Genomic DNA, 144,179 nt, shown 5'->3' on the forward strand with positions numbered 1-144,179 from the left:
TACTAGAGAAGTCCCTGTGTTTGAATTTTAGACAGCAAGAAACGAGCTACTTTTCTGGCAAGGAATATGGCCAAAAGAAAGACTCCCTTATTGAAAGAGAATTTAAACACTTCAGTAGGTGGTTAGGAAAATGTAACCACAAGACTTTCTAGGGAAAGAAACTGAAATAAAAGCTAAGCACCACAGAATTAGTAACCCACTGGCAGCTGGGCAGGAGTCCTGAGTTCAAGTCCCTGCTGGGGCAACCAGGGCAAGTCACTTCTTTCTTCTGGAAAATAAAGTTTCAAAGTCATTCACTCCTTCTACAAAGCTGTAGATTAGTGACTGGATTAAAAGGGTGGCTGAAGAGTGAATGAGGTGGAAAGTGGAAGATGATAGGCAACAGGGACCAGGTCATCTGGAACCTTGCGCTTCACTGTTCAACATTGTGAGGCTGTCACGGCTAACGCCATGACAGGCAACCTAGGTTAGGAGTAGGCCTGGTTTCCCAGGGTAACATAATTATCAGGCCTCCTGGAGCCAGCCAATCAACATATGCCTAGCCAGAAGAAAGGGAACCTATCAGGGGAAAGCTGAAAGCCCCACGTAGGGCCAACAAAAATTACCTTGCAACTGTGTAACCAATTCGATTGCGCCAACTACCTGCTGCTTGTTTTGACCTAATAAATACCCAAGAGAACTGGGGCTCGGGGCCTTTTGTCCTCACATAACTGGTGCGGGCGGGAGGCCCTGGCTCGAGTCAGTAATAAATTCCCCTATTGCAAGTTGCATTGTTTCGAGGAGGCTTCTTTCCCGACCGGGGACTCGGACTATGGGCAGAACAAACATCAGCTTTCACCTTGCCTGAGACAGGGAACTGTATAAGTTTCTTGTGGCTCTTATAGCAAATTAACCACAAACAGTGGCTTAACACAAATTTATTCTCTTACAGTTCTGGAGGTCAAAAGCCCAACTTTCAGCAATCTCACTGGATGGAAATTAAAGTGTGCCTTTCTGGAGGCTGCCACAATTTGTGCTCTTGGCCCTCTTCCATCTTCAAAGTCAGCAATAGTCGACTGAGTCTTTCTCCCATCATGTCATTCTGATCTTCTGTCCCGCCTCCCTCTTCCACTCAGAAAAAAGAAACAACTTCTGTTTGGTTATTTGACTGAGCCAGGTCTTAGTTACAGCACATGGGATCTACAGCACATACAGATCTAAGAGACTGCTGCATACAGTCTCTTAGTTGTGGCCTGTGGGATCTAGTTCCCTAATTAGAGATCAAACTTGGGCACCCTGTATCAGGAGTTCAGAGTCTTAGCCATGGGACCTCCAGGAAAGTTCCCTCCTTCTTCTACTTTTAAGGACTCTTATGATCATACTGGACACAACTGGATAATCCAGAATAATATCCCTCTCTTAAAGGAAGCTGAATAGCAACCTTAATTCCATCTGCAACATTAATTCCTTTTTGTTGTATAACACAACATACTGAAGGGTCCTGGGGATTAGGATGGGGACATCTTTGAGGGGGTCACTATTCTGCCCACCAAGGCACCATTGGTGGTTTTGAGCACTTGAGTGAAACAATCAAACTTACGCTTCAATGCAGTCACAGGGGCATCTGTGTTTGAACAGACATCAAGGTGGCCAGGGAAGAAACAGAGAGGCCAGTGAACAGTCTGCTCTGAAAATCCAGGCCCAATATGGTGCTTGAACCAGGATGTTGAATTGGTAAAATTCCAAATATATTTTGAAGATAGAGCCAACAGGATTGATCAACAGACCATATGTAGATATACACCAAAAAAAAGGTATCAAGGACAACACAAAAGTTTTGACCTGAGTACCAGGAAGGACAGAGGCACCGTTAACTGAGGGCTGCCCCTCAGAAGAACCAGTAGTGGTGAATATCAGCTTAGCTTTGCACAGTATTATGTGAAGCCATGTGGTTGCATTAGATCACCTAAGGAGTGAATATAAAAACAGAAGAGGTGAATGTGCCCTGGGACCCCATCAGTTACACTGATTCCCAACAGTAGATCTGGATCCACCAGTAGATCTCAAGGGCTTACAAACTCCAAGCCTCTTGCAGCTGCAGCCTATCATTCTCCCCCACAGTTACCTTCCTCTGCTTTGCAGAGGAGTACAGCCAAGGGCAGTGTCTCTTCTCTCAGTCTTAGTGGGGCATTCTGGTATCACCGCTGCCTCTTCGCTAGCCTCTTCCTTCAAACAAGTGGTCTCAAAGTTTCAGAAAAATAGAGTAGCTCTCTCTCACCAAAAGTGAGAGAGGATGACATGTGAATATATTCATTCATTTAATAAATATCAGTTGAGCACTTACTACCTTCCAAGCTCTATGTTGAGGACTGGGAAACACTGTGTTGTTTATAAGACACATTGTACAAGTGATGACAAAAAGATGTGATGAACCTGTATCAGGATTGAGTCCCATGGGTTCTCAAAGGAGTTGGACACAACTTAGCGACTAAACAACAACAGAGACCTGAGAAATAGCCAGATAGCTTAAGGGATATATTTCTCTAAAGCAAAAGAGGTCCCGAGGTGGGACTGCAAGGTTGTATAAAGCTTCAGTATCATCAGTGTTCTAAGGTTCTTCTTTCTGTTTAACTATCTTCAGTGCATTCTAAACTTCTCTACAGTTTTCTCCATATCTTGTGATATTTGCATTATTTTGTATCATTTTTATAAATGGTTAGTAGGTTACTCACAAAGCCTCCATATTCACATGCTTTGGCTTTTTCATCCTATTTGTTCCCTCACCAAGAGTAATTCAGAGTTTAATAGCAGAAGTGGTTCACACCTCTGTCTGGCTGGAGAGAATGCTGGTCTTATTTGTACCCCATCTTCCAGTATTCAACTGCCTTTCCTCTTGAAATGGATACTTCCCAGGAAGGCTAGGGGGGCAGATACATTTCAATGACATCATTTGAAACTCATTAAAAGGTCAGCAGGCTGGCCAAGTACTTCTTCCTTCAAAAACATACTCAGAATCATAAATGTTGAGAGCTGGTGGGGTCAAAGGTTCTCAGACTTCTGAGTTTCTGTGAACTAGCATTAATATTTTTAAAAGGTTGCTGAATTTCTATTCTTCCCTAGAATGCCATTAAAAATAATAAGCTTCTAGGAATACAGTATCACCTCCCACAATGCACAGGACATCCCTCATAACAAAGAATTTTCCAGCTCTAAATGACAATAGTGCCAAGGTTCAGAAACCCTGGGTTAGCTGCTCTTAATGAAAGGCATAAGAAGAAAAGCCCCCAACCTGGCAGACATTTGAATTGGCAGACACTGTTGAAATGTGGGAGTGGGTTGGCCAGATGGGCTATGATGAGGTCAGCTAGACAGGAGGTGGACTGGCTATCCCAGGCCTGGGCAGGGTGGAGGGACAGGGCCAATGCTTATGGACATCTTAATTTTTAAATGGGATAAGGCACATAAAATCTGTAACACTAAGCCTGACACATGGGCTTTCCTGATGGCTCAGCAGTAAAGAAACTGCCTGCAATGCAGGAGACGCCAGTTCAATCCCTGGGTTGGGAAGATTCCCTGGAGAAGGAAATGGCAACCCATTCCATCATTCTTGCCTGGCAAGTCCCAGAAAGAGAGGAGGCTGGCAGGCTACAGTCCATGGGGCGGCAGAGATTTGAACACGACTGAGCATGAGCATGAATGAACGAACTTTAGGGGACAAATTCTGCTGGGCACCTGATCAACCCTATATAATGGATTGAGAAGATCTGAGGTAATCTGAGGAGTAAGGATGAGGTAGGAGGGCAGAACAGGGAACAGCCTGCAAGATGGAGTCTGAGACTGAGACTCCCAGGAAAATCATCAACTTCTGTGTGGGTGAGGGAAGTGGGCGAAGAATATTTTAAGATGCTTAATGCATTAACGCACAATTTGAAGGTTTTGTATCTCAGTAATGTGAAGATTATTCAGATAATTTTTCACCTCACCTCCAGCTTCTGGGATGTTTAGTACAATGTGAACGTGTTATTGGCTCAGTCCTGTCTGACTCTTTGCCACCTCATGGACTGTTGCTCACCAGGCTCTTCTGTCCATGAAACTTCCCGGGCAAGAATACTGGAGTGGGTTGACATTTCCTTCTCCAGGGGCTCTTTCCTACCCAGGGATTGAACCCAGGTCTTCTGCATTGCAGGCGGATTCCTTACCCTCTGAGTCATCAGGGAAGCCTTACTACAATGGTGCAGGAGTATTACAAAGGTTTTTGATGGAAATTAAGGGTCTACATTTCCCATTTGGGTTGAAACAGTATAGAACTGAGACAGCAGCCCAGAAGCAGAGGCAGGAGCCAGAGGTGATTGCAGGAAAAGAGGCTGCTTGGAGCTCCCAGATATCCCTACAGGGTTCTGAACTTCCACAAGATGTGGAATATGGTTTTGAGCCTAGTTCTCTCAGCAGGCTTACATTTTCATAGTAAAGGAGCCATTCTGGTCTCATACTTGGGCATGCTGCTGCTGCTACTGTCACTTCAGTCCTGTCCGACTCTGTGACCCCATAGACGGCAACCTACCAAGCTCCTCCTTCCCTGGGATTCTCCAGGCAAGAACACTGGAGTGGGTTGCCATTTCCTTCTCCAATGCTCGAAAGTGAAAGTGAAGCTGCTCAGCCGTGTGCGACTCTTATCAACCCCGTGGACTGCAGCCTACCAGGCTCCTCCGTCCATGGGATTTTCCAGGCAAGAGTACCAGAGTGGGTCACCATTGCCTTCTCTGACTTGGGCATGAGTAAGAAAGACGAGGTCAGCTTGGTTCCAAAGTTCTATACCTGCTCCAGCTGGGTCAGAATTCTGTTTTCGTTCTAGACTCACCCAGACTCAGGACAGTCACTGGCTTGGGGATCTTCCAGAACTAGAGAGGAGGCCTGCCCTGGCCCCTTAAGGCCATCCAGAACCTATAAGACTTTTAGGTATGGAGTATTCTGACCCTTAGTTCAGAAAACTAAGATCATGGCATCTGGTCCCATCACTTCATGGCAAACAGATGGGGAAACAGTGGAAACAGTGACAGACTTTATTTTTGGGGGCTCCAAAATCACTGCAGATGGTGACTGCAGTCGTGAAATTAAAAGATGCTTGCTCCTTGGAAGAAAAGCATGACCAACCTAGGCAGCATATTACAAAGCAGAGACATTACTTTGCTAACAAAGTCCATCTAGTCAAAGCTATGGTTTTTCCAGTAGTCAGGTATTGATGTGAGAGTTGGACTATAAAGAAAGCTGAGCACCGAAGAATTGGTGCTTTTGAACTGTGGTGTTGGAGAAGACTCTTGAGAGTCCCTTGGACTGCAAGGAGATCCATCCAGTCCATCCTAAAGGAAATCAGTCCTGAATATTCATTGGAAGGACTGATGATGAAGCTGAAACTCCAATACTTTGGCCACCTGATGTGAAGAACTTGACTCATTTGAAAAGACCCCGATTCTGGCAAAGATTGAAGGCAGGAGGAGAAGGGGACCACAGAAGATGAGATGGTTGGATGGCATCACAGACTCAATGGACATGAGTTTGAGTAAATTCCGGGAGTTGGTGATGGACAGGGAGGCCTGGCCTGCTGCAGTCAGTAGGGTCCCAAAGGGTCCAACACAACTGAGCGACTGAACGGAACTGATCTGACCCGAGTGAGAGTAGGGGCAGATCTTTGTGTTGTCCCTGCGGTTGAGGCACAGAAGCATTTATGATGTAACCAGACGGCAGGGGGAGTAACATTGTTGCTGGGCAACCTGGCTTCATTAACTCTATGGCTTTCCTCAAGGTGCTACCTTGTGCAAAATTTCCTGAAGTCTTTCCTCACCCCCACCCTTCCCCCTACCTCAACTCCCCCTTCCTGTGCCCCAGGGAACCAATCAGCCCCCTTCCAACTCTAGCAATCTTGTTATCCTAGTGCAGAGTAGTGACTGAAGACTTAGGGTTTAGTTTTAGACAAACCAGTCTCCATTGTGTAACCCGCAACTTCCTTTCCCTCTGCGCCAGCGTTTGCATTTGTAAAACGGATGGTGGCTAACTAAAACTGGTAGCTAACTAAAACTGTCTCTTAAATGGGCTAAATGTGGCAATACACTCAGGGGCTTAACCCACTGCAAGAGCTTGACGGTGACTATTCATCTTCCAATCATCTGGCAAGTTCATCTCACTCCTCATTCATTCCTTGTAGCGGTTCTTTTCTGTCCTTCTGGTTTAAATCTCAAATATCTATCTAGGTAGTAAAGTTAGTTCGCATCTGACGCCTTTTTTTGGTCTGTCCCTCCTTCCCAGGGCCCACCCTCTGCGGACGCAGAGCGTCTGTTGGTCAGACTGATGGTCGGTTACGGCAGTCTCCGAGGCAATGCAATCTTGTCCTCGGCTTGGAAAGTCTCCGAACCGCTAGCTCAGATCCTCTGCGGCGCTGCCCTGCAGGGAAAGCCGCCAGCCCATTCTCAGGGGCGCGAGTGGAAGAATCACACTGCAGCAGAGGTAACAGACAGGGACCGAGGCCAATGAAGGGGGATGGGCGCATTAGAAGATAACGGGATGACCGGGATCAAGAACACGCCGCCACGCCCTCTCCGCCCGGCCTCTTATCCTCCAGCCGGTGGGCCCGGTTATCCTAGATCCGGACAGCGGCTTCCGAAGTGACAGCCACGTGGACTGCGGGGGACTAGAATGTTGGCGTGGGGGGCGGGGCTGGAAGGGCGCCCGAGAGGTGAAGAAGGACCCGCGTACGCATGCTCGGGCGCCGGCTGCCAGGCGACGCCGCCGGGAGCGAGTACGCTCCTGACGTCACGCGCCGCTCGTCCATTGAGCGGCGGCCGGAGGGAGGTGCCGTTCCGCCCCCTCCCGCCCCCGCCGCCGCCACCGCCACCCCGGCAGCCGCCTCCGGGAGTGTCTGAGGGGGCGCTGGGCCGCCGCAGGCTCGGGCGCCGCAGCGCGCGGTCCGGAGCCGCCGGTCGAGGCCCAGCGTGCAGCTTGCTCCGACCCCCGCCGCCCGATGTCCTCAAGATGGAGTCGGCGGGGAGGGCGGCGTGAAGAAAGCGGCGCTGTGGGCGCTGGGGCAAGGGCCCGGGCGCCCCAGGCGGCGACGGCGGCGGCGGCGGCGGGATGGGGCTGCTCCTCATGATCCTGGCGTCGGCCGTGCTGGGCTCCTTCCTCACGCTCCTCACCCAGTTCCTGCTGCTCTACCGCAAACAGCCCGAGCCGCCGCCGGACGAGGCCGCCCGCGCGGCCGACGGCTTCCGCTACATCAAGCCGGTGCCGGGCCTGTCCCTGAGAGAGTACCTTTATGGCGGCGGCGGCGGGGCTGAGGAGCCCTCTGGCGGGCCCCCCGAGGGCGGCGCGACCCCGGCCCCCGAGACCCCCGCCCCGCCGACGCGCGAGACCTGCTACTTCCTCAACGCCATCATCCTGTTCTTGTTCCGGGAGCTGCGGGACACCGCACTTGCCCGCCGCTGGGTCACCAAGAAGATCAAGGTGGAGTTCGAGGAGCTGCTGCAGACCAAGACGGCTGGGCGCCTGCTGGAGGGGCTGAGCCTGCGGGACGTGTTCCTGGGTGAGACCGTGCCCTTCATCAAGACCATCCGGCTCCTACGGCCCGTGGCGCCCTCGGCCACCGGGGAGCCCGATGGCCCCGAGGGGGAGGCGCTGCCCCCCGCCACCACCCCCGAGGAGCTGGCCTTCGAGGCGGAGGTGGAGTACAACGGGGGCTTCCACCTGGCCATCGACGTGGACTTGGTCTTCGGCAAGTCCGCCTACCTGTTCGTCAAGCTATCGCGGGTGGTGGGGAGGCTGCGCTTCGTCCTCACCCGCGTGCCCTTCACCCACTGGTTCTTCTCCTTCGTGGAGGACCCGCGGATCGACTTCGAGGTGCGCTCCCAGTTCGAAGGGCGGCCCCTGCCCCAGCTCACCTCCTTCATCGTCAACCAGCTCAAGAAGATCATCAAGCGCAAGCACACCCTTCCGAGTTACAAGATCAGGTGAGAGGAAGGTTGCGGGGGAAGGTCGCCCGGGCGCGAGGGCCCCCTGGCTGCTGGGACCCCGAGCCTGGCAGGGCATTGCCTCCGTCGCTGGGTGGGAAGGGCAGAGACTTATAGAGCCCCTGCTTTCCAGGGCTCTTCCCCACCCTGGCCAGGGCCCTCGATTAAGTACCCACATTCTTTGCTTCCGAAGGGCATTAATAAGAAGCTGGAAGCCTTTACGTGTGCTCTTGGGCATCCACGGTGTTGTCAGCGCGGGTCGAAGCAGCATATTGAAAATGGAAGGGAAGTCCCTCCCTCCCCGGACGGCTCTGGGACTGTTGAGAAACTATTTCTCTAGGTGGTTGCTGCATTGAGGGCAGCTTTGCAGCATCGCCTTGGCCACATTGAGAAACTGTTCGTGGACACCAAGTACAGGCATGAGGAGTGTGCTGGGAGCCCAGAGCTGTTGTATTTTTGCAACCGCAGGCCAGTTTTGCCTTGGTGCTTTGGCAACTTTCAAGGCAGAGGCAGCATCTATTGGAAAGGAATACTTTTCCACTGCAAATTGGAAACGAGTTGGGAGCCTATACATCTTGTAGTTCTCTGTACCTTTTGTGTTAATGTCGTCTGGGGTAAATTCTGTAGCACAACCCCAGGCTGCCCCCTGACCTTTGAACTCTACTTGGCTGTAGGCTCCTCCCACAGTACCTGAAATTGCCCAGCAGGTAGTATTTTAAGATAGGTTAGTGACTTTAACTTTGTAAAGCCTACCTATATCTGGCGGCTTGATTTTTATGTAGTGTACTATTTTGATTAATGTACAAGGGTTTGGGTTTTTATTTATTTTTAATATCGTAGAGGTGGAAGGGGAAAAGAAATTTTGTGGGGCTGGAGTCTTCACTTTGGGAAGGCTTGTCGGTGTTGAAGGGTCATATATGGCTATTTCTTCTAAAACAGATACATTTTTAACTTAAAGTGTTTAACCCTTTAGGATTTTCTTCTTTACCATAAAATTATGTAGTCTGGTATTTGCCTCACCTAGTTCCCTTTAGTGGAAGTTACATATTTCTAGATCACTAACTTGCTACCACAGTTTAAAACATCAGTGACCCAGATAATTCAGGAATGCTTTTGTTTGGGATGGAGTATTGACTTGTATTATGTGGCAGGTTTGCCTTAGTAATTGTGTTTGTTTAGGCTAACAGCATAGTGACAGCTTAAAACCGTCAAGTGGCAGAAATTTATAATGGAAAATTTTCCATAGATTTGCACAGGATGGTGAACTGGTCATTCACTGTCTGATTTCCTGTTCCGTGAAGTAGAACATACTTATGAAACCTACTCTTTCAGCTCTGGAATATGTGACTAAATTCTCAGTGAGTTATAGTGTTTAAGCAGTGAGGTGTTTATAGCAGTGTGTGGCTGAGAAAGTCATGAGAGAAAGTTGTTACAGATTTTGATATGTTTTCACAACTTCAGTTCTAATATTTTCTAAGTGGCTTTAAGATGCCAAAGACTTGACTAAGCTATTATTGATATTTGGGGGTTATTTGCAGGTTAGCCAGCGGTAATGGGATTACATGTCATTTTGGGTTGGTTGGTTGGTTGGTTAGTTGTTTTCAGTGTTGACTTGAAATTCAGTTAAATCTGAAGGAAATTGTGATTAGCAGTTATAGAGCCATTAATAGGTTTATTTCCTTTGAAGGAAGTTTTAGCGTCTGTTCAATTGAATAGCATCATCATTTAAAATGTAGTCAAATTGCTTTTATTTACTGTATCCAAAAGGATTTTTAGAAAACCTAAAAATCTTGGGTGTGTTTGGGTATTATGATATTTCAACTTTTAAACCTTAAAAGTTAAATGGTCACCTCCAAAAGTCTACACTCTTGGGCTCTATATTCCAAAGAATAGTCAGTAAGTACTGCACAGAATATATCACTCAGTCTGTAAATATTTACTGTGCAACTGCTCTGTGCTTAACCATTATTCTGGGTACAGGGTTTCCATACAGTCTCAACCCTAATGGAGGTTGGAGTTTAGTGAGGATTGAATTAGCTGTACTTAATAAGATTTAGCTAGAATGTCATTGATGGGGTAACATTGAAGTAACTAGGAAGCTGATTTTAGTTTAGTAAAAGAAAAGGATAAAAGTATGAGGATGGAGAGTGCTGCTTCAGAAAGTGTTGAGTTCTCTTATCTGTGTGTAGCTGTTCTGCCAGGAATATTTTAAACTACTGATGTTGTGGAGCAAATTCAAGTTTCAGCAAAGAGAACGAATTAAAATACATTTAAGATGTGTCACAATTCTCATAATGAGAATTAAAGTAGCTGTGGTTTCTCCTTTTTTATAGATGGGGAACAGTGCTCAGAGTAGTTAAATAACTTGCCTAAAGTCACACAACTGTCAGATGGTGAAATCCAGCTCAGATACAGCCAGACTACCCTTTTTTCTTAAACTATACTGTGTTGTCCTTAAGGGATTTTTAAAGTATGCCATCAAAATAATGTATGTGGGAGGTATGCTTTCAAATTAACTGAGAACTCTTAAGAAGCATATGACTGTACAGCTTTTCTCCCCCCTTAAATTAGAAGTTTTGAGAAAGATTCCTTTTAAATTTTTTTTAATTTAAATCATAAGGGTAAATCTTTGGGTGCTACCCTATTAAGCATTTCATTTTTAATCCAGCAGATTTTGTTTCCGAATAGAAGGTCTTGCTAGTTTATCCTTTTTAGCTGCCTAATCTACTTAGTAGAGCTAAAGCAGTAAAGAGAACTGTATTGAATCTTAGGGTCTTTTGGCACTTGAAATTATTATAAAGGAGAAATATTTTAACAGTTGGCCTTGTTGTCACTTCTTCCCCCTCTTCATTTGTTTTTCCATTTTCATATTGCTAAAGTGAAAGTGTTATAAAGTGGCCCATCAGGGCTACCAGTTCTGATCAGGAGATGAGAAGGCAGCTTAAGTGGTTGGCTGCTTTCTAAGGACCTAGCTGATAGACACTTCATTTTACCCAGGTAACATAGTTGGTAAAGGCTGTAGTATTTTTTTTAACGAGTATACATTTTTTAACATATTATTCTAATTTTATTAATATTCCAATGCCACTATCTCAGTGTTAATTTTTTTTGAGTTTTTTCTTAAAATGTACACTTTAAAATAGTAAATTAAAGCCATCATTTTAAAAATTATTATTAATCAAAAATTAGTCTTCAAGAGAAAAAGATTACCCTCAGTGTTCTTTTCTTCGCTCATTTTTTTTGTTGTTCTCAAAAATTTTGTTTTTATTTAATTTCCTATTAGCAGAGAATTATGGGTTACCAGTGCTCTTGACTACATGGAGAACCCATCTTCAACATGAAATCTAAGTAATAGTCCTGAGGAGTTTAGGGTTTGCGAGTCAGGTATTTGAGATTCTTACTGATGCTTCTCTTCCTAGGGTATCATTGCTGAGTAGTCAGCAGTGGTTGCATATTCAAAGGCCATATCTGGTTCGTAGGTGCTTTTAATTTGGCTTGCACTGTAGTTTTTTTGTTTCCTCATTGCCAGCATTTAAAAATGGATAATATTGCATGATTTGGATTTCTGGCTTCTCTTAGGAAAATCTGGAAGACCTTAAAGCACTAGGCCTGCATTCGTCCTAGCAGTAATAAGATGGGAGAGATGGAGTCTAGGTGCAGGAAGCTCTTACATAGAGTGAGTCCCCACCCACTTGCTACATTTACTGATGACACTTGCCTGCCTGGCATTATATACATTTGAAATTGCTTACTAAATGAACATTACTCTTGCTCTTCACTGCAAGTGGGAAGAGTGTTAGTAGCTGGGTAGTAGAGGGTGATCATTTTTATCCCTTTTTAAACATTATGTCTTTGAAAAGCCTTTCACTGAACAACTTTATTTTATAAAAGATATTATCATTATAATATTGAATGCTAAAAACATCATTCTATTGGAAATCTTTTAAAAATCCCTTGAAATGTTTTTCATTTCTCTGCAGTGTAGTGATAGTAAGTAGACAGTGGCTGCTTTTCCCTTGAGTTTGCTGGACTTTTGCTTTAGTGCAAAGTGTGGGTCATCAGTTAACTAGGTATAAGTGTTTACTTCTCTGAGTTACAAATAAGGGGGCATCTACTTATTGACACTGTTTGAATTTAATAAATTAGTATGGAACAAATATTGGAAAACTTCACTTTTCAAGTTCATGGAATATCTTCTGAGCATGACTATTTTGTCAAAACTGTTTCATTCTTTTACTCTTAAAAATGTTCTGATATATATTTGTAGAAAATTTTCACATATTCTTAGTGACTGGAGATTGAGGATAGGTCTATATTTAGTTTGATAGGGTCTTTTAGCATAATTATCTGTATCTTCTCTAATACATGATTAATTTCAGAGAACTAAATTAGACTTGGTCTGGAAAGCCTCATACTATATAGAGCCGCTTGTAATTGTGTTATTTCTTCCTTGGTCTGAGATGAGAAAGCAAAACATTTATTCTTACGTTAATTATAACTTTTTAAAATTTTATTGAATATTGGAAGTAAAGATAGTTTCTAGTAATCAATGTCTTCTTAAAAATTTTCAAAATGAATTCTCTGAAAGCTGACAAAATCATTTGTAAAGTTAAATGTATGGTACTGTGTTTATTCACTTACACTTTCATACTTTTGTTTCTGTATATAAACAAATTTTTAAAAATATCTTTGCTTAGGCTGGAAAATACTTTAAAATAGCTACTAAGTATAATTTTACTTATATTAGTAGAAAAAATTCACCTTTGGTACTTTGGGATAGTGAAGACAAGGACATTGGGGTATCATTCTAGCTGTTCTAGAGTAATGATGTAATGTATTAGCTAATTTTTAATTTGTTATTTCTTGTACTTCTGCTCAGATGAGTATCTCTATATAAATGGAATTGTAAGATGACATTGTCTTAGATAAATAATTGTCATTTTTTAAATAATCACTTATTTTTAGTAACTAAAGATAACTGAAGTACTGAAGACTACCATACCAAGTGGAGAAGGAAATGACAACCCACTCCAGTATTCTTGCCTGGACAGTTCTGTGGACAGAGGAGCCTGGTGGGCTATAGTCCATGGGGTCGCAAAGAGTTGGACAATACTAAGTGACTAAAACACACACACACACCCCATAGCTAGTGTTGTAAGAGTATGATGATAAAAATGGTTATAGCATAGTTCATGCTTTCAGGCTGGTTAGTCTTCCTGGGAAAAACAGAAAACAGTTAAAGCTCATTATACTGGCATTTGTATATATTTAAGACCTTCAGTTTTGTGAGAAATGAAGAGGAGCGATCAGTGTCTGCTAGGCAAACACTTGATTACTTTGTGCTGTATAATGTTTTGTGACCTTGGAATACTTGAGTATGCTCCAGTTTAGTGCTGGTTTTAACTTCTTGCAAGTTGGGTTTTCTTCAGCTATTTTGAATTACTATGATTTAGGCATTTAAAACACTTTAGATGGAAAATAGTATATTGAAAATTAAATCTTTGCTCTAAAAATTTGGCTTACATATTGAAAAGAGAAGAGTAATAATGAGGAAGCTGTTTGAGTCTAATCAGTAGTGTAGAGATGTGTTGGCTTCTGAGAAAGCCCTACTGTGTTACTGGAAATAGCCAAAGCAGATCACTATAAAGTAGATTGCATTGAAGGAGCATGCCTAATCAGACACTTAATATTGACTTATAAATATTACTAGTCTATCATATGAGATAGAGACACAGGTAATAAAATCAGTTTGCTAACCATATGCAAAGCACTCTGTGTGTACTTCCAAATACTTGCTATCTTTTTTCATAGTTACAGGAGCTGTGTAGGAGAAGTCGGTATCTCATTTTTACAGAGACGGTGGAAACTTGAGACTTCCAAGGGATTAGTGACCCTCTCAGAGTCTTTTTAAAAAGTCCTGGACTCCTAAAGTCATGTGTGTTATTTCTACGGAGATAAATCAATGGTTACTCTACCAGGAGTTTGCAAACAAACTGGTGCTAGGCTTACAAATTAAGAATGACTTTTACATTTTATAACTTTATATTTTAAAGTTGTTCAAACAAAAAGAAGAAGAATGTGCAACAGACCATATTGGATTCTAAAATATTTCCTTTCTCATCCACTGTAAAAAAAGGTTTGCTAATCCCTGGTCTAAACCCTGAAACAGAAAGCCCTAAAGTAAAAAACACACAAAAAAACTGTACTTCAGTGTATACAAAAAAGGAACATGTGTGCATATACAATACATTGAAAGGTACTTTTAAACCTTTTTTTGAGAGTCCTATCTTTTTGGAAAGCTAATGATAATGTTATAGCCACGCTTTCCGGGAAACAGACTCACTCAGAAGGACAATGCAGATAGTGGAGTGCAGTTTATTACACCGGCGGGCCCAAGGCAGTCTCCTCTTAGCCAAGGACCCCGTCCAGCATTTGTGAAAATCTTTTATACCCCATGCGTACGTGTCTAAACCCACCACCTACCCCATGTGTACGTGTCTAAACAGTCAATAGTCAATAAGCCCGCAGTTACATTCCAACCAGTTAATAATCGATAAGCCTGTGATTACATCCTGATAAATACGAAAAAAAGTTTATGACCTGTCCGGAGACAGGGGTGATTACGGTATGCTTCCTCTTATGCAGTGAGTAGCCTGGATGTGATCTTCAAGATTCCCCTGTCTGGAGGGGGTCTTATCTTTCCATTGTCGTCCCCACAGGCACTAAGCAGAGAGTTCAGAGTCCGCTGGAGAGGCAGCCGAGCATGGCCAGCACGGACAGGCCTGAGATGGAGTCCAGGCCCTATGAATTCCTTCTTCAATAACTGTGGTACTTTGCAGAAAAATGCATAAACAGTTTAATTTCATGGAATTTTTAGTCCCCTGGAAATCTGTCTGGGGTTCTTAACCCAGGTTGCATAGTAAACACAAAGGAATACAATTTTGTTCCCATAAATATAACTAAAACTAATCTTCTGAAAAAAAATACTAAGCACTTCATACTTTTGCTGGCCTTCTTGTATGGCTTCTACGGCTCACTGACCCAGCATTTCTCCCCTTCTCATCCTCCATACCCTCCGAACATTGTCATCAGGAAACAAATGCTGTTAAATCCCTTTGTTTCTTTCTAGAGTCATAGGACCTACCAATACTTTTGTCATGACATCAGAGCACATCACACTTCATTGGAAAGTTGTAAAGCGCCTACCTGGTCATTAGCAGAAGTTTTACAGAGTAGTTTCGAAATCTCTCTTGCCAAATTGCTGCTGCTGCTGCTAAGTCACTTCAGTCGTGTCCGACTCTGTGCGACCCCATAGACGGCAGCCCACTAGGCTCCGCCGTCCCTGGAATTCTTCAGGCAAGAACACTGGAATGGGTTGCCATTTCCTTCTCCAATGCATGAAAGTGAAAAGTGAAAGTGAAGTTGCTCAGTCGTGTCTGATTCTTCGCGACCCCATGGACTGCAGCCCACCAGGCTCCTCCGTCCATGGGATTTTCCAGACAAGGGTACTGGAGTGGGGTGCCATTGCCTTCTCCGTGCCAAATTGTTAGGACTCCGATAAAACCACATACTTACTGTATTTGTATTAGGGAAAAATGAGATGTAAGTGTTAATTATTTACCTTCAAATGAGTAGAACTGCAGGTGTTACAGAGAGGCTGCCAGTACTGTGGAATTATTTCACTCTTTTGTTTGAGGCTACAGAGAAGTACTTCAATTATCTATTCCACTAAATAGAGCTTTGGATTACCATATACCTTAATTCAGCACTCTGCTGCTCAAAAGGACCTTAGACAAAAGGCTTTTATCTTCTCTTATTCTCAGTTTCCATATTTGTAAAATGGAAATGAAATAATATCTATCTAATTGGAGATAATAAATGTCATATATGATACCTACTGAATAAATATATCTTTCCTTTAGTAACTAATTGAATGTACTCATTTATTGATTATCCTACATTCGTCACATTTTGCTAGAGATATGTCAGAAATTTGTTAGGTGATACTATAAAAAAAATTTCTCTTTTCAAATGAGTGATAAGCTCATTTTAAAAAAAATACAGAGAAAATCTGTTAGAGAAAATCACAGTGGAAAATCTCCTGTAATATGTCTTCTTAAAGAAAACTGTTAAATTCAGGGACTATTCTTCCATATTTTTTTCTAAATGTATTCTAATTTGTTGTTGTTCAGTCACTAAGTCATGTGACCTCTTTGTGACCCTGTGGATTGCAGCACAGCAGGCTTCCCTGTCCTTTACTATCTCCCAGAGTTTGCTTAAATTCCTGTCCATTGAGTTGGTGATGCTATCTAACCATCTGATCCTCTGCCACCCTCTTCTCCTGCCTTTAATCTTTCCCAGCAGCAGGGTCTTTTCCAGTGAGTTGGCTCTTCACATCAGGTGGCCAGAATATTGGAGCTTCCCTCTGTCCAGGGGATCCTCCCAGCAAGAACACTAGAACAGGTTGCCATTTCCTCCTCCAGGGGATCTTCCCTACCCAGGGAATCCAGCCAGTGTCTCCTGCATTGACAAGTGGATTCTTTACGCCTAATGCCACCTGGGAAGCCCCTGTAATTTGTTACTAATTTATAAAAACAGTTGGTATCCCACTGTTAGCATCTTGCTTTTTTGGTATGTTTTACTCACTGTATCTTAGGTTTTTAAGTGTACCTGCTTTATTTTCTTTTTAAAGGTGCTTGGAATTACCCTGATTGTAAGTACCACAAGTTAACCAATTCCTTGTTGATTTTTTCCCCAGTTTTTCACTAATATAAATAATGGTATCACAGACATTCCTCTATCTATATATCTTTGAGTAGATACTAGTTTTTTTTCTTGTGATTTGTTTTTTTTGAAGGAGTATGTATTTTTTGTTTTTTTTTTTCCCCCCCATTTTTTTTGCCAGTGGTCAAGTAGTATTTAGGAGCATTAAGGAGTTGAAAATATACTCCTCTCCCTTTTAATTTCATTCCTCGATATACCCATTGTTAAGTTTGTGGTGTACACCCAGCTCTGTGCTCAATCACAGGTACATCAATACAAGCCTTTGAGGTGTACACCAAACTCTTATGCTCAAACACAAATATACAAGCCTCTTATATACTGAGGAGGTGCCTGTCTCTTCCTCTTTCGCTCCCTCTCTGTGTCCCCATCCTTTTCTCCTCAATAAAAAAAATGGGGAGTGTAATATAAATGTGACCCTGAAAATTGGTTTGTAGGTGTAACACGAACATCCCTCCAGGCAGCATGTATAGGTCTAATTCACTGATTTATTCCATTCCTGGTCATACTTTATTTTCTATAACTTATTTTCTCTGGCTCTGACCTTTTATTCCATACCTCTTCCTCTCACTTAGTTTGTTCTAGCCTCCTGGGTGTTCTCACACTCCAATCTTACAGCCATCCTGAGGCCTTGGCTAGTTGTTCTCCAGGAATATTTTTCCCATAGATAGCCAAAGAGCTCACCCTGTCACTTTTCAGGTCCTTGCTTCCATATCACCTTTTAGTTATCCTATAAAAAAATAAAAATAAAAAATAAAATAAAATACCATTAAAAAAAAAAAAAGTACATTAGTGTATTATGTGTGAAATTATTGGGTTTTTTTGCACAGACTTTTTACTGACACATTGTGTGTGTGTTTCTGTGTGTGATATAGAAACTGCCCAAATCCTAAGGACACACTTAAATTCTCACAAAGTGAACTCAGCCTTGTAACTGAAGTGCTGGGATTTTAATTTAGTCTGAAGAATACCTATTCGTTGACTTTCTTTAAATGGAATGTATAGAATATATTAACTTTTTTTTTTTAATGGTTGAAGGTTGTTATAAACACAGACTGATAATGTGTAATCCAATTCTGATTATAAAATCAGTACTGAGGAGGAATGCCTTCTCTCCCAACACACATACATGCACTCCAATGATGCTGATTGAGGTTTCCAAAAGTTGACAGTGCTGACTTCAAGGTCTGTCAGGCACCTTATGGACACCATCTCTCTTCCTCTGATTCTTACACACAAACAAAGACAAAACATGAATGCATTTGCAACCTTCTCTAACACTCTAGAAGCCCTGGTTTTTGATTTCACATTGTTTGGAAAGATCAGTATTGATAAACTAGATTATCATCCTTCCCTTGGACAGATACAATAAAACTTATTTTCACATAATTAGCAGTTTTCTGAAAACCAGCTGAATGCTTCAGAACATGTATTTCTTCTGTAATCAGCACATTGGGTCTTTATTTTGTGCCCATGAATTCTTTATATATTGTAGGGGGAATGGAGCTGATAATATGCTACGTGAATTACTGAAATATCTATGCCTTGATTTGCATAACTTTGATTAAAAAGCTGCACAATTTCCCCCTCCCCAGCATAATTAGTTTTTCTTGATATGTACTTACAACAAACATGCTGATTAGCAAGCACAACAGTAAAGATGTTTTATCTGCCTGTAGTGCAGGAGACGCTGGGGAGACAGGTGTGATCCCGGGATGGGGAAGATGCCCTGGAGTAGGGCATGGCAACCCACTCCCAGTATTCTTGCAGGGAGAATCCCACGACAGCCGAGCCTGGTCACAGAGTTGGACACAACTGAAGCAACTGAGCATGCACGCATTCTTTTGCATTAAGTACCTGTTAACGTGCACTTGCTTCATTTGGTGAGGTGTGTGCCTGTTGCTGAATAGGTGTGTGTTTAGAAATGGTACTTCTGCTAGGATCAACTCCATATCCTCCTAGATTATCTGCATTATAAGTGACTGTTGTTTTTAGTTTTTTTTTTTTTTGCTGTAAAATCTTCAGGAGCAATATGGGGAGAAAGTATTTCTGTTTAGCAGCTGGCTATAAGAATCTCTGTTTTGAAAATGACTGTGTTCTTAGTACAGCTGTTTCACGCAGGCATCAGTGTCTGCTAAACAGAGCATCTGGTGGTGTGTGCTAACTAATGTCCTCCTCACACAATAGCCTTTCATGCTTGTGAGATTGTACTCATACTCATTACTAAGGATGGATGTGGTTGCTGACTGCACAATCTCTCTACTTAGTTATTTGGTCAAGCAAGTAAATTATTCAAAGCTTTTAGTTCTGTGAAACTTGGTGTAGCTGAAGTTAAGAGCCATTCTTCTGTAGCTCATTTCATCATATGATAATTATTTTTATAACACACAAAATTTTGTTTTGTTCTCACCATTATTAAGTACAATATTCTGTAAAATTCAGGAAGATGATGTCTGGCCTATTTTAAAGTTTGGGAAGGTTATTAGTTCTCAATATTTAACTTTGGATTTTAATCAGGACTAGAATTGCAGACCGGAGAAGGCAATGGCACCCCACTCCAGTACTCTTGCCTGGAAAATCCCATGGATGGAGGAGCCTGGTAGGCTGCAGTCCATGGGGTCGGGAAAAGTCGGACACAACTGAGCGACTTCACTTTCACTTTTCACCTTTATGCATTGGAGAAGGAAATGGCAACCCACTCCAGTGTTCTTGCCTGGAGAATCCCAGGGATGGGGTAGCACAGAATCAGACACGACTGAAGTGACTTAGCAGTAGCAGAATTGCAGACTCTTAACATGGGAAAAATTTAAGTAAATGTTTGTAGTGAAATATGACAGCTTTTGTTTACTCATTCTGGAATAGTAGGTAGCACAGATTTAGTTCAGGTATTTTGAAATTCATGAAGTATTAGGAGATAAATCATGGCAATCTTAGTCTGTAGTAAAGCCCATGAATATAGTTTATCTAAATGAAAGGCTATTTTAGGGGTCAGTTGCTTACCTTTATTTTAAGCTTCATGAAAGCTTAGAGTTTCAATGTAATTGGTCATAGGCCATGGTAAGAGACCTTCACGTTGTAGGTTGTGATAAACATAAAAAGATAGATCTATTAGATGTGGTCAAGAGAATTGCTTTGGTTTCCTGAGCAACTCATCTCGTTTGATACTTTATCTCCCTCATGCATAGGATATCAGTTAACACTGACTCACCTTTGAGTCACCAGCTATTGAGTTCTTTAGTGAGGGACTTGGCAGCCTCTGTTATCACTCTTGTCAGCCTATATATAAAACCACTTCAGAAAATTTTGTAACATCTTAGACCTTGATTAGTGTATGCAGAATTAGGAGTTTGGATAAAAGTGAACCTTGCATATTAGGTAGAGGGTGTATGGATGAATGAGCAGGAGGGAAAGTTTTTTTGTAACATTATTTGTTATCCTTGTTTTTATTAGTTTCATTACCACTTAGAAGTACTTTTTTCTCCCCAGGAGTACAGAAATTAAAATCATTTTCCCAAGTATGAACTTTATCCACCTAATGTGCCCCAAGGAATTCCATAAATAGAACAATTCTGTGTGGGTTTCCTTAAGAAACCCATGCAGTGTCTTAATATATTCAGTTTAATATAAGTCTTTGTTTAAAAAGCTTAATGACACAGAAATATAAAGGTGATACCTAAGGTAGGGAAGCATACTGGCTATTATTAACTTGTTTCTTTGCACTTGCAAATTTATATCCACACAAAGGACACAGTTTTTAAGAGACCAGCTAGTAGAGTGACTGAAATCATGGTCATGTGAAATCTGAAGTCCAAGAAAGACAAATAGCTACAATCTTGAACATCATCCATGGTGAATACTAAGACCTGAGATGGTTCCTTGTGGAAGGGAAGAAGTTTGCTGTCTGACATGTCTCTAGGAGACCATCCTTCAAATAAATAAATAGAAAGTTTGACAGGAAATGTTTCTAGAGCATCTCCCTATGCCAAATGCTTTATGTGAACTTTCTCATCTAATCCTTAGAGTAACCTTGTAAGACAGGTTCTAATTATTATATATGTTTACAGATGGAGAGACTGAGGCTCTCAAAGTTGAAATAGCTTGCCCAGGTCTCAAAGCTAATAAGTGTTGGACCTGAAATTCAAAACTAAGACTTAACTAAAATCTGTGTCCTTACCACTGCTTTAAACTATCATGTAAAAAAGGAACTGAGAAGTGAAGGATGCTAAGTGCTTTACATTATTTCTTGTAATCTTTATAAGAGCACTGTGAGATCATTGTTATTGTCCTCCTTCTGATATGAGGAAACTGAGGTTTAAAGGCAAGCGTTGACTCAGGGTCACGTTGCTGCAAAGTGGCAGAACAGGATCCCAAGCCCAGCTGTCTGGCTCCAGAGTCTGCTCTTAACCACTCTTCTGTACTACCTGCCATAGATGTTTCCTCTCTTCAGGCAACTCCCGGTTTAGCTGGGAGGAGTGGGAGGTGTGGGAGAACCACAGAGAGACAGACATGTAATGTGATTAGTGAGAAGCTGTGACCAGATGGTGGGGGTGGGGAGGGGGCTGCTGGTTAGAGAGGAGGTGACTTTGAAGGAGAACTTAAATAGTGTAAATTAGGAACTTACCATCCGGGGCTAGTTACACGATCAGAGTGATTAGCAGGCAGACAAATCTCTCAGGAGAAATAATATGGCTGTGCTAACCTTGCTGAGTGGAGGAGCTTGGTGTATGAATTGTCTTTTTAGTGTAATATTAGTTGAGTTGTCTACATAAAATAGAAGATTTGAAATTTAGGTCCATAGTTTACCAATATAGAAAATAGTGTTTCGAACTACTTGTACTTTGTTTTCTTTCTCGTTACATACGGTTTTGCATGTGTACTGTACTTTGCATAATAATGGGCACCATACAAGTTATGACTAATAGAGGTTTGTGATGATATTTAAATACACCAGGAGAACTCTTTCTTTAAATGACTACTGAGGTACCTCCAAAGAACAATGAATGGAGACACATTTTGAAATGATCACCACTGATTTATCTAGTTTATATATTTGGTCTAGGAGATTTGGGAGCACATTTATGTTTGCTAAAAGTTCCTAATGTGAGAGAGTCAAGACTGTCAGACTAAAAGGCAAAAACCACACAGAACTCCCAGTTGCCTGCTCCTATCTGCTTGTTCTACTCTTCATTAGGCAGGATGTAGTGCTGGTTATGTTCCTGAGCCTGAGATAAGACTCGTCTCTGAGTGCCTGACTGTGATTGGTCTCTCCATCCTTGAACACAGTAAACCTTTGTTGAAGGGATAAGATGACATTTAAGCTGATTGTTGAGGGATGGTGTGGCTTTAGACCTAGGGAGATGGGATGGAAGTTTAGTGTGGGTAGAAGAAATAGCAAAGGAACAGAATCAGGACACTGTGTACTATCTTTAGGGACATTAAGGAAGCCAGTTTGATGAGACTCAAGCGCAGAGAAGGGAGAAAACTAGCATTTGTGTACCTGTCACCTGCTGAGAACTCTACGAGGTGCTTCACATGTGTGAACTCTCTAATTAATAGTCCTGGGAAGTAGCTTTTTATTTAGAGAAAATAAAAGACAGAGGCTCTTGTTTTTGGTTCAGAAAATGGTCTTTTTTAAGAAGAGGAAACATAATTTTAGAAGTCACAAAATTCTGACTAATCATTGATAACCTGAACCAAGCTAGTGGGGAACACAGAATATTAGAATATTAGCAGCAGGAAATTGGGGGAACAGAGGTGGGACTGGTTGGTTGTGAGGAGGAGGTACAAGTTACCTTCAGATTTTTAAGAGTTCATGAAATCAATCATGCCAAGAAGAGAAAACAGGAGAGGAGGAGCAAGTTTGAAGGAAAGGTGTTCCATTTACTTTTAAGCATAAATATATGGAATTCATAGATGCAGTGAGAGCAAATGATGTTGCTAAGGAAAGTACAGAAGAGAAAGGAAAGAAAGAATCCAAGTTGTTTTAGTTTACAGAACAAACTTCTAATTCTCCATTATGGGAAATTTCAAGCTTACTCAAAAGTTAAAGAGAATAGTTTGATAAACCCCATTATCTGTAGCCAGATAGTCATTAACTTGTAGGCACTTTTGATCTTCTGTATTTTCCCATGCTCCCCCCCTTTGATTATTTTGAAACAAATATCTAGGAACTGGGACCATAATCTGTGTTTGTATGACTAAATCATGTTAACACAACACCTTCCCTCTTTGACAAGGCCTCATCCAACCTCTACATGAATATTTTGAGAAATAGAAGGCAAGCAATGCCTCGAGACAGTTGTGCCTTTTTTATTATTATTATTATCTCTTAATTGGTAGAAAGTTTTCCCTTTTATTGAGTTGAAAACTCTAGCTGATTTATTATTATGGCAAGGATACAAGAACCCATGGTGAAGTCCAAAGTAGATTTAGGCCTGAGAATATTTTTATATTGGGTTTGTAGTAAAGCCTTTTCTCTAAAGATCACAGTGTTTGCAAACAGTTTTACTGCTGCCATGTGATGGAGATGTCACCAGCTGGCATTCAGGGTGCTTATAGAACAGTCTTGAAACATCTTAGAGCAAAAACATATTTTAGATGTTAAAAAAGATTCTCTCGGATCCACATATGAGAAGAAGGCTTGGCGTTTCTTGTAAGTGTAAAATTTTAAATATGTATTTTTAAAATGTTATCAGAGTAACATATTTTTAAATTAAACATGGTTTTTCTTTTAAACTTTTACTGCAGTATAACTCACTGCTTAAAAAGCACACTAACTGTAAAAGTTCAGTTCAGTGAATTTTTACAAAATGAACAAAACAGCATTCAGAACAAGGAATAGAATATTACCAGCAATCAGGAAGTCCCTCATATGCTGCCCTCCCTACTCTGCTTAGCGGTAACTACTGTCCTGCCATCTACCACCATTGCTTTCTGTGGGGGCGGGGGCGGGCCTATTTTTTAACTTGTATAAATTGAGCCATAGTCTTTACACTCATTGTTTTTCTGGGTTCTTTGACTCAACAGCACGTTTGCGAGATTGTTTCCACGTTATTGTGTATATAGTTTGTTCATTATATTTGCTGTGGTGTCTTCACATGTACCTCGATTTATCCCTTCTACTGTTGATGGATAGTTGGATATTGCTGTTATAAGTATTCTTATACATGTTTTTGGTTAACATTTGTGCACATTTCTATTGGATATCTAGGATTGCCAACTCATAGGTTAAGCATCTATTCTGGTGTAGTAGATACAGCCACACAGTTTTACAGTAGTTATAATAGCACACTAGCAGTTTCACATCCTTTTCAACATTTGGTATTGTCTGTCTTTTCATTTGGAGAACGTGCCTGCCAGCGTAGGAGACTTAAAGACACGGGTTTGATCCTTGGGTCGGGAAAATCCCCCGGAGAAGGGCCTGGCAACCCACTCCAGTATTCTTGCCTGGATAATTCCATGGACAGAGGAGCCTGGTGGGTTACAGTCCATAGCGTTGCAAAGAGTTGGACATGACTGAAGCGACTTACCATGCATGCGCGCATGTCTTTTCATTTGCGTTAATGCACATAATTTTAAATAATGTACATAATTTTAAAATCAAACATAATAGAAGGACTGATAATTAAAATCAGTGATTACTTCCCTAAACCCTCTACTTTCCTCCTGTAAATCACAGTCTTCAGAAGCAACCATTTATATGTACTATTTCTATTTTTGGCAACTTTTAATTTAAGAGGCAGTGATAAATAGCATAGATTTTGAAGCCAGACTGCTTAGATTCTCTTCTTGGCTTTACCACTTACTGACTGTGTAACCTTGAGCAAGTTTTTTAACCTCTCTGTGTCTCAGTTTCTTCATCTACAAAATGGGGATTAATTATAGTATCTATCTTACAAAATTGCGAGAATTAATAAATGACTTATGTAGTAAGTACTCAGTAAAGGTTAGCTGTACTAATTAATGACATTACCTATATTGTTCAACCAAGTCATACAATCAGTTGTCTTGCTTCAACATCTTTAAATATTTTCTATTGATTGACTTCCTTCTAAGATACATGAAGATTTAGCTAAATGATACCTTCTCACCTTCCTTTCCGAGAAGGAAATGGCAACCCACTCCAGTATTCTTGCTTGGAGAATCCTGTGGACAGAGGAGCCTGGTGGGCTGCTCTCCATAGGGTCACACAGAGTCAGACACAACTGAAGCGACTTATCATGCATGCATGCATTGGAGGAGGAAATGGCAACCCACTCCAGTGTTCTTGCCTGGAGAATCCCAGGGACAGGTAAGCCTGGTGGGCTGCCGTCTATGGGCTCGCACAGAGGCGGACATGACTGAATCGACTTAGCAGCAGCAGCAGCAGCATATTCATTTCTATCTTTCCCCAATCCAGTTATGTCACTATTTTCAGTTCATTCACTGAGCTGCATCCTTGTTTATATATAGTAACAACTATGTTTTATTCGAACTGAAATCTTCCTTGATTGATATATATACCTTATTGTTAGGTCTGTACACTTTTTTTTTTTATTGCAGAACTGCCAAATATGCCAGTTTATGCTTCCTTTTCTATATTATAATTTCAAAATCTTTGAGCCATTCAAATCAGTATGTTCCTAGAGTCAAGTTTGAATTCTTTTTTATCCTCTTACCAAATTGCCTTAACCAAATCTTCAAGATTTAATTGAAAAATGAACCTCTTCCTTATTTCTTCTTCCATTCCCTATATTCTGGAGATCCCCTTCTTAGAGTTTTCATCACCTTCCCCAAACTGGACTTTTCCCTTGGTTTGCCGCAGTCCTGTCATCTGGGTTTAGGACATCATTGCCTTCTTGACTTGGATCCCCTGTTTCCTGGATTACTTTCTTCTTTCTTGCTTTAGACCCTCATTTTGTTGGCATGTATTACATGTAACTTTTTAATAAAGGATGCAGTCTCCAGCATGTTCTCTGTGAACCAGTTGTGTGAATTGGGGAAATGATCTGCAGCTGTGCCTCACCCTGTTGTTGCTGAGTGAGAATCAAGCACAGTAGTACATTTGAAACCATGCCCATCCTTGTCAGATAACTGCAGACCAGGTCTAGAGCATGTGTTCCAGCAGAAATCAGGGTGGTCATCAAGTCAGCCTCAGGAACTGTAGACCAGGCTCTGGAGTTATGTTTGAGTTCTTTTATGGACAAATTGTGTCCCCAAAATGTTAAAGCCCTAACCTTCAATGTAACTATTTGAGATAATAGGGCCTTTAAGGAGGTAATTAACATTAAAGAGTTCATAAGGATGGAGTTCTCATCCTAGTAGGACTGGCTCTTTACAAGAACAGGAAGAGATGCCAGCAGTGTGTGTGCAGAGAGAAAAGGCCGTGAGAGGGTACAGCAAGAAGGTGGCTGTCTATAAGCCAGGAGAGAGGTTTTACCAGAAACCAGCCCCCCTGGCATCTTGATCTTTGACTTCCACTGTGAGAAAACAAGCTTCTGTTTTTTATGCCACCCAGTCTATGGTATTCTGTTGTGGCAGTGCTAGGAAACTAATACAGGTTCCAGTTTTGGCTCCAGTGTATAGTGTTTGTGAGACGTCTAGGACTGTTTCCTTACGTACAGTGTGCTATTCCTGGTTTGGGGAGTTAAGTGAGCAGGTAAGTGCTGTATACAGTCAGTACCTGGTATGGTAGCCATTCAGTAACCCTTTTTCATAAGCCTTAAAACAACCTGTAAGTTACTTTATTTTAGTTAGGAAAGGATAGATTTATTACTTTGTCAGGCAAAGGAGGACACACTGGGCTTCTGCCTCGAAAAACTGTGTGTCCCCTATAAGTTATTTTAATGAAAAGTGTTATTTATGGTTTTGTTTCTTTAATCAGATAATTCTAACCAAATATTTACATATCAAAACAATGACAAGAGCAACTATCTCTGGGTAACTGGGTTAGATTTTTTTAAGGTAGCTTTATTGAGATATAATTCATACTCCAAATTCAGCTATTTAAATCTATAATTCGGTGGTTTTTAGTATATTCACAGATATGTACCACTGTCACTACCGTCATTTTAGACCATTTTTTATCACCTCAAAAACAAAACCCCATACCCTCAACCATCATCCTCCTTACCCATCTACCACCCTGAACCCTAAGCAACCACTAATTACTTTCTGTCTCTGTAGATGTCTTTATTCTGGATTTTCATATGAATGAAATCATGTAATTTGTGGCTTTGGGGCTTACTAGCTACCTCTATTTGAATATTTTTTTCTGCTCTTCTCTCTCTCTCCCCTCCCCTCCCACTGGCACTCCCGTTATGTTTATGTTGGTGTACTTAATGGTATCATTTCTCTAAGGCTCAGTTTGTTTTTTCATCCCCGCCCCCCCCCCCCCCCATTCTTTGGCTTGGCAACCTCTATTGCTCTGTCTTCGAGTTCACTACTTTTTTTTCTTCTACAAGTTCATAGCTACTGTTCAGAGCCCTTTTGTTGAACTTCAGAATTTCTCTGCACTTTAAATTATATTGTACTTTTCAAGTCCAGAATTCACACTTTTTAAAAATATATATATATCTAAATATATATCAATGTATCCATTGATATTAAAGATTTCATGTGACATTGTCATAATACCTCCTTTTACTTCTTTAATCATGCTTTAAACATTTTTTGTAAAAACATATGTTTAAGAGCTATTTTAAAGTCTTCCTCTGTTAAGTCCAGCACTTGGTCATTTTAACTGGCAGTTTGTAGTTTGTGTTGCCTGCTTTCTTTCTGCTTTACAGATCATGCTTTCCTGTTGCTTTATATGCCTCATATTTTTTGTTGGAAACCAAATATTTTAGATAATATATTGTAGTAACTGGATACTGGTCCCCGTCTCCCAGGGTTTAGTGTTTGTTTGTTTAGTGATTGTTTTAGTGATTTGCCTGGATTATTTTAGTGGAGTGTTAAGCCTCTGACGTGTCTTTTGTTTTCAGCAATGTCCTGGAATGTTCCATGACTCTAGCTGTTGGATGTTAGATGGAAGTGGGATGGGGGGGTGGCAGAAACTTGAGGTCCTCTTGGGTTGCCTCTCTTGGCAGAGAACCACTGTGTCATAAACCAGGGCAAGGACAATCAAGATGGCAGAATCCTTAGTGTGCTACGCCCAAGATAGAGTCTGCGTTTCTCAAGTGGGGACAGGGTCAATGAAAGGAGCTCCCAATTTCTTGAGCATTCTTGCCCTGAACTTAACCTCATCATAGGTAGTCGAGGGCCAGATGAGAAACACTGATGACCTATTCTTCCCTCTGACAGGGAACTGGAGTTGGGGCGGTGGTGATGGCAAGGCAGCCTGTGTTCTTGGCTTCAGCAGTCCAGAGTGAAATCTCTCTTGCTGAGCCTGTTGGTGGGCGCAGTCTTGACGTCAGCACCATAGACTGTCACCTTTCTTACCACATTTCTATAGGTTTTCTTGAATAGAAGTTTCTTTACTTGCTGTTTGCCCTTGGAGCCATTTCCAGAGGGCTTAATATCTGTTTTAATAATTTCCCCAGTTTTACTGGAAATTTAATAATTTCCCCAGTAGGTCAATGGAGTGTCTCATGCTGTTGTTATGAAAGTCCATCTTCCCAGATTGGTTTTTAAAGTTTTCTACAAGAGGAAATACAGATAGCTTGTCAAAGGTTTGTCTTCTGGGAACTTGAGTGAGAAAACTGACAGTTTTAAATTGATAGGTTAACAAGAGATAAAGGCTAATGAAACGATTTTGTGGTAGGGTGGGAAGACAAAGTTCAGTTCAGTGTCTCAGTCTTGTCTGACTTTTTGCGACCCCATGGACTGCAGCATGCTAGGCTTCCCTGTCCATCACCAACTCCCGGAGCTTACTCAAACTCCAGTCCATCAAGTCGGTGATGCCATCCAACCATCTCATCCTCTGTGGTCCCCTTATCTTCCTGCCTTCAATCTTTCCCAGCATCAGGATCTTTTCTAGTGAGTCAGTTCTTCACATCAGGTGGCCGAAGTATTGGAGTTTAAGCTTCAACATCAGTCCTTCCAGTGAATATTCAGGACTGATTTCCTTTAGGATGGACTGGCTGGATCCTTCTGGCTGTCCATGGGACTCTCAAGAGTCTTCTCCAACACCACAGTTAGTTCAAAAGCATCAATTCTTCGGCGCTCAGCTTCCTTTATAGTCCAGCTCTTACATCTGTACACGACTACTGAAAGAACCGTAGCTTTGACTAGACTGACCTTTGTTGGTAAAGTAACATTTCTGCTTTTTAATGTGCTGTCTAGGTTGGTCATAACTTTTCTTCCAAGGAGCAAACGTCTTTTAATTTCATGGCTGCAGTCACCATCTGCAGTGATTTTTGGAGCCCCCAAAAATAAAGTCAGCCACTGTTTCCACTGTTTCCCCATCTGTTTGCCATCAGGTGATGGGACCAGATGCCATGATCTTAGTTTTCTGAATGTTGAGTTTTAAGCCAACATTTTTACTCTCCTCTTTCACTTTCATCAAGAGGCTCTTTAGTAGTTCTTCGCTTTCTGCCATAAGGGTGGTGTCATCTGCATATCTGAGGTTATTGATATTTATCCTGGCAATCTTGATTCCAGCTTATGCTTCATCCAGTCCAGCATTTCTCATGATGGTCTCTGCATTTAAGTTAAATAAGCAGGGTGACAATATACAGCCTTCATGTACTCCTTTCCCGATTTGGAACCAGTCTGTTGTTCCATGTCCAGTTCTAACTGTTGCTTCTTGACCTGCATCCAGATTTCTCAGGAGGCAGATCAGATGGTCTGGTATTCCCATCTCTTTAATAATTTTCCACAGTTTCTTGTGATCCACACAGTCAAAGGCTTTGGCATAGTCAATAAAACAGAGGTAGATGTTTTTCTGGAACTCTCTCGCTTTTTCCATGATCCAGTGGATGTTGGCAATTTGATCTCAGGTTCCTCTGCTTTTTCTAAATCCAGCTTGAACATTTGGAAATTCACGTACTGTTGAAGTCTGGCTTGGAGAATTTTGAGCATTACTTTGCTAGCTGGTGAGATGAGTGCAGTTGTGCAGTAGTTTGAGCATTTTTTGGCATTGCCTTTCTTTGGAATTGGAATGAAAACTAATATTTTCCAGTCCTTTGGCCACTGTTGAGTTTTCCAAATTTGCTGGCATATTGAGTGCAACACTTTCACAGCATCATCTTTTAGCATTTGAAATAGCTCAACTGGAATTCATCACTTCTACTAGCTTTGTTCATAGTGATGCTTTCTAAGGCCCACTTGACTTCTCATCCCAGGATATCTGGCTCTAGGTGTGATCACACCATTGTGATTATCTGGGTCATGAAGATCTTTTTTTATAGTTCTTCTGTGTATTGTTGCCACCTCTTCTTAATATCTTCTGCTTCTGTTAGGTCCATACCATTTCTGTTCTCTATTGTGCCTATCTTTGCATGAAATGTTCCCTTGGGAAGACAAAAGAAAGGTATAGAAGTAGCCTGCTTCATTGTTTGGATTCGTTTATGGGTTTGAGCTACTAAAGACTTGGACTAAAAGTTTTGAAAACCAGGTGTTCTTTGTGAGAGTGTGGATTCTGTTTATTAACTTGCTGAACAAGTAGCTTTTTGTTTTGTTTTCTTGAAGTATAGTTTAATTTGCAATGTTGTGTTAATTACTGCTATACCGCAAAGTGACTCAGTTATACACATATTTATTAATACATTCTTTTTCATGCTCTTTTCCATTATGGTTTATCACAGAATATTGAATATAGTTCCCTGTGCTCTACTGTAGGACCTTGTTGTTTATCCGTCTATATATTAAAACTTACGTGTGTTAACCCCAACCTCCAACTTTATCCCTCCCCCTGACTCCTCCCCCTTAGCAACCACCAGTCTGTTCTCAATGTCCGTGATTCTGTTCATCTTTCATAGATAGGTTTATTTGTGTCATATTTTAGATTCCACAGGGACTTGCCGGGTGGTTCAGTGGTTAAGACTTTGTACTCCAATGCAGGGGTCACTGGTTCAAGCCCTGGTTGGGAAACTAAGATCCCCATGCCACATGGCTTGGCCCTAAAAAAAGAAATAGATTCCACATATAAGTTATATTATATGGTATCTGTCTTTCTCTTTCTGACTTACACTTGCATCTGTTGACGTGTACTGCTGCAAATGGCATTATTTTGTTCTTTTATGGCTGAATAATATTTCATTGTATGTGTGTAGCACATCTTCTTTATTCATTCATTTGTCTCTGGACATTTAGAGGTTGTTTCCATGTCTTGGCTGTTGTGAATAGTGCTACTGTGAACATAGGGGTGTATGTATTTTTTTGAATTATAGTTTGTCTGGATATATGCCCAGGAGTATGATTGCTAGATCATATGGTAATTCTATTTTTAGTTTTCTGAGGAACCTCTCTACTGTTTTCTAGAGTGACTATGACTACATCAACTTACATTACCACCAGCCAGGTAGCAGGGTTCCCTTTTCTCCATACCCTCCCCAACATTTGTTGTTTGTAAACTCTTTAATAATGGCTATTCTGACCAGGTTGAGGTAGTACCTCACTGTAATAGTTTTGATTTGCATTTCTCTGATAATTAATGATGTTGAGCATCTTTTCATGTGCTTATTGGCCATCTGTATTTCTTTGGAGAAATGTCTTTTTAGATCTTCTGCCCATTTTTATTTTGGGCTATTTTCTTGTTCAGTTGTATGAACTGTTGGTATATTTCAGAAATTAAGCCCATGTCAGTTGCATTATTTGCAAATATTTTCTCCCATTCTATAGGTCATCTTTTTGTTTTGTTTATTTATTTATTTGCTGTACAAAAGCTTGTAAGTTTGATTAGGTTCTGTTTGTTTATTTCTATTGCCTTGGGAGGTTGACCTATGAAAATTCTGGTATGATTTGTGTCAGAGAATGTTTTGCCTGTGTTCTCTTCTAGGAGTTTTATGGTGTCACGTCTTAAAGTCTTTAAGCCGTTTTGATTCTGTTTTTGTGTATGATGAGAGGGTGTTGAACAAGTAGCTTTATCTCACTGTTTAGTGTGCTGTTTTTAAATGAAGTACATTTTTAAATTTTAGTTTATTTTTGTGCAGAAATCATTTCAGCAACACCCCTAGTAGTATTAATAAACCCAAATTAGATTTTAGTGCTTGTAACATTGAAGTCACACACCTGTGAGAAATTTTTTAATTGAATTTTAGCTTTATATTTGACAAGAAAAGTTAATTCATGGAGCAGCTGTAATTTAGCACCTGGATTCTTCAAAGTTGCTAGTGTTTGTAGTGCTTTTTGTGATTTTTTTGTTTTTAATAGAGTGACAGTAACATGTTCTTCAGGAGTCATAAGGCTTATTAAAAACACTGAGCTACACCATCCTTCTGTCATTTCTATGATAGATGTAGTTTCTAGCTTTTTTTTCTCTCAGAAATTTGGCGCCAGTCTGTCTGAATCAAATAAGTTCAATGGAAACTAAGAAACAAAAGGGGCCTTTCTGTTTTCCATCTATTTCAAAAGCAGAAGAAAAGCACTGAGCATTATCTGTGTACCTACTTGCCTTTCCCTAAGAAGTTTTTTCTTTAATCCTGTTCATCGGGCAACCGTAAAATTGTATTTCTCTCCCTCTAACAATCTTTTTCAGTATAAACTGTTGAGGGCCATTCATATTTTCTTAATGTTTGTTTCACATTTAATGTTGGATTTTTATAAACCAGATCGATACATGTTTCAGTCCTGATGGTATGTGTGAGGGGTTAGATAATTAGATGTGAGACCAGATCACATCTGAGATTTCAAGGCATAAGTGCCCAGCAATTTAAATAACTATGAGATAAAGAAGAATGAAAGCAGTGTGTGTGATCCACCATGATAAAGGACCTAAAGCCGGTTATTTCGGGTTTAAGTAGGCTTTGAGGAATAGGGGAGACCTTCCCTTAGTACAGAAGACTTGAAAGCAGGAATACACATGGCATCCTCTGGGTGCATGAGGGTGATGACTCTTCTAGATTGGAAAGTTTCTATTAAGGAAAAATGCTATTGGAAAGATTGGTTTTGGTAGACCTTGAATATGAAACCAAGAACTTTTGACTTTCTTTTGTATTGTATGGTTAGTGAGAAGGCATAAAGCTTTTGAGCAGATAAATGTCATATCTAGTGACAGCAAATAGGGTTAATTGAAAACTATGGACCCTCAAATCCAATTTTCTCTTATTTTCTTTGTCCTTTGCTTAAATAGAGGAGTACGAATTATGTTTCAAATTAAAGTTTTTTAAAGCCTGCAGATTATAACTCACCACAAGCATCTCCATAAAAACCAAGAGTATTAACAATGAACATGTAAAGACCTGAATAATTCATAGGTAACAGAAGTGTTATGTAGTCTGGGCTTTGATGAGGTTAAAATAGCTTGAATTCTGGTTATGCCACTCACTGTGTAATGTTGAACAAATTCTTTATCCTTTCTAACCCTCACTTCATCTGGAAAGGGAAGCTAGTAATATTGCTCACTCAGGATTGTAAGCATGAATAACATACAAAGCATGTAAAGCTCTTAGCACACTGCCTGGCAAATAGTAAACATCTCTGATAAATACCTTTGCTGCTGTTAATTGTTGTTGTGTTATTATTTATCATTATCTGGAGAATCCCAGGGACGGGGGAAGCCTGGTGGGCTGCAGTCTTTGGGGTCGCACAGAGTCGGACACGACTGAAGTGACTTAGCAGCAGCAGCAGTACTGATCACTGTCCAGTTGTCTTGTTTCCATGGAACAGTGCATTCTAATTTTGATCTTGTTACTGCAGGAACACTTCCCATCTGGTCCAGGAAGAATCTCTCCTCCCCACTCAAGTTTCAGAGCCCACTGATTGGCCTTAGATTTTCTTTAACGTTCTTCTCAGAGTCTTGCCTGGTCAATGAGGGCATGCCAGAAAAACCAGGAAGTTTTGACTGCTGCAAAGAAAGCACCATTTACAGCCAGTTGTGAGGGAGAGTGGTAAACTTCGGTTTTATAATTTAGGTATTAGGTGTTTTGTTTTGTGTTGTTTTCCTACAGGTAAGTTTTGTTACTATGCTTTAAAGTGTGGTGTTTATTATTCAGAAATTTAGACTTATCTTTACTTTTGTCAGGTATAAGCCGTTTTTCCCATTCCAAACCTTGCAAGGATTTGAGGACGACGACGAAGAGTATATCCATATACAACAATGGGCACTTACTGAAGGCCGCCTTAAAGTTACATTGCTAGAATGTAGCAGGTATGTTCTTTGTTATTACTACATTAGAGGAAAGAAGGTATACCGAAAATGTACGTGAGCAGTATCTGTGCTTGTTCCCCTCTGTGTTAATTTATATTATATTATCTGTAAATTCTTTAATGGTAAATTTCATAAGAGTAGTCCTTTCCAACTTATAAAAAATATGAACTATATTTTAGAAAGCATACTAATGGGGGGAATCATTTGTCCTGCAGTAATTTCCAGACTTCTTAGGTACATAATGCTCTGTTGGCATATTTCTTACTACCTGTTAGAAAGCTGTTCATAGCATAACAGTTTTGAAAATTGGTTTGGTAATTAAAAATACCCTGGAAAGTTGCAAAACCAGACTTGTAAACCCCTGTGATTCTTAAATTTTAGGCTGAAAGGGAATCTCAGAAATAATCTGGCCCAGCCTTTTTATTTTTCCATCCCTATAGTTTAAGCTATGTTTATACTTTGCTTGAACTACTTACTACATTAGCCTCCTTCCTTATCTCCTAACATTGGTTACCAATATGTCAACCAGAATAAGCTTTTCAAAATGCATATCTGATTGTCCCTTTCCTACTTAAAATTCTCTTGATGGCTTCCCCATTCCTCTTAGACTGTAGACCCAAATCATTACCATGACACGCGTGCCCCTCTTTACCTCTCTAGTTTCTTTTTGTACTCAGCCCCTCACTTACAGTGCTTCAGCCAAAAAGGCCTTCCTAAGAGAAGAGGATGGCAGATTTTTTTCTCTAAAGTGCCAGATAAGTAAATAGTCTAGGCTTTGGCATTCACGTGGTTTCTTTTGCAACTACTCAACTCTGCCTTGTAGTATGAAAGCAGTCATAGATAAGACAGTAGGTAAATGAATGGGCCTGACTTGACTGTGTAACCATAAAACTGTATTATATGAATTTTATAATTTTTATGTGTCATAAAGTTCTTTTGATTTTTTTTTTTTTAACCATTTAAAAATGTGAGAACTATTGGTAGCCCACAGGCCATAGAAAAACCAACAATGGACTGGGTTTGGTCCATGGACCATAGCTTGCCATTCCCGGCCTTAGGTATTTAAACATACCAAGCTCCTTGTGTCTATTGCTTATGGCTTTTAACCACTAGCTATTGTTGTCTCCTTTGCTCACCATTCTTTTGCTGTATCTGAGATACTGCTCACCTAAAGCCTTGGGTCAGTCTTGAACCCGACTGCATGAAGGCATCAAGAGAGTGTAGTAAGGCATTGTTTAGGTCTTGCTGAATTGAGGCAAATGATACAAAGAAAAACATGACAATTTGTGAAGTATATGTATCCTACTTTATTTTAATAAGGACCTGTATAACGAATCTCTGAAAGAGTATACAAGAAACCAGTAAAGATTTTTATGAGGAAAAGGTGAAGGAAACTGGGTTAATGATGATGGACAGGGGTGAAGGTGGGAGCCAAACTTCTCATTATAAACTTTTTTTGTATTGTTTGATTTTTGTGACTGTATCACCTTGTCAAAAAATAATATAAAGACCAGTATTTCTGGAGAGTTGAAGGAGAAAGCATGGACAGTAGTTCATGTTCTTATGTTAGTACTTGTAGGCTTGGGTTATATAGTGCCAGCACCTTCCACCGGGTGACAGCTTAATCTTGGGAACAAGCACGCTATCTCAATAGTTTTTTAGTCACTATGGTTACAAACCTGACCATGTAAAGCTACTCAGTGTTGTCGTGCTGTGTATTATTCACACAGTTTAAGGAGTACTTAACATTGTTAATGGAGGAGAGAATAAAGTACTATTTTCAACTCATCCTTGCTTTTTTGTCTTTGTGTTGAGAAGTCAAAACATTTGTCTTATTTTTATTAAAATCTTTTTTACATTATTTTCTTCTAAACATATTTGTTAGTATAAAAATAGAACTCTGAATTCATAGAGCTTCCAAGTTTCTAGGATTCACATTAAAGGAAAGATACTATTATTATCTCAGTATTTTAAGTTTTCCCCCTACTGAATATAAATTCATTTTGTGTGGTTTATTGTAATCTCTAAAATAGAAAGTGACACTCTAGAAAAAAACAGAAGAACAAATAACAATGCCCCCCTTTTTGGAGGAAGAACAAAAAAATGCTTATTGTTTATTTCAATTTTGGAAGCCTAAGGCTTAAGAGCTCTTAAGATATTTTTACCATGACTGCTTCACTTAGTAATGTGAAAAGTTGTTGTTCAGTTGCTAAGTCATATCCGACTCTTTGTGACCTCATGGACTATAACATGCCAGGCTCCTCTGTCCTCCACTATCTCTTGGAATTTGCTCAGATTCGCATCCATTGAGTCGGTAATGCTATCTAACCACCTCATCTTTGGCCACCCACTTCGCCTTTGCCTTCAGTCTTTCCCAGCTTTAGGGTTTTTTCCAGTAAGTCAGCTCTTTACATCAGATGGCCAAAGTATTAGTTTCAACTTCAGCATCAATCCTTCCAATGAATATTCAGGGTTGATTTCCTTTAGGATTAACTGGTTTGATCTCCTTGCTGTCCAAGGGACTCTCAAGAGGCTTCTCCAGCACCACAGTTCAAAAGCATTGATTCTTTGCCACGCACCCTTCTTTATGGTCCAACTCTCACATCCATACATGACTACTGGAAAAACCATAGTTTTGACTACATGGACCTTTGTTGGCAAAGTGATGTCTTTGCTTTTTAACATGCTGTCTGGATTTGTCATAACTTTCCTTCCAAAGAGCAAGCGTCTTTTAATTTCATGACTGCAGTCACTGTCAGCAGTGATTTTGGAGCCCAAGAAAATAAAATCTGTCACTACTCTTCCCCTTCTACTTGCCATGACATGATGGGACCTGATGCCATGATTTTAGTTTTTTTAAATGTTGAGTTTCAAGACAGCTTTTTCACTCTCCTGTTTCACCCTCATGAAGAGTCTCTTTAGTTCCTCTTTTTACTTTCTGCCATTAGACTAGTATCATCTGCATGTCTGAGGTTGTTGACATTTCTCCTGGCAATCTTGATTCCAGCTTGTGATTCATCTAGCCGAGCATTTCATGTGATGTACTCTGCACAGAAGTTGACATTATACAGCCTTTTCCAATTTTGAACCAGTGAGTTCCGTGTCTGGTTGTAACTGTTATTTCTTGACCTGCCTACAGGTTTCTCAGGAAACAGGTTAAGATGGTCTGGTACTCCCATCTCTTAAAGAATTTTCCACAGTTTGTTGTCATACACACAATCAGAGGCTTTAGCACGGTCAGTGAAGCAAAAGTAGATGTTTTTCTGGAACTCCCTTGCTTTCTCCATGATCCCGCGAATGTTGGCAATTTAATCTCTAGTTCCTCTGCCTCTTCAAAACCCAGCTTCACATGAGAAGATTTGAAACAAATAGAAGAACATTTTATTTTATTTTTTTTTTCGCAGTAAGTTTATTTATTTATTTGTTTTTTGAAGGTCAAGTTTAAATTTAATGACTTTGGTATTAACTATACACATACTAGTAAGTGCTAAGACTTAAAATCTTCCGATTCAGTTGTGACTCCAGACAGGATCCAGAGAGGAGTTCTAAAAATCTCTTCTCTGAGTTTTATGGAGACTTTCTTTACCCTCCTGTGTTAGCCTCTTAAGGCACTGCGTCAGCCTTAAAAGGGCACTGGAAAGGGCGATAGAAGAACATTTTAGAATGATCAAAGTTTTGAAAGAGCATAAACCAATTAAGATTAGAACATATCTGTAGACCACTTGTGTGTGTATAAAATTGTTCTAAATTAGCATGCTATCATGAGTTGAAGTTTCTTGGATTTTTAACATATAGGCATGCATATTCACATTTCTCCTCCTTGAGACCTATTTAAACATGTCCAAGTTACAGTGTCATAGGGATCACTCAGCATTATTATGTTCGTGCATGCTTAGTCTCTTAAGTTGTGTCAGCCCATGGACTGCAGCCCGCCAGGCTCCTCTGTCTATGGGCTTCTCTAGGCAAAAATACTAGAGTGGGTTGCCATTTCCTCTTACAGAGGATCTTCCCAATCCAGGGGTCAAGCCTGCATCTCCTGCATTGGCAGGCAGATTCTTGACCACTGAGCCACCTGGGAAGCCCAGTGTTGTTACAGTTTTAACTTAATATACTGTTAAAATTTTTATCTTTTGGTTGCACTGGGTCTTTATTGCTGCACATGGGCTTTCTCTAGTTGCAGTGAGAGGGGCTACTCTTTGTGGCGGTGCATGGGCTTCTGATTGTGGCAGTTTCTCTTGTTGTGGAGTGCAGGCTCTGGGCATGTGGGCTTCAGTAGTTGCGTCACACAGGCTCAGAAGTTGTGACCTGTGGGCTCTAGAGCACAGACTCCGAAGTTGTGGCACCTGGGCTTAGTTGCCCCGTAGCATGTGGAATCCTCCTGGACCAGGGATCGAACCCATGTCCCCTGCATTGGAAGGTAGATTCTTATCCACTCTGCCACCAGGGAAGTCCCCTAGCTTAATATTCTTTTAAATGCTTGTTTCTTAAGCATTTTTGAACTTGACCTTGAATCAAGTAAAATATAACTTTAATAATGTTTTCCCGAAATCCGTGAAAGAATCATACTCGTCACCCACACACAGTGATGGCTTTCTGCAAGGATTTCTTAATTTTTTAAACTTTATTTTGAAATGATAAAGTGGTTCTCTGTGAGGATTTTTTTCTTTCTTAACTTTATTTTGAATTTCAAGACTTCCAGAAGTCTGTGTGAAGATTTAGCAATTGTAATTTGTTGTAATTTAAGAGTAAATTTTGCCAAAGAGGAAACAAGTTAGAAGTATTCATAGTAAACTGTTTACTGAAAATAACGGGAGTTGTATAGCTGGAAGCTTTATGCTTCAGAAGGCAACGCAAAGTAGAAATAATCCTGACTTTTGAGTTAGCAAGTGCTATGTTCACATCCTGGCGATACGCTTTTACTGTCTGTTACATGTTCTTGGGCAAGTTACACATCTGTAAAAATGGACAAGTATGCTGCTTACTGGTAATTGTGATCAGAGATAAGTAAATAAACTATAGTGCCTGCTGCTGCTGCTGCTGCTGCTATGTCATTTCAGTCGTGTCCGACTCTGTGCAAACCCATAGACGGCAGCCCACCAGGCTCCTCTGTCCCTGGGATTCTCCAGGCAAGCATACTGGAGTGGGTTGCCATTTCTTTCTCCAATGCATGCATGCATGCTAAGTCACTTCAGTTGTGTCTGATTCTGTGCGACCCTATGGACAGCAGCCCACCAGGCTCCTCTGTCCACAGGATTCTCTAGGCAAGAACACTGGAGTGGGTTGCCATTACTACACGCTAAGGCTTCAGTAGATGTAACTTCTGTTGTTATGCCTTGATATAATCATTCTCATACTTATCAAGAAAAAAATCTTTATAGAAAACTGGGTTTTTTGGACATGTAGTTGTGAGAACTGGAATTTGAATTTTATTAATTTGAAAGGGTCCTGCACTGTGAAGGGAAGTTGTTTTCTAATTTATGAAATACAGTTTTGAATTTCCCAAATAAAGCTTGGGAATGGAAACATAGTTGTGTTTGTAAAAATTGGTTCTTACACCTTGCTTTTATCAAATGTTTTAGAAAGCGAATACAGTCATTCTGAAGTTGCCTCTTTTTTATTGCATTGACTAAAGTTAGTTTTTTAATCACAGAAGAACTCAACTGCTGTGTTTGTAGTACTGCTGTTAGAAGACTAAATTATTTCACATTAGTGTTGCAGTCACTAAGATTATTAAGATTATTATTTTTAAATTTATAGTTCAGCTTCTAAAAGGATTTTAGATACTTTGCAAAAGAAAATAATATTCCCATGTGCAGTTAAGTAGAAGATAAATTAGATCAAAAACAGCCTTGTAGAAAAGAGATCGGTTTTCTGGCAGAGAAGGAAACTCGATGGATGAGTTTTTTTAGTTTTTAATCTCTTGATAAACCATGCCTGCTTTTCAGGGGAAGAGAGATTCTGATGTCAAATTCTAGAAGGGATTTGTCCCTACCTCTCTGTATAAAAGATATTAAACAGTGTAGTGGGCCTCATCTCATCTCTTCTCTCTTTTGTTTTCCTGGTTTTAGCAACTGGTGATATTTTTAAGAAACGAGCTAAGATTATAGTCAGTGAAAGCGAAGCCTGTAAAGTTTTGTCGTGTGACAGTTCTGTACTCTAAAGCAGTATATTTAGGATAGACTGTCCTTATTATAGATAGTTCTAATTAAGGTCAGTTCTTCACTGAGTCATACTTACAGTATTGTAAAGCTTCTGTTTTCTCAGCACCTTTTAGAGTGTTGTTTTGTTTTACTGGGTTCCAAAAATACATCATTTAAAAATTTTTTAAATGTTAACACAAATGCAGAAAAACCATAGCCCTTGGCATTCTACTTTTATTACCAAGAGTTCTCCCTTATCCCATAATTATCTGTTATCAGCATGCACTCATGGATTCTTATTTTTTTCAATGGTTATAATTCCTTACCATGCTTAATTATTTTGGTGCCTAAATTTTCTCAGATGTAGCTTCTTGGAGCCTCTTCAAACTGGCTCCTTATGTGCTTGTGACATGACCTTGTCTTTTTTCTTTGCTTTTCTTTTTCTTGCTGCTGCTTCTTGAAAACTGGACATTGGAAATAATGAGTTGTAGAAACTCCGGTTTCTGTTATATTCTGGGATGATTGATTTTATGTTCTAGAGGGCAGTTGACTTTCCTGTTCTCAAGTTGCAAATTGTTGTCTCCTTATTCTTGCCACCTTTCCATCTTCCTAGCAACAGCATGTTTCTGTTCTCTATTTTGTCTTCCCACTACTGCCGTTTTGGACTGGTGTCCCGGAGTCTCCTCCTTTACATAGGAGTCAGCCAAGGATTTGAGCAGAGATGGAACTTACCCTCTCAGTGGTTTCTTTGCTCCTAGGGATCACCCCATAATTTCTAGCTGCTCTGTCAGCTTTGCACGCCATCCTCTGATAGTTAAAACCCATAAATCTTCAACTTTCTGCTGCGTGAACTACACCACCATTTCCCTGCAACTCTAGCCCTGAGCGGTGTAAACCCCAAGCTAGTAATTTATACTCCTTCTTGAAATTTTTTGAAATTAGACTGTCCTCTGGCTTCTCTCTGCTTTGGTTAAGTTTTCTTTGCCTTTAAATGTGTTTTTACAAATCTTTTTATCCACTTTTTATAACTGCAGTCTGTTGGAGAGTTTGTGTGACCACTTTACCACTGTTACCTGAAGTACTGCTCACCTGGTTTTGTTTTAGATGTTGTTGACAGGTTTTGCCTTTGTTTTGCTTTTGTTTTCCTGATTGTTCTCTGTGCTTTTATGGGAAGATTTTGGGAGACTCAAAACCATGCTATCACTACCACTATCCTTCTAGAACCAGAAATACATATTTTTACTTAGATTTTTATAAGGCAAAGGAAAGGGTTTAATTGTGTGATTAAACAAATTTGAAATAAAATCAGCTGGTCTTGTTTCTTTTATTAGAGGCAGCTTTGACATAAAAATTTGGCAGAAGGAATTAATACTTTTAAGTAGCGTTATATCCATATTATATGGTGAAGTGTTTAGTTCTTCCATGGAGAAGGCTATTAACATGGAATTTTGAAATTCATTTCAGACTCATGAGCTATTTTAAAAGTTAAAACCAAAGATATAATTCTAGCTTACATTTGTTTTTATTCTTCCGTTTATTTTAGGATTGAGTTTGAGTACATTCACTTGTTTATTTTTGACTCAAGTGGTAAAAAAAAAAAATTATCTACAGTAAATAATGCTAAATATTGTTTCCTCTCCTAAGTAGTTGGTAAATAAATGTTCCTTATAGTCTGCATTTATTTTAATATTTGACAGTTTTATCTTTTTTAAAAAGAGAAAATATCTAGCTAAATTTGAATATATTGGGGGGCATGATTCCACAGTTACCTTTATTGTTGTTAATAGCATTTACTTATTATCTGCAATTTACATACACACATATATATATGGTAGGTACTTTGCATTCATTGTTTCAGTCCTCAGAACATCTTCATGAGATTAATAATATATGTTTTATAGATGAAGAACTGAGATCCATGGGTTACTTGCTTAAAACCACATGGCTGGAATTTGAAGCTAGGTTTGTTTGACTTCAAAATCCTTCACTCATTCTATCTTCATAGTCTTTTTTTTTTTAGCTTGTTGAAGAAAATTTTGATTCTTAAATTTTTCATATTGTGTTAGAAGTATATAAATTTTGGAATTTTTTTTTTTAGTCTGTTTGAAGGCAAGTCATTTTTTTAAGTTACCTTTTCAGGAAGATCTTGAGATGTAGAAATGTGTATTAATAATGAAGCATCATGTATATAAAGGCTGGAGGAGAGATAAAAGGAAGTTAGCTCAAACATGAGATATTTAATTTTCTTTAAGGGAAAACTTCCACTCAAAGTGAGCTGTTGAAAAACAAGAATTACTTGACACTGTTGCTGAATATCATTCCTCGAGTTTTTTTTAAAAGCTGTGTAGATCTGTAACAATAATGGTCTGTAACTCTGAATTTGGACATATAACTCCACAAGATGAACTGAATTCCTAGAGATCTTATGCCTATGCCTGTATTTATTTAACTGTTTAAGTTCCTCTAGCAGTAAGAGATAAATAAATAAAATAAAATAATTGAATGATGTTTCCCTTTGTTTCTATACACTTCTCTGGGATATAATTAAGTAATCTTCCCTATAGTTAGGTTGCCTTTGACTAGAAGCAGGCTTCTCAGAATATCCCAAATTTGGAGTTCACTTGCCCTAGGTTTATGTAGGTATTCTTTTCTTCCCCTAGTTCCTCTTCCCTAAGATTATTGTGTTGGAAATAGTATTGTTTCTTTTGTAATTGTATAGGCATATTTCCAGAGCACTGCAATAAAGTGAACATGACGATAAACCAAATCACATGAATGTTTTGGTTTCCCAATACATAGAAAAGTTATGTTTACACTATACTGTAGTCTGTTAAGTGTGTGATAGTATTATGTCTAGAAAAAATGTACATACCTTATTATAAAAGACTTGATTACCAAATGATGCTCACCATCATCTGAGCCTTCAGTGAGTCATAAACTCTTTGCAGGTGGATAATCTTGCCTTAATGTTGGTGGCTCCTGTGACTTACCAAGTGTGGTTGCTGAAGGATGAGATGGCATGGTAATTTCTTAAAATAAGACAACAGAGAAATTGGCGCATTGATTGACTCTTCTTTTCATAGACGATTTCCTGTAGCATGCAATTCTGCTTGGTAGTGTTTTACTCACGGCAGAACTTTTTTCAAAACTGGAGTCGGTGCTCTCAAATTCTGCCACTGTTTTATCAGTAAAGTTTATGTAATAGTCTAAATCCTTTGTTGTTATTTTCAAAAGTCAATTGAGTTTGAAATAGTAAATGCTGGAGAGGGTGTGGAGAGAAGGGAATTCTCCTACACTGTTGGTGGGAATGTAAATTGGTACAGTCACTATGGAGAACAGTATGGAGGTTCCTTAAAAAACGAAAAATAGAGCTACCATATGACCCCGCAGTCCCAATCCCCGGCATATATCTGGAGAAAAGCATGATGTGAAAGGATACATTCATCCCCGTGTTCACCGCAGCACTATTTACGGTAGCCAAGACATGGAAGCAACTTAAATGTCCACTGACAGAGGAATGAAATAAGATGTGGTACATATATTCAATGGAATACTACTCAGCCATTAAAAAGAACGAAATAATGCCATTTGCAGTAACATGGAAGGACCTTCAGATTGTAAGACTGAGTGAAGCCAGTCAGAGAAGGAAAAATTTTACATGACATTCCTTATATGTGGAATCTAAAAAGAAATGAGACAAATGAACTTAACAAAATAGAAAGAGACTCGCAGACTTTATTGAGAGAATGAACTTATGGTTGCCAGGGGGAAGGGATACGTAGGGAGTGTGGGATGAATCTGAACACACTGCTATGTTTAAAGTGGATAATCAACAACTACCTACTGTGCTTAGCACAGGGAACTCTGCTCGGTGTCATGTGGCAGCCTGGATGAGAGGGGTGTTTGGGGAAGAACAGATAAATGTATAGGTGTGGCTGAGTCCCTTCTCTGTCCACCTGAAACTATCACTGCATTGTTCAACTGAAATAAAAGGTACATTCACAGATTTTTTAAAAGTCAAACAAGTTTGCCTTCTTCATGGTGCTGCAAAATAATTACATAATAGCATCAAAGATCATTCATCATAGATCATCATAACAAATATAATGGTAGTGAAAAAGTTTGAGATAGTCTGAGATTTAACAGAACGTGACACAGACACAAAGTGAGCAAATGCTATAGGAAAGGAATGGTGCTGACAGACTTGCTCAACGCAGGGCTGTCACAAACCCTCAATTTCTAAAAACTGTAATATTTACAAAATATAGAAAGCAAAGAGCAGTAAAGCAAGGCATGGTAAAACAGGTATGCTTGTATACCTCTACTGCTATTTCATGTAGTAAAACAACTATTTTCATGCTTCTGATATCTGAATAGCAAAAGAACTTAAGAAAATTAAGTACAAACCCAGATGACATAAAGGAAACACTGTGATAAAATGCCAGACTCCAGAATATTTCAGTGTGGTGTTGGCATGCTATACACTTAAATATGATACTTTCAACAAATGTGAACTGTGACATGAACTGTGGTCAGAAAAATAAGAATTCAAGGGTATTATATCTGAATTTTCCCTCTCTTTGCACCATGATGCCATAACTGTCAATCAAGTGCTTCTGATGAACTTATTAAAGATACCTGAAGGTGACACTTGTTTTCAGAAATTGTTGTTTATAGTGTGGATTGCATGGAAAAAGAAATTGAAGGCCCAGAAACAAATTAAGAGGTGTTATAGGTTAAAAGTGAGGAAGTAAGTTCTTGAAATACATGTATTAGTAGAAACAAAAAGGGACAAATGGTATAACTAGGACAGGATTTAGTGAGTGACAGAATATGTGGGTGGGTGTAGGTAGAAGAAGCCAAGGAATGTTAAGAATTTGAGTCTAGGAGAGTTATGATCTCATTGAACTTTGATTTGGTCAAGTGTTGGTTATTTTCTAATATTAGAGGTTATAAAGTTCAAAACAAAGTTTCTCTCTTCAGGACTTGTGGGGGAAATAGTGACACTTGTTTCAGAGGGAGAAGAAGGTACAATTATCAACACAGTCTGATTTTAGAACATTGTTGTCCCTGTCACAGAAGCTCCACACTGATTAGCAGTCAATTCCTATTCCCCCTAGTCCTCTTCCCCCAGACCTTATGTAACCAAGAGTCTTTTGAATTCTTATTTTTCTGACCACAGTTCATTTCACAGTTCACATTTGTTGAAAGTATCATATTTAAGTGTATAGCATGCCAACACCACACTGAAATATTTTGGACTCTGGCATTTTAACATAGTGTTCGCTTTATGTCATCTGGGTTTATACTTAATTTTCTTAAGTTCTTTTGCTATTCAGATATCAGAAGCATGAAAATAGTGTTTTACTACATGAAATAGCAGTAGAGATACACAAGTATACCTGTTTTACTACACCTTGCTTTACTGTATTTCATAAATATTGCATTTAGGAATTGAGGGTTTGTGACAACCCTGCATCGAGTGACAACCCTACATTGAGCAAGTCTGTCAGCACCATTTTTTCTAACAGCATTTGCTCACTTTGTGTCTATGTCATATTTTGTTAATTCTCAGAGTATTTCAAACCTTTTCATTATTATATTTGTTATGGTGATCTATGATCATTGATCTTTGATGCTACTTTTGCCTCTATAAATTTGCTTATTTCCAGACATTCCATTGGAGAAGGCAATGGCACCCACTCCAGTACTCTTATGCCTGGAAAATCCCATGGACGGAGGAGCCTGGCAGGCTTCAGGCCATGGGGTCACTAAGAGTGGGACACAACTGAGCAACTTCACTTTCACTTTTCACTTTCGTGCATTGGAGAAGGAAATGGCAACCCATTCCAGTATTCTGGCCTGGAGGATCCCAGGGACGGCGGAGCCTGGTGGGCTGCCGTCTATGGGGTCTCACAGAGTCGGACACGACTGAAGTGACTTAGCAGCAGCAGCAGCAGACATTCCATAGAGTATGGAATCTTTTGTGATTGGCTTTATTCACTTAGCTTGTTTTCAGGGTTTATCCATATTGTAGCATGTGTCATCACTTCATTGCCTTTTGTTACCAAATAATATTCCATTGTGTGTATATGCCGTATGCCATATCTTATTTACCTGTTCATGACCTCATGGACATATGGGTTGTTTTCACGTTTTGGCTGTTGTGACAAATGCTATCATGGACATTCATGTCACGTTTTTGTGTGAATATATGCTTTTATTTTTCTTGATTATATATCTAGGAGTAGAATTTCTGGGTTATATGTTAATTCTATGTTAACTTTTTAAGGAGCAAGTGACTACATCATTTTCCAACCCCTCCAGCAATGTGTGAGGATTCTAGGTTCTCCATATCCTCACCCACACGTCTCTCTTTTTAAATTAGCTATCTAGTGGGTATGAAGTGTATCTCATTGTGGTTTTAATTTGCATTTCCCTGATGACTAATGATGTTGAGCATATTTTCATGTGCTGATTGGCTGTTCGCATGTCTTCTTTGGATAAATGTCTATTCATATTCTTTGTCCATTTTTTCAATTGGGTTATAGTAGGTCCTTATGAGACACCTGATCCGCACATTCTGTGGATTGTCTTTGCTTACTTGGAGGTATCCTTTGAAGGAGAAAAATTTTAATTTCAGTAAAGTTCCATTCACCTATTTTTTCTTTTGTTACCTGTGCTTTTGGTCTCCTGTTTTAAGAAATTGTTGCCTAATTAAGATCACAAACGTTTGCTTTTATGTTTTCTTAACAGAAATTTATTTTCTGAAACAAAAAAAAATTATTTCTTATCACACATTTAGTCCTGTGGCTTACTTTTTGGTTAATTTTTATTACGCTTTTAAAATTTTAAAAAGTGTTGTCAAAAATATAGAATGACTTATGATTTCAGGGAAGGATTGCAAGAATTATGCTTTCTCATTCCTGAATCCTGTAATACCTGTTGAGAATTTGGGAGTACCAGATGGTGCATCGGAGAAGGCAATGGCAACCCACTCCAGTACTCTTGCCTGGAAAATCCCGTGAATGGAGGAGCCTTGTAGGCTACAGTCCATCAGGTCACTAAGAGTCGGACACAACTGAGCGATTTCACTTTCACTTTTCACTTTCATGCGTTGGAGAAAGAAATGACAACCCACTCCAGTGTTCTTGCCTGGAGAATCCCAGGGATGGGGGAGCCTGGTGGGCTGCCGTCTATGGGGTCATACAGAGTCGGACACGACTGAAGCGAGTTAGCAGCAGCAGCCGCAGATGGTGCGTAGCCTTCTCTGGATTGACAGTAAATCCTTCAGGTAGTTTGCTCTTTTGAACAGATGGTGGCAGCAGAGCTTTGCTGAATGAAAATTATCAATTTTTAAGCCTAGTATTTTTGAATTATGAAAATTTTTAATACTCTTGGCAATAAATTGTTAGGCAGTAAGTTTAAATTTCCATTTAAGATTAAAAACTATTTAAATTTAGGAACTTTTTTGCTATGAGTTTATACTGGCTTTTCAGTTTATGAAACCAGTTTGTGAGGTATGGGCCTGGTTTTCTTCAGTTCTCCAACCTTAGGACACAATTTTCTCTTAGTACTCTAAGGTCTTTTATCCACTTTTCTTTCATTATCTCACTCCTATCCCTATGATCTTTGTGTAGAGATAAAGTAATAGAGCAACAGTCAAAATGGTGATTAATGCTAAAGCTATTCACAAACTTACTCCTAAAACACATTGGCAGACCCACATTCAGACTTAGGAGATATGTAATAAGAAGTTGAACATGTCGGTGATGGTTTTTTCCTTCAATAAGAAAAACTGCTTTATATCATCTCAAGATCGGATTCAAGATTTCCTTTTTAGATCTAAATATAAAACAGTAAAATTAAGTGGTGCAGTTATTCTGTGACAGTTGTTTTCAAGTTAATAGAAATAGTAAACATATATTGAGCACTGACTGTTCGCTAAGTGTTAGTCACTCAGTCGTGTCTGACTCTTTGCGACCCCATGGACTGTAGCCCACCAGGCTTCTCTGTCCATGGAATTCTCCAGAATCCCATGGAATACTGGAGTGGGGTGCCATTTCCTTTTCCAGACTGTTTGCTAAACACCGTGCTGAATGCCTCATGTGCCTTGTCTCTTACTCTCACAACAGCTTCTTCTAAGAGGTAAGTTACTGTTTTTGGCCTGAAGTTCCCAGAGGAAGACATGAGTTTAGAGAAGTTAAATAATTTGCTCAAGTCACATTAGTGGATGGAAGGGATGTGTGTGTGTGTGTGTGTTCATAAGCAACCATATTATTCTATTTTATGTGTGTTTAATTTTTACAGAGATGGTATCATACTATTATACATGCATCACTTTGCAACTTATTTTTAAAATTCAACAGCCTGATTTGAAAATCTATAGCATTTGCTACTATGTGTAGATATCTGATCAACTTGCTTACCTCATGAATAAATACTAATTTCTTTGAATAAGCTGCTTAAAAACAGCTTGTCCTAGAGTTTCATCTGATTTTTCATTTTATTTCACTTTTCCACTAGAGCGTGTACCAAGTGTTTAGTTAAATTTTTTCCTTTGTTAACAGTATTAATTTTGGGTATAATGATCAGGAAGAAAAAGTTTAATACATATAACTGGTATAATAGTCTCTATGTTTTGTTTTATACTTCAGGTTACTTATTTTTGGATCGTATGACAGTGAAGCAAATATTCATTGCACACTTGAGCTGAGTACTGGTGTTTGGGAAGAAAAGCAAAGGAGTTCTATTAAGACGGTAAGATAAATTTGCTTAGTTTTACATCTGTATAAAGTTTATATTCTATAAGTGTTTTTTCATATTTCTGTATCCTTGAGTTATTTTTAGTCATTTGCAAATAATTATGAACAGCTCTTATTTGTTTTGTGGTAATGCATCCATAATAAAATGAATCACATAAAGGTATAACATTAATTGCTTGCTTGCATCAAAAACCTTATCTGACTAATTTTCCTTTTGTAACTTTAGTCGTTTCATAGTTGTGAGATCAGAGGGAGATAATTCTGAAAACATTGAAAAGTATGTACATTCAGAGCATTCACTCATTCATTTATCGGATATTTTGTGAGCACTTAATTTGTACCAGGCACTGTGTTAGCTGCTGGGGAAACAGTCTCTTGTCTGACAAGAGACCCTGTTTTTGTTGTGCTGTCCCAGAGTTTGATATTCGTCTGCCTGTATAGAGAAAGAATTACAAGAGGACAGGGGTAAACCTGCAGAGAGATCAGATCAGTTAAGAGGCATTTGGGGAGGCACTGGCTGCTTTAACTAGGTGGCAGTTAAGGCAATGGAAAGAAGAGGATGGCGTTCTGCTTCCTTTTTTGATCTCTCTCAAAAGAAGCTGTCACCGAAATTGCAAAGAGTTTGAAAAAACTGTAAAAGCATTTTAAAAATATTTTAAGTGCTATAATTAAAAATAAAAACTGCTTTAATCTCATGTTTTATTTGAACATGTTTGTGTTCTTTGGGTTCCTAAATGAGTAAAAATTGTCACTAGTTATTAGCTAATTTGTTTTCAAAGTTGAGTTGGTGTTTTTGAATGTTCTGCATAGCAGTTTTAGTAGCAGTTATGTCTTGCTTCTTGGAATTTGCATAAATCTAGTAGTCTGCTAAAGATTTTAGAGCATTTATTCAAGATATTGTCTACAAAATTTCTTCATTAAGCCCATGAAGTTACACGAGAATAGAATCCCAGAATTTTATGGCTGAAATAGAAAAGAAAAAAAAAAGTCAGTGTCCTAAAGGGACCCTCAGACTTTAAAAAAAAAGGTTTATTTAGTTTACTAAGCATATACTATTATGGATTTAGTAATAATAAAATGCCAAGAGTGCTTTTGGAACCCCAGACCTCTCCAGAGTTACTTTTAGTCTGTTTTAAGGTAACATCAGTAGTTTTTTTGCAGGAATAAATTATTGTGTTTTTAAAGTTGTGTTTAATAAGTTAGATATTTAGCTGTTCCCATTTAATTCTTGGTGGCAGTATAACTAATCCTATGATTATTTTTTGGTAGCCAGTATTTAAGAAAACTCCTCTTTTGTCTTCATTATACTGGTGAATAAGTACTTTTGAACTGTACCACCTAGCTGTTTCACAGTAGTAGTAAGGGTACTTTTTGGAATTTCTAGGATAGTCTGTTATTCTTCATAGCATTTTTAAAAAGACAGTTCTCAATTTTTTAAACAGATACATAAGCATATTACCATGCTTTCAAAAATTTTGACTTTTAATGGTTATGTGGTATTTTTATGGATGTGCCTTTGACTTTTGAATTGTTGCCAGCTTCTCTATGTAGTAATTGTTATGAACATTCTTACATAAAAAAATTGAGCACTGTGGAATTATTTTGGAATAGAGTAATTTCAATGAGTATAGGAAAGGAGGGAGAAATAAAGCTGAAAAGGGAGGATGGGCCCCCAGAGTTTGAATGTGTGAAAGTAATTGGGAGAATTGGATTTGGGACATGGGAATGCAGCCCATAGGGTTGCAAAGAGCTGGACACGACTGAACGACTGAACTGAACTGAACAGAGTGACAGGGTCAAAATAGTTTTTTGTAGGAAAACCTCCCCTTTCTCTTGTGGTTGTTCATGCCACCTTTCCTTTGTTACATCTCAAACAATTTGAAGCAACTTCTCAGAGAAAATAGCCAGGTTTACATTTTGTTCTCAAATAAGTAAATACGTGAAAACCAGCATTGTTTTGTCTAGATATGAAAGGGTCCTAATTTGCCGTTGCTGTTGGCATTTTCAGTTTCCTTTATTATATTTGCAAAGATATGAGATTAGACAGCTTTAATATTTTGTAGCAAAGGTTACTGAGACTTTAATCTTGAGTCATAATTTTAGATCTTAGCATATGTCATAGGTAGTTTTGGAGAAGGAATTCTAGGTTAGTAATTACATCTGGTGTCAAACATGGCAGCAGCACTGCAGTGTCTCCAGGCATTAAATCACATGTGTCTGAATTTAATAACCCTAGGGAGCAGAATCACAGTGTTTCTGAAGACTACATAAAGCATTACAGAATAGGATTTGATCATTTGAGATACATTGCAAATTTGGCTAGAAAAAAGTATATCATTAAAAAATAACTATGCTAAAAAATATTGAAAGAAACTTAATTACATGTTTTAAATACTCCTTTGAGTTTTTCAAACCTTTTTTAAAGTGTAATTTACTTTATGCTCTTAAGTTGGGTACGATCAATAATAAATGGAAAGTTTTGAATTTGTGGTATTTGCATAGATGTTGTAGCTGGGGGTGGAAGTAGAACAGTTGTAATGCAATAGCTGTGAGTCCTAGCTAAATCTAATGAATAGTGGCTTAAGCAAGAAAAGAACTTAATTGTCTTGTGGAATTTTTCTTAAATTGGGATGTCAGAGAATAATTGAAAAGAATAATTTAATAAATACCCTGCATAGAACCTACTTCCTACCTTATTAGAAATCTGAGGAAAGTTTGGATCAAAATCAGACACTCAGTTCAGTGCTGTTTGTTAGCTTATTTGCACAATAAAAGAGCTCATAGGGTAAATGAAGTACTCTGTGGTAGCGTTTGTTCTTTAAAAATAATAAGTAAAGATTCCTCATGAGATAGAATGAGGAATAAATTTGAAATTAGGCTTAAACAAAAATTAGAGGATCATCTTGAAAGTGATGACGGTGTCAATACTAAAAATGTATTTACTTGCACCAAAAGAGACAGGACACTTTATGATTTATTTCATCTGTTGCGCTATACAGGTTTGGTGATGATAGTTTGCTTCTCTTTTACTAAGGAACAAATTTAAGAAGTTTTCAGATTTTAAAAAAGTTTGAGGCCATATTTCAGTAGGAAACGATGAAGACAACAGTATCGCTCAGCTCTATTGGCAATACAGCTAACCTGATATCTGTTAAACATGGGACGTTGCAGGTGGCGCTAGTGATAAAGAACCCACCTGCCAGTGCAGGAGACCTAAGACACACTGGTTCGATCCCTGGGTCGGGAAGATCTCCTGAAGGAAGGGCATGGCAACCCACCCTGTATTCTTGCCTGGAGAATCCCATGGACAGAGGAGCTAAGCAGGCTATGGTCCATAGGGTTGCAAAGAGTCAGACATGACTGAAGCAACTTAGCACATACACATATTAAAATGTTGACCACACATAATCATTATTGTGTGCATGTAAAGCAAACAGATCTCATAAATGTCACTTAGACATACATGGTTTTAAAGAAAGAGAGATCTTGAGTCTTACCCTCCCAGAACTGGAGTTCACTCATCCTTGACCACCCACTTGCTTTACCCTTACTCCCAGACGTAAGATAGGTTACCTGTAAATGCTCTTTTCTTTTGCTCTCTCTTAACTATCCTGTCTGTGCCATCCATGTCTTCTCTTCCATCAGTTATCCAAACTGCCACTGGAGTCTTCAAACATTGTTTTATTCTTGATGCAGCGTGGAATTCTTGAGGCCATTTGAGGAGAAGAGAAGAAGGCACCATGAAAATGAGCTGTGGAACCTCTGAATGTGGAAATTCTGGGGTTGAGGGAAAAGCAGTGGCAGCCTTTTGGCACCCAGCTGTCCGGTCTAACTTTCCCTTGTTCTCCATTTTGAATAAAAATATGAAAGGAGTTTTAATTTTTAAAACAAGCTTTTTAATGTACATTTTTGGTACTAACCCTATTCCCTCTCCTACCAGCCTACCAGACTATGCCCTGAGACCCATGATAGCAATTGTCCCTTGTAAGATTTAAGTTTTCCCTTCTCTAATTAGAGATAGAAGGCTAAAAATCTAAATAACTGTTAAGGCAGTCCATCCACATAAATATGTCACTATCAAACAGGAAGAAAGAATACTGATTTCTTCCTTTGAGGTGATGAAGAATTAGCAACGAATCTTCTCTGGATATGTAGTAGATGGACAAAAGAGAGCTACTGTTACAGTCACGTGTTCAGTATGAAAAGCAGAAGCACTTAGTGTCTTTTGTAGCCCAGTATGTAGATACCAGAGGGAACCATTAAAGACATTAGGAGATGTCATGACATTTCAGATTTGTCTGAAAAATAAGAAGTAATAAATTTCTAAAAAGCATTCAGCTAACCACTTGGAGAGAGTCCATAAATAAGAATTTGAAACTCTTAATCAGAACGAATGTATTCCTTTTAGAGGGTTATGTGTTGTCAGCTGGCAACTTGAAATTGGCCACTGCTCTAAGAAGGGCTTTAGAATAGGATCAGCCACATCCAAAATCATGAAGTCAGAAGAAGTCATCTGGAGTCTAGACTTTATCTTTTTGTTTTATTTGATTGGTACTTTTCCTTCTCTCTACTACCACTTCCCTATCAAAACCTCATTTTTTGAAAGGATTTGATTCTGAGAGATAATTTATATTAGATTCCCTTCCATTTTCTTTTAACCTACCCTTAGAATTCCCCAGTTCAATTCCTGGGTCAGGAAGATCCGCTGGAGAAGGAATAGGCAACCCACTCTAGTATTCTTGGGTTTCCCTTGTGACTCAGCTGGTAGAAAATAACGCCTGCAATGCAGGACACCTGGATTCGATCCCTGGGTTGGGAAGATCCCCTGGAGAAGGGAAAGGCTACCCACTCCAGTATTCTGGCCTAGAGAATTCCATGGACTGTATAGTCCATAGGGTCTCAAAAAGTTGGACACAACTGAGTGACTTTGATTTTGACTAGAATTAGAGAAACATTTGAAGAGATGATGCCTACTTTCTAAGAACTGTCATTGTAGGGAAAGAAACATGTAAACCAAATATGTCACATAAGTAATACTTCAGAGTCTACGAAATACTGGATTCTTTTACCATATACAAAGAACCAAACTCTTTTTGCCCATAGGATCTGTTCTTGTTCCCTCAAATCCCACTACCTCTTAACAAAATTAGACTGTGTGTGGTAATCTGATAATTACGAGACAATTTGGGAGTGATGTTAGTGGGATTATTTTAGACCAGAGGCAAAGAGAACTCTGAGACTGTGGGGAGATGGAAGTTGAGTGGAAGAGCCTTCATAATAAGGTCAGCCATGTTTATTTGCCAAAGATTGAGCCTGATAATCTGCCTTATTGTAGAGTCCAATGAGTCTGCTACTGGAGATCAGTGGAGAAATATCTCCAGAAAGAATGAAGAGACAGAGCCAAAGCAAAAACAGCACCCAGTTGGGGATGTCACTGGTGATAGAAGCAAAGTCCGATGCTGTAAAGAGCAGTATTGCATAGGAACCTAGAATGCTAGGTCCATGAATCAATGCAAATTGAAAGTGGTCAAACAGGAGATGGCAAGAGTGAACATCGACATTTTAGGAATCAGCGAACTGAAATGGACTGGAATGGGTGAATTTAACTCAGATGACCATTATATCTGCTACTGTGGGCAAGAATAATACCTTAGAAGAAATGGAGTAGCCATCATAGTCAACAAAAGAGTCCAAAATGCAGTACTTGGATGCAATCTCAAAAACAACAGAAGGATCTCTGTTCATTTCCAAGGAAAACCATTCAGTATCACGATAATCCATGTCTGTGCCCTGATGAGTAATGCTGAAGAAGCTGAAGATGAACAGTTCTATGAAGACCTACAAGACCTTTTAGAACTAACACCCAAAAGAGATGTCCTTTTTATTATGGGGGACTGGAATGCAAAAGTAGGAAGTCTGGAAACACCTGGAGTAACAGGCAAATTTGGCCTTAGAGTACAGAATGAAGCAGGGCAAAGGCTAATAGAGTTTTGCCGAGAGAACGCACTGGTCATAGCAAACACCCTCTTCCAACAACACAAGAGAAGACTCCTACACATGGACATCACCAGATGGTCAATACCAAACTCAGATTGGTTATATTCTTTGCAGCCAAAGATGGAGAAGCTCTATACAGTCAGCAAAAACAAGACCGGGAGCTGATTGTGGCTCAGATCATGAACTCCTAATTGCCAAATTCAGACTTAAATTTAAGAAAGTAGGGAAAACCACTAGACCATTCAGGTATGACCTAAATCAAATCCCTTATGATTATACGGTGGAAGTGACAAATAGATTCAAGGAATTACATCTTATAGAGTGCCTGAAGAACTATGGTCGGAAGTTTGTGACATTGTACAGGAGACAGTGATCAAGACTATCCCCAAGAAAAAGAAATGCAAAACAGCAAAATGGCTGTCTGAGGAGGCCTTACAAATAGCTGTGAAAAATAGAGAAGTGAAAAACAAAGGGAAAGATATACCCATTTGAATGCAGAGTTCCAAAGAATAGCAAGGAGGGATAAGAAAGCCTTCCTCAGTCATCAGTGCAAAGAAATAGAGGAAAACAATAGAATGGGAAAGACTAGAGATCTCTTCAAGAAAATCAGAGATACCAAGGGAACATTTCATGCAAAGATGGGCACAATAAAGGACAGAAATGGTATGAACCTAACAGAAGATATTAAGAAGAGGTGGCAACAATACGCAGAAGAACTATACAAAAAAGATCTTCATGACTCGGATAACCACGATGTTGTGATCACTCACCTAGGGCCTTGACATCCTAGAATGTGAAGTCAAGTGGGCCTTAGGAAGCATCACTATGAACAAAGCTAGTGGAGGTGATGAAATTCCAGTTGAGCTATTTCAAATCCTGAAAGATGATGCTGTGAAAGTGCTGCACTCAATATGCTATCAAATTGGAAAACTCAGCAGTGGCCACAGGACTGGAAAAGGTCAGTTTTCATTCCAGTCCCAAAGAAAGGCAATGCCAAGGAATGCTCAAACTAGCACACAATTGCAGTCATCTCACACACTAGTAAAGTAATGCTCAAAATTCTCCAAGCCAGATTTCAACAGTATGTGAACTGTGAACTGACAGATACTCAAGCTGGATTTAGAAAATGCAGAGGAACCAGAGATCAAATTGCCAACATCTGTTGGATTATCGAAAAAGCAAGAGAGTTCCAGAAAAGCATCTATTTCTGCTTTATTGACTGTGCCAAAGCCTTTGACTGTGTGGATCATCACAAACTATGGAAAATTCTTAAAGAGATGGGAATACCAGACCACCTGATCCGCCTCTTGAGAAACCTGTATGCAGGTCAGGAAGCAACAGTTAGAACTGGACATGGAACAACAGACTGGTTCCAAACAGGAGAAGGAGTACATCAAGGCTGTATATTGTCACCTGCTTATTTAACTTATATGCAGAGTACATCATGAGAAATGCTGGGCTGGATGAAGCACAGGCTGGAATTAAGATTGGCGAGAGAGACGTCAATAACCTCAGATATGCAGATGACACCACCCTTATGGCAGAAAGCAAAGAAGAGCTAAAGAGCCTCTTGATGAAAGTGAAAGAGGAGAGTTAAAAAGTTGGGTTAAAACTCACCATTCAGAAAACTAAGATCATGGCATCTGGTCCCATCACTTCGTGGCAAATAAATGGGGAAACAGTGACAGACCTTATTTTTGGGCTTTCCAAAATCACTGCAGATGGTGACTGCAGCCATGAAATTAAAAGACGCTTACTCCTTGGAAGAAAAGTTATGACCAACCTAGACAGCATGTTAAAAACCAGAGATGTTACTTTACCAACAAAGGTTCGTCTAGTCAAGACTATGGTTTTTCCAGTAGTCATATATGGATGTGAGACTTGGACTATAAAGAAAGCTGAGCGCTGAAGAATTGATGCTTTTGAACTGTGGTGTTGGAGAAGACTCTTGAGAGTCTGTTAGACAGCCAGGAGATCCAGCCAGTCCATCAAAGGAAATCAGTCCTGAATGTTCGTTGGAAAGACTGATGTTGAAGCTTAAACTCCAGGCCACCTGATGTGAAGAATTGACTCATTGGAAAAGACACTGATGCTGGGAAAGATTGCAGGCGGGAGGAGAAGTGGATGACAGAGGATGAGATGGTTGGATGGCATCACCGACTCTGTGGACATGAGTTTGAATAAATTCCGGGAGTTGGTGATGGACAGGGATGCCTGACGTGTTGCAGTCCATAGGGACGCAAAGAGTCGGGCACGACTGAGCGACTGAACCGAATGATTCTTCCTCTACTTCCAGTGTGAAGGTTAGGGCCACTGAGTACAGGAAGCGTTTTGTAGAAGATGCATTTTGCATTTTGGAGAAAATGCAATGTATAGGAAATCTTTCCTGTCTAGTATGAAGATGCTAAACAAACATACAAAAGAAATGGAAACAGTAAATGCATTCTCAACTTTCAAAAAGCTTTTGATGAATATCCATACTATAGGTTCCCAAATCATCTAATTACTAGGAGAATATTTTGTTACAGATTTGTCTTAAGGATAAGAAGAAACGGTAAAAATGACCGATGTAATATCCTGGATGATTGAGTTCAGGATTTTGAAGAGTTTTCATAAACGATCTAAAATAAAATAGCACTCTCCAATGGAAATAAAATGCATGCCACTTAAGTAATTTTAAATGTTCTTGTAGCCACGTTTGAAAAAGTATAAATTAGCCAGTAAACAATTTTAGTAATCTTTTATTTGACTCATAAACCTAAAACATTGTCATTTCTGCATAACATAAAATTTAAGGAGACTTTTTTAAATAGTCTTTGAAATCTGGTGCATATTTTACAATTACAACAGACCACAATTCATCCTAGCCACATTTCAAGTGCTCAGCCACATGTGACTACATCTGACAACACAAATGTAGAGAAAGCAACTCAGCTTTGCACATGTCATTAAACTTCTAGAATGTGCCCAGTTAAGAGGTACAAAATTGAGAACGCACTCTCAGGACAAATGTGTAAGAAAGAATTCCAAACTGTGCCTAAAATATGTGAAATCTAGGTTCCCTAAAGAAATAGACAGTTATATCATTGTACCTCCAAAACAAGACAGCTTTTCTTTAGAGTGAGTGTCACAAAGTGAATATGCTTATTTTAAAGCTATGAAATTCTCAGAATAAGTTTTTTACATTTCTGGTTTCTATAATACTACAAATTTATATTTGCTAGATAAGCTAGGGAGAAAGAACTAAACTTTACATGGAAGTGAGGTAGCCATATAAAGATAAATGGATGGGAAAAAATTAATGTTCTTCAGCTGAAAAGACAAATGTGGGTGAATGATTAATGGAAGAATATAAATATAAAAAGTAAACAATAGAATGATCAAATTTATGGAGTCAAGGAACTAAGTCTATGGGTCTGTGAACGTAAATCTCGTAGCCCTGATGATAATCAGATGATAAATGCTAAAAGAAGGGTACTTAAATGGTCTTTGGTAATACTGCACATTATGTACTTGCTGATAGACTTTGCAGGAACTCAAATATGTTCTATTCTATTTACTCTATGTGTCCTACACCTATTAGAATTCCTGGCATGTTGCAGTTGTTCGGTGAATGTCCTGGGAGGGGACGAGGAGGATTGGTGGCCTTCATGGCTCCATACTTCTCACAGGACACAAACGCACTACACTTATACCTTCTGCTGGAAAAATCTGCTTGATGCTCCAGCCTCTAACCTCTGCTGATAATATTATACGTCCTCCCTGTGTTCCGCAAGAGCTTCTAAAACTCCCCACAACTTAAAGGGAAATAAGGCTAGTAAAATTTAGATTCCACAGTGTTTCTTCCAAACTTTCAGCATGACTTAGTCACATTTCTGTCTCCTTTCTCCCTGCAAGTCTATCTCTGATGTATGTTTTAAGCAAATAAAAATATTTAGGTAAAGGATAACCACAGAATGAGATTTACTGCTCAGTATTCAAGAGGCCTGCTTTTTAGAGTGAGGAGTTTACAAATATGGCACATAATAGTATAATGGCATTATTAAAAATATCAGAAGAACTTCTTATCCAATGTGTGTAGTTCAACATATCCTGAAATAAAATGACTTGGATCTAAAATATTACTTACCTCACTTCTTTCTCAGTTTTGGAGAGTTTTAGTTCATGCTGAATATTATTTGTCCATGAATTGTGTGTACATACAAACTGTCGAAAAGAGCTCCCTAAAGAACTGTGATTTTAAGTAAGAACATAAGAGACAAATTTACAAACACATTAAGCTAGATACTTCAGAGTTGGCATTTTGGTGTGTTTGTTTAAGGCCAGATGCCTTGCAGATGGTATTTTTTGGTGCTCTTGTTTAACCATTTGCCATTTGCAGTCTTAATCTTGTTGAAAGGAAGAGAACGATTAAAACAAATAAAGCTTTTTTGAAAATGTCAGTTTTTATGAAAACACTGCTTTAGTTCCATTTGATAATATTTATGAATTCAATATGGACTCAGTGAAATTTTAACCATATATAACCCTCTATAATTTGGCTTCTTAAATAAACTAAATACCTTTGAACTTTAGTAGTAAACCCTATTTGGCATTTCCACTCTTAAGTTCATCTTGGTTAGAAATGAAGGATGCAGTTTTCTGTCTCATGTTTTCTGTGTTTAATATGATTGTGAAATTCTGTGAAAAGAATAGGAACTTAGGTTAAAATACAGAAGTATCTCCAAATCAAGTCAGTATAAAGCATTGAGTATGAGAAAGAGGAAACTGAGCATGAGGTGCGAGGCGATGACAATGTGGTCCTTTCCTTCAAGGAGGAGGAGATAAGATCAGCAATATAATGAGCATACCTGAATATTCATTGGAAGGACTGATGCTAAAGCTCCAGTACTTTGGCCACCTGGTGCCAAGAGCTGACTCATTGGGAAAGACCCTGATGCTAGGAAAGATGGAAGGCAAAAGGAGAAGGGGGCAGCAGAGAATGACATGGTTAGATATCATCACTGACTTAATGGACATGAGTTTGAGCAAACTCTAAGAGATAGTGAAGGACAGGGCAGCCTGGCAGCTGCGGCCCATGGGGTCACAAAGAGGCGGACAGGACTTAGCGACTGAGCAGCAACAACATGATGAGCATCAGTATTCCTGTCAGCACATGCATGCTCTAAGAGAGTTTCATAATAAAGGATAATAAGGCTCCATTGGAGGGTAGATAGCTTTCTTTTGGGAAAACCAGGAAAGAATATTTTGAGGTGACATTTGAGCCAAGCCTCACAGTATATGTAGGATTTTGAAATGTAATAGGGAGAGCATTTCGGGTAGAAAACATGAGGTAAATTCACATAAATAGTATGAATGTTTGAGCACGTTTAGGATACATTGGGGACTTCCCAGATGGCACTAGTGGTTAAAAAAAAAAAAAAAAAAAACCCGCCTGCCACTGCAGGAGACATAAAAAGACGTGGGTTCAATCCCTGGGTCAGGAAGATCCCTTGGAGGACAGCATGGCAATCCACTCCAGTATTCTTGCAACTCATTCCCAGTATTCATGGGAGAATCCCATGGACAGAGGAGCCTTGTGGATTACAGTCCATAGGGTCACAGAGAGTCGGACACAACAAGCAACTGAGTGAGTGAGTGAGTGAGTGAAGCAGCTGAGTGAGTGAGTCATCCAGGTTGGCTAAAGAATTTGGTAATGCAGGTAGAGCATGCAAAGCAAGAATAAAAGCAGTGGGATCATGTTAAATTTGACTGTTAACTCCCAGACAGCAGTTACGGAGGCTTTTAGAATGAAACTGATGTCATCACAGTCTTGATTTAAACAGACTTGGCTCTAACTTTGAGTCTTAGCTGTTTCACTTATTGGCAGTAGGATGCTAAAGTCCCCAAACCTATCTCATTCACAAATATTTTATTTGTCTCTTAAATACTGCTCAGTCGTTTCCAGTTCTTTGTGATCCCATGGACTGTAGGCTGCCCAGCTCCTCTGTCCATGGGATTCTCCAGGCAAGAATATTGGAGTGGGTTGCCATTTCCTTCTCCAGGGGAACTTTGCTACCCAGGGACTGAACCCAGGTTTCCTGCAGTTGCAGGCAGACTCTTTACCAACTGAACCAGTAGATAAATGAGATTCTGTATATTAAAATGCCTAGTACAATATCTGGCATATAGTAGGTAGTGAAATGTTCACTAAACCTGGCAGCAAATGGGTAAAAGCAAGAATGATCTGACAAGGGAAAGACTTGAAATAGAAGAGGGGAAGGGTAATCGAAGTCTAAAACAGAACAGTGGCGAAAGTGGAAAATAGAGTCAGTGTGGCTCAGATACCACTGGAAATGGAGGGTTTTGGAGAACGAGAGAGAAAACCAGAAAGACAGGAGCCATGAGGAGGCTCACCATACCTGTGATGTGTTAGGGCATAGTGATGATCAGAGGTCAGTCCGGAGATCATTTTTTTTTTTTTAATTTGCTGCTTTGATTTATTGTTTTTTGTTCATTTGTTTTTAATATTTTCGGTGCTGTTGTTCAAAGTTTTAATATCTGGTAAGTTGAACACTTTATTTGGAATATCTCTTGTGGCTCAGCTGGGAAAGAATCCGCCTGCAATGCGGGAGACCTGGGTTCGATCCCCGGGTTGGGAGGATCCCCTGGAGAAGGGAAAGTTTACCCACTCCAGTATTCTGGCCTGGAGAACTCCAGGGAATGTAGAGTCCATGGGGGTCACAAAGAATTGGAAACGACTGAGCGACTTTCACTTCACTTCACTTCACTCTGTTTTTAGATTTCTTTATTCAAGGATAAAGAGAAGCAGAATGGTTTCACAAAAGAATAGTAAGAATCTAATTTTTTTTTTTTTAAAGAGCCTTTGAGAACACGTGTGTTAAGGAAATAATACTGATGAGACCTAAACACTGGTTTGGGGTTTTGTTTATTAAAACTCTGCAGTTCACCGCAATCCAAGTAAAACTGATTCCCTAAGTCCATACTTTGTCATGAACTAAAACATTCTGTTCAAGGCATAGTAGCACCTTCCCATAGAAATCCACTTAGCCAGATAGCTTATTTTCTGAGTCATACATTCAGATGCAGGATACAGAACTGGGAAGTAGACAGTTTAGAAAAGTGTTAGGTTTTATCAGAGATCCTGCAGTGTATTACAGCTCCTTGCCCACATGTGTTCAGTCTGGTGGTATTTAGGAGCAATAACAAGATACCAGTGATTTCTCTGTGCCTCTTGGAATTTTAAGACACATGCATGAAATTCTTACAACTACTCCTTGACGATAGGCACTATTATCATCTCCGTTTTATGTGTGAGGAAACTGAGACACAGAGAGAAAGTAACAGACTCAGATAATCCAGCTAAGCAGGTGGTAAGACAGTCTGCACACCCAGGCAGTGTGACTCCAGAGCTGGGGTTCTGCATTACTATGCCATCTCCATGAATGGTGGCTTCAAGTCTGGTTCTTCCACTCTAGTTCTATGCCAGTGAACAAATTATTTCATAATTCTAAAAAAGAAATACTAGTAATGGTTGGACACTTAGCCCAGTGTCATGGTAACTGTAACAGTAACTATTATTATTGAACTTGACCCAAATGCCACCTCTTTTGCACCAGTGTTTTTAGTGCTATCTGATATTTTGTACATTCTTAAAATCCCCGTCTCCCTTTTAAATCCTTCCTATGATAAGGTGAGGAGGACAAGGAAATAGCTTCCTGAAGGGATAGTATTGTTTTAAGAGTTTCAGATGGTTACTTTTAAAAACATCTACAAGGTTATTAAAGGCTATTAGAAGAAAGATAAAGATCAACTAGCTATTGCTCATCACAGCTGATGATTATCTTTTGTAAACTGATCAGCACATTGGGCTTCCCTGGTGGTGCTAGTGGTAAAGAACCCACCGGCCAATGCAGGAACTACAATGAGACACAGATTCGATCCCTGGGTCGGAAAGATCCCCTGGAGGAAGGTATGGCAACCCACTGCAGTATTCTTGCCTGGCAGGCCACAGTCCATGGGGTCATGAAGAGTTGGACATGACTGATGTGAATGTTGTCACAAGTCTAAGTAGGAAACCATTGAACATAAGGAAGTGGGTATCGTGAAGCAGTTTTAGTTTTTGTTATACTCATTTGTGAAATTGGAGGATATTTGTGTATTTTAACAGTAAAATCAGTAATTTATGTAAGATAAAAATGATATATGTTTGGAAATTGGTATGAGCTTTCTTTTTTTGCCCATATCAAAAAAAAGAGAGAGAGAAGACTATAAATAAAGCTGTAAAAGCCAGCCATATTCCTACTTTCCAGAGAAACCACTAATAACTTTTAAGAAGAACTTTATAGATACAAGCATATACACAAAGGTATGTATATGGTTCTGTAAATAAGAATAAAATGAGATTGTATATTTTATGACCTACTTTTTTTCCAACTTACCAATATACCAGGGGCATATTTTTATCTCAATACATATGTTATTATTTTTATGTCTGCATGATAGTCCACCATGTACCATAATCTATTAAACCAATCATTTATTGGTAAACATTTGGATTTTTTCCAGTTTTTTGATGTTGTAGAGAAATATATAATGGGTGTGTGTGTGTGTATTCACACACATTCATTAAGTCATGGTTTGGCACACTTTTTCTATAAAGGGCCAGATAGGAAATATTTTAAACTTTGTGGGCAAGATGATAAGTCTCAGAACTATTCAACTCACCTGTTTAATTCTAAAGCAGCCAGAGACAATACATAAACAAATCAGTGTGGCTGTTTTCCAATAAAACTTTTTTTAGAAATAACTGTAGTTTGCTGACCCCTGATCTGAATGATTCTTTGATCAAAGATTATGCAAGAAAAAAAGCTTTTAGTAGGTATTTCAAAATTGCATCCCAGCTAGAATCAAGGCTATAAATTAGATAATAGTATTATATCAATGTTAATCTTCTAACCTTGATAACTGTGCTGTGGTTATATAACAAAATGTCCTTGTTAGGAAATACACAGTCAAATATTTAATGGTGAGGGGACATCATGTCTGCAACTCATTTTCAAATGGTTCATGAAAAAATATGAGAGAGGAAAAAAGTAGGAAAATGTTAATAATTGGTATATCAGGATTTAGGATAAATGGAAACCCTTAGTGCAGTGTTTCTGTATGTTTGAAATTGTTTCAAAATAAAAAATAATAAAAAATGGTCCAGCCCTAACGCTCTCATACTTTCTTAGTGAGGTGTAAATCACCCTGCAGAAGTACAGTTGACAATATATGAAGCTGTGAGTTGACTTGGTGATTCAGAATCAGAGCTGTTTCTATTTGACAAAGGAATTAAAAAGGGCAAAAGTGTTCCACTGCATTGTTTCCATAACAACTCAGACTTGACGTACTTTTCAGAGCTTTTTATTTCACTGGAATGGTTGTGTAAAATTTAAGTTAGTGTCAGATCAAACTATTAATGCAGACTTCAATCACATTTAAAAAGAAAGAGAGAAGAAACCTAGTGTATGGCAAGGTAATCATTTGGATAAGCTTACTTTCCTAAGAGCCTTTGAACCTGGGCAAAGGATCATTATTATTCTTTGAATCTCTTAGGTCAATTGTATTTTTATAATGGACTTTTTTTTCTCAGCATATTTGTACATCTTTGTTGTCTCTCAGATGAGGCAATGAAAGGATGCAGCCCTAATTTACCATCCAGTTGCTTTAGAGACAAGGTTATCAGGTGGCCAAGCTGGCATTCCGTTTTAACACTTGAGGAGTCTCACTTGTATTTTTATCCCAGAAAGAGGTCTTCCTAATCCACCTGAACAGAGATAATTAAAGTGCCTGGATTGTACTAGACATTTATTCCTGGACTAGACATTTATTCCTGGAATTCATTTAATCTTGGCAGCACCCCAATGTGGTAGATATTAGTGTCCCCTTCCCACAAAGAAGACCCATAGAGGTTAACTCACTTGCCTGAGACCACAGAACTAGTAAATGTTAGAGCTAAAATACAAATCCAATACTGATTACAGGCCATCTCAGACATTGCAGTTTTTCTTCAAGGACGAATTTTGAATTGGTCCTAGTACTGAGGGAGTTTATTTCAGTATTTTTGTTGTTTCTTTTTTTTTTTTTTTTACCTATTCATTAAGATGTGATGACTGAAAATTTAGGCATTCTGCTAACAAAAGAAAAGATGTGTACTTGTAAAGTCTTTGTGAGAGAATTTAGGGTTTATCCCCTGTACTACTAATACATGCCTTTTTAAGAAACACCCATCTCTTTTAAAAATAATTTTTGTCATCATTTGGGACAGGACATGAAAATTTACTTCTGTGGTGGCACTTTATCTGACAGATTCTTTTTTTTTTTTTTTTTAATCTGGCTTATGAGTTTAAGATCTGTTATGATTTAAACCTTAATGAAGTGGTTAACTTTAATGCCAGGCCTTTGAAAAAGTTTATGGGAGTTGATAGTTGTTTGCCAAGAGATAAAAACAAGACATTTGCCATATGTGTGTTTTAAGAGTTACACTTTTTGTGAAAAAGACGGTAAATTGTGAATTCTCTTTGCTGATAAGAGTTTCAAAGGAGACAGCTAATAAACATGGTATTTCCTTTTTTCTGGTCGGGTGATAAACTTTAATGGAAGAGAGTTGAGAATTTAGTTGAATCTTTGGAAGCAGCATAGTTACCCAGTAGTTGAGAGTCCCATGACTAACTAATGAGTTAGTGGAATCATCAGTTATGGTTTTGGTTTTTAAAGGTGATAGATGGTAAAATACACAGTGGGCGAAGGTGAGGGTGGGGGGAGTTGAGAGTAACACTGACATAAATACACTACCGTGTGTAAAGTCGCTAGCCAGCAGGGAGCTGCTGTGTAGCGCAGGGAGCTCAGCTCCTCAGCTCGATGCTCTGTGATGACCTAGAGGGGTGGAATGGCGGTGTGGGAAGGAGGCTCACCAGGGAGGGGATGTATGTGTACATACGGCTAATTCACGCTGTTGTACAGAGGAAACTAACTCAGCATTGTAAAGCAGTTATGTTCCGATTAGAAAAAAAAACTGCTCACACACACAAAAACTGTGAAATCTGGCTCTAGCTCTTCAGCAGCCTCATTGCTGCTTCTAATTGAAATGGACAGTAAACCATTAGTCCCAAGCCAGGCTGTATTCTGTGCCCTGTAGCCATAAACAGATTGATACGATGTCTGATATTCAAGCAAATGACCGGAAAATTACACCTCTAAGACACTGTGTGCCAAGTATGTTGTACCTCGAAGTTTCCTTTACAGACAGCTCAGAAACTATATTTAATATAAAAGCTGTTCTACTTTTAGAAATCTTGACCTCTCAAATATAAATCAGAGTTTGGGGATAAATCTTTAATCATAGTTGACCAGGCCCCAAATATTCAGAATTTAAATGCCACGTCCCAAAGCAAGCCAAGTAAAGGTGATCTCTTAAAAAGTTCAATTTATACAGGTGCTGTGTACGTTTGTGTACAGGCTGTTGTGTCATTTCTCCTTCTCCTGTTCCCCTACTCTACCAAAAAAGCTAGGAAATAGTCCTCATGATGTCTTTTTCAGAAGCTTTCTTGATGAAAGAATACTCAGACGTATACCTGATCACAGTAATTCAAGGGGCTTTCACATAGACCCTTTTATTCTTGCATTTTTGATTTTTTGCTCAATGTTACCAGCTCCAGTAAGAGAAGTTTGGAAAAGAATTATATTGATGTGTTATTAAAATATATCCTCTTCTTATCCATTATATAAAATTATGTCCCTGTTAGGAAGGGATTTAAAAATCAATATGTTGTTTCCCAACCTCTTAGGTGAAAATAAGGCATCACAGCTGGGTCCAGGAAAGGCTAAAATTATGTCAGAGTGTGAGAGCTCTTAAAGGCTATCTTGGTGTTTTTACTAAATTGCTGTCCACCAGTTAGGTACACATGCAGTTAGGATTTTTTAACGTGAGTCCAGCATTATTGGTGGAGTTAAATGTAGGCTGTCTGCAATCTTGTATGTATTGACTAGTGATTTAGCTCAGGTAATTGCTGTTTAGTTAGTATGTGTCAGCAGTTCTTGACAATTGATAAACTTTGGGGGGGTTATATCATGCAAAAGAATACTAGAAATCATATTTCTATTCCAACAGAAATTTATCTTTTGGTTTCAGCAAAATTCAGGCCAATTGATTCATGCTAAGCCACAGAGAAAACACTTTTCCATCCTACATTTTTTTCCTATTCCTATTAGAGATTGGTATATTGATTATGTTGACAGCACAGTTAAAGAATTTCTTCATAACAGTTCAGAGTATAATCAACTACTAAGATACAAGTTACAGATTTTAAAGCCCACTTTACTTAGCACATGAGGGTACTACAAGGGCAGGGAGCAGGGGTGTAATCCTGCCCAACAAGGCTGGCTTCCAGCAGTTACTTGCTCCTCCCAGACTCTCTGAAGCCTACTCTGCTGCCCCTGGGGTGTAGGGACAGCAGCTCAAGCCTCATGGAGACCCTGAGGATGCAGCTTATAAGTTTGGGGATGCCTAGACCCGCACCCTTCCAAGAGCCTTTCTGTCGCTGACACTCTAGGACCTGGAGCTGCCAGCCTGGGGGTCCTCTTGTTATGGGGCAGGGCTCATGTGCCCGAGATGTAGAAGCCCAACACTGACAGCAGGTATGTGAATCTAAGTGAGGGTTTATTTGTAGGGTGCCAAGCAAGGGAGCGGGAGACAAGTCTCAAATCCACTCCAATTTGGTCTCTGATTTAGGGGCTATTTTAAAGGGAAGAAAGTCAGAAGATTAATCATCACCTTGTGATTTAATTGAGGCATAGCTGATGTAAGGTATTCTCTAACTCTCAGGGGTACAACATAATGAGTCACCGTTTTCCAGGTCATTACCCTTTATAGTTCTTCTAACATACTGGCAATCTTCCTTGTGTGTGTCAGTCACTCAGCCATGTCCGACTCTTTGCGACCCCATGGACTGTGGCCCACCAGAAATCCTCTGTCCATGGGATTTCCCAGGCAAGAATACTGGAGCGGGTTGCTGTTTCCTGCTCCAGGGGATCTCCCCGACCCAGGGATTGAACCCAGGTCTCCTGCTGGGACTTCGCTAGTGACTCAGATGGTAAAGAGTCTGCCTGCAATGAGGGAGACCCAGCTTTGATCCATGCGTTGGGAAGATCCCCTGGAGAAGGAAATGGCAACCCACTCCAGTACTCTTAGCTGGTAAATCCCGTAGACAGAGAAGCCTGGTAGGCCAGTCTGTGGGGTTGCAAAGAGTCAGACATGACTGAGAGATTTCACTTTCTTTCTTTCTCCTGCATTGCAGGCAGATTCATCTTCCTTGTGCTGTATGTATAATACATCTTTGTAGCTTACTTATTTTGTACCTAGTAGTTTGCTGTTTTTTAACCCCTGGTGGTGTTGGTAGTCACTCAGTCGTGTCTGACTCTGCAACCCCATAGACCATAGCCTGCCAGGCTCCTCTTGTCTATGAAATTCTTCACACAAGAATACTAGAGTAGGTTGCCACTTCCTTCTGCAGGGGCTCTTCCTGACCCAGGGATCGAACCCAGGTCTCCTGCACTGCAAGCAGATTCTTCACCATCTGAGCCACCAGGGAAGACCTTTTAACCCCTACTCCTGTCTTGTCCCTTCCCATTTCCTTCCCCCACTGGTAACCACTAGGTTGTTCTACATGACATTTCTTTTTTTAAACTGAATTATAGTTGAATTACAATGTATGTTAGTTTCAGGTATACAACACAGTGATTCAATTTTATATATGTATTTTTTCAGATTATTTTTCATCATAGATTATTACACAATATTGAATACATAGCTCCCCGTGCTATACAGTAAATCTTTGTTGCTTTGGTGTTTATCTTTTGTATATAGTAATTTATATCTATTAATTACATACTGTAAGCCAGTCAGTCAATTCAGTCACTCAGTCATATCTGACTCTTTGCGACCCCATGGACTGCAGCACGCCAGGCTTCCCTGTCCATTACCTACTCTCAGAGCTTGCTCAAACTCATGTCCATTGAGTCGGTGATGCCATCCAACCATCTCACCCACTGTCATCCCCTTCGCCTCTTTCCCCCCTTCGGTCTTTCCCAGCATCAGGGTCTTTTCCAGTGAGTCAGTTCTTCGCATCAGGTGGCCAAAGTATTGGAGTTTCAGCTTCAGCATCAGTCCTTCCAATGAATATTCAGGACTGATCTCCTTTAGGATGGACTGATTTGTTCTCCTTGCAGTCCAAGGGACTCTCAGGAGTCTTCTCCAGCAGCACAGTTCAAAAGCATCATTTCTTCATTGCTCAGCTTTCTAAAAGTCCAGCTCTCACATCTATACATGACTACTGGAAAAACATAGCTTTGACTAGATGGACCTTTGTTGGCAAAGTAATGTCTCTGCTTTTTAGTATGCTGCCTAAGTTGTCATAGCTTTTCTTCCAAGGAGCAAGCGTCTTTTAATTTCATGACTGCAGTCACCATCTGCCATGATGCAGTGATTTTGGCGTCCAAAAAAATCAAGTCTGTCACTGTTTCCATTGTTTCCCCATCTATTTGCCATAAAGTGATGGGACCAGATGCCATGATCTTCGTTTTTTGAATGTTGAGTTTTAAGCCAACTTTTTCACTCTCCTCATTCAAAATATATGTTTTTATTTGTCCATAAGAAATATAATTTTTTTCTCTCCCTGCTATTGCTTTTCTTGACTCCTTCCCCTTTCATTTGATATGTCTTTAGTCTTCTATAGAGGAAACTTTCTAGTGGGATAGAAACATATTTTAGATAGAAATACAAAACATTGTTTTGTGGAAAGGTAGATATTTATCATCACTGCACTGGTTTCTAGATTTCAGAAGTATTAATAAAGACCATGCTTGAGCCCATTCTAGCGGGTTTGAACCGGCTACAGTTCTGTTACTGAATGTTGACATCAGTCACCATCTTTGTCTTTTCTAATGAGACAGTTTTTAAAGTCATGTGATCATAAAATTATTTTTAGCTTCTTGATCTTGATTTTATAAAAGTAAATTAAACTTTGTACAGTATAAAATAGTTTAAATATTCTAATATCCTGAATTGATGTTTGTTTCATGACATGTTTGCCTTGTTTGCTGAGCAGTATATTAAGTTCATTTACAACAGATTGGTTTTTAAATTTCCTTTTGTATCCCATTTTGACTGGTAGTGCCAAGTCTCACTAATAAGAATAATAATAAATACTGAAACTTTTCTCAGCTCCACATATGAAAAACATGTAATTTTGTCAATGACATTCACAGAACTTAATATTTGCCTAAAGTCATAGGCAAGGATTGTTGAAGACATTGTATTTCACCTCTAAGTATTTCAGTATGAATCTTCTAAAAATAGAACATTTTACTACATGTTCTATTGGTAGATAGATGCTACAATAACCATCATCACACATAAAAATCAATAATTCCTTAATTTGTTTGTCTATATTAAAATGCTCCCAATGTCCCGTAAATGTTTTTGTGAGTTTTTTTCCCCTAAGCTTATGTCTTTCCAAGATTCACACGTTGCATCGTATTGTTATGTCTCTTTAGTCTTTGTCTCTCTCTTTTTTAATCTAAATGCGTCTCTCCCCTTTTGGGAGACTATAAAAGGGTGATTTTTCAAATCTAATCATTCTTTCTGCTTCATTATTAACTGGCTTCTTTTTGGCAGGAATGAGGGAGGGGTAAAGAAAAACTCCCGTTTGACCGAATGCTAAATAGTTTAAATAATTTAATATGTAAACAAATGGATAGGTGCATTTAAGAGCTAATTGCAGAAACAGTACTTACATAAATCCTGCGTTTAAAGTGAAAGCTATATTGTTTTAAGAAAAGCCTCCAAGAAAAGCAAAAGACTGTACAAGACAGAAAATGTAAAGATGTCCAGATTCTCAACAAATAATATTTATATAGTTAAATAATGTTTTAAACACAGCTGACTTTCAGTCAACCTTGATGGCTTAAAACAGTTAAAAAATGAATATAATAGTTATCAACTTTGATGATAGAGTTATAGAAAGTAGGAAGTGACTTATGCTATTGACTCCTGGCTGCTTGAATCAACCTTGAATTCCTGAATCAACTCCACTTGATTATGATTATTATCCTCATCTACTAATGAAATTCCCTAAAATTTTGTTACCAGATGTAAGGAAAATATTTAGGATCTCTATTTTCACCTCATCATTTAAAAGTTTCTGTTTTGTCATATGTTTTATAGTACACGGTATATCCAATAATCATAAAAGTTTAAAATATAGATACATGTATATAGGGAAGAATTATATACTTATTTTGCTATTCTTAATTTAAAAATAGTTTCACCCCAATGGACATGTCAGTTTTGTTTTGTTTGTTTTTCTTTTTTGGACATGTCAGTTTTGTTTTAAAAGTATGGTATATTTGAATGGTCTTGTAAACATTATCCTAAATTTTCATTAAAATAAAAATTTTGTGTGATATTCATTTTTAAATTTTTTTTAAAATTTTTCTCAGGTTTTTAATTGAGGGGTTTTTATACTTTAAAACTTTTGAATCATTGTCACAGCTTAATTGTAAGTTTTAAATTTGTATTTCAGAGAGGCTGAAACTAATTCTGAAAGTAGATGGGTCAGCAGTATTAGCTTAAAAGGAAATAAGCTTTTAATAAGAAAGGAGATGAAATAAATAGTGTCTTAAGCTCTGTACCCTGTGTATGAAATTAAGAGCATTTACTAATAATCAGTATAAAAGTTGGGGGGAGAAGGAAGTAATTTAGTATTTGCCCTTATTAATTATTCCTACTAAAAACCTTTTTTCCATCTGGAATGTTTACTTCAAGGATCATTTGAAATAAGAAAAGCAAAGGAAATAATATGATTGGTAGGGAGAAAATAAATTAAGAAACTGAATTACACAGAAGTCTGTATTAGACTCAGTTCCCTTCTCAACCCCACCATCCTCCCCCCCCGCCCCCGTCTCCATCCCACTTTAGGAACAAAGAGTAGATCACAAAAAAGCACATTCTAGTGCTCGCTTCGGCAGCACATATACTAAAATTGAAACGATACAGAGAAGATTAGCATGGCCCCTGCGCAAGGATGACACGCAAATTCGTGAAGCGTTCCATATTTTTTAAAAAAAAAAAAGCACATTCTAAATGTTAATTTTTAAAATTTACAGTTATCAGACTCACAGTTTTAGCGTTTTTTTTTTTTTACCCATTTGCCATGTTAGCTTTTTGAAAGTAGAAGAATTTGCATTCTTTTTAAGCTTTGGTACTCTGTATATTAAGAATACATATAGGTTCATGAATTTGAGAGAAAGTTTTCTTTAGGGCTTTTATTAACTGAAAAACGCTTTTAACATTATAAGGTGATTATTTACTATATCATGAGGCAAGAATTGGACCAATGTTTTTGGAGGTTTAAACAGAAATAATGTTTTATGGAAGGATTGTTTTGATAGATTTTTTTTGTAAACTTTTAGGTAGTCAAAAACTTGACTACATTTCCCATTTCTTGAACATAATATTAATATCGGTAAGATTTTCCTTAATATAAAAGTAACTTTACAATATCAATTAACACCCATATTAAAGAACAGCTTTCAATAACATCATTAGGCCAGCATCATTAAGTAGGAGAATTGAATTTCTGGCTTTTAAGTGGGATTTATCAATTAAAGCACTAAAGACAGTGATATATGTACATATTAGCAGATTATTTGGCAGAGTCCTTCATGAGATAGTTTGAAGAATAGACATGGCCTGAATGATAGTGCGATTAGACTGATTTATAATCTAGCTTAATAAACACAGATTAAATTCTTGTCATCTAGAGGGTTGTAGTCTATCCATTTTTTAAATAAGTGATTCAAAGGAGGACAGATAGCATATGTTGTTTTTTTAATTCATAGATGATATGAGTCTGAGACACATACTCCTAATAAGTAGGATGGTATTTCTTTAGAAAACAGAATGATCTTGATGAGTTAGAATGGGATATTTCACAAGATAACTCTTAATAAAACATGAGCATAAACTCCTCCCCCCCAGAAAAGTTTAACAATATACTATAAAAAATGGAAGTTCCCAGGCACATCTTAATAGATATTAATAGAAGATTATTCCCATTTCAAAAAAGCAAGATTCAGGACTATATTCATAATGGGATCTCAACTTTATATATATATGTGTGTGTGTGTATATAAAAGAAAGTACAAAATACAGCAGTTCTAGATTAGGAATGATTTTCTGTTCATTTTGCCTTATTGTCAAATTTTCTACAGCAAGCATGCATCTTTCCTAACATATGTAAGATAAGGTGTTTCATGTTTTCAGTGGCCCAGATGTGCAGTCTAAGCATCAGTCAGTTCAGTTCAGTCGCTCAGTCATGTCCAACTCTTTGCAACCCCATGAATTGCAGCACACCAGGCCTCCCTGTCCATCACAAACTCCCGGATTTTACTCAAACTCATGTCCATCGAGTCGGTGATGCCATCCAGCCATCTTGTCCTCTGTCGTCCCCTTCTCCTCCTGCCCCCAATCCCTCCCAGCATCAGGGTCTTTTCCAGTGAGTCAGCTCTTCACATGAAATGGCCAAAGTATTGGAGTTTCAGCCTCAGCATCAGTCCCTCCAACGCACACCCAGGACTGATCTCCTTTAGGATGGACTGGTTGGATCTCCTTGCAGTCCAAGGGACTCTCAAGAGTCTTCTCCAACACCACAGTTCAAAAGCATCAATTTTTCAGCGCTCAGCTTTCTTCACAGTCCAACTCTCACATCCATACATGACCAGTGGAAAAGCCATAGCCTTGACTAGATGGACCTTTGTTGGCAAAGGAATGTCTCTGCTTTTTAGTATGCTGTCTATAGGTTAGTTTATATTGTCACAATAGAGATTTCCTACCTTTTATCGGTCTGTAATAATCACCGTGGCGTAAAAGCATGAGCTGTAGTGCTCTGTGTGTTCGTGTTTTCTCACTCCACTACCGTGAACCCACTGAATCTGTTTTCATTTTTTTCTCTTTATCAAAGGTTGAATTAATAAAGGGGAATTTACAAAGTGTCGGACTTACACTTCGTCTGGTTCAGTCAACTGACGGCTATGCTGGGCACGTCATAATTGAGACTGTGGCCCCAAATTCACCAGCTGCAATTGCTAACCTTCAGCGGGGAGATCGACTGATTGCTATTGGAGGTAATTATGCTGCTGTGCAGTATACTTGACATTTACCGAGAAAACCAGAGAGTAGATGTGGGGCTTTTTTCCTCTTCCTTGTTTCTATAAGCACATTACTTTTATAATGGAAAAAAAAAAAAAACATTACTATAAGTAAAAATCTGAAGGAAGCCTTAAAAAATTTGAAACAGGTATCATTTTAGTTCTAATGTATAAATCTTTAAAATACTTCCTCTTTAGACCATTTTCCTCCTTTTACTTCTGTATTTTTTCCTGAATATGAAAGGGCAGGTCAACAGTTATCTTTCTTTATGATCACCACTATTACTACTCTGAGCCTAAAACTGGCAGAATTAGCAGTACTACCCCCATCACTTAGGACTAGATACAGAACAGGAGAGAGCTTCCTTATCTAACTGGGCACACCTGATCTATCCTATGGCCCCTATATTGGTGGCCCATGTTGTTCCTCATTGGCCAGCCATTGTTGATAGACTGTCATTCAGAGTGCAGCCCAGATCACTGTCACTGGTGGAACAGTGTGTCACCTGCATGCCTTCCTGTCAGTTGCATTAATAAAAACTGCAAATCTATCGATTGGCAGATTATTTGCTTGCATGTGTATAAATTATCAATAAGGCTACCTGCAAACACCAGTGGGGAAAAGTCTAAGCCTTTTCAGATCTTTGTAGTACTGGGCCCACCCATTCTAGACTTGTCAAGAGATTTCTTAAACACATGGTTGGTTACAGTTGAGCTTTTAAAGGCAATGTGGAATATTCTGTCACAACTAAGACAATAAATAACCAGGTAGGTTAGTTCCTAAACTGAGGAGCAGTTGTCCTTGGTTATATGTTGAGGAAACTCTGTCTTTATTTTAACTCATAGCCATCATGACAATAAAATAATGAAAAAATTTGAAGTTTCAAAATATTGAAAATTAGAATTTGAAAATTTTGAAACAGTGCTTTTCAAAGTCTCTTGTGTATTCCAGTCACCCAGGCATGGTGTTAAAATGTGGGTTCTGATTTAGTAGATCTGGGGTGGCGCTCCAGGTTCTACATTTCTAACAAGCTCCCAGATGATGACTCTGGTCCACAAACACCTAGGATAATAAAGCTATAAAACAGACCTCATCTGTTACATAGTTATTTAACATAAACATAACAGTTATCCCTCAGCTAAAACTCACAGTTCAGTATAATTTTTTATATTTATACATACCCTGTTTTGATTTTACCTACAGCACAAAATTTTCCTTTTTAGACCCTTTTACAGGAAATTTTTGTTTTCAGTTACACAAGTCATAAATATCTATTATCAAAAATAAATCCAAGCAATATAAGTATAGACAGGGTGAAAAAACAAAAGTCATCTCTTCGTGTCGAACATTTGTTAAAAATTATAGTATTGAGATAAGGGAAAGGTATAATACACATTCTTTTTTTTAATCACTGTACTTCATTTATGCAGGTATGTATCATTTAAAAAATTTTTAGTAACAGGATTGGTGATAGTTGAAATAAGACTGACAAAATGTTATATTTAAGCTCAATGATGTAGTTCATTTTACTATTTCCTCTGCTTTTGTGTATATTTGAAATATTCCAAAAGGAAAATAATCCAGGTTTGGCTGGCCGGGTCCAACGGATGAGTTTAGATTGATACGAAGTTTTACTTACCTCAAATCATCACATGGACTTATTTTTTATATCAGACTACAGTTTTGCTGGAACATAGTGTGGTTAGAGGGAAGCAGTAGAGCTTAAGGCTGGATGAATCATGAAGTCATGTTAGCTCTCGATTGCCATATGATTGAGTTTATTTGCTAAAGGGTTTTGAACCAATGTTTTAGGAAAGTTGGGAAGCAGCATATGTTTGGTGATTAAAATAAGGAAGCTCCAAGTGAGGGATCATAGTAAAAAGCTGTTTATTACTGTAGTTGAAACAAGTGATCAGGAGGATCTGAGCCAGGAAGGAAAATGGAAAACTCTTGGATTCACAGCAGAATGAATCTCAAGAGTCCACCATCTCCACAATTCAAATCAGGTTAACTGGGAGGGCAGCAAATTGATTCATGTACTAGTGAGGACAGCAAGATGAGAATGTCAAAGAGAAGTTTTAACTTTATCAACAAAACATCCAGGTGGTGATGTCCAGAAGCCTTTGGGAATGTATGACTAGATTGAAGAAGAGGGGTCGCTACCCAAAGAAAAAGTTGATGGTTGAAACTACTGAATGGGTGTAATCTAGGGAAAGAACAAAAAGGTCGAGGAAACCAGTGACAAAACCATGGGAACGTTTGCATACAAGGGACTGATAGAGGTTGGGGGGGAAAGAAAGTAAAGGAGAGGTGATCAGAGCTAAATTACTGCAGCGTTGTGAAAACCAAGGAAAAGGAAGGTTTTAAAGGAAAAGAAAGACGGGAATTAACATTTCAGCAAGAATAACTGACAGAGCAACATCCTGAAGGAGATGGGGAACAGAATCCAGAGTACAGGTAAAGGGCGGCTTCCTCCTCTCAGACAGCTCAGTCCGGAAAATGATTGGCAGGGAGAAAAGGCAGCCGTTTGTTGGTCTTTTCAGTAACTCGAGTGATGTCATCTATAGAATAAAAGAGCAGGAATGGTGGGCTTCAGGGGAGTAAGAGAGGTTTGAAGCTGGTGTTTGGAGACTTAGTTGTTTTGACACCAATTCAAAGAATGCTAAAGCAGCACTGAAAGGCACGCTGGAGACAGATGGCATAGCTCGGTGCTGTCTCCAGGTAGGAAGCTCAGCATCAGGACAGGGCGGGGAAGGGGCTAGCCCAGCTGGGGATCATCGGGACAGCGGATGGTAGAAGAGGAGAGGACTGGAGCAGAAGCAGAAAAAAGCTTGATGTGAACACCATTATGAATGAAGAGGAGAGGGCTAGGGCAAAAGCATAAAAATGTTTAATGTGAACACCATTAAGGTCGTGAGACTGAGCCTGGGGAGAGAAGCAAGTGGACCAGCTGGACCATGAGAGCAAAAGGAGGAATGACCGGACATGGACACTACCTCAAAACAGATTCAGTTAGCAGACAGGTGGAAATAGGAGATTGTGATCAGAAGTTCATTCCAAGTAGAAGATCTTTGATGTGGAAAAGTTCCAAGTGATGACCAGATCTAGAGCATGCTCTTGCCTGGGCAGCTGAAGTTGGAGAATATAGAGGTTGGGGAACTCTGAAGTCAGGTTATTAGATGGGGCTGATACTATTTTGATTTATTGAGGATGGCTGTAGGATCTTTGGAAAGCCAAGACTCCTCCTCATCTTTCTCTTAAGTCCTATAGAAGGGGATTGCTTAGGTAAGTACTGTTTGAGGGAAGGCAGGGAGACCTTTTAAAGTTACACCTGGAATGTCCCTAGAAGAATGCATCAGAAGCTGCTAGCTTTGATTGCCTCAGGGAAGGGAGACTTTCCACTGTGCATCTTTCTGTGCCTTTTGAATTTTGAATTAATATAGCACCTATCAGAAAATAGAATGAAAACTTAAGATAGGTATTATTGAATTACAGATACAGGTAATAAACAACTTGGTTAACTTTAAAGCCCTCCTATCCCTTCTTTATTCTTTCTCATCCTGAAAAAGATTCGTTTCATGTGTATGGCTAATAGAATCTGTAAGCGTCCACTATTCACAGCATAGTATTTTGCTAAGTTTAGTTCAAGCACCGGTCTCTTAATTTGAATCATTCATCACCTAGCTTATAATCCCTGAAGCGCTTTAGAATTTCCTTCAGAAGAATCACAGTTTCCCATCATTTTTAAGCCTGGTTTAACCATTAATAAAATCCTTTTCAGTAGGTTTCACTCGGTTCACTTCAACTCAAACTGAGAAAAAATGTCATTTAAACCTAGGAAGGAATGGAAAGCAGTTAGGAGTTAGCAGCTTGACACCCTCCTGAGATTTTCATGGCATCATTTGGTTTGGAAAGGTAAACATTTCCAGGACATTGGAGCAGTCAGAGTTTAGGAATCAGTACACTGATGTATCCATAAGCCCATAACATATTTTAGAGTTTTCACTACTGCTTTTCCATTAGTTCAATGATCATGAATTATTGGCAGTTATACTTAGTGAATTTAGGTAATTTTTACTGCAGTAATTTTATGTTTTCCCTTTTAAAATCTTAAAACAGGTGTGAAAATCACATCTACACTGCAGGTGCTGAAGCTCATCAAGCAGGCTGGTGACCGAGTGCTGGTGTATTATGAGAGGCCTGTTGGCCAGAGTAACCAGGGTACAGTGCTGCAGGATAACTTTGGACAGTTGGAAGAAAACTTTCTGTCAGGCTCATGCCAACCGAACTTTGAAGAGGAAGCAACTGGGTTGGCAGTAGATGCTGAAAATAGAGACCTGGATTCTGAATTTGAAGACTTGGCAAGCGATGTCAGAGCCCAGACTGAAGCCAGAGAGGAGGCACAGTCGTTAAGCCACAGCCCCAGGCGCGCTCCCACAGCACTTCCTGTCAGACCCCCCGGGACTGGGTCACCTGTTTTAAACCGTAAGTCAGTTGTAGGAAGCTACCCACCACCACCAAAACTTCCATCCAAAGAAGGAAATAAGCCCTTAGCCCTAAAATCTTCTGAGATAACAGAACCAGCACAAGTGTCAAAACCTACCCAAGGATCCACTTTCAAACCACCTGTGCCACCACGACCACAAGTCAAAGCTCCTTTGCCTTCCGCTGATGCCCCGACACAGGCCGAGCCAGATATTTCTGTTGAAAAGCCAGAGAAGGTGCTGCCACCGCCTCCTGCAGATAAACCTGCTGAAAAGCAAGTGAAGAATCTGGATCACGTAGAAGAAGCAGCTGCAGCTAAGCAGTTTTTAGCCAAGCAAGAAGTGGCAAAAGATCTGACTTCTGAAAGCGCCTGCCCACCTAAGGACAGTTCAGATGACCATCAAACGTGGGAATCATCAGAAATTCCTTATCGCAAGAAGCTGGGAAAATGGACAAGAACCAGAGCCAGCTGTTTCTTTGACATAGAAGCCTGCCACAGGTACTTAAACATTGCGCTGTGGTGCAGGGACCCTTTCAAACTAGGGGGTCTCATCTGCTTGGGGCACGTGAGCTTGAAACTTGAAGAGGTGGCGTTAGGATGCTTAGCTACTTCGAACATGGAATACCTTTCCAAGTTCAGACTGGAAGCCCCATCACCTAAGGCCATGGTCACGAGAACCGCACTACGAAATCTGAGTATGCAGAAGGGGTTCAATGACAAATTCTGCTACGGTGACATTACTGTTCACTTCAAATATTTGAAAGATGGAGAGCCAGACCACGTAGTTACTAACTTAGAAAAAGAAAAAGAACTCCATTTGGTTGAAGAGGTTTCTGCTCTGCCTAAAGAGGAGCATTTTGTTGGACAAATGGGTTTAACAGAAAATAAACACAGTTTCCAGGACACTCAATTCCAGAACCCGACTTGGTGTGATTACTGTAAGAAAAAAGTTTGGACTAAAGCTGCTTCCCAGTGTATGTTCTGTGCTTATGTCTGCCATAAAAAATGTCAGGAAAAGTGTCTAGCCGAGACTCCTCTTTGTGGAGCGATGGATCAGCGGATAGATCGGGCCCTGAAAAATCTCAGACTGGAAGGACAGGAAACCCTGTTAGGCCTGCCCCCTCGTGTTGATGCTGAAGCTGGGAAGTCAGTCAACAGAACAACAGGTTTGACGAGACATATTATCAATACGAGCTCTCGTTTGTTAAACCTGCGTCAGGTCTCCAAAACTCGCCTGTCTGAGCCAGGAACTGATCTAGTAGAACCTTCACCAAAACACACACCCAACACATCAGACAATGAAGGCAGTGACACAGAGGTCTGTGGTTCGAACAGCCCTTCTAAACGAGGCAACAGTGCAGGAATAAAGTTAGTGAGAAAGGAGGGTGGTCTGGATGATAGCGTTTTCATTGCCGTTAAAGAGATCGGTCGTGATCTGTACAGGGGCTTGCCTACAGAGGAGAGGATTCAGAAACTAGAGTTCATGCTAGATAAACTGCAGAATGAAATTGATCAGGAGTTGGAACATAATAATTCCCTTGTTAGAGAAGAAAAAGAGACAACTGATGCAAGGAAAAAGTCCCTTCTTTCTGCTGCTTTGGCTAAATCTGGTGAAAGACTACAAGCTCTGACACTTCTCATGATCCACTACAGAGCAGGCATTGAAGATATTGAGTCTTTAGAAAGTCTGTCTTTAGACCAGCACTCCAAGAAAATCAGCAAGTACACAGATGATGCAGAAGAAGACCTCGACAGTGAAATAACCCAACTCATAGACTCTCAGCCATTCAGTAGCATATCAGATGACTTATTTGGCCCATCTGAGTCTGTGTAACAGTCCATATTTAAACTTTCAAGTGCTTGAGGAAAAGTTGCATCTAAAGTACCACAGATACAACCACATTTAAACCCTCTTATTATGCACTTTGGCCTGCTTCTTTACAGTTATTTGCTTGTGTGAGAACTAGAGTGGAAGAGGTGGTTTTCCAGCAAAAACATGACCAGCCCACTAAATTGGTGGTTTCAGATTGCATTTATAGCTATGCTTTTTTGGGTTTATACTGGGAATTTATTTTTACTAATTTATTTTTAACTTTTTCTAATTATGTAATTATGTAAGCTAACTTTTTGTGTTTATGTATGTGTGATGTCTCATTGTGTTTTTTCCCCCTCCTTTTCCTAGTTTTTGAATTAATGTTAAATAGCATACTGTCCAGATTCTTGAAATATTTTCACTTCCATCACGGTTGTAACAACAAATTTGCTGCATGCCCAACTTGACAACAGCAATCATTGAGGGAACAGGTTTTGAATCTTACTTTGTGTTATGAAGTTTGTCATTTCTACTTGCTTGAGATTTTTGTTATTTTGGGGTTTGGGGGTGATGCTTTCTGTTTTGATTTTGCCAAATGTAATATGAAAGCAGATGCTGCAGCTTTAGTTAGTTATGCTGACTTAGTAAAAAAAAAAAAAGATTACATATATTGCTTGTTTTTTATGCTTCTGTGAACTTTTTTTCTAAAGCTTCTGTGCAGTTTAAGTATAGTAAGCATATAGTGATTAATTTGAAGAGCTTGCATTGAAAAACAAAATGTAATAGGGAATAAATATAGAATGCAGTTGGTTAAGAATTTTGAGAGGATAACAAGATTGCTAAAAAAAAAAAAAAGTAACCATAGGATTTTGAAATAGAATCTTTCAAAATATTGATATTTTCCTTTCAAATGGAAGTTTTAAACATTTATGATTATTTTTCAGCTTCAGTTCTCCCATAGGAAATAAAGCATGTGCAAGGATATTTGAAGTTTCAGAGGACTGTTCTTAAAATGACCTTGTTGATATCTGGTTTGGCTGTTTTGTTTTAGAAATTTTTTCATGCATGAGAATGTTGTGAACAAGAGGAATCATGCAAAATACATTTATTGTTTCACCTGACATCTGCAGACTTAAAGGAATGATCATTCTGAATGCTTCTATAGTTCAGGCTGTCTTTTATTCATTAAAAAAAAAATAGCATAGATACCTAGGAATTGGGACCAGGTGTCTTTAAAGGAAGGTCTACTGTAACAGTTCATTGTGTGGGTCCTCAGTAACACGTGACTGAGGGAAAACGTGTGAGCATGACCTTTGTTGGTGTACCATGAAAGTTTTGGCCTTTTATATGTCTATAAAAGATAGGTACATGTTTTTCCCTTTCGTAGGTAGCTACTATGATAATTGCTATATAGTGAAACTGACATGAATTTAAAACTAGATAGCACAGCTTATATAACTGGCCGGAAAAGGCATCATATAATAGTAAGGATTCTGGCCCAGGTCCATAAGCTAGGATTCCATACAAGAGTTTAAGTTGAAGCTCTTCTGTTGGCCATTAGCAAACTGTGTAACCATAAGCAAGCCACAAAAGGGCTCCATGCTGCAGTCTCCCCAGCTCTAAGTAGGAATAAACCAAAACTTCCTCTTAACTACCTCACAGAATTGTTGTGAGGATAACAGCATAACTGTGGAAGTTCTCTGAATAGTAAAAAGCTGTTCAAATAAAAGGGATGACTTACATGGATGGTAAAACATTTTTATGGGTAGAAAAGCTATTCCAGTTTTAGAATCAATAGCCAGTTCTCATTCTTGCTGTTTTATTGTCAAGTAAAATATAAGGAAACCAAATACCTTTCTTGGCCAAGTTTATAACAAAAATATATCTCTGTATGCCCCCCTTTTTTGTTTAAGCATGCTTGCATTTTTAAAAGAACACTGCTATAGAAGTCTCTATACACCAAATTCACTGAAAACTAAAATATTGTTCTGTAAACAATAGCTTAAAGTAATCTGCCCAGTGTGATCACAGACTTTCATCTTACCATAAAAAAAATCACTTACCACTGACAACCTGGAAGGCAGAGTAAGTGACTGGTGGTTTTGGATCATACCATGGAAGTTTTAGTGACATCCAAGCATGCTGCTGAAATGGATGCATTTGAAACAGCTGTAGAAATAATGCAAAACTTTGCTTTCATAAAAACCTGCTCATGTTTTTAAAGTATCTAACTCTGTAGAACCACAATTATGGAAAGCTCAGAAATCCTGCTAATGATAATTGTAAAATATACCTTCAGTGTAGTGTGATATTTTTCTATTTATTGGTGAGAGGCAATAGAGGCATCACAGTTGTACTTTAGGGCAAGGGAGGGGGACCCCTCCCAGCCACCTAGGGAATAGTAAGGTCTAAAGCTTCAATGAAAACAGTTGTATTATATCACATTCCTAATGTAATCTTTCTGCCATGCTATGTTATCAATAGCTTAAAAATAATAATAAATAAAAACTACCAAGAAAACAAGAATATCTTCATTTAACAACATCTGAAAAAAAGTGATTACTGCATCTATGTGGAATTAATTGCCTGTATAATTGGGCCGTGAAAACAAGCTTAACAAAGTCCACTTTTGCTATACAAAATTGCTATTCTGAAAATTGTCTAAAAGCATTAAATTTGGTTTTACTCTTTTTTTATGCTGTGAGATACCAGATTTATTTATTTGCCTCTGCTATCTAGGAGTAACGAGACTATTTAAAGTGTATTTTCCATATATCAGCATTCAGATGAATGTTTAGACAGTCAAGTTCAGCAACGTTTTAGCATTATTTTAAAATAAATTCATTTAAAAAATAATAAATTCATATGCTACATTTCTTAATATCAAGCCTTACTTTCTTCAGTATCAGAGCTAGTTAAAATATTCTGTGGCCATTTGTGATTTTGAGAGGAGAAAATACATGGTAGTAAAAATGTGAGGGTTACTATCAATTCTAAATTTAAGTATATTTGAATTTTTTGAAAGGCAGTTTGAAGATATTTGGCTCTTACTAATAGTAAGATAATAAAATCTTAAGTCCGCATAAAAGTGAATAACTTCAAAATCACTTTAATTTTAAAATACATTGAGTTAAAAAAATAAATAAAATACACTGAGTTTATTTCTAAACTGAGAGATAATGGCTTTTCTTTAAAAATGGGCTTGGGGGAGGTTCCCTTAAACGTTTTTAAGCTGTGGATCCACTTTAAGATCTGTTTAAAACCATGGATTCTCACCCCTGAAAGATGCACACAAGCATATCCTAGACTTTATGGTACTTCCATGGCCGAGGATCTGCTGTGTAAAGTGGCTGCATGTCCTAGTTACTTTTGTCAACTATAGTTATTTGTTCATAGCGATCAGGAAAGCAGTACAGCTTTAGAGATGCAAGGATAACTTACTGGTTGATTCCACATTGACACCATGTGGGTAGTTACATATTTCAATTTAAAACAAATTTTGCAAAGCCAGAAAATATGGTTCAAACTAGTCTGGAGTAGATTTTACCTGACGTCTGCAAGCAAAAAAAGAATAGTTTTTAATTGAATATCCACAGTTAATATGTTCTCACATATTTTATTCTGATGATATTATCTGGTTAACAAAGGAAAATAACAGGCACAGTAGTGTTCAGAAGATTTATTAGGTAAACTAGCTAAAACAGAATGTAGGTGGATACACTTAGCAGTCAAAAGAAAGAACTGAGTATTCATTGCTACCTCATTAAATTTTTTGTATCTGTTTTGCTAGGTACAAGCATAAAAACCACCTCTGCTCAAAAAATAAATAGTTCAGAGAGCTGTGTGTTCTTTGTTCTGATACACACATTTAAAAACAGCCCCTCTTTTCATAGTTTTACCCACCCCAGAATATTATTCATATGAAAGACCTTTCAGGTTTTTTCCTCATCAGATACAGTTTTCCCCCTTTTGCTCTCAAAACATGTCTGAAAAACATTTCTCTTTTATATGATCTCTAGGGATCACCAGCAGACATGGCTGCCAGTCATTCTTGAAGAGACTGAAGCCTTACAGGCAAAAATTTTAAAAGCTATATAGTATTAGGAGTGGGGAGAACTGCAAACCCTCCAAGAGAACTGATTTGTAGTACATTGTTTTTTAAGGGTCTCCCCTAAAGAAGTAGAGAACAATCCCGCTTTTTTACTTCAGCCACAGAAGCACCTCCAGCAAAGCAGAGGCCTTGTGTGAGTCGCCCAATGCAAATACATGAGTAGGAAGCCAGTTTGCTTCCAACACATGCACTTAAAAAACCAGACTTCAGATCAAAGCCCCACAAAAAAGCTTCATGAAGAAAATGGAAAGGAAATATTAGCTACTTTCTTAGGGAAGTAAAAGGTAGAGTCTTTCTAAGTTAACAGAAAAAATTTTAGCTTTACAAAGAAACTGACATTAGGTAGTTTTTGCTTACTATTACAGAACTACAGAATGAACAAGTGTTTTTAAGACATTCCACACTATCTTCATATCATACAAAATGATGTAAACGGACAATGTTCACTAACAGTACTTACATCGAAAAGGCACAGCAACGTTATCATGCTCAGAAAAACTACATCACACAGCGCTAGGTGATACAGTATTACATAGACAATTTTAGATGTTTGGGTTTTTTCCTGCATGTGAAAGGGAGTGTGCCCTGACCACCCTATTATTTTCACCTGTTTTCCTAACACGATCCAAGATAGTTTTATTCCTCCTTCATCTTCATCTAGAATAATAGTATAAAAAAAATTAACAGATCCCTAGAAAACACTTGACTTCCAGGTAAAAGAAAATTATAGTCTGATTTTTTTTTTTCACATCACAGCAGCTATTAGCTTTTTAAATTTCTTTTCTAAAACTTCAGCTAGATGTTGATATATCTCATCATGCTTAAACAATCCTAATAGTATAAGGATTTTCTATTCTCAATCTTTTGTCGTCCAGTAAGACAAGTATGTATCTGAAAGGGAAAGCTTCTAGTTGTTCATAATTATATATTTGGGTGCTTTTCTCTGCTTTCAGAATATTCACTGTTTTACCCTTATTGACTTTAATGTTTGCTGCCAACCACAAGACATGTAAACATATAGTTTACAACCATCCGCTTCCAGGCAGGTGATTACATAGAAAACTAATGCCAGCTGAGATTCACGGATTAAATCTGAAAGATGATTGACTCAAGTTCTTCTGCATTTGCGATAACTAGCTTTTGCCTCATGAATATATTGATAGTACAGTTGACCCCTGAACAACATGATTTGAACTGCATGGGTCCACTTACATGCAGAGTTTTTTCAACAAATACAGACTGCAGTACTACGTGGCCCGTGGTAGGATGAATCCATAGACGTGAAATCACGGATACGAAGGGCTGACTGTTTTCGGCTGTGTGGGGTGCTGGCATTCCCAAACCCTGTGTTGTTCCAGGTCAACTGTAATTCCAAGTTCAGTAGCATTCAGTGTCACTACATAATATACGCCGTCTTACTTGACTCTGTTTTTCAGACTTCCTTCTAGTTTCTCATTGTTGGAAGTGTCTCGGAGATAATGTGTGCTTTAAACACTCATTACCAATATTCAGAAAAAAATATAAGACTTTTTTTTGCCCAGGTGTTTGTGAATGTAAGTTAAAAAATTATATTTGATTTGGATTCAAATATTTATAGATTTACACTATATTTCGTCAAAATATATTGTATAATATTTAATAAAATCAAATACATAAAATAAAGTTTTCAACACTATTTATACAAACCCCTAGAAAAGCTGCTTTTTCTTTATAAGGCCGTTGGCAATCGATCATAACCATGGAAAAGAAAGAACCTTTGGTTGTATGGACTTTCACCAGGGATGAGTGGTACTAAGACAGTTCTGGATGAGTCATTTCACTGGAAACACTGTTTTATACAATTAGGTACTTGGAGGACTTTTCAGGGTCTCAGTCACTTTCAGATTCTTCATCCTCACCTATTGGATACGACTGGCTGCTATTCTGAGTGTACATTTTTGTTTTAATGGGGCAGTTGTGATCCATGAGGATAGCCTAAAAGAGAGCAGAGTGCAGATACATGAACTCACTGGTTCATAAAGAGAAGACAGAAACTGGTTAAGACAGGATTAGTAGTTTGAAAACTACCTACAGTACCACCCAATATTAACCAACCAGTAATCTGGTGCAACTGCCAGGTGCCTGGCCTGAAAGACCTGGCATTCTAAAGAGTGGAAATTCCAGGCGGTAGGAGGCAGCAGAAGCAGTCTCTGCAGTGTTCCTATTATATCTGCCAGGGACCCTAAGTCAATTTGGAGGAACCTGTAAGCTATGAAGAAAGGGGTATGCAGGTTAGGTTAAGTTTATACTTAGGGTGGGGGGATCCTCCTTAGTAAGGCCACAGGTACGGCCCCTTTGGTTTCCCTGGATTAAGCATCACAGGGCCCTTACCTTTTAAAATATGGCATCTCAGAAGGACGTCTTCCCAAGTCCTGGCTGGCCTCTTCTTGCTCAAGTGTGTTTTATTAATAAAAAGTATGTTTCTCTCATACACATAAAAATTCTATGTGCTCCCTTGTAACAAAAACTTTTTAAAGATCAATTGATCCTCAGTTGATAAACATCTTCAGTTGATAAGCGCTATAGTCATTATTCCTCCTGGAAGCATAGGGACCAAGCACGTATGTGATAGCTTGATCACCCTCTGTGTAGGCATAAGGGTCAAAGAACTTGACCAAGAGATGCTTGGCTAAATGGGGTAGATCGAGCCCAGGCGGCCTGTGCCAACGTCTGCTCTGGTGATGCTCCACAGGACAGCCAGGGGTGCAGAGCATGACATTGGGTGCAACTGAAATGGATTCTGTCACCAGGCACGTCTTTCAGTTTTCCTCCACGTAAGCTATCCTGCCAGTGCCTTTTTGTGCATTTGAAAATCTAAATGGCAACATTTATCTGGATTAAATTAATCTTCTGTTGGCCTATTGCAACCTATCTTGGCACTTGTCAGCTGCTCCTCCCAGTTCTTGTCCCACAGATTTGATAAGCTGCTGTGTCTCCACTCAGCCCTTAACCCATTTATCATTTCCCAAGAAATTCTAAAATGATCTGCCATGTGGCCTGTGATGATAAGGACTTCCGTGACTCTAAGTTAGGCTGCCAGCTCAAATTGTCAGCTGCAAATTCAACTCTAGTTTTTTGGGGGGTTTTTTTTCATTATTATTATGCTTCCTGCCAAGTGAATTGATACATGGACTTCATGAGGAGCTCAATTTTTAAAAAGTAAGTAGCTAAAGTGATAGCAGGATCCTTCTTCCCACATGGGTGTGTGCTTGTACACACAAGCTTTAGCCATCAAGAGCTCCATGTCTTGCCCCTGGAGTCACAATCCTCAAAGAAACGTGCCCAAGAATCACTCGATGGGGCAGGTTAAACATCGAATCCCAGGTTCCTACCCTTAGTGATCCTGGTGTCAGCGTGCTGTGAGAAACACCACCCGACTTACGTGCGGCATCTTCTGGGACAAAGCAGGGCCACACAGCTGATGACCGCTTACTGGGCACCTACCAGATGTGTGCTTCAGGCCTTTAAGGTCCTCTCCCAGCAACTTCAGAACCTCACTGCACACAAGTGACGGTTCCACAGGGTTCGTGGGCAGAGTGCTTACTGGGAGTCTCAAGTGCTTGGGGAAAGCACAGGAGAAGATAGGGGTGGATTTGAAGCTTGCAGGGCATTATGTAAAGCAGCCTGCCTTTTTCCCCAACCCTCCTCCTGACCCCCAGATCTGATGTTGAGGCACAAGGAGACCATCGTGGGAAAGCCGAATCAGACCCAGACTGCAGGGCCCTGAATGCCAGGCAAGAGGCCTTATTAACCCTCAGGCCCACAGGCGGAGAGCCAGCCTTGGAAAGGATGGCCATCCTTCTTCCTTACCACAAAGGCCTCTCCCCTGGCTAGTCCACCATCATACCATACACTCTATAGACTTAAGGACCTCTGGAACCTAGCACTGGGCACATAACAGACCCAATTTAAAAGCTGCATTGCAAGGGAAGAAGTTCAGTCAGACCAATGATTTGGCATTGTACAGAACTTACAATTAGCCAAACTGGATTTGCTGACACTACCTGTACCAGGTAAAGGAGTTTTCTTTCTTAAAAGATCATTTGTAACTTTTAAAACCTAGCTTACTACCTTCTGGACACTTTTTTGAAAGATTTATTGTGCCATTTTTTTTTAAGCTATATAAGATTAAGCCAGATGGCATGTAATAGTCCAAAAGTGCCACGAAAAGAGAGGAATGAACAGCATCAAGTGGGTAAGTCACGGGCATGAGGGACGCATCCAGAGGGGCCTGGGGAGCAGCCTGGTAATTAGAGCCGTCCATGCACTGCTGTGGGGAGAAAGGTGTGTTTGACCCTCAAGTGAAGTATAAAAGAGGCGGGTGCAGGGGATTGTCATTTGTATTCAGGGCAAAGCCCGTTCCTGAGAGTTGAGCTCCAGTCCTACCAAATGCCTGGTTTCATATCAGACACCGTAGAGTCAGGATTTCCAAAGCAGTAAAAACACGCTGGACCAAGTGAAGTGTAAAAATAACACAAATACGAAGCTAGGACAGTGAAACCGTCAAAGTATTAAAATGTAAGAGTTCCAGGCTTCAAGATATTGAAAGATACCAGGGCTCCTGTGTGCTAGAAAAGACTTATTTACCACATTATCTTTTTTTTTTTAATAAAGTGATGGTTTTGCATCAGGATCAGCCAGTAAAAGCAAGCTACAGTCCTCAAATAGCCTACTTTCCTGTCTGAGCAACAATTAGAAACTTGAAGAGTAAGACCTAAGTGGTTGTTTAGTCGCTAAGTCGTGATTCTTTGCAACCCCATGAACTGTGCAGCACGCCAGGCTCCCTGTCCTTCACCATCTCGTGGAGTTTGCTCAAACTCATGTCCATTGAGACCTAAGAAATGTGCCCTATCTTTAAAAAAAATTTTAACCTGAAAAAGTCCATTCCAGAACCCAGTTTCCTCACTGGCTACTCTGAGAACCAGAGGCTACAACCAATCTCTTGTAAGTGGAATGCAGTTCCCTCAAATGACAGAGCTGGTGTTTCTTATACCTGCAGAGGGACTAGAGTAACAGGCTTTTCTCTCTGCCTGTTTTGATAACACTAATTTAAAACAAAACAAAGCAAAAAAACAGAAATCCAATAAACCAAATGAAAGCAACACTTAGGTGCTCACAAACTGGTTCATGATTGGATGACTTGGGAACCATAAAACGGCACTCGAACTTTCCATTTCGAGCTTAAGTCCACACACCACTTAATCAGAAGGCTTCCTAATGAAGGAATTACTTGCTAAGGTTTGTACGCCTTCTGGCTCTCCCGTCCCCTGCGCCTGGTAACTGCTGATCCTGAATGCCGGCACTTGGTATTGACGCTTCTCAAGTGGGTGGTAATCGATGGCTTCTCCGCCCTGGCTCGCACGGCTTCCTGCCCTGGCTGCCTCCCATCACTCAGTGCCATCGGCTGCTTCCTGCCTGCACAGTGAGTAGGCAGCGGCTGTTGGCTGCCACCTTCCGATGTCACCATCGTGCCCCTCAAATGGATCTGACGTGATGCCTTCAATTACAGGCATCAATTATGGGCAGGGAGACACACATTCTCTCTGGTTTTCAATGATTCATCTTGCTAGGCACTTATTAAGGGACATTTTACAGTGGAAGTAGCTCCTGGAAGCCTGGCCCTCCTTATCACTTTGCCTTTCAGGATTGTCTCTTCCATTTCCTTTAGCACTTTTCTTTTTAAATGAACTAAAGTCTTGGTTTGAATGTGGGGAGAGGCACAGAGGCTTTCTGCCCATCGTGTGTGGACCCCAGAGCGGGAACTGGTCCCCTGACCTCACCCACTTCCTCCAAGACCTCAGATAAGCCCTCAAAGCTGCTACTGACAAACGGATAACACCGCGGCCACTAACGTCCGCTGCTCGGCAAGGGAAGCCCAGTGGGCAGCGCTGGGTTATGAGCGTTCTCATCTCCCAGAGAGAAGAAGGGGAGGAGACTGAGGGAGGGACCGCCGGGCTGACAGAGTACGTCAGAGCTAGGTAAGACAAGAAAGGAGGGTGGGGTTATGTGGAAACGATTGAGAGCTTATTGAGCATTTATTGTGTACAGATATGGGGGCCACACTCCACTGGAACTCCTTCATTGAATCCTCAAACCACCCTGTGAGGTCAGGTCTAAATCGTCTTCCTGTGAGACAGACAGCTCGGCTCCAGGGCCCTGTGCTACCTCCTGGGTCTGATACAGTCTCCTGGGTGGCAGAATCATTTGTAGGTGATTTTTTCTTTTTTTTTTGGTCAAATAGGGTTGGGAGTAATCTTCATTCAGCCTTAATCAGATTGATACGGTGGCAACAGAACAAGAGCTATTTTCTGGGATTGCACAGAGAATGTCCTGACTCTGATGGGGGCCAAGGTACTCTGCCAGGGTCAGACAAAGGTGGCCAGGGAACTCAGATGACCAGGCTGGAAAGCAGGAAGTGCCCTGAGAGAGATGAGAAAGTTGTTCAGAGCTGGGGAGGTGTCAGCAAAAGAGGAAGAGTCAGATAGGTGTGAGTAATTCAAAGATACCTACTTAAATCCTATATAATAAAGGGCACAAGACCAGTGCTCAGTGCTGGATACACTTCTTAAATATACTGAACATATTAATAAATGCCCAAAATGCCCAAAACAAAGACTACATACAACTCAACTTCAGGGTCTGTGTCTGTCTTTAAACCTACTCTTTGGGGAAGGTCATGAAAGGGGCAATTAAGAAATGCCAAAGCCTTAAAACCCATTTCAGTTCAAATGTCATGGAGAACTTCTGATGTACTCCCAAGAGCACAGTGCAAGGGAACCTACATCCATTACTAAACACAAAAATACCACCTACCCCGGCCTTGCTTCTCTCATTCACTCTTAATCTAAGGCCCTCTTCTTTCAACCAGATGAGTGTCCATCAGCATCGAATATTTAAAAAAAGTCAGCAGCAGCACCGCCAGGTATGAACACTTATTGGAAAGGATAAAATGACTGATGCATTTCAAAATTCAAATTTAGAATCGATAAGTTTGAATTTGTTCAAAAGGGGAACACTTTATACTCAATACTATATCTCGCTTATAGCTAGGATTCTGGTCATGAAATTATTAACTTAAACGTTATAAAGATGTGCTCACATGTGCCCAAAGGTACATAAAACAATGTTTTTCCATAAGTGTCTGTTACCTACATCAAAACCATCTCCAGACTCTTATGCAATAAAGACTAAGACACTACTACTGAAAATGGTAAGGGTTAAGAGAAAAGCAGACAGGACCAAAAAAGGTTGATCTTAGGAGTGAGCACCAGAGGCAAAAAAGTTATGTTCAAGAGTTCAAGAATCTTTGAAAATTAAATTGTTTAATTGTTAATATAAATCTATGTTTATATTTGATTGACAGAAGAGCTATATTGATCGCTAATCTAGGTATGAAAATTATTTCACTCTTCAAATGTATAAACATAATGCTTGATACAGTCAAAGAAGTATCTGCTCTATGCAGTATAAGCTAAAAAGGAACTCTTACCATTTATATTTGGGGAGTTCTGTTCAAAAGGAGTAGAAATATATTTTAGAACCAAGCCATAAGGCACTAGCCAGAAGACCATGCTAAAATGATCAAGAAACACTTAATTGCAACCTAAAATTTTTCTTACCATTTTTTCTTCCTTGGCAGGTGGACTTCGAAGAAAAAAGCAGAGAGGAGCAAAAAGAATATCAATTATTCCGATAATTGTCATGAGCCATGGAAATCCAATTGCCTTTGCGATAGCCCCACCAGCGGAAGGACCTTTCAGGAAACAGAGAATTAGATAAAGCTCTCTCTAAATGTCTTGTAGGCACAAAGATGCAAAGGTTTAAATAATTTTCAGTAGGCATTATTAGTTTGCACTGAGAAAAAAAAGTTCTTTTGGAAACCCAATGTCCTTACCTATGGCATATCCCATACAAAATGCTACATCGGCAATGGCATACACGCTCCCATAGACGGACACGTGCCGCAGGTCGACCAGGTAGCCCATGATGGGCATCATTGATGAATCCACCATGCCTGTGGACAGTCAGGGAACACAGTCTACAGAAAAACTGATGGAAACCAACAGTGGGCTGAATGTCAATGACTGTGTCCTAACCTTACAACCCTGCCAAGATTCTTCACTGCTGTCTGCCAAGTCTTGAGGCAAACTCCCTACAATGTACCTTTCACTGAAGACAGACCAAAGGTGCCTGAGGCTGGGACTGGAACTCAGACTACCATTTGCCTGTTCCCTGCCTTGCCTCATCGTGTCCTCCACTGTCTGGGAGATGGCACGCAGTCCTCTAGGGACTTGCCTGCCATTCTGCAGACCCAGAGGGATGCTGGTTACCGACTGTGTGAACCCTGAGCCTGTCTCCTGTGGGTGCTTTCCTGATTCACTATTTTCTGGTCCACGTTGTCCTCTGCCCTCAAAGAGTGGGTACACTACATGCCTCACCCAGCCTCCTCCCCACCCACAGCTTGGCCTCACTCTTAAATTATGAGAGTTAAAGTCGGAAAGCATAGAGAGAATCAGAAGGAACCAGAACAGGAAAGAGTATGAGGGACTGCCCGGTCCTACTCAGGAAACTAAAATCAAAAGAGGTTTGCTCATTTAGTTGGCTAAAACACCAAAAACCATCACCACTGCCAAGACCTGTATTAGAAGCTCTGGTCTCTAGAATAGTCAGGGAACAGGAAGCATAAAGAAAGGACACGTGTATTCGGAGTTCTAAATCCAAACCCCTGGCTGGCTTAGCATCATCGTGCCTTATCTCTCTGAACGTCACTCTCCCCATTGATAAAATGGAGATGATAATGATTGGCTGAATGAGATGATGGCTGTGAACACATCTGGCAGGGCATTCAAATGTCAGCTCCCTCACCCACACCTCCACAGAGGCAGGAGGGTAAGGGAGATTTCTTGCATTCAACTAGTATGTGCTGACACCTGAGATGTGCAAGGTGCTGGGATAACGAACAGAGCAAAGAGTTGAAATAAATTATGATTGTGAGTGATGCTATGAATGTGCTGTGAGAAGCTGTGTGTATGTATACATATATGTATGTGTATGTGTATACGTATGCACATAAGCTGGGATAACCTAGCCTGGTCTAAGGGGTCAGCAAAGGCTCCATCCTCGCTACTGTACCAAAGATCCAACTTCTGCCTTTACCCTGGACAGGTTCACCTTTATCATGATTAATCTGTATATTATAAATGAGAAACAAGCATGTGCTATTTATCTAAAATATGAATGAGATTTTTCCTAACATATTACTTACTGTGCCTCACACTGCTACAAAGACTTGTCCCCTTTGCTTGTGAAAATTCCCACAGTACAGCTGGTCATCAATGCATCAGTAACCTTTTCTGTACCAAACCTTATTGAAAACTACATGTGAAGCCTTTGTCCCCCAGCCTCATATGAGAAAGTCTGTGCACAGATATGAGCCCAAACAGATGGGTTCTGAGTAAGCAGTTCTCCTGTTTGCCCAGGCTCAGCAGTGGAGTATCATTTTGCTTCTGTAAATATCAGGCTTTTACAATACTGGTTTTCAGGAAATAAATGACTAGTTCATGAAAGCCAATATCTGTGGACAATCTACAAACTGTACATGAGCTAAGCTGCCACAGTCTCCTGTCAAGCTTCTAGAAATTTTATTATTGAGTAACTATAAGGCTGCCCAAGTAAGGACTCTTTTCTTGTTGTTGTTTTGTTTTTGCCACACAGTGCAGCATGCAGGATCTTAGTTCCCCAGTCAGGAATTGAACCCAAGCCCTTGCTGTAAAAGTGCAGAGTCCTAACCACTGGACTGCCAGGGAAGTTGAGGAACTCTTTCTTGGTACTGGGAAACCCAAGTTTTAAATTTAGGCACAAGGCTCCAGTGACTTACCAATTGCAAAACCAACTCCGAAGTTGGGAGCTATGAGTCCATAGATGTTTTTTGCAAGAGGAATCTGTAAGAGGAAATACATGTTATGCCAAAAGAACATGCTATTCAACTCTGAATTATCATAGGAAGTCTTAAAGAGAGGTTTCTCTGGCCTGGTATGTGTGTCCCCTTATGGAGGAAGTAGCAGGAGGGGGCAAGATGGGGTTTGGGCAAAAGACGACCCTCCAAATCTTTAATAGAGTTGAAATGGGTTTTGTGAAAGTTCAGCCTAGTCTATACTCCATTTTTTTAATAGTTATTTTTATTTATTTGGCTGCACTGGGTCTTAGTTGCAGCACGCGGGATCTTTAGCTTCAGCATTCGAACGCTTAGTTGCAGCATGTGGGATCTAGTTCCCTGACGAGGGATCAAACCCAGGCCCACTGCACTGGGAGGGCAGAGTCTCAGCCACTGGACCACCAGGGAAGTGCCCATACTCCATTTTTGAAAAAACCAGAAGGTCTCATTTGGGGTAGATATTAGCCTTTGGTAGAAGATGTTTTACTCTAGAAAAACATCTTGCTATTGTTTCTGGCTGGTTGCCCTAAAGTGTTCAAGATACTGTAATGTTTTAGATGCACAGGGAGGGGGAACAAGGTGAAATAAAAACAATGTAATAAAACATTCTAAATAATTTCCAACTGACATAAAATAAAGATAAACCCTTTGGAGAATCTTGTCCGCAGTTTTTAACATGATAAAAAATGAGAAGAAAAGGGAAGATTAATAAAACTAAGTGTCAACAAACTTCAAACTGCCATATTTGTTGGTGATTCTTGCCCAAAGCAACAGTTTCATTTACAGGTTATTTCCACCTGCCAAATGTCATCTTTTTTTTTTTTCAAATGTCATCTTTTACTCACACATAAAATGCTCATTCCGACAATTATCATTCCTAGAAGAGCACAAAGCCATCTGTCAAAACACAGAAAAGCACATTAAGAAACGATTGTCCCCCCCATCCAGGTTTTCAGTGGAAATCAAAACAGAATCAAAATAGCGAAGGTAGAAACACTTGGGGTTTTTTGAAGTAAGCACGTTACCGTAACAGAGTGAGTGTTGAGTTGTTTCATTTCATCTTACCTCCCCATTTTGTGTGCAAGGATCCCGAAAACATTGGTTCCAATGAGATAAGAGACGCTAGCTGGCAAGAAAGCCACGCCTGTAAATTTATGAAAGGGACACCTTATCAGTACAGATATCAGTCACGTGTGAGAAAAACTAATAATTGTGAGGCACCACGCTTGTGATGAGAGCTGAGGAAATGAAGCCCTGCGACCTGCACCCAAGCAGCTAATATCCGGTGTCTGATGGAGCTAGTCTGGACCCCACACGGCTTATCCGTCCACACGAAGCCGCCAGCCGCCACGACACTCCAGAGATGAGATCCCTCCCTCTATCGTGGGCTTCATCTCGCCCCCACCTCTGCCTGGTGGCGGGCTTTACCAGGGGAGGGGGCAGTGACGGGGACAGCTCCCGGCTGTGGAGCTGTCAGCTGCCACCCCACACAGGCAGTGAGCAGTGCTGGTTATCTGCTCCCAGGTTCCTCCCTTCGTGTTTGTGCAGAGGAACAAAGACACAGGCACTGACAAAAGTCAGGAACACTGAGATGAGCATAAAGAAAAAAACATTAAAATTCTCCCATGTTCTATCACTCAGATAGTCCCACAGTTGTTTTCCCTTGCAAGTTCTATGTACATAAATAAATGCGTAAGCACAGGAGTTTTGTGTCTTTAAAAAAAAAAATTAGTATTATACCTACTGTTCTACATCCTGCTTTTCTTTTTAAGATTTATTTATTTATTTTTGGCTGTGCTGGGTCTTCATTGCTGGTCAGGCTTTTCCCTAGTTGCAGCGAGTGGGGCTACTCTTCCTTGCAGTGGCTTCTCTTGTTGGGGACCATGGGGTCTAGGGCCCACAGGCTTCAGCAGTTGCAGTTCCTGGGCTGTAGGACACAGGCTCAGGAGTGGCACACGGGCTTAGTTGTCCCATGGCCTGTGGGATTCTCCAGGGATCGAACCAGGGATCAAACCTGTGTCTCCTAAAATGACAGGCGGATTCTCTACCACTGAGCCACTAGAGAAGCCCCAACCTGCTTTCAATTACCTTATGGACATCTGTCCACGCCAGATAAATAAGTAAATAAGTATGTGGTCATTTTTTTGTGGCCAAATCCTATGTGACTGACAGTTTCATGGTTTCCCAGGAGAGGAACTTTGCAAGCCCCAAGCTAAGTTCACAGCTGACGAGGGTAATGGTTGCCTTGAATGTACCTCTGCCTGGAATAGGAAAGCCTACTCAAGCCAGCCCACGCTTGGTGGCCAGGGCATTTGTCCACATCAGCTCCATCTGGTCTCCATCCATCTTTAGGGCAATAGGACAATCTCTTTTCCAAAGATGGCTTTTCAAAGTTTTAACACTTCTGGTGTTTTCCCTTGAAATCCAGAAATACCAGGTTGGTTCCTAAGCCTTGTCCACAAGTGGTAAACGTTGCTTTGTTCCCAATCATCTGATTGCATAAATTAGATATGCAGAGGGATACCAGATGGTCAGCAGGTCCCCACTCACTCCAAAGGCCCAGGGCCAGAGCCCTTCTCGTACAGGCAGCTCACCAGCACACGAGCAGCAAGTGTGATCTTACCTCTCCAAAGACACACTGGCTTCCACTGCTCCCCCACAGGCACTAACTAACACAAGCCATCAAACTCTCAGATACACAGTATTGAAGGGAATCAAAAAGGGGGTATATGTAAACACACAGCAGACTGCACTTTGCTGTAAGCAGAAAGTAAAACAACATTGTAAAGAAACTGTGATCCAATAAAAATTAATTAAAAAAAAAAAAAACCCTCCAGAAAGGCCGAGCTTCCCAGAACAGAAGGTACTTCAATAAGTGATTGCTTACGGGAGCTAAATCTAAAACCAAATCATTCTAGATTTGATAATCTGGAAAATAACAATTAAATGCGATCTCATTTCGCGTTCCAGGAAACCATTTCCGTCACACTTAGCAACATACAGTGGCCACATAATTGCTGGGGTGACAGGACACAGCAAACATCACCGACAGCTCATGAGTGCTGGGCTGCGGCAAAGACAATGGCCACAACGTGGTCCTGGTCACCGTGAGAGCCTCTTCAGAGGATCAGAGGACATCTGAACTACGACATGGCCGAGCTGGGGACGCACACAGGTGCCAGTGCCGTGCTCTGGGAACCAGAGTCTGCAGCTGCAAAGCTCCCCAAAGCAGCGAGTGTTTAAACCTGACCCTGGAAGGGGCATAGCAGAGAGCTAAATTAGTCTGGAGATGTAAGAAATCATGAGGGCCTTTGTCTGAGGATGAGTGTCAGGAAGGCATTAATGAATGAAGCATGCAAACTATCAGAAAAGCGGCAGCATGGGTACTGTGATAAAGAGCTGCTGGCATTCAGCTTCAGCATCAGAGAAACAAAAGGAAAACAGAGGGGGAGGCCCCAGACCCACCTAAGGATGCAGCTGCCATTCTGCCCAGACAATGACTGCCCTGGGGGACTGAAATCCCAAATGAGACGATCTGGTTTTTCTAGAAAAGTTGGAATTCCAGATTCTTACAAGAAGTTTCCTGATTTTTACACGTTGGCAATTCGTATTTTAAAAACATAAACCTCATGCCAACACCTGTGCCAGCCAAGCAAAATGTACTTCTAGGCTGAATTTGGCCCAGAACCTGAGCAGAGGTTGGAGAAAGTGGTTGGTACAGCATCTGGCCAGAATGGCTTGCTGGTGACTCCTGACTCCCCAGGTGAAACGTGGGAAGCATCTCTGAAGCTGAAACTTCAAAGCAGGGATGCAGACAAGCTCACGGAACGCCCCAGATGAGCTACATCTTCCCGAGCAAACCAGCTGGGATACTGAGCACACAGGCGTATCCTGGGAGCTGGCACACGTTATTTTCCGGCAAATAGAGCTGACCCTTGAACAATATGAGTTTGAACTGCTCAGATCATTTGCATGTAGATTTTTTCCAGTAGTAAATCCTACAGTTCTACACACCCCACGGTTGGGTGAATCCACACATGTGGAACCACAGACACCAAGGCAACTATAAATTATAGCGAATTTCCAACCGTGTGGAGGGTCAGTGCTTCTAACCCCCCAGTTGTTCAAGGGTCAGCGGTACTCTCAGACGGCAAACACCAACTTCATGATTCTCTAGTCAGAAGCAAGGAATTAGGAGGCAGGCAACAAGGTGTTCATTTCAGCTGGGAATTTACCAGCTGAGGCTTGAATGGGTCACTTGAACCTCGAGACAGAGAGATGGCAACAGCTCCCACTGCAGACACCTCACAGAGAGGCTTTGAAGATCACATGGCCAAGTGAGCACCAAGGGCCTTGGCACCTGCCCTCCCAGCCCGATCCCTGTGCCCTGTCACTCCACACTCACCCCACCTGACCCACCATTCACCCTAGCATGCTGACCTTCCCCACACTGCGGTAAGCTTCTGTGGGCAGGGACCACTTCATCTGTCTCCCTGCAGCCTTGCTCCACAGCGGCACACAGGAGGTGCCCAGAACCACCTGACCATTTAGAGCAAAGACCCAGAGCCAGGACATTCACTTAACAGAGCTGAAGGCTGTCCCTCGAGGGCGCCCCCACTGGTCCGGCAGCCTGCCCCATGGGGAAACAGGCAGGGTACATGTTTAGGAGCCCAGAAGCCCCCCTTCTCCCTCCAAGGTGCGGACAGGGCCACATGTTCTTTGGATCTCAGGCTCCAAGCTCCCGATTCATGTTCTGACACAGCCTCTGCATCCTCTGCCTTCTGGGACCTCCACTGCCTACACCATCGACGGAACCCGCCTCTCGGAACTCAAAGAGACCTCAGTGGGCCTCACGGAGGAACTGCTCCAGTGTTCCAACAGGGAGTCATCCATCTCTGCCAGACCCGGGGCTGGCAACCTACTACTTTTCCAGACAGCCTTTCAAGGGCACCTCCTAGGACAGGGCGGGCATCCTGACACCAAGCCCTAAGCCTTCCCGTCATCTCCACCCACCAGCCCTGGTTCACATTCCAAAGCCAAGAGCAGCGGGCTTCAACCCCCACCTCACGAGACCCTAGACCAGGAGGGGCAGAGCTGCCAGGCCTCCGGGAAAGAGCTGTGCAGCCTCCTGGCACCGGCTCCTCACCTCGGGGACAGGCCCAGCATGGGGGCTCCTCACCTGGCTGGGGGGGCCCAAGGGGCTCGGGAGAGGTGGGCAGCAAGGAGCCAAGGGCCCACATGGTGGGGGATAGAGGGAGATTTTCCCCCACACTGTAGATGACACTGCAAATGGGAACAGAAATCTGATTCTCTGAAGGAAACACAAGTCTAGCTCTGAGGCAAGGAAGGAGCCAGGTCACTGGTGGAAAGGTATGGGGCTGGGGGACCATCTGGCTGGAGAGATAAGCCCTGAAAGAGGTCCTTCCTGATGAAATCTAAGCAGCCTGTGTCCGGCTATCTAACCCGGATGGCCTGGGTCCCTGACTGACATGAAAGACTTGATGATGTATACGTGTCTGGAGAGGAAGAGGGCCAAGCCGCTGAAGAGCCCTGCATATGGCCAGGACACAGTCAATTAGAGCGATAAGTCAGTTAATTGGAGAAAACAGAAACACCAGAGCAGCATCTCTGCCCAGGAGCACGTGCAAAGCCAACACGTAGCTCCACTCACAGCCCCCCCAACACACAGGGCACCGCCTGAGGACACCTGGAGGCCCCAGTCAGCACAGGCCAGAGGGAAAGAGCCCGAGAAAAACACCCCCCATGGCGTCATCCACTGGTATTAGCATTGAGATGGAAGCACGTCTCATCCTTTGCAAAACCACTATTCACTAACTTAAGGACAGAAGCCCAAGCCCCCTGAGAAGCGCTGAGCTCGCCTTAGGACCCTGGGGAGCTTCCACAGTTCCTCTGCCATCTCCATAGCCAGGAAGTTCAAAGTGAGATTTCTGCTGAGAACTGGCCTTAGCTGAGCTCCCAGAATCTTTCCTCCTTCACTGAATGACTCCTGTTGTTGAGCGTTTCGTTTTATTTTTGTTTTGTGGCATAATCCACAGACCAGACAATTCTGCGTACCCTTTTAAAGCACACAGTTCACTGGGTTTTAGTATATCCACTGGGCTGTGAAACCAGCATTACAATTTAATTTCAGAATGCTTTCATCACCCCCAAAAGAAATCTCACACCCTTTAGCAGTCCCTCCACATCCAGCCCAGCTTCCAGCCATTTGGGGCTTTTTAATGAAGGATTTTTTTTTTAATGAAAGAACACAGAAATTCAGTGCAGACCCCCAAAGGACCAGTCCCCAGGCCAGGAAACTGGAATAAGTCTGCAAGATGAGGGACCAGCCCCAACCAGAGGGCAGCGTTTGTGAAGACGCCTCTGCAAGGAGCATGCAAGCTCACCTGAGGAAGGTAGTGCTGTGCTATGCTCAGTCATTCAGTTGTGTCTGACTCTGCGACCCCATGGACTGCAGCCCGCCAGGCTCCTCTGTCCATGGGGATTCTCCAGGCCAGAATACTGGAGTGGGTTGCCATGACCTCCTCCAGGGGGTCTTCCCAACCCAGGAATCAAACCGGGATCTCCTGCATTGCAGGCAGATTCTTTACCAACTGAGCTACCAGAGAAGGTTGGGGGACTCTAAAAATGTGGGCTTGTTCAAAACTGAGAGTCTCCATCTGAAGATGTCAGTATGTAATGTGAAAGAACTGTGAAAAGAAACTAAATCTCCAGGAAGGACAGTTGATAAATTCTCAAAGAAATGTGTACGTGCAAGGACTAGTCTTTCAGATATTACGCAGGATTATCAGGCTACAGTAATTAAATAGTAAGGTATTGACAAGGGGATACAGGCAGACAAATGGAACACAAGAGAGAAATTCAGAAACAGACCCGAAAACATATGGTCATTTCCAGCAAGTGGGACATGGGAAATATCAGATGGACTCCAGGGGCGCCTGGCTGTAGAGCTGGCTGGCTATAAAGAAAACAGTTACACCAGGTCCTTGTCACACTCTTATACAGCAAAAACCAAGAGTTAAATGCAAAAAGAAGAAAAAAAAAAAAAAACTCATACATTTATTGAAGGAAACTCAGCGAAACAATAATCTTGACATAGGAAAGGCCTTCCTGAACCTGACTTTGAAATGATGGAGAAGCCTGCTAAATCTGACTCAGGGCATTTTAAATGTTCCAAGTGGCAAAAAGAAAAAGAAAGAAAAACAAAAAAACCTAAGAACACCTATTAAGTCAAAAGACAGACAACAAAGGGCCATATTTGCAAAACATCTGATAAAGATTAATATCTGAACATACAAAGAACACAACTTTTTTAAAAAGGATGAAACAATAGAAAAAATGGGCAAAGGATATTAATCGGAAATTCACAGTAAAGGGAATACATATGGATAATAAACATATGAAAAGGTGCTCAATTTCACTCACAAAGCAGAAATAAATCAATATGAGACCCCCTTTCTCACATACACTCAATGGGGAAAGGCTGATAACACCTGTTTTAGGGCAAGGCCACCAAATATCAAAACACAATTTAAGTTTAGGAATTTGCCCTATAGACATAGGTACTTTCAAACTTGAGTAGGAATACATGGAAAGGCTATTTCACTGCAGTGTGGATTCTAATGGCAAAAACTGGAATGAAACCAAATGTTCAGCTAAGGACAGGTGGAAAATGTATGGTATAATCATAACCCAGAACAGAAGGAAATCACTAGTAGGAATGATGGGGACGTCCCTGGTGGTCCAGCGGCTAAGATGGCGCACTCCCAATGCAGGGGGCCCAGGTTCGATCGCTGGTCGAGGATCCAGATTCCACATGTAGCAACTAAGTGTTCGCACACCACAACTAAAGATCCTGCTCAGCCAAGTAAATAAATAAATATTTAAATTTTAAAAAGGAATGATGTTGTTTAGTTGCCGAGTCATTTCTGACTCTTTTGTGACCCCCCCTGGACAGTAGCCCAGCAGGCTCCTCTGTCCATGGAATTCTCTTGGCAAGAACACTGGAGGGGGTTGCCATTTCCTTCTCCAGGAGATCTTCCTGACCCAGGGATTGAACATGCATCTCCTGCATTATAGCAGATTCTTTACCACTGAGCCATCTGGGAAGCCAGATCCAGTTAAACAGGGCAGACTGAATCTACAGCGTTTTCTAAATTCCACTTAAATTTTAGTAAAGGAATAAAAGAAAACTATAGACCCTCCCCTCTCTGCTCAAGGAGAAACAAAATGAAAAAGCAAAATGCTGTGAGAGGGAGGATCAACCAGAGGGAGAGAAGTGAGGGACATGGCAGAGAGCTCTGGAACCTTCCACCCGCACACAGAATGGGCAGAGGCAGTGAGACCTTTGTGCCTCAGAAGCCAGGAAGTTCAGGAGCTGAAGGCTCCAGGTGCTGTGAACGTAAGGCTGAGAGCACAGGCTGTCAACCAGAAAGAGGGTTGTTCTAAGACTGGTTGAACCGCCCCCTCACCCGCCCCGTCCTCAGAGGTTCACCTGGCAGGAGACAGTTTCTTGAGAGAAACTGAACTGAAGAGGTTCAAAGACCCCAGATAATAACACAGGAGGCTGAAACAGGAGGTGGACAGAGTCTTCCTACTAAATAGTAAGAGGATACTCTTTCAACAACCCCATCACCACCCTCCCAACACATACACAAAACCACTCAGAGAAAATACGAAAGGACTCTTCAAATGTATGACACGTGACACCAATTATAAAAGCTCAATAGAGTTTAGAGGGTGAAGATGAAGAAATCCTTGGAAACAGGAAAGGCAAGACAAGAAATTAAAGTATAAAATGTAGGGTCCAACATCTGACCAACCAGAGCACCAGAAAAGAGCGGAGAGAAAATGGAAGAGGGGTAGGATTAAAGAAATAATATAAAAAGGTCTCCCAGAACTGAAAAAAGGGGTTTCCCAAGTGAGGCGGCTGACCACGCTAATGCCCAGCAGAGTGGAGGAAAACAAGACTCCTGTCAATCACCATCATGGATGCTCAAAACCTAAAGAGAAACAGAAGACCCTTCAAGCTCCTACAAAAGATGGGGAATGAGGACACTGGCCTCCTCAACAGCGACCCTGGCTGCCAGAAGACAACAGGCCAGTCAGTGGCCTCAAAACTCTGAAGGACTTCCCTGGTGGTCAAGTGGTTGGGGCTCCTTTGATTCCTGATTGGGAAACTAAGATCCCACATGCCACACAGTGCATCAAAAAAAATTTTTTTTTTAAGATTCTGAAGGAAAAGCACTTTCAACCTAGGATTATACACCCAAACAGACTAAGTCAATCAAACTCAGGATAAAACTGAGGTAAGGATGCATGTGTGTGTGCTAAGTTGCTTCAGTCATGACCGACTCTTTGCAACCCTATGGACTGTAGCCCACCAGGCTCCTCTGTCCATGGGATTCTCCAGGCAAGAACACTGGAGTGGGGTGCCATGCCCTCCTCTATAAAGACACTTTTCAGATATGCAGGATCCCAGAGAACTTACCTGCCATGCATTCCCCTCTCAGGAAGCTGCTGGAGGATGTGTTCCAGCATAATGAGAATGGAAACCCAAGGGACAAATGTAGGAGAGGAGGATACAGGGGACAGAAGAACAGGCAAAGAAGATGCCCAGATATTAGAAGAGAAAAGTCTCAGGATGGCCTAGAGAGCAAGTCTAGACTGGAGCAGGAAAACAGAATGACGTGGAACAGATGTCCACAAACAAGCAGAAACACAGAAAGGTTAGGTCTGTGAATGTACTTAGCTACATTTAGAGGGTCTCTCATCTCTGCAGGAGAGTTTGAAGGATATATTCATAAATGCTACATAGGAATCTAAGGAAATAGAAAGACAGCAATTACTACCTCCAAGAAAAACAAGCAATTTGTAAAAGAGAGAGAAACTACTAGTAGTCCAGTAGTTAAGACTCCACACTTCCATTGCAGAGGCCCTGGGTTCAATCCCTGGTTGGGGAACTAGATTACACACACACACAAAGGAAATAATCACAGAACCCTATACAGCTCATCTTTGAACAATATTTACACAGTGATAGTAATGTCAACACTGAAAGCCAATGTAAACAAAACCTGTTATAGAACTGGTTTAGGAGAACAGAGGATGAGAAAACACATGAGTTGTTTGTTTGATATTCTCAGGTAGAGCAATAACGGCATTAAAGCCTCATTTATTATATTAGGAAGCTGGTGGACAAGTCAAATTGGAAAATCAAAAAATAAGGGTGTACACATTATTGAGAGACATAAAGGAATTAGCAGAAGAAACAACTAAAAGAGCTGAGGGTGAACAAAATTTGAGAAAGGGATTGGAGATGAGAAGGCATTCAGAAAAGACTGCTGTCTTCAGATGTACAGAACAGACTTTTGGACTCTGTGGGAGAAGGCGAGGGTGGGATGTATACAGCATCGAAACATGTATATTATCTAGGGTGAAACATATCACCAGCCCAGGCTGGATGCATGAGACAAGTGCTCGGGCCTGGTGCACTGGGAAGACCCAGAGGAATCAGGTAGAGAGAGAGGTGGGAGGAGGGATCGGGATGGGGAATACATGTAAATCCATGGATGATTCATGTCATTGTATGACAAAAACCACTACAATATTGTAAAGTAATTAGCCTCCAACTAATAAAAATAAATGGAAAAAAAAATAAGACTGCTGTCTTTTCACTATGACTTGTGTAATATTTTACTTAAAAATTATGTACACATGTAATTTTGATAAAAACTAAAATTTAACTGTGAAAAGTAAATCTACCCATTCGGACACAGAAACATGAAAAAACAAGAAGTCACACAGTGATGTAAATGAAAAGATTTCACATGGGTTGGGTTTTCAAGCATTTCACACGGATGGCACAGAACCAGAAAAGACACAGAATTGTTAACAGTGACTGTCACAGAGGCCTGGGCTGGGAGAAGGGGAAAGATGCACATGAGATTTTTTAAAAAATTTTACCTCCTCATTCCCTGTACTTTGGTTTTGACCAATAAGCATGAAAGCAAAAGTGAAAGTCTCTTAGTCGTGTCTGACTCTTTGTGAGTCCATGGGCTATACAGTCCATGGAATTCTCCAGACCAGAATACTGGACTGGATAGCCGTTCCCTTCTCCAGAGGATCTTCCCAATCCAGGGATCGAACCCAGGACTCCTGCATTGCAGGCGAATTCTTTACCAGCTAACTTACCAAGGAAGCCACCAATAAGCATGAATTACTCTATAAATAAAAAATACTCTAAAAAATTCATCCTCTTAAAAACTAAGTTTGTAATGGATAAAGATGATGTGGTATATATATAAAATGGAATACTACTCAGCCATAAAAAGAATGAAATAATGCCATTCCAGCAACATATATGGACCTAGAGATTATCATACTAAAGGAAGTAACTCAAACAGAGAAAGACAAATAGCATATGATACCACTTATGTGTGGAATCTAAAATTTGACACAAATGAACTTATTTAGGAAACAGAAACAGACTTAGACATGGAAGACAAAATACACAGTTAGCAAACAGGGAAGGTGGGGGAGGGATAAATTAGGAGTTTGGTATTAGCAGATACAAATTACTACATACAAAATAAAGAAACAACAAGGGCCTACTCTACAGCACAGAGAACTATACTCAATATCTTGTAATAAACCATAATGTAAAAGAATATGTATATATATGCTTGGGCCTTCCTAGGAGGCACAGTGGTAAAGAATCTGTCTGCCAATATAGGAGACACAAGAGACTCCTGGGTAGGAAAGATCTGGAGAAGGAAATTTGCTGGAAAACTCTAAGGACAGAGGAGCCTGGTGGGCTACAGTTCACAGAGTCACGAAGACTCAAACGTGACTGAGTGGCTAAGCACGCATGCACGTATAACTGGATCACTGTGCTATACATCGAAAAATAACAAAAAAGTGTAAATCAACGATACTCAATTTTTAAAAAAACTGTTTAGTTGCTAAGTTGTGTCTGACTCTTCAGCAGCCCCATGGACTATAGCCTGCCAGGCTCCTCTGTCCATGGGATTTCCCAGGCACGATTACAAGAGTGGGTTGCCATTTCCTTCTCCAGAGGATCTTCCTGACCCAGGGACGAACTTGAATCTCCTGCACTGCAAGTGGATTCTTTACCACCGAGCCACTAGGGAAGCCCTCTTGAAAAATAAAACTAAGTTTCTTGTTATTCTTTTTTCCATAAATGTGATTGCTGTCCACATATATTTAATACAATAGTTCAGCTTCAGAAACATGAGGAAATACTGAATGCATTTTTTCTCTCTCATTTCTGCTCTTTCAGGCAGAATTAACTGCATCTCTATCAGGCATGATGCAAAAACTGGAGTTGAAAGAAACCCCAAAGCTCATTGCTAACCTAAGCACCGATCCCCTTAAGTGTCAAACAGAAACAATTGCTTTACTATCCTGCCACCAGCAGCTCAGCAGGGCTACAATAATGAGACCTCCCCTGGGGACAACAGTTCTAGAATCAGAAGTGCCCGGCCCAGTCTTACCCAGCTGCCACTTGTGGGAACACATGGTCTCCATCATCCAGATGGGCAGGGCTGGCTCCAACATGGCAATCCCCATGTTTGCGAAGCAGATGGACCCTTTAAGGGAGAAAGAGGGTTAGTGTCCTTCTGTTTGGGGTCTCCAGTGTCCCCTACCATTCCCAAACACAGCTAAATCCTATGTGCCCACAGCCAGAACAATCAGCTCAGATACCCAGAACTTCTACTTCTGTAAGAATAACAGATCCAGGGGATAGTGGGGAGGGTTGTTTCTTTTAAGTATTACTATTACTTAGGACAGCTAGCATCTCAGAGTCATAAAGTTTGGAACTGGAGAAAGGCTTAGAGATCACCAGGTTTAAACTTTCCCAATTTATTAGGGAAGTAATGTGCTTGAGGCCACTCAGCAGCTCAGACTGATCACACATAGACTCAGGCAACCTGAGGCTCCTACACTTTGTGCAATCACACAGATATTTCTAAGGCTGCCCCTGGTTGCTTGAAATTTCAGTGCATTTGGTGCAAATATGCTGGTGAGGAATTTTTCTTTTAAAACAACTATACCTATAGGGTAAATACCCATCATTACTGTCTTAACCAGAACCCTTTGTAAATGCAGAACCTTTGGGGAAAACACACACATACACTGCTGTCCCCATTATTCTGAAAGCTTCCTATGCTGTGCGCTGTGAATCCTCTAATTTTCTAGACTTCGGATTCAAAGAACATCGTGCAACCATAATTAAGGTGCTTACAGAAGAAGAAAGATGTGTTTTTTCAATCTTTGTAAATTTAAAGACAGAACATAAAAATGATATTGAAATGGCTGAACTACCTTCACTCACCTATTTTGTGTTTCCTTAGATTCTGTATTGGTCTATTTGACATTAACTATAGGGCCAAACTAACAAACCAGGGTTGTTCATGTCTCCCCTGTGATCCAGAGCCCATACTCTGAGCTCCCTCTTTATTAACTCCGACCCAGGACACCAGTATCCCTTCCCCACCCTAAATTCACCCAGGGAACTGGGGAGAGCACCCAAACTGGGATTAGTGAAACTAGCCAACCCTAAGCTTCTTACCCTGCCCTGATATTCACATAGAAGCCCCTAGGATCTGGCCTGGGCTTTCCCCAGCCCCTTTCTGCCTCCTGACCAAACCAGTTGCCCATGTGGCCCTGAGCAGTGTGGTATGCTCCCTTTTCTTTGGAAATGCAACTAATAAAATCTTCCTTCAGTGGTATTGACCTCTCTTGTGTCATCACTCAGTCACCTCCATAAACTAACAAATGAGACACACCAGGCTTGCAACTAACCCCTCCCCCTGGCCAGGCTGCCTGGACCTATGATGGCCTGACATGGAGTGCTGGCTGGGTCTCTGTACTTCCTCCATGGTGGGTGGGTGTCACGTAGGAACAAGACAGGTCAGAGAAGGTCAGAGAGAGGCAGGGGCAGGAAGGTCACAAGCAGCAACCCCTGCCCACATGCCTGCCCCAAAGTACAGGGTGGCGTCTCTGGGCCCCCACCTCTCACCACACATGTCCTCACCCCCAGCTCAGACGGCCAGGGCTCCAGGGGAATCCCAGCTCTGGAATGTTCCCTGTGTCTTGCAGGGGGCCCACAGAAGGCCCCCTCCAGGAGGCAGTCACCACTCTAGGCTTACCACCCTTTGGTCAACAGGTATGACAGAGAAGGTCTAGACCAGGGTCACATACGTGCCGCCTGAAACAAACCCAGCGGCAGATGGCGTAACAAAACCAGCCTGGGTATATAGGTCACCCCAGTCTTGTAATTCATCCCACCTGCTCCTCTCCCGCTTCGTAACAAAACGTTCGCTCTCTACCTCTGTGTCTCTATTTCTGCTTTGTAAATAAGATCCTCTGTACCAACTTTTTCAGATTCCACATGGGCGTATACACACTATTGATACTATGTATAAAATAGATAACTAAGGAGAACCTACTGTATACCACAGGGAACTCTACTCAATGCTCTGTGATGACCTAAACGGCAAGAAAATCCAAAAAAGGAGGGATGTGCTTAGTCTCCCAGTCACGTTTGAATTTTTGTGACCCCATGGACTGTAGCCCACCAGGCTCCTTTGTTCATGGGGATTCTCCAGGCGAGAATGCTGGAGTGGGTTGCCAGGCCTGCCTCAAAAAAGGAGGGATATATATATATGTGTGTGTGTATATATATATATATGTATATATATAAGGCTATGGTTTTTCCAGTGGTCATGTATGGATGTGAGAGTTGGACTGTGAAGAGAGCTGAGTGCCGAAAATTGGATGCTTTTGAACTGTGGTGTTGGAGAAGACTCTTGAGAGTCCCTTGGACTGCAAGGAGATCCAGCCAGTCCATCCTGAAGGAGATCAGTCCTGGGTGTTCATTGGAAGGACTCATGTTGATGCTGAAACTCCAATACTTTGGCCACCTCATGAGAAGAGTTGACTCACTGGAAAAGACCCTGATGCTGGGAGGGATTGGGGGCAGGAGGAGAAGGGGATGACAGAGGATAAGATGGCTGGATGGCATCACCGACTCGATGGACATGGGTTTGAGTAAAATCCGGGAGTTGGTGATGGACAGGGAGGCCTGGTGTGCTGTGGTTCATGGGGTCGCAAAGAGTCAGACACGAGTGAGCGACTGAACTGAACTGAAATATACACACACACACACATTTAACTGATTTGCTTCGTTACACAGCAAAAACTAATACAACACTATAAAGCAACTATATGCCAATAAAAAATTTAAAATATTAAAAAAATAAAATAAAAAACAGCCTGAGGTTTTGAGAATGGCTGAATCTGAATGGCCTCAGGCAGGGTGTGCCTTGGCTCGCCCAGGCTCCCTGCGGCCCTCACGTCTGTGACCCCTGCTTAGAGACACCTAACCCTAACAGGAGGGAACCCACACTGCACAGCTCCCCTGCCCCCAAGGGCTGCTGCTGACCCTGTGTCCAGGCCCAGGCCACATAAGGCTGGTCCCTCACCAGGCAGTCCCAGGCCTGGGTCACCAGGATGGTCCTAGGAGGAGGGTCACTTGGATGGATACAGCCCATTATCCCCCGCAAGAGCCACAGCACTCCGGGGCATCCTCTGAGCCCATCTCTGCCAAGAACACAAAGGATGTCTTCCGGCCGCCGCACAGGATACCCTCTGCAGAAAGGGCGTGCCCCTTCGCCCTCCAGTCTCCATCCACAGATGCCAAGGTGAATCAGACCACCCACCTAAGATGCCTGCAGGGAGCCCACGGACCCATGCCGGAAGCTCAAGGCCAAACAGTGATGCCCGCTGACACAAACACAGAGAATAAGCTTGGCCCAAACATCCTCCATGGAGGGCATCTCTGTGACGCAGACTGCTTTGCCCCAAATGCAAAACAACAAAGGAGCTTGGCTGCGTCAGAAATCAACGACAGAAGAAAAACATTTCTTCTGACGTGTGACCTCTTTGTGCCTTTTATGTTTTTCTACAGCTCAACGTTTCCAGCAGCAAAACCAACACTGATCCTCGCCACCCGCCCCCACCTGCTTGGCAGGGAAGAGCCGGGGTGCTGGGGGAGGCCCACCTGCAGCGATGAGGATGTACGGGTCCCTCAGCAGAGTGGTGAGCGGCGTCCCCTTCTGGCTCTGTCGGGAAAACAGGGGTTAGAAGAGGCCGCGCGGCCACCACAGCGCCCACCTGGCCCTGCTGCTCACCTCTGGCTGCACCCGGGACGGCTGGAGCACAAAGAGCTGAATGGCTACGGGAGGAAAAAGAAGAGGCGTGGCCCCGAGCACCTGCCCACAAGGATGCTGAGCCCAAGGTCCCCGAGATCACGGCCAGGGGTCCCAGGGGACTCACTCACTCACCTCCATCCAAGAGCACCAGGGCAGCCAGGACCAGGAACGGAGCTGTCTTCCCCACAAACTCATACAGCACACTCCCAAAGGGGGGGCCCACTGCGAGGAAGACGGAGCGGGGCTGGTACCAGGCCCGGGACTGCCGACCACCCCTCGACCAGAACCCGCCTCTTTGTGCTTCTCCCTCTATGCGTGCTCAGTCGTGTCCGACTCTTTACGACCCCATGGACTGTAGCTCATCAGGATCCTCTGTCCATGGGATTTCCCAGGCAAGAATACTGGAGTGGGTTGCCATTTCCTACTCCAGGGGATCTTCCTGACCCAGAGAGCAAACCCTCCTCTCCTGCATCTCCTGCATCAGCAGGCAGAGTCTTTACCGCAAACATCTCCTGGGAAGCCCCCCTACTTGGTTCCAGACAGTATGTGAAAGGACCACCCTATATTCTGTTCAGGAGTGTTAAACCACCCTGGCGACTCCTCTAAGTGGTTTTACACCTGAGACATGGGCAAGCGCCTATAAGGGAAACCCCACAAGTAAAGGTCAGAGAGAAATAAGGCCCAGGCACAGACATGCACAGGAAAATGGGCCAGGGAGGACTGCAGGGTCCTTACAAAGCAGCAGACATGGAGGGACTGTGGGCTCCCAGACGAAGGTCAGGAAGGTTCAGAGGAGGCAGATGACCTGGATCTGTCAGGGAAGGTGCCTGTTCCTGGTCTGGGAGCTCAGCCAGGGCAAGTCGGGGAGGCAGGCTCCGAAAAAGGGAAGGTCCTTGGGTGGGATGGAAACTCGGAGAATGTTCTAGGGCAGGGACCTTGGCAGGGCATCCTGTTCAAGACTTGTTTTCATCTGGATCGGGGAGAGAGGACTGGGGAGCCCAGAACTGCCCAGGTCAGGACACGTCCCATTTTTCAAAGACTCCATGAAAGTAGGGAGGAAACAGAGGACAGTAGAGTGAAAAGGGGCCCATTGTCCAACACAGGACAGACCCTTCCCTCTACTGTGGCCCTCACCCACCTAGGACCCCCATGGCCAGGCCGCCCAGGGCGATCCCCATGGCGTTGCCTCTCTCCTCGTCATCTGTGTACACGCTGGCCAGCATGCCCATCCCTAATCAGGGAAAGAAACGGTGACAGCCAAGCTCTGGAAGCAACAGAATCATCTTCATGACTCACAACCCCGCCCACCCCCAGCCCAGACTATGGTCTTCCCACACCTGCCAGACCAACAAAACGTAAGGTCAAGCAACATCCAAAAACCCACCACCCACCACCACCGATACCCTAACTGCCTGAATTATTCCAGCTCATTCTGTAAAGGGTCGCCAGCCAAGGCAATGCCTATGGTCTTCCCACAGACCAAAGCCCCTGGGGCACGGACTTAGTCGGTTCCACACCTACCAGCTACAGACGAGCAGGAGGAACCGATGCCTTGCAGGGACCTGGCGATCAGCAGGAAGGCGTAGCTGCGGGAGAAGGCGAACACTGCGGAGAGAGTGGCCAGGCCACGCTCAGTGTAGACCCGGCTGGCATGGTGACCAAATATGCTCAAACAGGACCCTTCTGAAGGCTTCCCTTAGCCAGGTGGGGGTACTTCTGGATTAACCACATCATGCTTTGGCTCCCTGAAGACCTCACCCACCCTGAAGACCCTCACCCCTTTCTGCAGTTGTTGCCAACATACCTACCCCCGCCCCCATCCCAGCTGTGTTCTCAATTCCCAGTGGGTTGTGGTCAGAGCCCACCCGGTGACCCAAACTCGGAAGGCAAACGTCAGACACTTACTAACTGTTGAGATAAACATGATGCAGAATCCCGTGAACATGGGAATTGGGTAGCCAATTCTGCAAAACAGAACCACAGAGAGAACCTAGTGACTGCTCCGTATTTTTTTTTTTTTAAGCCTTTCTATTGAGTTTCTCCTATTAGCCTTTGGGATTGGGTGGATAAACGTCTGGTCAACTTTTCTAAAAATTCATATAGTTGGTGCTTCCTCTGTGACCTTTTGGTGTTTGACTGTCTTGGAACGTGAATACATTTAGGGACTGCCACTCTGAGGGGAAATTTCTCTGGCATAAATGTTAATAAAATCTTGGCAAGTAACCCAGAACACATTCAAATACACAGCCCCTGTTTCCAGCATTTTGTAAAACTTTCTTTAATTATAGTCTTGGCTAGAGCTTCCCCAGAGGGACAACTGCAATCAAATGATTCTAGTAAAAGGTCATCAAGAGATTCCATGGGCAGCAGACACAACTGCAGTACGTCTAAGAGGCATCAGGAAACAAGGACAATCCCAAATCTATCTTCACCTTGATCCTGATAAGGCTAGCTAAGAAAGACAGGCCTTGTTTTCTGTGCAAAAATCTCAACATCCTAACTGCTCCATAAGACCACAGAGCATAGGGCTCTGCCACCAGGCAGACAGGAGAGGTGGGGAGACCTCAGTGTCTGGGTATCACACCCTTGGCTGGACACCTGCGTTGCCATTTAACTCAAGTAGATCCCCCCTCCAGGCTCAAAGAGAGACCACCACCCACTTCCCAGAGGTGGACTGCTATGTCCCTTCAGTCATGTCCCACTCTTTGCAACCCCATGGACTGTAGCCCACCAGGCTCCTCCGTCCGTGGGATTCTCCAGGCAAGAATACTGGAGCAGGTTGCCATTTCCTCCTCCAGGGGATCTTCCTGACCCAGGGAGTGAATCCACATCTCTTATGCCTCCTGCACTGACAGGGGGGTTCTTTACCATTGGTACCACCGGGGAGGTGGAGTGGGTATGACATGAGACACGGCTATTAAACTGCTACCAGGGCACCTGGAACATGAAAAGTGCTTCAGAAATTTTGCTTCATCCCTCATTCTCTTCCTGTTTTCCCCACCCGTTTCTGCAGATTAAGCAGCTTGGTCCCTGTCATACAGATGGTACATGAGAGTGAAGCGGTTTCCTGCCCCCTGGCCTCCTTTCTGCCAGGAAAAAAGCAGAAAAAAGCAGGGGCTAGGACTGGCTGAGCGACAGTCCTAAAGGAGATCTGTGTCACAGCCCAGAATAGCCCTGAGCATCTCCAGGCCTCATCTTCCTCCAGCCCTAGACACTCCAGACCCTGGAGAGAAACCCAATGAGGAACAAGGAGCCCTGAGTCCCAGTCACACAGCCTGGGAGGGCTCTTCTACCCCAAGCTGGAATAAAAAATCAACAATACCTTCACCTAAGGTTACACTCCATTCTCCAAGCACTTCCACCCATGAGCTCCCTGATTTGATAAGAGCAGACAGACCACTTCCCCATGTTACAGATGAGGTATAAAAAACTGACTTACTGATGTCTTAGGGCTAATTCCATTCAGGGCCATTCTAACTAGTCCTTCTCCTTGCAGACTTACTTTATTAACCTCCCCAGGTAGCCAAAAGGCATATGTGGTTTTGAACAGAACCTTCTAAAAGTTCTGGTCACACTTATATAATTTTTTAACTGCTTCATGTGCATCCAGAAAACAAATAGCACCATAAAATCCTCACATTCTCAGGCAATCACCACCCCACAAACCGAAGCAAAGACCCCTCTACTGTGACCTGAAGTGAGCTTGTAACTCACAAAGCAGGCTTTGAAGCCAATCTGTTGAACTAGGAAAGATACCAAGGTGCTGAACTGCAGTTCAAATGCCATTGAATGACAGCTGCTTGTCTCCACCAGCCCTGAGCTGACTGCTCTGTGCTCTTACTTCTGTGGGCAAAAGAAACCTGCTCTCAACACCAGATCCAACACGGCACTAATGGAAAATGATGAAGGAAACTTCCAGGAGGCTCAGAGAGAAGTCACAGGCAGTTTATTTTCTCAGCAACTATTGCATGTCCATAAAGAAGGCTGAGCACCAAAGAATTGATGCTTTTGAACTGTGGTGCTGAAGAAGACTTTTGAGAGCCCCCTGGACTGCAAGGAGATCAAGCTAGTCAATCCTAAAGGAAATCAACCCTGATTGTTCACTGGAAGGACTGATGCTGAAGGTGAAGCTCCAATACTTTGGCACCTGCTGCAAAAATTTGACTCATTAGAAAAGACCCTGATGCTAGGAAAAATTGAGGGCAGGAGGAGAAGGGGACGACCGAGGATGAGATTGTTGGATGGCATCACTGACCCAATGGACATGAATTTGAGCAAACTCCGGGAGCTGATGAAGGACAGGGAAGCCTGGCACTTGCAGTCCATGGGGTCACAAAGAGTCAGACACGACCGAGCAACTGGACAACAACATTGCCTGTCTGGGGGAAGAATGAAGACACAACTGCCCTGGAATGAACAGAGGCTTCTTGTCCCTTTCAACATCCAACCTGGAAAACCACTGACTTAAGTCAAAGCTATTGGAATACCAGTAATATTACATCCAGCCTACAGCCCGGCCACTGACCAAGGTCACCTGGCAGAACACAGCTGGTGTGAGCGCCTTCTGACCTGGAGGCTCCAGCACTCCCGGAGATGATAAGCATGCAGAGTCACCTGTGACTGTCACAGTTCCATGTGGTAGCTGGCTCCAACCCTATTTTCAGATGGCCACATGGAGGCTCAAGGGACTTAAGTAACTTGCCCCAAATTCAGGACAGAGGGCATAATCTTGAGTGTCGACAAGGCCAGGTCCTGCTAGTACACACTCTGGTGGGGACACCAGTTGCAGAAGCAGAGGTTCACACGGGGGGCATGGAGCGTGGGTCCACAGTACCTGTTAGTACCAGGTGGCTTGGTACCCAGAGGGCTGTGCACGAAGGGACGATTCTTTTAACCAAGGCCAGGTGTTGTGTTTTTCTCTAAAAATATAGCAGCTACTACTGTGTTTCTCAATTGCTTTGGGATTTTAATAAAGCATGACTGGAAAACCAAATGGCAAAGCTAGAAGGAAACTCAAAGGCTGGCCAGTCCAAACCCCCATCTGGGATGAGAAAGTCAAGGTTCAAAGGTTGAGCCTGTGACTCAGCCACAACTGCAGAGCAAGCCAGACGCTTTGGGTATCACTGGGATCCTGGGGCTTCCTTCTCACTACCAGACTCGTGTGCCCTACGCTTTCAACACTGGCCAAGCCACTGGCAGGGTTGCCCGGTGGCAAGTGCTGGGCAGCATCCTTCTCTGGAGCTCAGCCCCAAGGCAAACACAGCCCACTGGGCAGCTCCTGGCTCTCCACCCTCAGACTGTCCTGTCCCCCTGAACACCTGCCTCAGGACAGCTGCCCAAGGCCCCAGGGTCACTGAGTGATGGGCAGATGGCCACTGTCCTTTCTGCCTCCCCACAATGTCTCCTAAATGGTCAGAACCTCAATTGACATTAGTCATAAATGTCTGATTTGGCCTCCTGCCGCAATTCAATGCCATCTCAATTAAAGTGTTACTGAGCTGAGCCATGTCTGATGCGGCAAACCTTTACCCAAGCATCTCGTTATCACCCCCTCGTGAGTCATCCTGGCCCACAGTCATCTCCACAGGGCATCAGGGAGCAGTTAACTCAATTGGAATAAAAGTAAAAATCATATATTTGAATCCTAGAAGAGAGCGCAAAGCAATAAAAGTTATATGCAATATGTATCCATACACAGTCAGTGGAAAAACCCCATTATGTTCCTAAATTATCACTGGCAATCAATACCTGTTCTCTAATGCTACGAACTAGTTTATCTTTACCACAGAGATTAACGCAAGCTCTTGTCCCAGGCTTGCTAAGATCGGCCTTGGTTCCCTCTTCTGGGTAAGTGACAAAAGCAAGGACACAGTATAGGAGACAGAGAAGGGAACCAACTGCACCAGAGGAGACAGAGGTGACACCTCCCTTTTCAATTATCTCAACACACTCCTAAACGGTGAACAGCAGTCAACAGAAAGGTGTTTTACATTTACTAGTGGCCCAGTGGTATGCAGGAGACACAGGGTCCATCCCTGGAGCGGGAAGATCCCCTGGAGAAGGGAATGGCAACCCACTCCAGTATTCTTATCTGGGAAATGCCACGGATGGAGGAGCCTGGCCGGCTACAGTCCATGGGGTCACAAAAAATCCGACAGGACTTGGAAGCTTGTGGTCAACCATTTCATAAATAAAAGAAAATCCTTAGGTTTAGCCCCTGGGTCTGTCTCTTTCAGTTATTACGTGCGGAGTGAGCTACATGAGCCTTGAAATTCTTCCTCGCCCGTGTGTTCCTTGATGTACAGGTCACGTGAGGGCTCTGCTCCCATGGGAAAGACCCAAATCCACAGCCAACTTGTTCTGATTTCAAAGCAAAGACGCTGTCACACCCTCTCCATCCTCACGACGTCTGGGATGGGAGATCCCTTTCCTGAATGGCTGCTTTCCCTGTCCATGGAGATGCTTTTTGAAAAGGTCACTGCTTATTCCTACAGAACCCACCTCAGACCAACTGCCTGAAGCTAGAGAAAAAAAAAACCACAAAAACACACAGTCGATCTGGTGGGGGGGATTTCATGCCCTGTGGCTTTCTCCCTGTCGTTCAGATGTGAGCTAAGATTTGTGAGGAAGAATAACTGGCTTTCAAATATACTAGGTAACTATGGAAATAAATTAAGCCACTAACGCTGGTTTGATAAAAAGCAGACCACTGAGACAACGACAAGCTGAGGAGGGAGCTCTCCCCACCCCCTGGCCCTGGAGTTAACCCTTTCCCAAGCTGTCAGTTTCATTTGGAATATCTTGGGTCTAAAGATACAACTACTATGTAAGCCTTATGTTAAGCAAGTGAAGACCATACTGCCATGTTCTTAACTTGACTTAGGGAAGAGAGAAATGTCAAGGTGGTTTTCACACTGTTTACCTCCCTGGAAGATGCGTTTTAAAAACCCACTTACTGGGCCAAATGGCAACAGCTGTTGCTCGTATAAGTCCTTCTACTCCATTTCACTCACAAGTGCAATCATGAAACGAACAGTTAAACTGGAATTAGAAAAGAAGTCACACAAGCCTCAAAGATGGCAATCAAGTCAAGACACACACCCACAGGCTTTGGAAAGTGTGTTACTGGACCTGTGATCGCCACCCTCACCATAGTCAAAATGTCCTTTGTTCTCTATCTGGTCACAAATTATTCAGTGAAAATATACTACCTACAGAGGAAATGAAACAGGAATTACTTGCACCATCCAGCAGCCAAAAGAGCACTTAAATACTTCCCAAGAATCGTCATATTTTATTTTCATGACTTGAGATCTTACCCAATATTTAAAACAAAAGACAGGAGGCTGCCTCCTGTTGTCACCCACTCACAAAAGCCACTCATGTGGCAGCATCGTGACCACAAACAATGGGGCGCTGGATTGTAATGTGGGGGTTCAACGGGTTATGATGGGTGTGACGTTGGGTGTCTCATTTCAGAGTGGGTGCTGCTTACAGCAAGAAGCTTTAGAAATGAGTGGCTCCAAGCAGCCCATCCTAAGGAGCTCCCCACTGCATCTCTGGAGATGCAAGAGGTTTCTTTTTGCCCCACTGTCAGAAGCACTGCAGAGACACCGGGATGCTGGACCAGCACACATCATGGGATGGAAAAAGATATTTTTCTAGGGCCAGGGAGGTGGGGGAGGATCGAGGTCCCTCATATCAGGCTGATTTTTCCTAAACTCGCTCCCACTGAATAAAAATAGCATCCAACAACTCATTGTTTTGACTTTTTCTCATTTAGCCTGGTGCACCCAGGGAGAGCCCAAGTAGATGCCAAAAAGGCGGATTTTACCTATATTATTTATATTCCATAACTAAAGGTACAAACCGGGTTTATAACAGTAAGCTGGTGGAAAGAACTGGAAGAGAGGAAGACATCATCAGAGTCTGGACAATGCTTTCTCCTCCTGAGTTGTTGTTTAGTGACCCCATGGACTATAGCTAGCCAGGCTCCTCTGTCCATGGGATTTCACAGGCAAGAATACTGGAGTGGTTGCAATTTCATTCCACTGAGTCACCAAGGAAGCCTATCCTTGTGAGTGGCAAACCCCTTTGGCTATAAACCAGGGGTCCCTAACCTTCAGGATCTAATGCCTGGTGATCTGAGCTGGAGCTGATGTAATAATAACAGAAATAAAGTGCATAGTAAATGTAATGCCATTGAATCATCCCCAAAGCACCCCCTACTCCCTACCCATGGAAGAATTGTCTTCCACAAAACCGGTCCCTGGTGCCAAAAAGGTTGGGGACCACTACTATAAAAATACTAAGACAGCCCCAAAAGCTTTTGCTCAAACCTCCTCAAGATCTGATGCTTCAAGTTTTAACTACTCTTTAATCAGAAACATATTAACCAAGTGTAAAATGCTATTTTAAACTCAGTTCTTTACAACCCTGAAAATGTGAGTCACACATCTCATTGGTAATTGCGGATGTGATTGGCACAAATTACATCAAAAGGCTATTTGCGATGGCTCACAAGGGAAGAGTCTGTAAGCGGAAATATATTTATCACCTCTCTGAGCAGAGCTGCAGAGTGCCCAGAAATGCTGCAAGTCCCCAAATTCATATCCACTGGGCTTGGAAAATATTAGAAAACATTACTTATCATGATCATGTTGGAGGGACAACAGAGTTTGTTCAATTGTTTTGCCTGCCTGCATTGATATTAACATTTGTTTCCATTTCCACATTACAAGGCAGTGCTAGAAGATGAAGATTATTTTGAAATTTTGCTGGAGAGCTAGGAGAAATCAGCTAGGGCGGAAAATTTTGTTCTTGACAAGTTCCACCATACAAATAGACTAAATTTCACAGGTCACTAAAGGAAATTAGTTTTGTCTTGGAAGATAATTTTTTTTTTAGGAGGCCCAAACACAAGCCTTGCATGCATGCATGCTAACTCACATCCAACTCTTTGCAACCCCATGGACTATAAGACCGTCAGGCTCCTCTGTCCATAGGATTCTTCAGGCAAGAACACTGGAGTGGGTTGCCATGCCCTCTTCCACGGGATCTTCCCGACCCAGGGATCAAACCTGCGTCTCCTGCAGCTCCTGCATTGCAGGCAGATTCTTTACCCCTGAGGGGGCTGCAATGTCAAAGCATTTGGAGTATATAATAGGGCAAAGGTCTCACTGGTTTTAAACAAGCTCCTGCCCCTTGGCATAAGCAAAGCATTAGAAACGAGAATGGGAGGTTTTTTCCAAGCTTTTCATTTGCCATTTACATTTGGACGACTGGAACGCTCACATCGTTTCTGCCGAGTTTCTAAGTATTGCACGGTACAGCTAGTGACAGTCCTGCCCAAGTGATTGGCAAGGTGTTATTACAATAATGTCCTCAATTTTCCCATATGGCATTTGAGCTGTTTGCTTTCTCAGAATACAAAACCCGGAGCTGTTTTCTGTAATTACACCAGACGCATTTTAAGGCGCGCTCTTAGGTGTGTGAAAAGAAAGAAAACCCTGTAACCACGGAGGTCTGCTTGGTTTTCCTCCTGAAGAACAGAAGACCCGCTGACCGCCACCTTCACAATGGTGCTTCTTGGTGGGCGCCCAGTCGGCCCAGCTTCCTGCCTTCATTTGCTTAGCTTTTTATGCAGCAGCCTGATAACACTGCCACACAGCCTGTGGGCTGGATGTGGCCTGGGATGGTTAAAATGCATTCAATGGCACCACCCAGTCCAGAAAATCACATCGCAGAGGTAGAAAACGTGCTTCCGTCTGACTCACCATGGGTACCCTACCAGAAATCTCTGTGTCAGAGGACCGCTTGTGTGGAGGAAGGCAGGCCTGCCCATTTTGAGCCCCTGCCACCACCCCAGGCCTCATCACCTCATACAGCCCCCAGCCCTCCAGAGTTGGCCACGCTCTCAGCCACACAGGGTCCCTCTCTATTGTCACCATCTTGAAATGATGAATAGGATGTTAATAAAAGGCCAGACCTTGGAGGAAGAAATGACAACCCCCTCCAGTATTCTCGTCTGGGAAATCCCTTCCCAGAGGAGCCTGGTGGGCTACAGTCCACGGGGCTGCAGAGAGTCGGACACGTCCGAGTGACTAATACTTTCACTTTTCACTTTCCCTGACTCTTCAACTTGGTTTTGGAACCTCTAGTGGCTCCTAAATGCTCCTGCAACCAACTCCTACTCCTCCGTCTAGCACGTGGGGCTTCTCACGGCCCAGCCCGGCCCAGTCCCCCCAGAGCTGCCCTCCTCAGTTCTCTGGACCCCTCTTTTGCCCTGTTTCCCACCTCTGGTCCTTGTCTTTGTTTGTGCTTCTAAGCCTGCTTCACAGGTAGGACTCTGGGCACCGCCCCTCTCCACCGTTTTTCACATCTCCGCTCTTGGGGTCACACTGTTTAGATGAGAGCCCACCACCACCACTCTACCAGCTCCCACTCTTTGCAACAGACAGCTCCTCCCCTCTTTTGCAAGCCCCCTGACCTGTGCTTGCAGCCCCCAAGTACTGGGCAGAGCTGGACCACCTCAGCTGGAGAAGAACAAATACTAGCTGGATGACCACCAACAACGGAAATGTGAACCATTATTCAGAATAACTGGGTCTTAAAAGACTCTAGAACATCCGGATTAACATAAAGCTCATGTGGGCAGCTTGAATTATCTGGGGGAAAAAAATTCTCTTCGTTGTGTGCACGTGGACACAGCTCAGCACGTGGCAGGGGAAGGGCCACTGCCCAGGGCCTCGGGGTCAGTGAGCTGCTTGCTCTATCAGCAGGACTATGGATCACATCCCACGTTCCCCACCTGGCCATCCACACGAGCCTTGACCACACCAGCCCTGAAGGAAACCACTTCGGCTGTCTGTTGGGAAGTCCATGACCAGAGGTGGAAGAGAAGAGAAAGCCACGTGGTACATACAATCCCACAATGATGGCCACGGTGGCAATGAAAAGGAGCACCAAAGGGGAAATCGCGACTGACTCAAGATGGAAACGTAAGGTGAAGGAGACTGGATTTTCCCTCCAGCTTTAGATCTCCAGACTCTGACCAATGAATGAGAAACAAAATGATCTGGAACAAAATTATGAATATTTAGCTCCTTGAGCGAAACAATATAACCCACCTGTTGGTCAACAGTCCTATGAACGGGTTGGTGAGGAGCTGGACAGTGGCTTTCGAGGCAAACAGCAGGCCGACCTGCACATTCTCATTCAGGAGGTCTTTGTCTTCACTGGGACAGTCGGAAGGGGCCGAGGACGAGTTAGTGGCCATGCGCTGCGTGGTGGCCTCCTGCACCAGTGCCCCCTGAAGGTGGTCGGTGTTGTTCCCGGTGACCATGGTGGAATTGTCGTAATAGGAGAAGATGTTCTGGAAGCCGCCGGAGGCGGAGGCTGTGAGCCCAGGCTTGGCGGTCTGGATTTCTAGAGCATCTTTCTCATGCTCAATGCTATACAAGTAACTCGGGATGATGGGGACTGGGGACGAGAGCAGGACAGCGGTGATTACATTGAAAGCCTCCCTGGGGCCAAAGCCAGCAAAACTGTGGTCTTGTCAAATGCTAAAGGAGACCCTGAGAAGTGGTGTGTCTGCCTCAGGAAAGGGAGCCTCTGCACTGACACCGAACAATTTCATGTTGTTTAGCTCTGGGAAAGATTGAGGGCAGAAGGAGAAAGGGGAGACAGAGGATGAGATGGTTAGGGGGCATCACTGACTCAATGGACTTAAGTTTTAGCAAATTCCAGGAGATGGTGAAGGGCAGGGAAGGCTGGTGGGCTGCAGTCCAAGGGGCTGCAGAGAGTCGGACACAACTGAGCAACTAAACAGCAAGCTCTGAGAACAAAGCCCCAGAGGCTGTGTGAGCTCTCAGGGCCAGCAGACCTGACCAGCCCCAAAGCTCCCTATGCTTCTTACAGGGCTCCTTCACAGGAATAGCTTAGGAAAGGAAAACAAGATGCGATCTGAAATCTAGTCAGTGTTGACCTGGGGTCAACCAGGGCTTCTCAGAAAGAGGCTAGAAAGACCTTTAAGTGAATGAATCAGGAAAACAGAAACCTAAATTTCATTATGTGTCTTAGGAAAAAAAAAATTAACCTGCAGGAAGTAATAATTTGGAAATTCTGCACCAGGCTCACTTTATCTTTCTATTACTTGAGGGGGAAGCGGCAATGTTTCATACAACTTGGCAAATTCAAGACTTCTTGAGACTTTCATGAAGGAAAAGAAAGCTGATGTAATCGAAGCTTTGGGCATGTGTATAACAGAGGATTCAAGACAAAGGAGGACCCAGGCCCTTGTTACTCTACTGGGATGAGCCCCAAAGCTCCGATATTCCTGGAAGTGAAAACCTGACTCTCTGATGCTCTGAAAACTGTCCAGAGAGAGAACCTTAAACAGAGACAAGGGAAATGACCCTTTAAAAAATCATTTTTATTCATTAAAAATTGGTATATTTTTTAGGAAAATATGCGTGCCAAACCCGTTGTTCATGGGGCTAATTAAGAGACCTGGATGTCAATTATGTAGCTGTTCAAAAATCTATTACAGCAAAAAAGATGAAAACCAACAGTTAAAACTGCTCTTGATAGGAGTCCTGACATGTGTCCATGTCGTCATCTGCAGAGTCACTACATTTAAATGTCCCTTCCTTCTATGGAGGGAGGTATGCTGACCTGTTCCCTTAGGTGACAGACCACATTATTAACCCATCTGTTTCGGGGGGGTGTAATAATTATTATAATATTATTCTGAATTCTGGAAATTGCTCTTCCTTCATAGAATTTTTTTTTTTTTTAATCGCGTTGAAAGTGACAAGGGGAAGCAGGAAATTATCAGGAGGAAACATAAGTTCTGGGTTTTATCTGATGTCACAGTTTTTTGACCGGACCTCCAGGAAAACGCAGCCGCAAACGCGGCCACTAGCCTAAACGAGGCAGCCTCGGGCAGGGAACGTCTTTTTGAAAAACGTATTCTCTCCAACCTGCCCGCACCGCGCTGGGGTAAGGCGGGCGCGCCCGGGGACTGGGACGCCCGGTCGTACGTACCCACGACCGTGAGCAGCATGTTATCCAGCAGCAGCGCGAGGAACACGATGAACAGGATGAGCTTCCGCGAGTGCCGGCTCTCCTGCAGCCAGCGGAGCAGCGCCAGCTCGCTCAGGGCCATGGCTCCGGGGCTCGGCTGCGGGCGCGGCGCGCGGTCAGGGGCCGTGCGGGGCCGCCGGCTCCCCCGACCCCAGGGCTCGGACTTCGCCCGGCCCGGCCCGCCGGAGGGGCGCTCGCAGAGCGGCGCGCACCAGACGGCGCCAGACGGCCCCCGGCGTCCCACCCTCGGCTCACCTGCGGCGAAAGCGTCCTCACCGGCACCTGCGCTACGGGGTAATAACGCCCGCGAGCGCCGTCGGGGCGCGAATCCCCCGCCACGCCCGGCTCTCCGCCGCCCGCGCCCACTTCACCCGCTGCTCGCTCGGAAAGGGCCGCGCGCCCCCCGCGCACCAGATGTCCTGCACCTCGGCTTTCCCGGGACCCCTCGGAACCCCGCGAGTGGCGCCTCCGGGGGCTTCCCCTGTCCTCAGCCGGGCCCCCGCTCTCCCGCGCGTCCCGGCGGCGATCGGTCCCCAGCGCCGAGCCCCGCGGGCCGGGAGCGGGGCCGGCCTTACCTCGGGGTCGTCTGCGGCTGGCCGCCGTGGGCTCCGTCTGGCCGGCCGGCTCCGGTCGCCGTCTCCACCCCAGAGCCCTGCCGCCGCCGCTCAGTTTACCCGGTCCGGCTCTGACGTCACGGCCGCCGCGGAGCGGGGGCGGGGGGCTGGGGCGCCCGGGCCTCCGCCTTCCCTGCGCAGTAGCTCTCCTGTCCCCGCCCCGCCCCGGACCCGGCTTTGCGCCGGGACTCCGGAGTCGCCCGGTCCCGAGCAGACCCTCGCCCCTTTCCGGGCACTTGGCCGTGCGCCCTGGGAACACCGGCCCGGGTGAAGGGGATGGGTCTCAAAGGGAGGATGTCAGGAACCCCAGGGCGAGGGGCCAAGGGTCCCGGGCTCAGGGGCCAAGGGTTCCGGGCTCAGGGGCCAGGATGAGGAGTCGGGGATTAGTGCTTTCATTTGGCCCCAGTTAGGAGCTAACGCTCTCGTTGAGCCTCCCTGTTCCTGAGCTGGGCCATGAGGACGTGAAGCCTCGTGAGTGAGTGTGCCCGAGACAGAGGTTGGGGTTGGGCGGCCGCGGACAGACCTGTTTCCTGGAGAAGCCGCCCTGCACCCCAGCACCCCTCCCCTCTCCCGCCTCCGGATCTTGGTGCAGAGTGCCCCTCGGCCTCTTTGACCATTGGATCCTCGGGTACCCTCCATATGCTGATGTGGATACGGGGTGGGGGTGGGGGAGAAGGGGACATCCATCAGAGTCATCCCCACAGTGAGAGTGAGGATATGAGGGCCCCAGGCCCCTGAGTCCGGTCCCAGAAAGGAGGACCATGTCGCCTGAGCAGGGGACACTGGAGACTAGATGAGCACCTGGTGCCCAAATAAAAGGACCCCGTGGGCAGCTGCCCAAGCCCTGTGGCCACAGTGCTGTCTGCTCAATGTTTTCCGGGGATACTGGCAAAAGGCCTGTCTGCGGCTGACCTGGAGCTGTCATCTTCACTACCAAAGGTCAGGAGCCCAGTTTGATTTCCAAGTCCCTCTATTTTATAAAAAGAAACAGACTTCCCTCCTGACATGGCTGGAGCTTTGGTGACCCTTTAAGGGGCGGGAGGAGCAGAAGCTGTTTTCTTGGAAAGCCACTTAGAATAAATGTTATCTGCTGCAGCGGCAGCGGTAGAGTCTGGCCGTGTTTTATTAATGTTTGCTTGTCAGCTGGAGACTGCTAAGAGCAGCGGGGTGCTGTGTGGGGCTCCCCTCTCTCTGCACCTCCTTCCTCCCTTCCAGACACCCCCTGTGCCATCCCCGATGTGAGAGAAATGGTTGGATAAGTAAGTAGGTCAGTAACATGGGGACTCCGGGATGTCCCAGGATGTGTGCAACTTAAATATTAAACGGGGAGGAGGGGAGGAAAACCACTTAGGAGGAGAGAACAGATGGCAGGGAGCTGTTTGAGATGGCTCAGAAGGGTATCACGTTCATGGGGTGGCCCAAAGTGCCTGGAGTTTCAGAACAAAGACACAGGCCCTGTCCCTCTGCTCCCTGGGGCAGAGAGGTGTCATGGTTATCAGGATGCCTGGGTCCTGTCCACTGTGGCCTTGATAGGTGACCTCGGGCACATTATGTATCTTCTCCGTGCCTTAGTTTCCTCATCTCTGAAACGGGGATGCCAACTGGACATGATGCCAACTGGACATAATGCGGTGTTGTTGTGGGGATCCACAAGGATTCCTTAATACCGTGCCTGGCACAAAAGTGAAAGTCAGCATCCACCATTCATCCACCCAACAAATATTTGTTGAGCATTGACTACATCCAGGCACTGTCAATGATATTGGAGAAATATTAATGGCCCAAAGAGAGAAAATCCCGATCCTTGGGGGCCTTACACATTCTGGTGGCAACACCACGATGGTGCACAGAGGAAGCCACACCAACTCGAGCCCAGCCATCTGGAAAAATATGGCGCTAGGGGAAAATGCCAATCCCTGGGTCCCTTCTCCTAATCTCTGCCACCCCTCCTAGAGCACCATAGCCTATACTAGCGTCTTCAGATTTTTTTGTTGCCATGCCCCAGAGATAGGTGAGCCTGACACATTTCTCAGTTGGCATCTAAAATATTCTTTCATCATAAATTTAAATAGTTTAGGGGTATATCATGTATGTGTGTGTATGTTAGTCACTTAGTTGTGTCTAAATCTTGCCACCCCATGGACTGTAGCTCGCCAGGCTCCTCTGTCCGTGGATTTCTCTAGGCAGGAATACTGGAGTGGTTGCCATTCCCCTCTCCAGGGGATCTTCCCAACCCAGGGATTGAACCCGGGTTTCCTGTGTTGCAGGCAGATTCTTTGCTGTCTGAGGCACCAGGAAAGCCCCATATCATGTATCAGTTCAATTCAGTTCAGTTGCTCAGTCCTGTCCGACTCTGTGACCCCATGGACTGCAGCACACTAGGCTATATTCATCTTTATATATAAAACCATTGCGACTCTCTTTTGAATGTACCCAATGGATTATAAAATTACCACATTTTTTAAAAAATACAAAGAACTTTTTCTTTAACACTGTAAATGTTACATTGTTTCTCTTTATGTAAAAATTTTACATTGTTTCCTTTATGCTCTCAAAGTATATTTTCTAGCCACTTTCAACAGAATTTTATCTAACTGTAATTTTTTATTACTTAAATTCTGTATTTACTGCCTTATCTATTATATGAACTTCAACAGATATATGAACATGCATTAGCATTTTAAAATTTTCTTATGGCCACAAGGTCCTAAGTTCAAAAATTCTTTTTTAAGATTGTGTTATTATATCAATTATTAGTAGTATATAAATGATAAAGCTGCAAACACATAATACAAATTTTGATAAATATTAAACAAAAGAGAAACACATTAGATGTGTATTACCTAATGAGATGAGTAGGGAGAGGATTTTTGGAGCCTTAACAGAAGAGAAACCATATTGTCTCTGGATGTTTTTATGCCTCAGAACAATGTAACACAGTAAAATGCTATGTGTCAGGTTGGGTGGGAGGTAAGCCTTTCTTTGTCCAGTGGGAGACAGGAGATTATTGAAAGGGGAAGCGATAAAAGAGAATCCTCATGTCTCTACCTGGGACCATCTCAGCCAGGTTAATTTTTAAGTACAGGGCACATGGAATGAGCATCTGCTATGGCTTGGGAAACCTTCATATATACCCAGTGTCCTGAAGTAGCAGATTGAAGAGCCAACCTGGAAAGCCCTGCCTGATCTGGGACTTTGGGACTCCAGAGCCTTTTAACTGACTCAGCCCCCGCCTCCCCTCTCCAGCCACACTCGCTCCTCTGGCCTTTCTCTGCCGCAGGGCCTCTGCACATTCTCTGCCCGGGAAGTTCTGCTTCTAGTTATCACCTTCTCCTTCTTCGTTACCAGTCCTAATGCCACTTCTTAAGGGGAGCCATCCTTTCATGGACACCCCAGCCCCAAGTATCAGGTCCCCTTCTCTTGTAAATCCTCATGGAACTGTTACTTCCTCCAAAATATTTCTGTCCATGAGGAGCTGTTCTCCATCTCCCCAGGTATCAGGACCAGGGAGACCCTTCTTGGTCATCACCAAGGTTCCAGAACACAGATGAAGCTCATTAAATACCTGCAAGAAGGATGTGTTCTGGGTGGATTGGGTTCCCTTCTGAAGCAGAATGGTGGGAACCTGAAAGAGAAGCACCTTTGCTGGAAGGTCAAGGTTACACTCCTGTCTCTCTCCCCCACTCCTCCAGGACCAGGCTTTGAGGAAGCCCCCCAGTGAACACTGGTGGCTCAGATGATAAAGAATTAGCCTGCAATGCGGGAGGAATTGGGAAAATCCCCTGGAGAAGGGAATGGCAACCCACTCCAGTATTCTTGCCTGGAGAATTCCACGGGCAGAGGAGCCTTGCAGGCTATAATTCAGGGGGTCACAAAGAGACACAACTGAGTGACTAATACTTTCACTTTCATTTCCTAGTGAACACATTTATTGACTTGACCAAAAAGTTCGTTTGGGATTTTCTGTAGGATATCAAGGAAAAACTCGAATGAACTTTCTGGCCAACCCAGTATTTACTTTTCCTGGGAACTCAGACTGGTGAGCTCAGCCACTCAACCCCCTGCCTTCACCCACTCCCACCCTTTTCAAACACTAGGGACTGGGAAGGTACAAAGGTCCCAGCAGGGTTGATTTTTTTTTTCCCCCATTAAACTTCAGTATTTAGGAAAGATAAGGCATGGAGCTTTCTTGAACATAGCAGTTATTTGAAATCGGCACGATGGGAGATACACTAACAAGAGTTTAAGCCATGGATGGCATCTGATTGGGTCACTTTTACAATTCTGTGAATTTGAGTGAGTCATTAAACTTGTACGTGCCTCAGTTTAGCATCTGTCACTCAAGCATGATAGGAGCACCCCCCCCCCCCCACAACACACACACACATACAGAGCTGTTTGGGGATGGAGGGAGATGATCTTGGCATAGTGCCTGGCACAGAGCAGAGGCTCACAGTTGAAGGGTTCCTTGGCCACAGAAAAGTGAAAGTGCTGATACCTGGGAGATGTAAGTGGTCCATGGGAAAATCCTCAGATGCTCCCACCATCAGAGACCTTGAAAATAAGGAAAACAGATTTATGACCTGGGCATTAAGCTGTGAAATGCAGACAAGGCATCAGAGCAGAAATGAACAATGGCATCCTGAAGAGACACAATGGTTCGTGGGCCAGCAAAACCCAATACATTGGTTAACTTGTGGGCAGAGTAAGGAGTGGAGTACCCGGGGGAGAGCCAGGCATGGAGTGAAGCAGGCTGTTCCTAGAAGAGGGAGCCCCAGTGGCTCCGAAGCTCATGAAGAGATGCTCAGACACACTAGTGATCAGAGAAATGCCAATTATAATGGGAGGAAGAGGCAGCACTATACCCATCAGACTGACAACAACTAGGAAGCTGGGTAAATGCCATTTGTTGGTGAAGATGTAAGGAAATAGGGACCCTTTCCTTGGGGGTGGTGTGGGGACTGGGGCAGCCTTTCTGGAAGCTTGGTGGAATTAAGTCAGCGTGCACCCTCTGATCAAGTCCGCATCTCAGGGGAATCCCAAGGGGGGGAAGAACTAGGGAAGGCATTACAGTGTTGGTCGCAGTGGGGAGTGGGAGGCAACTTCGGTCTCCATCACTAGGGAAGAAATAATTGAAGTGTGGAGGATGCTCAGAATGGAGTGCCGTGGATGTGGGATTACCCACGTGTCTGTGCACAGATTCTACTAAGCCTTGAGGGTAAAGGCAGGAGGAGGCGAGCGGGTTCTGAAGTAAGATTCCATGTTGTAAAAGCACACGGAGTATCACTTATTCTGGAGGCTTCATTCCTATTCAAGGGTCCATATTAAGTTCTTCGGAGTGGGTGCCTTCATAGGGGAGGGGCCCAGGAGTGTGCATGTGGGATGAATTGGGAAAAAAAAGTGGAAATAAACCAAGAAATGGGCCTTACAAGGACCGATGATGATAGTATGCTCAGAGATGAGACAGATGATCAACTCAACTCTCTGTGCACATGGGTGCCCCCAAAGGGAAGCCTAGAGAAGTAGGAGCCTTTCAGTACAGAGTTAGCTGTTCTGAACGCATAGGCTGCCCAGGAGCTTTATCTCCCAGGGCAGGCAGGGCTGTGCTCTGTCTTAACCCAGCCTGATGGGAAGGGAGAGCAGATGGAAATCCAGGTCCAGGAAAGAGCAGAGAACATCAAATGCAAACTAAATGCAAATGATACAGCTGGTTTTTTGGTCTTATTTTGTTTTGTTTTGTTTTGCCTTTTCCCTCTTGTTTTCTTTATAAGCCTTTAACTGTTTAGATTTATAACATTTAAAACTATAACAGTTGAGGAATTGATGACGAGTAGATGAACTACTTAAAACAACTATAACTTAAAGGATGAGGGTGGTTATGGGAATATAAAGCAGCCAGATATCTGTATTTTATGTGAAGTGGTATATTATTCGCTGTAAATGGACTGTAAAAAGTCAAGAATGTGTGTTGTAGTCTCTAGCACAACCACTGTAAAAGTAATAAAAAGGAGAATAAATAGCTAACAGGAAAATTAAATGGGATTCTGTAAAGTATTCATATACTTGTAACAGGTAGGAAAGGAGGAACAGATGAGCAAAAAAAAGAAAAAAAGAAATCAAACAAACAAACAAAAAAACCTAGAGGAGTCAAGTAGAAAATAAAAAATAAAATGATAGATTGAGGGCTTCCCTGGTGGCTCTGTGGTGAAGAATCCGCCTGCCAATGTAGGAAACAGTTTTGATCCTCTATCCGGGAAGAATCTACATGCCGTGGAGCGATGAAGCCTGTGTGTCAGGGGATGTTTAGCAGTAGGACTCCTGTGGGCTGTGTCCTATCTCTCTTGAGCCCTCTGTTCCTTATCAGTCCCCATCAGGGGTGAGAGGAGCTGGCAAGCCGCTCCGGGACTGAGATCATAGAGATGGGATGCTTGCATCGGATTTCCTTCATTAGCTTTTCCATTTGGTGAAAGGGAGTATTTATGACCCTCTTTTGATATGGATTGCCTTTTGGCCTTATGGCCTCTATTGCTCCTTGTCTCCTTGGTAACTTGTAAAGTCAGGTCTTTTGACCTTTATCTGAAGAAGCTACCTTGTAATACGGTATATATACTCTTACGGAATTCAATAAAGCACTCTTGCTCCACCAGAGACTTGGGTCCCCGTGTCCTTCTTTCTCTCTCTCTCTCTCTCTATTTCTGGCTGATTGCCTGGAGCGCGAAGGCCGGCTGCATAATCCAGAGAATATTAGCCTCTTTCCTTCTTTCACTTTCTTATTGTGGACTCGGGACCACCAGGTTCTGGTCCACTAAAGGACCCCAACACCTGTGCACCACAACCATTGAGCCCGTGCCCTAGAGTCTGGGGGTCACAACTGCTGAAGCCCATGCGCCCTAGAGCCCATGCTCTGAAACAAGAGAAGCCACCACAATAAGAAGCCCACCCACCACAAGAGAGTAGCCCCCTGCTCGTTGCAACTAGAGAAAAGCTCCTGCGGCAACGGAGACCCAGCACAGCCAAAAATAAGTCAATAAATAAAAATTTTAAAGAATGAGATTGAAATCCAGCTATATTAACAATTATATTGTGTATGGGGACCCACAATTAAAAGGCAGAAATTGTCAGAATAGATTTAAAAAAAAAAATAGCCCCACCTCTACAATGTCTGTACAAGACCATTTAAATATAGACACAGGTAGGTGGAAAGTAAATGGGTGAAAAAAATACAGCATGCAAACTATAAGCATAAGAGTGCTGAAATGACCGCATTAATAAAACGGTAAAAGCAATCAATTCAGTAGAAGACATAAGACTCAATGTGTATATACCCGAGCAGAACTTCAAAATGTATGAAACAAAACCAGACAGAATTAAATAAGAGAAAAAGACAATTTCACAATCCAAACTAGGGAATCTAAACACCGAGACCAAAAAATCAGCAGATATAGAAGATCAAAACCACGCCATCAACCACCTTGGTTTAATTGATATTTATTTACCCTGAACAAATGACTTCACATTCTTTTCAAGTGCTCTTGGAAGGTCTCGGCCAAGATCGGTCTAATTCAGAGAGCTTTTTTCCTTCTTGAAGCCAGCTCTATCTGTTGTTAACCACGTATATAAAGACTGAGAATACAAGTAGGAAAAAACTGCATTTTATTTTCATCCTTTTCTGAGTTCTTCTGCATACTGCAAAGCACATTTTCTGTATAAAGTTTAACCAAATCTACTGTTCTGGTTTTAAGACAGAATGGCAAAGCAAATGTCAATTTACTTGAAGGAGGCCTTGCTGATGGCCAATGAAATTAAGTCATAGATGCTCTAACTTAATAATTCAATCACTGAATTAACTGGCTTCATGCAGCATTATCTGTAAAATGTGGGTCTCCAGGTTTGGCCACTTTAATAGAATCACTAACCTGTCTGAGGACATTTGCTGTTATTAGAGGCTGCAGAGGAGCCAGGCAGCTGTGAAGGGCAGCATTTCATCAGCTTTAGGCCTTGATTCCCCACTCTCACCTGGACTTTTGCAATCATCTCCAGTGGCTACGCTGACGGTCACCCAGGCCTCCTACACTTCAGCCTCCTCACCTGTTCTAGAGAGCTCCAAAACACCAGAGTGGTGATATCACTCCCTCTCCAAATCTTCAGTGGCTTTGCACTTGGGATAATGTCAAACATCTTCAATGTGGCCCAAGAGGAAGTGCCTGTTCTGGCCTCAACCACTCCTCCATCCTCATTTACCACACTGTTCGTGCCGCTGACCTAAAATCAGATTCCCTTCTGATTTGCTGGGCTCTCACAAGGCATCAGATGTCTGTGTGTATCACGGGGGTCCTAGCATTGCAGCTGGAGGAACCCTGACCCACAGCCCATGCCCCTCCTGGGTCATGCAGCCTCCACACTTCTTGTGGCCCCTGCCTTCCCCCTGCAGCCACAGGGGCTCCTTGCACTGAGATTCTCTGCCTCAGGGCCTTTGCACGCTCCATTCCTTCTGCCTGTGAAGCTCTTCTCTGTCTCTTTGTTTCTTTCTCATTCCTTGCCTTCCATCTGTTCATATATCTTGTGCTCCTTCCCACCTGGAGCCTTTGCTGAGGCCATTTCTGCTTGCCGGGAATGTCCTTCCCTCTCGCTCCTTTTAACTTCGTTAGTTCCCCCTTAGCCTTTATGCCTTGGGGTCAAGACACAGGTAGGCTGAAAGCAAATGGATGGAAAGGTGTTTCTTCTTAGGGAGGTCTTCCCAACACCTGTGCATTTGTCGCTTGTAGTATATTGATTGGTACCTTCATTCCTGCTATTTCTCAATAATAATCTGTGACTGTGAGACTGTGAGTAATGTCTGACTTCTCCATCCCTCCTTCACACAATCTGAGGCCAGGGCAAGGCCGCTGGGGTCTTGCTCCCCACATCTTCCCCCCAGAGCCTCACACTGCCTGGCACAGAGTAAGTATCCACAAATGCAGTGATTGACTCCGACTTGGAGACCACTTTGGCAGTGAGCGCCCTCTGAGGGTGACTCACGGAATTGACCTCTGTTCTCCCAGGCTGTCGAGAAACAGAAACAAGCTGCTACGCCCAGTCCAGCTCATAGGTCATGGCAAAAGTGATGTCCCTCTACCACCTGTCTTCTACCTGCCCAAGCCCCGACCCCCTCCTACCTGGCTGGGTTTGAAAAACCTTTTTCCTGCCATTCTACCAACTTACCAAAAACCCCACTCAATTTATGATGCCAAGGCTTGGTGGCTCAGATGGTAAAGAATCTGCCTGCAATGCAAGAGACCCAGGTTTGATCCTTGAGTCGGGAAGGTCCCCTGGAGAAGGGAATGGCTACCCACTCCAATTCTTGCCTGGAGAATTCCATGGACAGAGGAGCCTGACAGGCTATAGTCCTTGGGGTCGCAAAGAGTCGGACATGACTAAGCAACTAAGCACACATGCAGGGAATTGCTGTCTTGCGCGTTAAAGCCTCAATCAATTGATTCCTTCATCCCCCTCCTTCCCCAGCAGTTACCTGCAGCCAACCCAGTCCCAACACCCCAACCTCTGTCTCTTTCTGACTGAGTCTTTGCTTAAGCAGAACCATCCACATAGTGTGACCCTCCTGCCCTTAGGAAGGAGAGCCCAGGAAGAAACAAAATGCCCAGATCTCATCACACCATCATGGTTTCACCATCAAAGCTGAAGACCCCCGGAATGGCATCCTCTCATTCTGTAGAATGACTCCTCTCACCCCCAGCTCCGGTCACCACCTCCTGATCCAGCAGTCCCCTCACCTACTCCTGGCAGTGCTGCCTCCAATCCATCAGTGACTGAGCGGATCTCATTGAACCACCGCTTCCAGTGAACCCTTCCCCAGCTCAAGAGCCAAAGGTGGCTTCCTATACTCCTGTCTAAACACTTCTGTGTTTCAAGTTCAGTTGCTCAGTCGTGTCTGACTCTTTGCAACCCCATGGACTGCAGCACGCCAGGCTTCCCTGTCCATCACCAACTCCCGGAGCTTGCTCAAACTCATGTCCATCAAGTCGGTGATGCCACCCAACCATCTCATCCTCTGCTGTCTCCTTCTCCTCCTGCCTTCAATCTTTCCCAACATCTATGTTTCAAGGTTGTCCACAATCCACTCCACCACACCCCCCCCCCAAGTTCCCACCTTTGGCTCTAATCACAATGGCCCCCAAATTCCCCAGCAATGGACATTATTCATATTTTCCACATCTCTCTGAGATTTTGAATCTTTTTCCTACCCTGGATGTCCAACTCAAGTCCTCTGTTCACATGAAGTCAAGTCTGAGATGACCCACAGCCACCCTGGGTCTCTACCTCCAAGAGTGCACGAAGCCCTGATAGCCTGTTCCCCCTAAAATTTAACCAGCCAGCACTGGTCCCCAGTAGGTGCCTCTGGGCTCCTTCTTTTTCTTTTCTCCAACTGGATTATTAGATCCTTGATGGCAAAGGGATTCCTTCCTCCTCTGTCTCCCCCAGAGTGGCTTGTACAGTGAGCTGGAGAGAGTAAATCCTGGGACCAGCATCGATCACAGGTAGGAGCCTGGGGCTAGAGCCATCTGTCCCAGTCGGTCTGCTTCAGTGTCTTCATCTGTATAGACAAGGAATGGACCAGGGACACCTGAGATGTCCAGTCCAGTAGCCATTCACCACCCGTGGCCATGGAGCACTCAAAATTCCAGAGGCCAAACTGAGACGTGCTGTGAAGTATAAATACACAGTGAATTTCAAAGACTCAGTATGAAAAAAATGTAAAGAATTTCATTAATGTTTTTTATTCTTATATGCTGAAACAATATCATAGATACTTAGATAACATATTCATATCTTAGATCTTAGCATCTTAGATACTTAGAATTGGCTTAAATAAAATATATTATTAAAAGCTAATTTCACCTCTTGCTTTTTACTTTTTTAAACATGGCTGCTAGCAATGAAATGACCTATGTGACTGGTGTTTGTAGCTCACATTATATTCCTACAGGATAGTGCGGGGCTAGAATATCAGTGCCGGAAGGGGCCTCAGAGGTTGTTGAGTCTAATGGCTGCCTTTCCAGGTAGGAAAGCAGACTCAGCGAGAGACAGAGCCCCGCCCGAGGTCCCACAGCTGTGAGAGCTGGAACTCTGCTTCCTGGGCCTTCGTGGTTCGGGGGCGGCTGACGTGCGACACTAGAGGGGCTGAGAGGTGGGTGCCCACAGACGGTCCTCGGCCACAGAGGATGCCGGGAGGGACGTGGGGTGCAGCTGTGTGGAGGCTCCCGCCCCACCTCCTCACCCCCTGCCCAGATCTGTCTTCGCCCACTTGCTATGCTGACTGCACACCCGGATGTCCGCAGGGCAGGAGATTTTAGTGGATAATCAATAGTCCAATAGGGCAGACTGCAAAGCCCCAAACCTAATTATTTTGTACAGAAACTTGTCCATAACTAAAAGGCATCACAGCAATCATGGTCACCATGTCTGAGGGGGGGAGAGAAATCCAGTCATTATGGCCAATTGGATTTATATTGACTGTTGTTGTCTTGTTGAAGATGTCATCTCCCTGCAAAACCAGTGTTGGGGTGTCACAGGGACACACACACACAGACACACATATGTATACACGCTCACACATACATTCACAGGAACACATATGCAGGCACATGGACACACGCAGACACACATAATCATACCGATGCACACACATACACACATGTAAACACACATACACACATAAACACACATACACACTCACACACATACGTACATATAAACATACACATGTGCACATGCACAGGCACACACATAGACATAAACACACACACATACATACTTACACACAAGGGAGAGTTATCCCTTTTCTAGGAGACTTTGGGAAGGTTCTGCTCCACCCTTTTGACACAGGTGACCGGAGCTGCTTTTACACGGCTGGTTCTCTGGGTCTAATTTTTGAAGTCCAGATGCTGCCACCCTAATCCTCTGCAGAGAACAGAGAATGAATCCCTTTAAAACAGCGGCATGGAGAGACTGTGTATCTTCTGCAAGTGCAGGAATTCACCAATGCCTCCCTCCCCCAACCCCAATGAGACCAAATACTTAGGAATGAGAAATCTTTTGAAAATTAGTTAAGACATTTGTATGTCAAGTCACTTGTGTGACTTTAAAATTGCAATAGGGAAGAACTGGAAGTCTCCTGAGTGTCTGCCTGCTGGGGCCTGTGAAAGTAAGTGGCGGTCGTCCTGACAGTGAAATACCCAGTGGCCACTAAACAGGATGGGGTAGCACAAGGGTTACCATGGAAAAGTATCCAGGACACTCTTCAGTCTGTATTTTTCATTATTTGATTTGTGAAATCTAAGCTCACAAGACAGCGTGTCTGCTGTGATTCATTTAGGAAAGCAAGTTAACTTATCCAAAAGGCTTTACATACATGTACTAATGCAAAATGCATAAAACAGATTGGTTCTGGATGGCTGATGGTCAACCCACAATGGTAGCTACTGTGTTTAGTTCCAGGGACTGAAAATAGTGGGGGAAGAGGAGAGTTGGAGGGTGAAGATTTTTCCTCACCATGGGTAGTTTTATGTCCCTCCAATTTTTTAAAAGTACTATTTAGCACAGCTTCTATTTCTTCTTTCTCATATCTTCATTATGGGATATATGGTATATACAAAGGAGAGCACAAAACATGCTTACAGAGTAAAAAATAATTGTCTGGTGAGCCACATGCTACCCCACCCATGCCGTGCTCAGCCATGTCCGACTCTGCGACCCTGTGGACTGTAGCCCGCCAGGCTCCTCTGTCCTTGGGGATTCTCCAGGCAAGAATACTGGAGTGGGTTGTCATGCCCTCCTCCAGGGGATCTTCCCAACCCAGGGATCAAACCCAGGTCTCCCACATTGCAGGCAGATCTTTTTTTTTTTTTTTTTTAACCGACAGAGCCACCAGAGAAGCCACTGTTTACAGAGTAAAAAGTAATCATTCAGTGAGCAGCATGCAACCTCACCCAGGTCAAGACATAAAACCCGTCTGGAAGCCCCGGGGCTCCCAAGGGCCTCTCCTTCATCCCAGTCACCTCCTTTTCTCTAGACTTCCTGACTTCTTAGATTTTCTGTTCCTTGTTCTTTTTTTTATAATTCTACCACCTACGGTGCTTCCCTAAAAATATAATTGAGGTTTGTCTGTTTTTTATCTTTTTATAAGTGGAATCCTTCTGTGGATGTTCTTGCTTTCTCTGGTTCCTTTTCCATCTCACCAATATCATTGGTGATGTTCATCCATTTCGTGAATACCTAAAGTTCATTTCTGTTCACTGCTGTATAGTATTCCACTAAAAACTATATCACAGTTTCTTTGTTCATTCTGTGGATGGACACTGGGGTGTCCCACATTTAGGGCTGTTTTTAGCAATGCTGCTGTGGAGACTGTGACCTGAGTTTCTTTAGGATCCATGCCTGGGATTGGAACTGCTGGCTCATGGGATACCCAAGCTTCATCCTTCCCAACAAGTGTCAAATGCTTTCCAAAATTGCATGAATACATATTTTGCATGATTACATATTGCTAATTTTAAGGTTTTTTTTAAGGTCTTTATGCAAATAAAAACGGAGAAGGCAATGGCAACCCACTCCAGTACTCTTGCCTGGAAAATCCCATGGATGGAGGAGCCTGGTAGGCTGCAGTCCATGGGGTTGCAGAGTCGGACACGACTGAGCGACTTTACTTTCACTTTTTCACTTTCATGTATTGGAGAAGGAAATAGCAACCCACTCCAGTGTTCTTACCGGGAATCCCAGGGACGGGGGAGCCTGGTGGGCTGCCGTCTATGGCGTCATACAGAGTTGGACACGACTGAAGCGACTTAGCAGCAGCAGCAAATAAAAAGTGAGAGGGTGAAATGGGTTGTGCGTGTGTGCTGACCAACCAGCCTGCTTCAGATCTTGACATTCCCCTCTACTCCCCACAGCTCATCTCTCCCCAAAGATGAGGGAGGGCCTGGTTAGCAGAATTGCTGGTGACACTGAACCCCACATATACCCAGAAGGAAGGGCCTCCCTAAAGCTGAGAGTCAGTGACAGGCAGTCCATTTCAATTCGGGATTTTTTTGGCCCTGCCACGTGACTTAAAGGATTTTAGGTCCCCGACCAGGGATCAAACCTGTGCCCTCTGCAGTGGAATCGAGGAGTCCTAACCACTGGACTGCTAAGGAAGTCCTTTTTTTTTTTTTAATGGACTTCTTTCTTCAAATGACATGTAATAGGGAAGTGGAATATATAACACGGAGCAAAGTAAGTGACTGGGATCTTCACCTGTGTTTCAGAAACCTCTGTATGAAAACTCCTAGGTCCTTCAGCCCCATTGTACTCTGGGAAACAGGCCTGGAGAGGCAGTCCTGACCATAAGCTCTGAGAAAGCAGAGACCTGGTTGGTTTTTTTACCATGTTGAATCCCCAGCACCCAACCCACCCCGAGTCCTAGCACAGTGGGTGCTTAGTAAATGTTTATTGGATACTGACATACAAGCAAAGCTGTCTCTGTGAGGTCATCTCTTGTTCTACACATGAGATTACTTTCCAAAGAGACTAAAAGAGGGGGCTCAAACCTCAGAGAGGCCCCTTAATTGCCTGTGTCTTGAATTTATAGCATTTGAAAGGGTTTCATTCTCTGATCTAAATGGCAAGAACAAAAGCAAAACAGTAAAGAGCCCAGGAGAATGAAAAGAAGCCATAATTTGCATCCAAGATGGAGGTGCCCTTTGTTGTCCCCGCACCCAAGTCAACTTCAAAGTTATCTGCCGAACAGACAGAGGTACATCGGTCACCATGGTAACAACCAAGCCACCCAGCCCACCCAGTTCCGACAGCCCAGCTCCAGGAAGCTGAGGGTGGGAGGGAGACAGAGAAGTTACAGGGCGTGGGGAGTCTGACGACCTGCTAGGCTCGGCCCCTCCATCATCCAGCCATCTTGTTCCTTCTCTGTTGTGGGGGAGGTCTGGCTCATCATCTCCACCTCAATGCACAGGAGCACCTGCTGTGTGTCTGGGCATCAGAAGTGTTCTCCTTCAGAGCTGTTGCCTCGGTGCCTGGCACACAGTCATTGGACAAAAGCTTGTGATGAGTAAGTGCATGAAGACACAGCCAGAACCACCTGGGAGCTTCTAAAATATACAAATGCTGAGCCCCTCCTGACATCAGCGACAGCAGAATCGCTCAAGGCTGGAGTGGTGGGGGTGCTTCATAAACTCTGCATACGTGCCTCTCAAGTCACAGCAGGCAAGAGAAGAAAGCAGGGTCAAGACAGCCTCCCAGGCATGTGGCTTGAGCAGCTATCAGGCTGGGGCTGCCACTCCCAGGGTGGATGGGACAGAGCAGGACCCGGGGAGAGGTTCGAGCTGTGTCTTGGACTTGTCCAGGGAGAGGTGCTGGGGAAGAAGTCATGAGTCTGCAGTCCTGGGGAGAAGCCAGGACTGGAGATGGTGTTTGTATCCACTAGCACGGACGAGACAGAAGGGAGGGAGTGGAGACAGGGAAGAAACAAATGGTCCAAGGTGTAAGCCCTGGAGCCCCATGAGGAGGGCCCAGCAAAAACCCGAGCCATCAGAAAGAGAGCATCAGGCAATGTGGTGTTGCAGAAGCCACAAGAAAGGACAAACACAGGCTGGAGAAGAAGGATCTAGTCATGTCTGGGGACTTCAGGGCACGCAGTGGGGAGCCAAGGAGGAGATGTGCTGGGGTGTTAGCCACTGAAGGTGCCCCGTCTGGCTGGGGGTTGCCTATTCTGCCTGGGCCCGCAGGAATAAGACCACCCTAGAATCAGCCAGGGATGACAAATGCACCCTTTCCCCTAATCAGTGAGGGGGTGCTGGAGACAGAGGAAACCTGGCATTTTTTGCCTCCTAATCACAGTAATGGGGACATAGGATTTTTTTAGTCACTGGTAAAGGTGGGCATGGGTGTCCCTGGTGGTTCAGTGGTAAAGAATCTGCTTGCAATTCAAGAGATGCAGGAGACATGGGCTTGATCTCTGCGTCAGGAAGATGCCCTGGAGGAGGAAATGGCAACCCACTCTAATATTGTTGCTTGGAGAATCCCATGGACAGAGGAGCCTGGCGGGCTACAGTCCACAGGGTTGCAAAGAATCAGACATAACTGAAGTGACTGAGCATGCACGCATGCAAAGGTGGGCACAGGGCTACAGCGCTTCACATGGATTATCTTGTTTGATCCTCACAATAACCCTCCGAGATCAGTCCTATTGTTGTGTCGGCTGGCCAGCTTTCATTGTTAAGGAACTGGTCATTCCTATTTTCCACCCGTCAAAGCAGCAGGACACAGGGGCGGACCTCTCCTCTCTGGAGAACTCAGAAGCAAGGGCACACCCAGGACTGGTGGTCTGGCCAGGATTCCTGATTCCTCGTCCCTCCGGCCCTAGCAGCCCTTCCAGGATGCACTAGGTCTCCCCAAGCCCCTTTGGATCAGAGCTGGCCTGGCCCTGCCTCTTCCTGGTCAGCACATTGAAGGTGCTCCTGGGGAAGTTTCTGGGCTAGTATTTGAGTTCTTTCCTCTTGACTCTTTGTATCAGTCACCTTCTTTGGGGGGCATCTCTGGACAGTAGGCAGTCTTACCACAAGGCAGAAACCAGAGCATAAATCCTGTTAGTTCCTGGCTCCTCCTAAGGTTATTTACTGTAAGCCTGTGTGTGCAGAGGCTGATGTAGCCAGAGGGGACTTTGTGGCCAGTGACAAAGTGACTGGACCTCTGTCTGTGGGAGGACATTGGATCAGCAGGAGGCTGGCCAAAGGGGGTGTCCCCCTAGACAGCATTTCCTTCTGTTGAGTACCTGTCAGCAGGGGCAGGTTTGTGGATGTTGCTTCAATTTAAGGGGCTTCTGTAAGAAAACAATATAAAATTTCCCATTCAAAACTGGGTTTGATTGTGAATAATCTTCTAGAGTGTTTAACATTTAACAACAAATTAAAATGCCAATAAATACAAAACACAACTGAGGGACTTCACTGTCAGCATATCTCCCAGCCAAAGGAGGTCCCAGGTGAGCCACAGGACCCTGAGCTTAAGCTTCATCAGTTTCCAGGTAGATCACCTGTGCTTTTAACACACTGACCATCATCTGAGTCACTGGGAGTCTCTGATCATTTGTTGCAAGCACCACCTTCTGGTATTTGGCCCGATCCACCCAAACTGGAGAGGGGACAGTGTTAGGGAAGACCCTGCTCTCCAGTGAGGCTGGTGGATCAGAAAAACATCCAGGGTGAAAGGGAGCTAACGGCGGGATTACTAACAGGACCCCACGTGTCGAGTGGCTGAGACTCAAGTAGTAACATTTCAGGCACTGACTTGAGCTGGACAAGACGTGTGACTTCGGAGATGCGGGACAGACGTCCGAGGCGCCCACGTGTTGCTCCCCCGGTGTCCGCGGAGAGAAGTCCAAGGCGTCCCTTCTCAGAGGATGACAGGAGCCTGACTCTCCCCTTCGTGGTCGGGGGTGGGGGGGGGTGGACCACAGGGTGGGGTTCGGGGGAGACAAACACTCCTGAAGCCCCTTTTTCTGAGGCGCCGGGCGGCAGGCGCGCCACCTGCTGGCCCCGGGAGCGCGGGGCCCGCGCGGTCTGGCGGCGCCACCTGGTGGCCACTCGGGGAAGGACTCAGCTTGGGGTCTGGAGGTGGCAGGTGAGCGGTAAGGGGTGGCTGCTCTCCTTGGCATTCGTGCACCGAAGTTCTGCCCAGAGTTCTCCTGTCTGTGGTAGACACGGCGACGTATGGTGGAAGGAGTCAAAGAACAACGATAATGAAAAAGACACAGTCATTTTCCTCGGGGAGAGGACCTAGTTACAATCCTGTCACAGAGGAAGGGGATACAGTGGGTGCAGTGGGAGCATGGGGGAGACCAGAAGTCAGGGGACACTACCCAGAGGAGGGGACGTGTGGGCTGAGACCGGAAGTTAAGTCTTCATCAGTCCTAGAAGGAGAAGGGCATTCAGGTCAGAGAGCAGCTAGTGCGTGGTTCTCAACTGTTGACCACACGCTGGGATCACTTGGGGAACTTTTAAAAAGCCCGAGTGGCACCTCGACCAATGACTTCTGAATCTCAAGGGAGGGACATGAGGAGACACGTGAGTTCTCTGAGCCCCCAGCTGTCCGTGTGGTGAAATGGAATCAGTTCAGTTCAGTCGCTCAGTCGTGTCTGACTCTTTGCGACCCCATGCACGGCAGCACGCCAGGATTCCCTGTCCATCACTATCTCCCAGCGCTTGCTCAAACTCATGTCCATCGAATCAGTGATGCCATCCAACCATCTCAGCCTCTGTCATCCCCTTCTCCTGCCCTCACTCTTTCCCAGAATCAGGGTCTTTTCCAATGAGTCAGCTCTTCACATCGGGTGGCCAAAGTATTGGAGTTTCAGTTTCAACATCAGTCCTTCCAGTGAACACTCAGGACTGATCTCCTTTAGGATGGACTGGGTGGATCTCCTTGCAGTCCAAGGGACTCTCAAGAGTCTTCTCCAACACCACAGTTCAAAAGCATCAATGCTTCAGCACTCAGCTTTCTTTATAGTCCAACTCTCACATCCATACATGACTGGAATATCATGAAATGGAATATCTCCTGCCATATCAATAAACAAGGATGTCACAGCTATCTGTCATTCTAGCCCTCTAATTTCAGGTTGTGACTCTATTATTTTTCAGTCGACAGAGAATAGGCAAAGTTGAGAACCACCAAGAAAAGTCTTGGAGGAAAGAATTTCTATTTTCTCAGAACCACGTAATACCCACTAGTAAATGAAATAAGCAAATCTTTAATTTGTATAAAACTTACCCTGACAAGCTCTGTTTGCGTTTGAACAGGACTCTCCTTACAAAGGGAGGGACTGAGCAATTCAATGGAAGTGGAAGTGTGGAAGTGTTAGCCGCTCGGTCATGTCTGACTCTTTGCAACTCCATGGACTATAGACCTCTAGGATCCTCTGTCCATGGAGAGACTGAATATCACTAGTAATTACCTCCACATTTCTGAGAATATGCCTGATTATCTTTGGAATCCTCTATGATCCTGGAAAAGAGCAAGCACTCAATGAATGTTTGCTGAATTGGACTTTGAATCCAATCATGTGCTCCCACGTGAGTGGCTAGTCTTGATCACCTTTGGGTTTGAGCAGCTTTGCTGCATAGAAACTGGGCGACTGTGACTTCAGGGATGTGGGGAGACTTCACAAAAACCCTCGTCCCAGTGGCTGCTGCCTGAAATTCCATGTCTTTCAGTGGTTCCGGTTTACACTGTATCAATTCCCTTTCCTGAGGTAGGTCTTAAAGAGTTAAAGGGGCAAAAAGCTGAACAGTGTAACGGAGGACCCTATGGGACCTTCTGGGGACAGACCTCCCCCCATATCCTCTGCTTTAGCTCCTCTGAAGTACCCAGATAACAGTATTTTATGCACATTTCCTGAGTTGTTTGGTGAATGCAAAAAAAAAAAAAAAAAAAAAACAACCCTCCCCCTCTCCAACAAATGGAAGATATTAATTACTTGATAACCCTGAGCACCTAGCCCCAGGCCTCCTGAATCCTGGGGACTGATAATGTTAACCCCTGTGACACCACCCTGCCACCATCACCATGTCACATGTGACACCGTCAGCCAGAGTATTGCTCACTAACTGATCACAGACCCTGCGACCCCTCTCACTCATCTGGTTTCTAAAAGTTCTTT

The 144,179-nt window shown here is 42.5% G+C and overlaps 2 protein-coding genes and 2 non-coding genes across 5 annotated transcripts; 2 read left to right on the forward strand and 2 right to left on the reverse strand.

Annotated features, from left to right (window-relative positions):
- The first annotated feature begins 6,293 nt into the window (after nucleotides 1-6,293).
- PDZD8 (PDZ domain containing 8) lies at nucleotides 6,294-82,949 on the forward strand. Of its 2 annotated transcripts, XM_043475331.1 has the most exons (5): nucleotides 6,313-7,973; nucleotides 33,856-33,981; nucleotides 48,779-48,881; nucleotides 73,948-74,110; nucleotides 78,255-82,949. In XM_043475331.1, the coding sequence occupies exons 1-5, from the start codon at nucleotides 7,102-7,104 to the stop codon at nucleotides 80,453-80,455; spliced, it is 3,465 nt and encodes a 1,154-aa protein (XP_043331266.1). In that variant the 5' UTR covers nucleotides 6,313-7,101; the 3' UTR covers nucleotides 80,456-82,949. The 2 variants fall into 2 exon arrangements, with proteins under 2 accessions (XP_043331267.1, XP_043331266.1); XM_043475332.1 differs by lacking the exons at nucleotides 33,856-33,981; nucleotides 48,779-48,881; nucleotides 73,948-74,110; nucleotides 78,255-82,949 and adding an exon at nucleotides 8,167-14,397 and having other exon boundaries at nucleotides 6,294-7,973.
- LOC122446934 lies at nucleotides 37,493-37,615 on the reverse strand. The gene has a single exon (XR_006271076.1). It is a non-coding gene; the product is annotated as a small nucleolar RNA SNORA26 (small nucleolar RNA).
- LOC122446968 lies at nucleotides 71,938-72,044 on the forward strand. Its single transcript, XR_006271098.1, has one exon. It is a non-coding gene; the product is annotated as a U6 spliceosomal RNA (small nuclear RNA).
- Nucleotides 82,950-84,098: 1,149 nt separating the features above from the next.
- On the reverse strand, nucleotides 84,099-124,532 carry SLC18A2 (solute carrier family 18 member A2). The gene is made up of 16 exons (XM_043475333.1): nucleotides 124,436-124,532; nucleotides 123,822-123,957; nucleotides 121,904-122,255; nucleotides 112,680-112,738; nucleotides 112,296-112,379; nucleotides 111,913-112,005; nucleotides 110,907-110,996; nucleotides 110,754-110,797; nucleotides 110,624-110,684; nucleotides 107,052-107,147; nucleotides 95,584-95,662; nucleotides 95,364-95,415; nucleotides 94,462-94,525; nucleotides 92,479-92,598; nucleotides 92,204-92,337; nucleotides 84,099-86,519 (listed from the first exon to the last, which is right to left on the reverse strand). Exons 2-16 carry the CDS (start codon nucleotides 123,940-123,942, stop codon nucleotides 86,415-86,417), a joined length of 1,554 nt encoding a protein of 517 aa, XP_043331268.1. The 5' UTR covers nucleotides 123,943-123,957; nucleotides 124,436-124,532; the 3' UTR covers nucleotides 84,099-86,414.
- Nucleotides 124,533-144,179: the final 19,647 nt, after the last annotated feature.

Source organism: Cervus canadensis, chromosome 8 (genome assembly GCF_019320065.1).
Source record: "Cervus canadensis isolate Bull #8, Minnesota chromosome 8, ASM1932006v1, whole genome shotgun sequence".
Lineage (NCBI taxonomy): Eukaryota > Metazoa > Chordata > Mammalia > Artiodactyla > Cervidae > Cervus > Cervus canadensis.

What these genes read in the sequence shown, in the direction of transcription:
- PDZD8 (XM_043475331.1), top strand. Translation starts at nt 7,102, where the DNA reads ATGGGGCTGCTCCTCATGATCCTGGCGTCGGCCGTGCTGGGCTCCTTC. An exon ending in CTTCCGAGTTACAAGATCAG is followed by an intron (nt 7,974 to 33,855) that starts GTGAGAGGAAGG and finishes TACTTTTGTCAG; the next exon opens with GTATAAGCCGTTTTTCCCAT. An exon ending in ACATTGCTAGAATGTAGCAG is followed by an intron (nt 33,982 to 48,778) that starts GTATGTTCTTTG and finishes TTTATACTTCAG; the next exon opens with GTTACTTATTTTTGGATCGT.
- SLC18A2 (XM_043475333.1), bottom strand. Translation starts at nt 123,942, where the DNA reads ATGGCCCTGAGCGAGCTGGCGCTGCTCCGCTGGCTGCAGGAGAGCCGG. An exon ending in ATAGGACTGTTGACCAACAG is followed by an intron (nt 112,739 to 121,903) that starts GTGGGTTATATT and finishes TCTGTTTTGCAG; the next exon opens with AATTGGCTACCCAATTCCCA. An exon ending in TTGTATGGGATATGCCATAG is followed by an intron (nt 92,338 to 92,478) that starts GTAAGGACATTG and finishes GTTTCCTGAAAG; the next exon opens with GTCCTTCCGCTGGTGGGGCT.